The sequence below is a fragment of the Rutidosis leptorrhynchoides genome, chromosome 10 (genome assembly GCF_046630445.1).
Source record: "Rutidosis leptorrhynchoides isolate AG116_Rl617_1_P2 chromosome 10, CSIRO_AGI_Rlap_v1, whole genome shotgun sequence".
Taxonomy (NCBI): domain Eukaryota; kingdom Viridiplantae; phylum Streptophyta; class Magnoliopsida; order Asterales; family Asteraceae; genus Rutidosis; species Rutidosis leptorrhynchoides.
The window spans coordinates 13088223-13232401 of record NC_092342.1 but is presented as its reverse complement, the minus strand read 5'-3'; the positions used below and the strand labels follow the sequence as shown (position 1 = coordinate 13232401).

Here is a 144179-nt window from a genome sequence, read left to right as displayed (position 1 = left end):
TTTCGTTTAAATGATTCATAATGCTTTTGAACTAGGAATTGAATGATGAAGTTCTCCTGCTACTCGGTTATATTTTTAGCTAACATTAACACAACGGTTTCTATGTTCTTTTGGTTTAGTGTATAATGTTTTGCAGGGACAATCAAGCAGAGGAGGACCGGCAAAAAGAGGAAGGACAGCAGGTTTGGCTCCTCCACGACAACCACCACCACCACAACAACAACATCATTCATCATCGTCTTCCGGAGAAGAAGCGGAGGAGGATCTAAATGATCCTCGAGTTTGGTTAACACGGGTTCAGAACGACGAAGACTACACCGAAACGTTTGAGAGAATAAATCGCAGGCCGATTAATGCCACTTGGTATTTTATCTGGGGGCCATTGGAAGAAGCGGGCATGCGCCGACATGTTTCTAATTTACTCGCCATTCCTTACGGTAGAGTAGTCACCCACGTTTGGGAACAGGTTTTTAGCATCAATGAACCAATCTATCCGGTGCTGCTTAAAGAATTTTACTCTACCATGCGGTTTAATAATGTCAGCGATTATTTATCGAATGAGTTTCTACAGTTTCGTCTCGGGGGCCAAGATAGGGGTATAAGCAGTTTACAGCTTTGTAGAGTTCTGGGAATTTTTGAGGAATTCACCGATAATCAGTTAGGTGAATATTTGCGGGCTTCTGATTACGTTGGCCGGCATGTTTTTGATGACACCTCTTATTGGCGCAGAATTTGTAAGCCAAATATTGCGCCTGCACATTTTAGATCAAGCAAGCACAGGTATAACGAAATCACAGCCCGGGATGATAGGCTGCTTCATCGACTCATCGCATGCACGTTTAATGCGAGGATTGAGGGTAATGAGAAGGTGAAAACATTAGATTTGTGGATTATAGATCAAATCAAGCGGGGTTCCTATACCGACATTCCTGGGCTAATCGGTAATTATTTCCTTGCCATTGCGACTGAGACACGGCTACGGAAGCCACTTCTGGGAGGCCACTACATCACCCGAATTGCCCGACATTTTAACATTGATTTCAGTAGATTACAGGAGTACACGAGCGTAATGAAACCATTAAAAAAGGTTTTTTATATTAATGCTGAAATCATTATGAAAGATAGAAATGGGCATTTGGTGCCTTTTGTGGCAGTTGGTGCAGGTGACGCAAGTGGCAGTGGTGTTCAGCAAGAGCAACGGCAGGAAGAGGAGGCAGAAATGGAGGCACAGACTAATGTGGGTGAACAGGTTCCGTGGCATCCGTCCCAATCAAGTTGGGACAGTTTGGTTGGTAGTGTTAATAACATGAGGTTGAGCCCGAACGAACAAAGGATGCACAACGATCGAATGTGGGATAGTCAGCAGCGAATGGAGCAACGACAGATTGCTCAAGTGCACGATCAGGGATGGATGAGTTATGGTATTGATTGGAATAACCATAACTCAGAGTTGTTTTATTCCAACCCCGAGCAGTACTATGGGACGACACGTCTGACACCCCAATATTACACGGATCCTCAAAACCCACCTCCGCCTCACCCGATTTATGATAATACCGCTGCGTTGCAGGATGCTCGGAACAGATTTGAGCAGCAATATCCACAGGGACGCCCGTACAGAGATGGTTCGGGTAATTATTTTTGGCCGTTTGATAACTAGGCCTGCGTGCCTATTGGATCATTTTGTACCTTGTTTTTAGACTATTTTATTTGTGTGATGTATTTTGATACAATTTCGGTTTGTAATAATATACTAATGGTGTGGTTTGATAAACGGATGTGGTTGTAAAAACACCGTTATTTTTATTGTGATTTGTGTGGTTTGTTTATTTGTGCAGCATGATTGAACTTCAAAGACTGGCATTAAGTTCAGCGACATTTGATATTATGATGTGTGTATGATGATAATCGCGGACTAGACGATGCTCTTATGCTGGCAGTAAGTTCAGCGGCATCCGTCTACTTGTTCCATTATTTACAGGTTAAAAAATTGGAAATTTCTACAATCACCCTATCACTTTGCCCTCTAAATTTAATTTTTTTTTTTTTCTGATTTCATGCAATGAGGTCCTTGCATGATCTCAAGTGTGGGGTGGGGAATAGAAATTTATCGGGAACTCGTTTCACAAAAATTAAGGCGTTTATTATAAAATTTTAAAATTTTCATGTAAGCCTTAAAAACGATTAAAAGCCCAAAAACCACGTTATACACATTATGGTCTTAAAATCTAGAAAATAAATGTTGGTTTACATTTTAAATTATTAATAGTCTTTGAAGTTGCACTATCATTCAATTATTTGAATGAAAATCCTACTAGTTTAGTAAGCTAACTTGTAGGTCACTTGTACCAAAACGAGTGTAAACCGTGAGAGAGCGGTGATTGTATAGCGTGGTCGGAAACCGGATCTCGCTCCAGATCGAAAACCTTAAGGACGATCCTCATTGTTTCTCCTAACAAGGACAATGTTGCGTCCGACCACCTATTATAACCAATAGGATGTATCTGTTCCATCCTCAAGGAAGTAAAGTCTTCCGAATGACACACTTACTGATTCAATTCAGAAGATGTAGTCCAGACCAGTTGTAGGGTGACAAAAACTCTTGAAAAGTCATTACTAACATCGACTGGAAATCTACCAGGCCTCAACGTCAAACAGGGAAACTGGTAGTCAAGGTTTGTCTCAATGAGGGGGATTAACTAGTAAAACGGGGGGGCACCATGTATACACAAAATGTTAGTGATTTATCAGATCCCCGGAAGGATAACCTCCAGAAAGGTAATATATCAGCTTTTAAGCCTGATGAACTTCAATCTTTATGATTGACTTAACGGATTAGATGATTACCTCATGATTATCGATGATATCCGGACGTAATGTGTATCCTCCTAAGCACATTATTTTCTACCGACATCTCGCGATGTTAGGTACCGTGGGAGGGATTGGCTTGACCAATAGCGGGAAACCCGCACTCATTTTTCAAAATTCAGAAAATCCGACAAAATCGGAAAACGTGTCTAGTATTAAAAACTAGCATGATATTTTCAAAACCATAAAACGTTTTCATCAAGGTCCTGATTTCCCTAGGATCAAATTTTTCGGATACTTGGCTCTAATCTACCAAAAATGTGTGTGTGTTTCCATTGTGTATATAGCGTGCGTGTGATTTCAATAAAAGTGTACTATACTTAAAGCGTGTGTTTCATATAGTGTGTGTTGTGTTTCATATCAACGTGTGTGTTTCGTGTGCTTCGAGTAATTCATGTAATGTTTGTAATCTATATTTTGTGATTATGTTTGATATTGTTCTACTTTGTAACGAAAGAATTGCTTGAGGACAAGCAAGGTTTAAGTGTGGGGTGTTTTGATATTGCTCAATAACATCATATATATCTATCGCAATATCACTTAAAACGCTCTAGAATCGAAGATAATGAAGGTGATCTACAAGTGATAAGCCAAGATGCGCGAATTTGTATCAGAAGAATGATCTGCAAAGAATTTTGATGATTTATGACATTGGTCGATCCCGATACGAGTTAGGGTCAAGGTAGCACTCTAAAATGATAAAACAAGGCTTCTGATATGTTAGGCTTCGTCCAAATGAACTAATATTGAAAAGAAAACGAAACAGTGCCTAAAAACCATTCGGGACGCCGTCTAGCATAAGAGGACGCCGTCCTGGCCTTTTATCTGGGACGCCGTCTAGCATTATTAGGACGCCGTCCTGTCGTGTTTTGTGGGACGCCGTCCTGCCTTTTGGGACGACGTCCCGTAGTAGGTGTACCCGACTTTTCTGCTTTTTACCTAATTTCTCCACTTTAAAGCTTCATTTTTGGGACTGTTTCAAAAGAGAATACGAACCAGAGAATTTAGAGGCGATTTTCAGGAGCAAATTGGAGAACTCCAACCTCTTTGAAGAGGCTCAACATCAAGGCATCATCCATTAAAACCTTCTTCATCCAAGAACTCTTGTTCTTGTAGGTTTTTTACTTGTTCTCAGCAATGATTTCAGTTAATTATTTGATTGTATTGTTGTCTGTTACCATGATTGTTGGCTAGTTTCTATAATGTTTGTCTAGATTAATAACCAAGGTATTGGATGTAATCTTATTGATTGAATGTATTATGCGTGATAGATTGAAGCTTGAATTAAGAACCATGCTTATTGTTGTTAAAATCATTTGTATCTAGTTAATTGATATGTTGTTGATAAAGAGAACTCTTGTTGATGTATCATATTGATTTACAATCAACTTGTCTTAGATTGATTGTTTGCTAAACCGGACCAAGGGGGTAAACTAGATTAAAACGGTTAAACAAAATAGGAATGAATTGTGTAGAGCGAACGTAAAGACAATTGTTATTCAAGTCTTTGATCTTGTTGATCAACTAGTCACAAACGAAAAGGTCTAAGTAATAGGGAACCATCGCTTAGTAATTCTAGTTTGAGTACTTGCTAAAGAGAACTCTTGGCGAGTCGATTTAGGTGATTAACATGCTTATAGTTATTTGATTACAAATACAAGAACCATAGTGAAAAGGGAACCCTTGATCTTGTTATTGTATTTGCGTGTTTATCCGAGAGAACTCTTAGTGAACCTATTAGATAACTACACACATAATTATTCAATCAGGACTTAATATCTAAAAATACATCCAATACCGAGGGTAAAATATCTAGATAAACATTTCATCTCTTTGATTTAATTCAAAACTATCTTACTTGCTTTATTTGCACTTATTATCATTTCATAAACTTAAAAGACAAAAATATTGTTTTTACATTTAACCTTCTTTGATTTGGCTAAATCGTTAAATAGCCACCAAAACATAAAACTTGTACTTTTAACTTTCATTCACTTAGTTAATCATAATATAGTTTCTAATTCTAGTTTGACTGATATAACTGTCCTTGGAACGATACACGGAACTAAACCAGTTACTATACTACTACACGATCGGGTACACTGCCCGTTAGTGTGTAGCAATCTCTAAAACCGGTATTTTCCATACGATAATTCATATACCACTTTTCACACATCAATGTTTCAATATATAGATAGTAGGATATAACAATTTAAGTGTATATGTATGTAGTGTAGTCTTAATTTCTATAATTGATTTGGAAGTCTAATAACCTCTTCATTGGCCTACTGGCTCACACTTTGTAGAACTTTGATAAGTTAATTTTCATGATTAGATACAATCTATACTTTTAATTAAGATTGATTTTTTTTTTTAAGAATATCAAGATTGATAATTTTTGTCAGGTATTTACAATCTTCGTTGGATCATATTTTAAAGTGCTTCGATGTAATGCGGTTTTATACGTACTTCTACTATGCAATATGTTTGATGATGAGTTTGAGCTCGTGACATGGGGATGTTGCATGTGAAGATGATCATCACATGTTCTATCACTTGGTACATGTCTGTTGAATCGACATGAGGGTATAAATCACTTCTTCAGGTATATATTCTTCTATTAATTATTATAGCTTTATAGTTCTACTGATGCCGATGAATATGATGATGATTGTTATTTTGGTAAAAAACCAACATGATATTTTTTGGTTGATCGTGATTTATTACACAAAATTTGCAATCAACCTGCAATCAATTGGTCATTAAGTCCAAAAGATAAATGTTTATGATAGTTTCTACCCTTTTTTATAATTGACCTAATATGGTTTATGGTCTATGCCAATAACATTGAACAGTGATTATATTGTAGTCATTATTAATGCTTTGAATATGTTTATATATATTAATTATTAAAATGGACCAAACTTGTGATGATGATTAGGACGGAGATAGGCATTTTCAATCTTTAGTGCAAAATGCACATTCTGATTCTAATCCAAACGATCTGACCCACCCATCTTGACACTTATGTCGATTTTACAAACAGCACTGGTTACTCCACCGAAAAAGGTGATTAAGCAAGAACCAAAGCAAGGTCCACTCTTAGTGAAATCGTCGACTAGCAAAGCCAAGAAGTATATCCTTGTGGATGATTAGACAGACTTTCATATCATTGGAGCAATTATGGTGCATGATCACATTTTCAAGCTGGTGTAGAAGAACAATGTTTGGGATATGTAGTTTGTAGAAAGTGAGTTTTTGGTGTTATTTATAGTTAATTGTATTTTGTTATGTGTGTTTCACTATTCAAGGGATTTATTTGTGTTTTGTGATGTTGTTTATGTCTGTGTATATACATGGTGGTGTTTCTTCTGTTGACTCTTTGGGGGCTCATGCCAATACCAGTACTGCACAATCTCATTGCTCTTCGGCACATTAATATTCGATACCGCCTATGATTGAATGTATTTTCTATATTGTGGTGTAAGTTTGTTGTTTATAACAGGGATTTGAGCACTTGAAATTACTAATCATCAATTTAGTGCTTACTTATTTTTTGTTTATGTATACATTGAGCGGACATTTATTAGCTTTGTTAAAGAAGATCATATTCATGTTTATGTATTCAATGTTTTTCATAAGAATTGGCTCATCATGATTTGAATGAAGTTTGGGATTGTAATATTAATTTCACTTTGAGTTGATACTAATTCATAATTAAAGTTGGCATATTTGGTGGATAAACAGGTACTTGGTGTTCAAACGAGAACTGTTGTGCTCACTAACGCAAAACCTACTATTGTTGCATGTTATTAATACGCTCTTAATACTATTTTGTAATATGGGTTATTTCCTTTTGTATGCAAAACAACAAACTGATTTAGTTTATTTTCACATACATTTCATTTTCAGTTTGTTTAATTAAGAGTCGCCGTGCAACGCACGTGCTTTTAAAGGCTAGTAGTTTAATAAGCCGTAAGGGATGGTTATTAGGACTTATTGGTTTTAGTTGAGTGGAGATATTTTTCAATAAAAATTTATAGATGTTTCATTTGGGCGTTTTCGTTAATCTTTTCTTAATTGACAACTTTTTTATAAAGTTGAAAAACATGTGTCCTATTCAAACAAGTAAATTTCCTCCAAGTTTTCTGAGAATACCATATCTCCTCTTTCACATTTTTAGAGCATGGAGTATCCGTGTCCATTTTAGTGTCCATATCGAAAATGAACTTAAAATTGATTAAAGTAGGGTGTCGCGGTATCCTTGATTCAAAGTTTTGGTGAGACAAAATATGACGTGAACCAGCAAAATAATAGAATAATTAAAAAGTAAAAAAAAAAAAAAAATCGTAAACCCACCGTCGGGGTCAAGACGGTGGGAAAAGGACGTTGGTCACGAAGCCGAGGTGGAACGGTGTACCCCCAATCTATTGGAGCCAACGGTTGGAACAAGGTTGGACACCGTATGCTTATATTCAATAGTATTAAGTTTCACTAGATTTTTCCCCACAATACCCTCACCTCCTTCACATTCTTAATCGTATTGAAGACTATATTCATATTTTATTCATGTGAATAACATGACTTAATGGGTAAAAAACTAAAAAGCCATGTGATTTGAGTTAAAACTAATAAATCATTCACGGAACTCTATCTAAGAACACTGCCCGAATGAATGTCTTTCCGGGTACCGTTGATCGAGTTCGAGTTTTCCTCGAATGTGTATGATACGTGCAAATGATGATGGTCGTTAAAATAAATGATCTACTGATTTCAAAAAATCACCGTTAAAAAAGCTATTAACTCATTCATTCATCTATATACTAAAAGTGAAGGTGCTGTTAAATGTGAAGGTGCTGACAACAGTAGTCATATTATTATTTTTTTTATTTAATATTTTTTCCGTAATGGATAATTGGTATCTCAATTAATAATGTACACTTACACTGACCATATCTTTTTATGAATAATTGCTCCAATAAACAATGTACACTTACACTTAGAGTGAGTATTTTTCTTCTTTTTTTTTGTAATATTCTTTTACCTAATGATTTATTATTGATTAAATAATTATTGATTAATTGATTACGTATCGATTCAACCGATTTTCCTATTCAACGAGCGTAAATTTTTGTATAATCTGTTTTTAAATATTATATATTTTCAATGCCAACGGTTGAATTAGACATTTTTTTATTTCTAGTCGATTTGCTACGGGTAAAATAATTTAGTTTGTATTATTACAAATGATTTTTCGTAATAACGCACAGTAACGCTTTTTAGTCGTTTAGACTATAGACCAACAATGAAACACGGACGACTATCAAGGGACTAAACTAGAACATTACCTATATCTAGAACTGAATCCGTAATTTGTTTTTTAATTACGACCATTTTCGTAATTTACTCTTCTTTTGGTATTTTGTTTCAAGATAAAAAGTGGCACCCGGTTTTGGGTAGGCCCTTCCTTTTTTAACTTTTGATTTTCTATTACTGAATTACTGAATAATAATATAATAATTGAAATGAAATTGAATATATAATTAAGTTAGGCAAATACTTATCCATCTAACAAATATGCACGTCGCTATTTCATTTTGTATTTCAATTAATATAATAAAATAAGTAAAGTATATTTTAGTAGGTATAAATGGGAGTTTATTGGCTAAGAATAAAGTTGGTAGAAATCGGAGTTTATTGGCTAAGATTTTTTTTTTTAAAGTAAAAACATAGAAGCTTTAGACATCACTATTTAGCTATTAACTATTTTAAAAAGGAAAAAAAAAACAATAACGACATCATTAAGTGGCTTTACTTTTGAAACCCACATGTATAGCCGACAACAATTCTTCTTTCTTTTAGTATAACGAATAAAATAAAATAAAATAATAATAATAATAATAATAATAATAATAATAATAATAATAATAATAATAATAATAATAATAATAATAATAATAATAATAATAAAATAATAATAATTCTAAATTTTGATGTGTGGATATTTAATGATGTAGTTCAATTAACATATAATCGATGATACATTTTCATCAACAAATTCAGTTGAGAGTTATAATAATCTTCAAATATTTGAGATGAAAAAAGGTTAGATCGGCGGGGAACCTTTAACCCCGTGCACCCCCGTGCACTCTTTGGATGCCAACTGCCTACCGGGTCGTGTGCAGTCACAGACAAGTGTGGTCGGAACCAACCCCTGTTCCAGCGCCAAGCACAAACGGTGGCCGATTCAAGAATCGAACCTTCGCCTTATTTGAGATGAACAGCAATCTTCAAATATAGAATAGCAATTTTGGTTTAATGATATGAGTAACCTATCGACTTATGTAGTGAGAGTTTAACAAAAAGTACACACTTGTTTATAAAATATGGGTAACATATACCAACTTTATCATAATATGTATTTTGCTATTCACCGTCTTTGTGTGTTGTCGTTAAAATGCTCAAAACACTTATTTTAGTCACCATAAAAAAAGTAATAACCAACTACTATATACCAATATTTTAAGCACACAACATTTCAAGAATTGTCGTTAGCAAATCTTTTTAATATTTGATATTTATCAACCAAATATAAAAATACTCTTGTGGTTGCATGCCGAATATTCTCCTATGAATGGTTAACTGGTAGGGGTGTGCATTAAACGGTTTCACCCATAAAATCGACCGAACCAAAATGAATTGGTAGAAATGGATTGGCTAATTTGATTTTGGTTTGATTTTTGATTTCACTCGAAAATATTAGCGATTTTCGGCTTGTAGTTGGTATGTAATATGGACATTTGATTTCAACCTAAAAAACTGAAATATGCTACTATTATTGATGGTATATATATTAAATATTTAATACTTAATTTTAATTTATTTATATTTATATGTTGTAAATGTATCAACGGTGTACCACATTTTAGCTTATATTCTTCTCATTCAAGGCAAAATCATCTTCAACATTACCAATTAACCTAATTTTTAGCAATTTATTCAATGATTTTTCTCTCAAACCGACATCAACTCTATATTTGCGAAGATTATTTTGTTTTAAAATGTGTTGTGATATAATCAAAATCCACAAATACTTTACTTTTATTTTAGATTTTAAGTATAGATTACTCACAAATGTGTTGTGTTGTATGAAGTTATTAAGTTACAAAATGTATTGTGATATAATCAGAATTTAAAAATGTTTTATTAAAAATGTTTTGAATTAATGAGACTGTTCATGGTGTTTATTTGATTTGTTTTTAAAAAAATCCAAAATAAAAGGAAAATAAATAAACAACATAAACAATCTCATTGATCCAACACATTTTGTTGCAAAATCTTTGTGAATTTTGAATATATCAGAACACATTTTGTAACTAAATAATCTTCATACAACACAACACATTTGTATATTTGTGAGTAATTCATACTTAAAAAATTCAAAATAAAAGTAGATTATCTCACAATGCAGCCCAGCCAGGCCCAATGCAATCCAGCCAGGCCCATTACTGAAAATCCTTTTCCTCAATGTCTCAATCTGTTCACGCAATTATCCGTGAACAGCGACCAAATTGTTCATCGATCCAACTTTCTACATCACCAGCACCGATCAATTTCAGCTCATCGGAACAATGGCTCGATCCTTTTCAAACGCTAAACGCCTCTCTTCTTTCTTCGGTGACCACCTTTGCGTTGTTATTTCCAAGTAATTTTACATCATTTCGCTTTAATTTTCAGTCTTTACAACATATCGGATGTGTTCTTACCGTTCATAATTTGTAGGTGCTCTTATTTAATTGTACATTGTGAACGTATATATCTAAACATATAATTAGATCTGACTGTGTAATTTATTCCGATCTTAATCATTTATTACGAATTTGCGATGTGTAGATACCTGTTCAATACAGTACGGAGTAATAGATTATGAAATATGTAACGGATCTAAATAATTAGATATAATTATTTCATACATATCTTATTATTTCTATAATTGATGATTAATAACTTGCGTTTGATATTGTATTTTAGGCGTGGAATTGCTACGGCACCACAAGGAACTCAGTTGACGAAATACGGAATCGAAAAATCCTCAAAATCGATTTCTAGGGTTCCAGAATTCGAATCGAATCAGGTTTATTCTATTTTGAACCGCATTCGTCCGTTTTCGTCACATGCTAATGTTTACAAGTCACGAATCCTTTCGAGGTTCTCGTCTTCCAGTCAATTCTCTACGGTTGCGAGTCCTGTTGCGAGTCCTGTAACTAGTCATTCTCGTCCATTATCGCCTCATCTTTCGATTTATAAACCACAGTCGTCTTCGATGTTTTCAATTTCCAACAGAATTGCGGCTGCATATTTATCTGGTGTTGCGTTGTTGTTCTATGTGCTTTGTATGAAAACAGGATTGATTTGCTTGACTTACAATAGCTTTTACCAAATCTTGTTTGGAGCGGCTGGTTTCACCGAGCTGATTTGTTATTCGTCGATTCCGCTCATTCTTATTCATATCCTGCACGCAGTTAAACACTAACACACAGCTTGACGGATTTGATGATGTGATAGGTGAATCGTAGTGTTTTATTCGCGTTCCCCTGCGTTTCTGCAAAATAATAAGTATGTGCACACTCTGTATCTTTTTTTCTTTCTTTTGGTGCTAAATAAGTGTATGCTATGCTTGTTTGATGTAAGTGAAGTTTATAACAAAGTAGATTATTCGTATGGAGCATGATTTCTTTTAGCCTTAATTCTGTTTTTGTAAATTAAGTTTGACATGCTCTTCGAATTTCTTGGGTGCCAGAGAACCGTTTAGTTACATATTTGATGGGTTAATTTGATGCATATGTTGATTTGTACATTGAACTCGATATTGTAGGTAGGTAACCTAGCTTGGCATAATTCAAACCATTTATTGTCTATTGTAAAGCTGTGATACTTGGCTTCTGTGGTCATAAAACTATATTTTTTTTGTAGTATATGGGGTTTGACGTCATGATATGTTAGGACTGAGGAGCATAACAAACTAATGATTATAACTTTATTTCGTTGGCATGACGTTTAATCTTACGAGAATTAAGACCGGGCCTTCTAGAGTTAATTGAACTATAGTTAAGGTTTTATAGGACATCAGCAAAAGCTGTAGTTTTATTGTGAGGCGAGTAACTGAGTTAAGATGTTTGAAGTTATACTGAAGGACATGTCCGATGGTAGTGCATCGGTTTTCAGCCTTGTAATTTACATATGTTCATCTTTGTGTTGTGTCCTACTTTTCCAGTGTTGCTTAGTCTCACGTAGTGTTTCAATTAAATATTTTAACTAACCAAATGAGTGTGATCGTAGCAAAAACTTCATAGGTTACTCTAATAAGGCATCCATATTATGTTAATTGCTTACAACCTTAACTTACAAGTCTAAAAGTCTGTAAGCCATGGTTGGCAATTTTCATATAATTTTGGTCCCATGATATGTTTTCATATTTATGATTATAATAACAGTTTGAACTGATTGATAAACTTCCACTTGAGGTTTGGTAAATGTCTAAAATGCCATCTATTAATAGGGTGTTTTATGGAATGGAATAAGCAGTTGTTAGATTAAAGAGTTTGATTTTTGGAGCTGCTTTTTGGTACTGTAGTATATAGAGCTTGTACCATGGGCAACTCAATCAACCTAGTGTAGCGCCTTTTTTGTTATCTATACATGTTGTCGCATCAAGTTTTATTTTTTGGGAGTGGCATATTAAACTGTTAAAGCAGTGATGATAAACTGTCTTTAAGTTGGATTTTGTTATGCTGTTGTGATTCTTTTGTGGTTAGTGTTCAGCTTCCCAGGTCTTGTTTCTATGAATAATCATTGTAGGGTGTAATCAAGTCGAGTTGAAACGTCCTTTTTACTCAAAACCTGAAAAATAGGCCCGAGTTCAATTGACTCTTCATTTTCAAAATTTCAAGTTTCGAGCTTGATTAGTTAAATGACCCTTTTCTGCTTGACTTGACTCAAGTCTTCGTGTTATAACTATAGAATAGTACTAAAGGGAGTCGACTTTTGCTAATATGAAACTCTCTTCAACTCAACTTAATTATATAGTAGTGGTTTACATCTCACATAGAGGATAGGAGTGTAGCATAAGCCAAGTTCAATATCGTTTGTGGCTTTACGGATTAAGTTTGTACATGAGCATGACTCGAAAGTATTCCTGATAAGTATTTGATAACTTGCTGTTAGATTTATTAAACGAGCTAAATGAATAATTATGTTACATCGATATCGTTGTATCTAACCTTCCAATGCGATCATTGTTTGTTACAACATATCTTAATTCCATTTAGTAACACTTTGGGCATGATTTGAAATCGCTAGTTGGAAACTCTTTATTAGCAACATTTCCCATCTTGAACGCCAAATGATCTTGGTTCCTATTAACATTCTCGATATCGATCCAAAACAACGCTATCTTCACCTTCACACCACCTAGTCTTCTAAGGTTGTTCTTTGAAATCACACCGGTGATTATAGGGTCGTATTTGATCTTATAATCACCCACATGAACGTCACAATTACTACTTAGATTAACCGCAAATCTACCACTATTAGGGTCCAAATTGTACCCAAGAGCACCTTTTGGAAGAAGACCGATTGGGAGGTTGTAGCTTTGTAGAACTTGATAGGCCGACGGCATGTCATCACCGTTTGCTGGTGGAACTGGTAGACAAAGATATAAGCAAAGAATTACCATTATTGGCATCTCCATTCTTGTTTTAGCTATTGATATTTCTATATTATGGTTGATAGATTTCTGTGTGTTAGTAGTAGCTGATAGGTTAACAAAAGTTGGTGTACAAAATCGCATAATAACAACTATATAAATTACGTTTACAACAGGTATTTGAAATGTGAATCACTCAATTCACATGTTTTATAACATATTGTGCAAAAAGACAAAAAGTATTCATTGTTAAAAACACTAAAAATATTGTTCCTAGTCTCCTAAAATCATTGAGGTAAAGAAAAATAGCTTTGTCATAAAGGCATGTGAATTTACAAACCCAACAAGAGGCATCATCGTGGAACATATGTTCTTGTTTTCACACCTAAAGTCTTGACTCTTAGCTTTTGACTACAGATCTAACAACAAATTCCGTCCAGATCTAAAATCTAACAAGATACCGGCAAGTACATATCCGAATTGAAGATTCAAGGTTTGTCATATGGTATTTTCAATTAACAACTCCGAAACGAACCACACAAACCCTACACTTTAGTTAACGGCGGGATCAAACGCCATCATGGTAGGCAATCTCCGAAACGAACCACTCAAGAATGGGTGGTCGATCAAGACTCGACGGCAAGGTAAAACCACTTATCGAAAGCTCAATATTGATTTCAATCCTGTCGTGAAGAATTATCAATCATTCTTCGTTACGAATTTCCCTGAAAGGGCAGCTGTAAAAGATCTGTGGGATCTATTCGATGGGTATGGTTTTGTTACAAACGTTTTTATCTCCAGGAAAAGAGCAAAATCAGGTAAAAGATTTGCCTTTGTTAAATTTATGGGCGTAAAGAATGTTATTGCCATGGAAAATAGACTCTCTGATGTTTGGATGGGGAATTTCCACCTTTTTGTTGAAGAGTCTAAATATGATCATGTTGTGAATCAGACGGCTAGGGTTAATTCTTCCCCACTGGCTGAAAAGGTTGATGTTCCTGTTAAAAAGCCGGCCGTCGAAAAGGTGAATTTTGTTGATCAATCATATGCGTCTAGGGTTTCTGGACAAAAACCTGTTTCGAAAAGACTTATTCTGGACGATGCTGATCTTGTAACAGTCCAAAAAGATGATTTAATTCTCATGATGAAGGTGAAAGAAATTGGATCTTTGTTTTCGATTTATAAGCTTATGATGGCAGAAGGATTTTCAGATTTCAAAATCCAATACGTTGGTGGACTATGGATTTGGATTCAGTTTAATTCCGAAACGAGTTTAAATGCGTTTAGAGATAACGTAAACCTCATGGTTCTATTTGACGTTGTGAAAGATGCAGTGGAAGATTTCATTGTCGATGAGAGGGTTGTATGGTTAGAGATTTCGGGAATGTCGATGAATGCATGGGGAACGAGTGCCTTTAAGAAGGTTGCTAATCTTTTCGGTCGGTTCTTATTTTTTGAACCCAATAAGAAAGTTCCTGTCTCTTTGGGGAGAGTTAGTGTTGCAACTAAAAACAAAAATCATATAGCTACTAAAGAAGTCATTGGAATTAAAGGAAAGGATGTAGAGGTTGATATAAATGAAGTGGCCACGTGGACGTTTGATATCGACTCCACTATTAGTTCCAATGTAAGTGACGAACAAGATATTGGTAGTCATGTTGGTACTGATGAAACTAATGGTAGCGACTCTGAAAGTGTTGACATTAATAGTGCCACTTTTGATCACCTAAAAGAATTCAAAGGTATCAACACACATGAAGGTGAAACGTCGTTTTCGTCTGTTAATAATGAGAATCATAATGGTACGGGGCAGACTGTTGAAGAAAAGTCCCAGTCGATACCTACTGTTAGTGCAATGCCAAATGGTAATATCCATCATAGTAATGGGACGAGTGGTAGTAAACCGTACCCACCTGGTTTTACTTCTATTTTTAATGAAAGAAGAGCTCAAGAAGTTTCTCATGAATCGATTAATTGTTACACGTCCTTGAAAGGTATTGACGGGGCTAAAATCGATGATCATCCTTTAAGCAATAGCAGTTCGTTTGAGGATATATTTGGCATTGGTGATTTACTTGGGTACAATGCAAAAGGTTGTCACAATTTATTGAATCGAAAAGACGAAAGGTTATGGTTTTAAATGAAGCTCCTATCCTTAAATAGTTGCGGTTCCAAACTTCATGTGAAACGTCAATGGATCAGGGAATTATGTTCATCTTTAAACATCCAATTCCTTGGTTTACAAGAATCGAAAATGACTAGATTGAGAATGACACGATTAAGGTAATTATGGGGAAACCATAACTTCGACTATGCTGTTAGCATGGCTCGAGGTTTTTCAGGTGGTATTATTTCTTTATGGGATCCAAATACGTTCATTAGAAGCGATATATGGTGTGATGTGAACTTTGTTATCGTTAAAGGGAGATGGGTTGCTAAAAATATCGAGGTGTTCATGGTTAATGTTTATGCCCCGCAAAACGTGAACGACAAAGCCTCTTTGTGGCAGAGACTCTCGAATTTTATGTCTAATAATGAAGGAATGTTCGTTGTATTTGGCGATTGGAATGCGATGAGATATGAAAGCGAAAGGTGTGGCTCGGATTTTTGCCCGATTGATGCTCGTTTTTTCAATGATTTCATAGAGGATAATGCGTTATACGAACTTCCTCTTGGCGACCTTAAATACACGTGGTGTAACAAGGCGGGCAGCAAGCTTAGTAAACTTGATCGTATTTTCGTTTCTAACAATGTTATCCAAATTGTTGATGATTTTACAGGCACGGTTCTCCCACGCGGTTTTTCGGATCATTCCCCGATTTTATTGTCTCAAGACACGATCGATTTTGGGCCTACGTATTTTAAAATTTTCGCCTCTTGGTTTTCAAGGAACGATTTTAAAGATTTTGTTAAACTAGCATGGGATGAAATTAATATTGTTCATCAGTACTCCAATATCACTTATAAACTCAGACTTTTAAAGGCTAAGTTGAAAAATTGGATACATGCTACTAGAACATCAGAAGCCAAATCTTTGTTTGACGTGGAGAAGCAAATAGTCGAGCTTGATGTTCTCATCGATTCTGGACAGGCCACTGACGACATTATTACAAATCGAAATACATTATTCATGAAAAAAGAAAAACTCATTAAATTGGCCGGTTTCGATAAAATGCAAAAAGCGAGAATTAAATGGGATGTCGAGGGTGACGAAAATTCCAAGTTTTTTCATTGCTCGTTGAAACACAAACGTCGCAAACAAACAATAAATGGTTTGATGGTTGATGGTAATTGGGTCGTTGAACCGAACGTGATAAAGAATCTGTTTTTTGAGTACTACAAAAACAAATTTGAAAATGTCAATTCAGGAGCAGAATTTAACTCGATCGTTCCAAATTATGTCCTTTCTGAGTCGGAAGCTGAATTTTTAGAACGAGAAGTTGATAATGACGAAATTAAAAGAGCCGTGTGGGATTGTGGTAGTACAAAAGCTCCTGGTCCTGATGGTTTTTCATTCCAATTTATCAAAGATTTTTGGGACATTTTACAAGCTGATTTATGTAGAGATATTCGTTGTTTTTTCAGCACGGGTATTCTTCCAAATGGGGCGAATTCAGCCTTTTTTCACTCATCCCGAAAGTTAAAAACCCAGTGCTTATTTCCGAGTTTAGACCGATCTCGTTGGTCGGTTTCTTTTACAAGATTGTCACCAAGATTCTCACTAACAGGTTACTTGTTGTCATTGATAAAATTGTTAGTCCTGTTCAGTCTGCTTTTATTTCAGGTCGTCAGATTCTCGATGGCCCGATTATGCTTAGTGAGATTATGTCTTGGTTCAAGAAGACCAAAAGGAAGATGCTTTTATTCAAAGTGGACTTCGAGAAGGCGTACGATACTGTAAGTTGGAAGTATTTATTATTCTTATTACGCAATTTTGGTTTCGGTGCCAATTGGTGTAGGTGGATTATTGGTTGTCTTAGCACGGCTCGAACCTCAGTATTAGTAAATGATAGTCCGACCCGGGAATTTTCTCTTGAAAGAGGTCTTAGACAAGGAGACCCGTTAAGCCCGTTTTTGTTTATAATGGTTATGGAAGGTCTACATTTATCTCTTTCCCGCGCTATGGAAAGAAACATTATTCGTGGTATTCAAGTGGGAAATGAAGCAATTCATCTTTCTTATTTTATGTATTCAGATGACTGATGTTTTCGCTAGGTGTATATAAAATAGCTTAAATTTTACTAGGAGATACTATTAAATACGATACAATTTTACTCAAGATATTTATTTATTTATTGAATGGATATACTTAAACCTTGCTACAACACTTATAGGCAGTGTACCTAATCGTATAGTAGTGTAGTTTTTAGTAAGTCTGGTTCGTTCCACAAGGAAAATCTTTTAATCAAAGCTTAACGCTATATTAGTTTTAAATTTATAAAAATACAAATATATATATAAGTAATATTATTATTATAAAGGGGGATTTTTTACCGTTTAATGACCAGTTTGTCGATTTTAAAACTTTAGTCGCAGTTAAAACAAAATGTAAAATATTAAATAAATAAAAGATTTAATTTAAAGCGTAAAGTAAATAACGATAATGAAATTGCGATAAATAAAAGTGCGATAAAATAAACTTGCGATAATTAAAAAGTACGATAATTAAAAGTGCAATTAAATACAATAACAATAAATAAGAGTGCGATAATTAGAAGTGCAATTAAATATCAAATAAAGGAAATTAAATATGAAATAAAAGAATTATGCTTATTTAAACTTCCGTAATCATGCTGTTTGACGTGTTGATTTTAGTTTTATGCCCATGGGTTAATTGTCCTTTGTCCTGGATTATTTAATATGTCCGTCTGGTTTTTGTCCATAACAGTCCATCAGTCATAAATATAAAGTGCGAGTGTCCTCGTCAAATTATCCTTATACCCGAAGTTAAATATTCCAACTAATTGGGGACTTAAACTGTAACAAGATTTTAATACTTTGTTTAATAATTACACCAGGATGTCGACTGAGTGTAACCCAAGGTTTTAATACTTTGTTATCAATTATGCCAAGTGTCCTTGTACATAATTTCACCCCTGTTTTAATAATTCTAGTGGCTATTAATCCATTCCCGTGTCCGGTTAAATGAACGATTATTCGTACATATAAATACCCCGCCCATCGTGTCCGATCGAGTGTATATGGTTATTATAGGGACGTTCAATTGTAAATCTTTATATTAAAATTAACAAACTATCATTTAGTTAAACAAATATAAAGCCCATTAATAGCCCATAGTCTAATTTCCACAAGTGTCGTTCTTTTGTCCAAACCCCAATTATGGTACAAAGCCCAATTACCCAATTTTAATAATTAGCCCAACATCATGATTACTTCGGATTAAATAAGCATAATAATAACTTAGCTACGAGACATTAAATTAAAAAGGTTGAACATAACTTACAATGATTAAAAATAGCGTAGCGTTACACGGACAGAATTTCGATTTACACCCTTACAACATTCGCTAACACACCCTTATTATTATAAATTAAAATTAAAATTAAAATTATAATATAAATATAAATATTATACGTTGAATGAGGAGAAGAAAAAGATGTGTTTTGTGTTACACCAAAGCTCGATTTTTATAGGCATGTGGGCTGAAACTGTACACCATGCGATCGCATGGAGTTTCTTCCTCCAGGCCATGCGATCGCATGGCCAGCTGGGGAGAGCCACTTTTGGTTGTTTTCTTCTGCCGACGTTTATTTAAATATAATATAATATATATATTAATTTTAAGAATTAATTATATATTATATTATATTCATATGCATAGTTGACTTGTAATTTTTAGTCCGTTGCGTCGAGCGTTGAGAGTTGACTCTGGTCCCGGTTCCGGATTTTCGAACGTCCTTGCGAATAATTTAATATCTTGTACTTTGCGTTTTGAATCTTGTACTCTTGTAATTTCGAGACGTTTCTTATCAATAATTGGAACCTTATTGATTGTATTTTGTACTTTTGAGCTTTTTGGTCGTTTGCATCTTCAATTCGTCGAATCTGTCTTTTGTCTTCACCTTTTATTATTTAAACGAATATCACTTGTAAATAGAACAATTGCAACTAAAAGCTTGTCTTTCTTGAGGGATAATGCTATGAAATAGATGTTTGTTTTTAGCATTATCAATGACGTTATTATTTTTTCAGAATGGAGCAGAAGAGACCTTCACAATATCATCCAAATTCTGGAGATTTTTCATCTTGTTTCAGGTTTAAAGATAAATTTGGTCAAATCTCATGTATTTGGTATAGGGGTCGAAGACGATGAGGTTGATTCTTTTGCCATTGCGGTTGGTTATCGTACAGGATCGTTTCCGACTACTTATCTCGGTGTTCCGATTGGTGCTAATATGAATTTATTAAAAAATTGGGAGCCTCTTATTAATAAATTTAAAGCTAGACTTTCATCTTGGAAAGCTAGTTTGATTTCGTCAGGAGGTAGATTAACACTCATCAAATCAGTAATGGGTAGTCTTGGCGTTTATTTTATGTCTTTATTTAAATGCCCCGAAACTGTTATGAAACAATTGGAGGCCTTTCGTGCTAGATTCTTTTGGGGAGGTAATGCTTCTAATAAGAAAATAGCATGGGTTAAGTGGAAGTCTATTTTAGCATCCTTCGAAAAAGGGGGGTTGAACGTTGGTAGTTTGAAAGCGTTTAATATTGCCCTTCTTCAGAAATGGAGATGGAGATATCTCGTGCATCCGGGTGAGCTATGGGTCTCTGTTATTCAAGCTATTCATGGTAATCGATTTGACAAAGTAAATGTTTCGTCTCATAGTACTTGGTCTACGCTGGTCACGACTTGCAATGATTCTGTCTCGAATGGTTTTTTGCCAAATGATGCGTTTTTTATGAAGGTGGGTAATGGTAGTTCGGTTCGTTTTTGGTTCGATACTTGGTGCGGTAATTCTAGTTTATTTACTCGTTTCAATCGTTTATTTCACCTCGATTTAAACCAACAAGACACTATCGCTAATAAATGGTGTAACGGAGAATGGGTTTGGACTTGGTCTCGATCTAACATGGGTGGCCGAAACAGCGTTTTGTTCGAGGAGCTGAAGTCGTTGGAGTCTCAGTTTCATGCTGTTGATCGCGATGATTATTGGACGTTCAGTATTTCATCTGATGGTTTGTTCTCGGTAAAAGTGGCGAGGGATTACATAGACCACATCATGTTACCTTCGTCTAGTGTGGCCACGGTATGGTTTAAATTTATTCCTAGAAAAGTGAACATTTTTTTGTGGCGTTTGAGTCGAGATGCTCTTCCCCTTCGCTGGAATCTATCCGCGAAAGGAATTGATATTAGTTCCATTGTGTGCCCAGTATGTAACAATGGGATTGAAAATGTCGATCATCTGTTCTTTAGTTGTTCGGTAGCTAAGGAGATTTGGATCAAGATTCGTGTTTGGTTAAATTGTAACATGCCTTCTTTCGGTTCGTGGGAGTCGTTTCTTAGTTGGATTGAAGGTTTCTGTATTGGCAAGATCAACAAGAATCGGATTATCGGGATAGTAGCTACTTTATTATGGGTCATTTGGTACTTTCGGAACGGTTTAGTTTTTAATGATTCTTTTTGTAATAGATGTAGCTTATTTGATGTTATTATATCTTTATCTTTTCGTTGGATTAAAAGTAGAGGCCATTTAGTTTCTGATTGGAACTTGTGGTTGTCTACTCCGTTGTAATATCCTTTAGTGCCTTGCTAAGGATCGTTTTCTAATAAATGTTGTGTTGTTTGCCGTTAAAAAATAAAATAAAAAAATCATTGAGGTAAACAGAAAGCAAGTGTTTAGTAACAAAACCAGGATCTGGTGTAGATAAAACGTAAGATTATGTTTATTATTATTATTACATAGATAAAAAAAATTTAGTAAACTGTTCAATTTATTCAAGAATGGCGAGATATATGGGATCTAACTGAATTATCCGGTGATTTTATGATCATTTTCTTGACTTCTTACAAATGTACCACTAGTTAGGTTTGAACTCGACACTAACAAGTGATTTAACAAAGTCTAAAAATGAGTAGACGAATGAGTTTGTTCAAGTTATCAGGGAATGATGATATATATATATATATATATATATATATATATATATATATATATATATATATATATGCCTAACTAGGTTATTTGGTGATTGTTTTTGATCATTTTTTGACCATTTAAAAATGTAAAGCTAATGAGATTTAAATCTAACACTAACATTGACCACTAAAAAAATATACTTAGAGGTTTACACCTCAGCAAGTAATTCTTGTAAAGATATAAAGATCTCAATTACCGGGTATGTTGTGATGCTTAGGATATAAGACCAAGAAAAACCAGGCGTCAAAGACCATCGATCAGCCACCGTGTCCAAATTTAACGACCCCTATCGCAGCGTCAGGGTTGACGCCTAAGGGACGTTAGTTACCAGCCTGACTGGAAGAAGAAAAAAAAGTGTCACTGAGACGTGGCGATCGATGATTGATGTGTTTGGTTTGAACGATTTCAACGGTTATTTTACAGTTTAAACTTAAAAAAAAATTGGATTAAAATTAAATTTAACGATTTTCCTCCATATAAACACATATACTTCATCTTCTCATCATTCACTAGTGAAGTACTTCATATTCATCTTTTCAGCCTTCACTACCAACACAATTTTTCAAACACTTTTAAACCCTAACACAAAAATGCACCAATGTCTAACCCGGATCAACCACCTACTCCACGTGATTTTAACGACTATATGGCATACGGTAGTTATTTAGGCAGTGGTTCTTCAAACCCATAAAATATACAACAAATTCCGATTGTTATGCCGCGACTTCGTCTGCTTACACCCGAACAAAAACATCAAATATTTTTGGAAAAACGAGCTTGGGAACAATTGCAACAAAATTGAAACTTCAAATCCTGGCGACTCAACAAGAAACGACTCACGAAACGCAACCGGAAATGATCCCGACAACGCAAACTCATCAAAAAAGAAAAGATAAAAAAAGACAAAGGTATATATTTTAATTTATATTCGGTTTTATTTATATGCTTATGTTCTTTATATATATATATATATATATATATATATATATATATATATATATATATATATATATATATATATATATATAGGGTTCAAATGAGAACTTTTTTTGTGTGAGAACCCTGAGAATTCCAAAAAACACCAAAAACACTGAAATTCGAGCAAAAAAAGTGGCGGGCGAGCAAAAAACAAGGAATTCGAGCAAAAATGGGGAAATTCGAACAAAAAAAAGGCGGACGAACAAAAACTGGCGGGCGAACAGAAATTGTGAAATTCGAACAAAAATGTGTTCTACATTTTTGAAATTCGAACAAAAAATGTAGAACACATGATAATCGAACAAAAATGTGTTTTACATTTTTGAAATTTGAACAAAAAAAAGGCGGGCGAACAAAAAGTGGCGGTAAAAATTGTGAAATTCGAACAAAAATGTGTTCTACATTTTTGAAATTCGAACAAAAAAATGTAGAACACATGATAGTCGAACAAAAATGTGTTCTACATTTTTGAAACTCGAACAAAAAAAATATTTTTTTTTCTCGACTATGATTTTTTGTTCGTTCGTGTTTTTGATTTTTGCTCGAATTTCTTTTTTTTCTCACCCGTCACTTTTTTGCTCGAATTTTAGTATATTTGGAGTGTATTTGGAGTTCTTAGAGTTCTCACACTAAAAAAGTTCTCACTGGATCCCCTATATATATATATATATGTGTGTGTGTGTGTGTGTGTGTGTGTGTGTGTTGTGGAGAGGGTTGGGGGGGGGGGGGGGGAGTTTAATATGATGGGTAATTAGCTCGTCTTCGATATAGTTCATCAGACGTAACACAATAATGTGGGGAAAAAGTTTAATATGATGGGTATTTGGTATGTTTTAAAAGCCAAACCAAAGTGGCATCCAGGCTCAGGTGGTGGTCAAGTTGGGAAGGATGAGGACGATGAGGAGTTTTTGATACCCCTTTCGCAAAACGACTTATTTGATGATGATTCATTTGAGAGGCCAATGGGCCGAGATAAGGCAAAAAAGAAGGCCTGATTCTCATATTATATCATGTGTCGGTCAAATAATTAAACTCGTTCATTAAAAGCAGAAGAGGCTTTGGAAGCTATTACGAAGCATAAGACAGAAAGAACAAAAAGTCTTGACAAATTAAAAAAAAAAAAAATCTTGAGAACCTCCGAACCGCTTTTGTAGGTGGTAGCATTTTGATCGTCAATACTCAAGGCATCGAGAACCTGGATCACATACATAACTTAAAAAGCTTAAGAAAATGTACCTTGAGAATTTCAAACATTTGGTCGACAAACCTCTACAATTCGATGATTCTGATGACTCCGACTAAAACTTGAAAAAATTGTGTCTTAAATATAGCCTTTGTGATTTGTTAATCGTCTATATTCTTAGTCTTACCGAAAAATCTAATCATACACAGATACATCAATCACAAAAGAATGTGTCTTTCAAATGAACTTTGTGATTTGTGAATAGGATGGTGCTAAGCATGACAATCATTAATTAAATTCACTCACTGTTTTTTTTTAATCGTGTAATTTCGCGAGATATATTTTGACATTCTTTATTGATTTTGACATTTAATTAATGTACTTTGATCGTTCAAAACTTGCAAGTTAAAATTCTAATTTTAAATTAGTTAAATTTGCCACCAATGTGGAGTAAAATTATTTGAAAATCACCGATAATTAAAAAAATGGTCACACATATTTACCTCCTAGAATCGCAATTCGCAAATTGCTAGAAAGTTCTTGCGATTTTTAAATCGCAATGGCCATTTGAAGGTTACAAATTGTTAAATCTGATTTACAAATGACCTAGATTTTTCTGGTATTTAGGTTGCGATTCAGGTTGCGATTCAAAATTAATCGATTATGGCCAAGAAATACAAGTCATTCGCAAGACTCAAATAACAAATGATTTTTCGTGAATAGTAAATGCAATTTTGCAAAGTTTTTTTAGTCTAAGTGTTATAATTATTTATAATAATGACGTTTGGTTAATATCCTCGTGCATAACATAATTCAAAAAATTAATGCTATTAAGGACGGACGGATGGATTTTTTTTGGGGGCAAAAAACGAAAAACACAAATATAATCTAGGGAATCATCAAAGATGAAAGGCCCTTCAAAAATACAAATAACATAAACCGATTCAGATCCGCCTCGCATCTGAAAAGCAAAAAATAGAAAACCAAACGAATACACAAAAAGCTATAGACTATCTAGGAGCGAGCTGAAACGGAAAGCGCCACACACAACAAACTCAAAACAATTAAATACAAACGAACTGACAAAAACCAACAAACAACTAACAATGACACGGAGACCTACACCCAGAGCCAATCACAACAAACAACACAAACAACACAAACAACACTGATAGTGCTCTAAATGAACATATAATTAGTCGCAATATCATCCCAATATGTAAAGCTTTTAGTTGCTATTGTTCTATTTTTATGTAATATTCGTTTAAATAAATAAGTGCAAAGACAAAAGAAGAAAATGACGATTTGAAGACGCAAATGACCAAAAAGCTCAAATGTACAAGTTACAATCCAAGTGGTTCCATTTATTAATGAGAAACGTCTAAAATTGACAAGAGTACAAGCCGCGGAACGCAAAGTACAAGATATCTACGCGTACGAAAGGACGTTCAAAAATCCGGAACCGAGACATAAACCGAGCATCAACGCGCGAGTCAACGGAGCGAAAATTACAAGTCAACTATGCACAAGAATATAATATAATATATATATATATAATTAATATAAATTATATATATTATATTATATATTAAATTAATCACAGCAGCCCACATTTTAAATACAATCTGGGCTGGACAGCCTGTCCATGCGAGTGCATAGAAAATAGGCATAAAACCCATGCGAGTGCATGAGCCCATGCGAGTGCATGGGAAATACACTGAAATCTCATGCGAGTGCATGAGCTACAGGATTCAGAAAAGTACTATAAAAGGCCACGAATTTTGCTCGACTGATTACACCTTTTTCAATCTTTCTTTCTCTCTATGTAATATATATTTATAATTATAATTTTAAATATAATTAAGATTAATAATAAATTATGGTTTAGTTGAGTTATTGCAAGAAATGTTTTACGGGTTTTAAGTCGAAACCCTGTCTTTGTAACGCTACGCGATTAATCACCACTGTAAGCTATGTTCTTCCTTTTTAAATTAATGTCTCGTAACTAAGTTATTATTATGCTTATTTAAATCGAAGTAATTGTGATGTTAGACTAAATATTAAGACGGGGTTATTGGATTTTGTACCATAATTAAGGTTTGGACAAAAGACCAACACTTGTGAACATTGGACTATTGACTATTAATAGATAGGGGGTATTGTCTAATTGAACGAAAACTCATTGGAACCTGTCGAACCTATCTTCAAATTAGTTAAACTAATAATTATTAAATTGATTACGAATGTCCTATTTAGTGACGTTTATACGACATCATTTACAATCATTTAATTAATTATTCGGGTTGGGTAATTGATTATTCTTTCTGATCAAGTGGGTAAATTAATATTCATATCTCATTAAAACAGGGGTGGATTACATATAAAGATAATTGGTGTAATTGTTAACAAAGTAATAAAACCTTGGATTACACGCAGTCGATAACCTGGTGTAATCATTAAACAAAGTATTAAAACCTTGTTACAGTTCGAATCCCTAATTAATTGGAATATTTGACTTCGGGAATAAGATTAATTTGACAAGCATTTTATAATTATGACCGATGGACTATTATGGACAAAAACCAGATAAGTATCAAATAAACCAGGACAAAGGACAATTAACCCGGGTAACAATTAATTAAAATCAAAACGTCAAACATCATGATTACAGAAGTTTAAATAAGCATAATACTTTTATTTCATATTTCATCGTACCTTTATTTACTGTCATTTTAATTACTGCAATTTACTTTATCGCAATTTAAATTCAGTCATTTATATTATCGTCATTTATCTTTACGCTTTATATAAAATCGACAAACCGGTCATTAAACGGTAAAACCCCCTTTCATAATAATAATAGTACTACTATATTACTAATATATATATATATATATATATATATATATATATATATATATATATATATATATATATATATATATATATATATATATATATATATATATATATATACAAATATAATTGTTTAAAAATATAGTGTACGCAATAAGCCGTCTCCCTGTGGAACGAACCGGACTTACTAAAAACTACACTACTCTACGATTAGGTACATTGCCTATAGTGTTGTAGCAAGGTTTAGGTATATCCACTCTATAAATAAATAAAAACTTGTGTAATTTGTATCGTATTTCGTAATAAAAATATAACTATTTCGTATACACTTCGTATAACATCAAGTATTTTTGGCGCCGCTGCCGGGGAAGCGAAAGCGAAATGCTATATTCTAAAAAAAATATTATTAAAATTAGTTTTTAAGCTATTTTTGAAAAAATATATAAGTTTTAAAAAATATATATATAAAAGCATAAAAAAAGAAAAATATATATATCTATATTTTTAAGTGTTTAAATTAAAAAGTTTACATGTTTTATTTCTTTTGTTAAAAGTTATAAAAACGAAAGTAATTTTTTTTTAAATATAATTTTTATTTAATTTAAATATTATTTTCTATAAATATTAAACTCAGAAAAAAATATATAAATAAATTAAAAATTAAAAATCGGGCCACAACACTGTAGCAGCCCAAGACTTACCTGATCTGCTGGACCATGCGATCGCATGAGTCCGTATGCATAATCTCATGCGTTCGCATGACATAGACTGACAGGCCAGACCTAGTACGCAATTAATACGGAATTAGGTTAATATTATTATTAATAATTAAATCATTTAGGGTTTTAATTTAATATAATTAGTTTAGTTTTAATTAATTAATTATAAGTTTTAATCAGTATTATTAATTTAAAATTAATACTTTTATAAAATAATAATATAAAAATAATATTTTTATAAAAATAAGCAATTTTATCATTTTTTTTTGTTTCTTTTTATAAATTGTATATTTTTATCGTTTAAGTCGTAAATTATATATTTATCGTTCGTAATTAGTTTTAACTTAGTTTTTGTCGTAGTTATTTTATATTTCTAGATTTTTAGGCTTTGCCGTAAAATCCCTTAAGTACTTTTTTCTTTAGATTAAGACTTAGGCGCTTTAGAATTTTGCGACGCAGTCTTTATATTTTAGTGCTTTTTAAGTTATTGCCGTTTTGGATATAGAATTCCTTTTAAGCTTTAATATCTTTAGACGCAAGTTTTAATATTTAGTTTTTAGTCTTTTAAGTATCGACGCTCTACTTTCTTATTTTTATTTTTCGACTTTTTATTTTTCGACGTTTTTCGACACACTCTTCTTCTTTCTCATTTCTACGCTCTAGTTTTTAGGACATAAATTTTTATTTCAAAATTTCGAAGAAAAAAATTATTTTGAGCGGTTAAATTGATAGACATCCAAAATTTTCTGGTTCGTAGTAATAGTTGGATTTGTTAATGGCGAGTTGTGGGCTTCCGATTTAAAGGGACCTGACTACATGCTGCATCTATTGGCTATTCGAAACGTGGGCAAAATCAGAAAAGTCTATTAATTTGATAACTTATATAATTTTTATTTTTATAACTAATAGGACATTCAGTGAATGCACCGAGCAAAACGTTCACCACCTTTCATACGTTCACCACCTGTAACTCGATCAAGACATCTAGCCAATATTATCGCCGTTGATTTTTCTTTAGAATCATCATCTAGTCAAACAAGTACTCCAACTCAAATTTTCGATAATCCATTTTTTGAACCCGACTTCACAATTAAGAACCCGGAGGATATTCAAGGACAATTCCAAGATCCTGAAACACTAATCATTCCTCCTGAACCACAAACCGTTAAATCAGAATCTTCTAGTGATTCGGATTCAACAAATTCAATTATGGAAGTAACTGAACTCTAAGTATGGAAGACCGAATGAGAGCCACACGTACTGGCCAAGGTCACGCCATTATTCGGCCAGATGTTAATGCGCCAGATTATGAAATCAAAGGACAAATCCTACACATGGTAACTAATCAATGCCAATATAGTGGTACGCCAAAAGAAGATCCAAACGAACATCTTCGAACCTTTAATAGGATTTGTACTCTATTCAAAATCAGAGAAGTTGAGGATGAACAGATCTATCTCATGTTATTTCCCTAGACTTTAAAGGGAGAAGCCAAAGATTGGTTAGAATCGTTACCTGAAGGGGCGATTGATATATGGGATGTTTTAGTTGAAAATTTTCTTAAACAATTCTTTCCGGCATCTAAAGCTGTGAGACTTCAAGGAGAAATTGTTACGTTCACGCAAAAGCCAAATGAAACTCTATATGAGGCGTGGACAAGATTCGGAAAATTGTTGAGAGGATGTCCTCAACACGGTTTAGATACTTATCAAATAGTACAAATATTCTACCAAGGATGCGACGTTGCTACACGAAAATACATCGACATAACAGCTGGTGGTTCCATTATGAAGAAAACCGCAACCGAAGCTTACAAAATTATTGATAACACAGCATCCCACTCACATGAGTGGCATCAAGAAAAAGATATTTTTCGATCATCTAAAGCGGCTAGAGCCGATTCTAGCCATGACTTTGATTCCGTTTCTGCAAAAATAGATGCTTTCGAAAGACGAATGGAAAAGATGAATAAAGATATTCACGCAATACGAATCAGTTGTGAGCAATGCGGTGGACCACGCTTAACGAAAGAGTGTCACATCGAGCAAACGATGGAACAGCGTGAGAATGTTTCCTACATGAACCAAAGGCCGCGAAATAATTATCATAATAATTATCAACCGCCAAGGCCAACTTAAATCGAAATCACAACATTCTTTACAATCCAAATGGACCCAACAATAACTCGTATAACCAACAAAGTCCGAATAACCAACCAACTCAAAACAACACTTTCAATCAACAAAGACCTGGTTTATATAAACCACCACAACAAACCGAAGAGAAAAAGTCAAATATGGAAGAAATGATGGCAAGGCTAATGGAATCTCAAACACAAATTATTACATCTCAAACCCAAACAAATGAGAGGTTTGATCAATCATTAAGAACTCAACAAGCTTCCATTTTGAATCTAGAAAAACACGTAGGTACTCTTGCTAGCATGATGAGTGAGAGGGAACAAGGAAAGCTACCGAGTAATACTGAAGTAAATCCTCAGAATGAGAATGTTAATATTGTTTCAACGAATTCTGAAAAACCAGCATCAGAAGATGGGAAGGTTTTTGATGTGAGTAACAATAAAGAAGTTACAACACCACCACCACCCGAGTATGTAAAGCCAGTGGTGGCACCATACAAACCACCCATCCCGTTTCCAAGAAAAGGAGTTGAGTATGAGAAAGTAATAGGTAATAAAGTTTGTGATACCTCTGGAAAGAAGAAGAAGAATAAGAAAGTACAAGAAACAAAAACCGTAAAGATAAACCCGGTGAAGACAGTTCCACCAAAACCTTCACCCAGGGTAGGTGATCCGGGTGAATTTATTGTTCCTTGTCTACTTAGTGATTGTGTCATGTATGATGCACTACCATATTTAGGTGCGAGTGTGAGTGTTATGCCTCTTTCATTATATAAGAGATTAGGAGTAGGTGAGTTAAGTCCAACAGAGATGAGTGTTCAACTCTTTGATCAAACCATTAGGCACCCAGTTGGAATTGCTGACAACCTACCCATTCAAGTGGGTAATTTAACCTTTCTAGTCGAATTTATTGTCATTGATATAGAAGAGGACTCAAACATTCCTCTAATTTTAGGTCGACCATTCTTAGCATCCACCGGGGCGTTATTTGATGTAAGAGAGGGTAGAATGACACTTAGTAATGATGAAAAATTGATCACCTTTGTAAGTCGAAAGTCTAAATCTCCACCAACTAAAACCGTTGAACCAACAAAAACGATTGGTAAGAACCATATTGTTTTACCAACTCCAACGGTAGTGCTTAACAATAATAAAATGCCTAAGTGTGGGGAAGATGAAGTAAAACCTAATGATGACATGATAACAAAGAACCCTATTGTTGATACGAAATTAAATGACCCCGTTATTAATAGTTCAATGAAGAAACTTATTAAACGGATTCGCGATGCTAGAACCAAGGGGAACTTTAAGTTATGTAACCGGTTAGTATCCAATCTATCGCCTAAAGAAAAGGCGAAACTAGTTGAATTTGTGGATATTACACAAGAATCCGACCAATGGCTTAAAGCAAAAGTCATAGATATGCAAGTTGATTATGGTCCAAGAGAAATTGACGATGAAGTTAATCACAATTTCGACACCACAGCTACCTAAGTGTGGGGAGATTCAGATGTTCTAAAAAGAAAATGCTGTCTAGAGTTAGTTGTTCTGTTCTCGTGTAGTTCTGAGAATGGAATCCGATTGGTCTTTTCCAATAGCAGACACTAAAGAACTAGTTTTTTCCCCCCATTCTGAATTTTTGTTTTGTAGGTTTTGTATGAAATTAATATGCATTTTTAAATTTAAGTTTTGTGTGAATTTAAAAACAAAAAAATTACTTTATTTCATTAAGTTTAAAAAAAATAATTTCTAAAATTCGTCGTAAGTTAAAGACTAGGTCATGGAACCGAAATTGCTTTACCCGAGGGCGGGGCGAAAAATTTTATTATCATTCTTTTTAATTTTATTGATCTAAAGTATATAAAAAAAAATTAAAAAACCCAAAAATCTTTGCTTTTAAAACAATCGCTTTAAAAATGACAAATTTTAAATTTTATCGAGGGACAGACTAGGTAAACATACCGAAACTACCTAAAGTAAAAGGAAACAAAATTTAAAAAAAAATTATTCATTTAAATTATTTTAATAAATAAAGGTTTTATAAAAAATATATATATATAATAAAAATATTATGTATGTTTGTAGTTTATCTTATGTACAAAACAGGGTAAAACAGCACACTTTCAAAGACTGACATTAAGTTTAGCAAAAGGTACTAATTTTGACGACAAGACGCAAAATATCAAATGTGATATAAAATAATATGTTTGCAAACTCGGTATTTTTAATCATTTTTCTACGCTAATCACCCTCATGAATTTAAATTTTTACTGATTTCATGCAAATGAGGGCATTGCATGATCTCAAGTGTGGGGAAGGGTTATAAATTCTCTCGGGTTTACACTTAGTTTAATTGCCAAATTTTGTGAAAATTTTAAAAAAATTCAACTAAATGAATTCAAAATCATGTTTATACATATTTATGAATGATAAAACTAGGTGTTAATGCCGAAATTATTGTTACATCGGAGAGAACATAAATGGAGAAACAACCCAAAACGCTTAAATTCATTTAAAATGGAATAAAGGAGAATAAAAAGACAAAGAAATAAATAAAATAAAAGCTAAGTATGGAATGCACCAAGTTATTTAAAACACATATCACATATGTTTGTACAAGATTATTACAGGTACTTTTGTTTTGAACGATTTTAATCAGTTTTACCTAATTTACTGTAATATATTTGAAAGAAAGATGGATCTGCACGATGAATCAATTTCATCATTAAAAGGAAGTAAAGTCTTCCGAAAAACACACGCGCTTCTTGATTTAGGTCAGGAAGTTATCGTCCAGACCAGCTGTAGGTTGACGAAAAATCTAGAAAAGTCATCTCTAAAATCAGCTGGAAATCCATGGACCTCAGCATCAAACAGGGTCGCCAAGTGGTCAGACTTATCCTAACCATGAGAGGATCTGTCTCGTAAAATGGGGAGGGCGCCGTGTAAATTAGCTTGATAAGACTAATGAATCAGACCCCCAGAAAGAATAATCTCCTAAAAGATTAAAAATCAGCTTTTAAGCCTGATATTACTCAATCCTTGAGATTGACTTTAAAGATTGAGAATTACAAACTCATGGAATTCAATGATATCTAAACTCGAGCTTGAACGAGAAAATATTTTGATCAAATTAAAATCGATTTGTTTTCTGAAAACCTATTTTCATTGCGTTCATTACCTTTGAACGTAAAATCCTGAGTATTCACTAGAATTCATTAGGTCACCTGAACCAAATCGAGTGTCAACCGTAAGAACGGTGGTTGCATAGCATGGTCGAAGACAGGACCTTGTGCCAGACCGAAAAATTTTAGGGTGATCTTTACTATTTCTCCTACAAAGGATAGTAATTGCATCCGACACGTTGTGGACCATGAACATCTGCATGTCATTAGACATTGCCTTAACAGCTGCTTGTTCAACGCTTTCCTTTACAACCGGAAGGTAGTTTACCGAAAGGTAATATACGGAACAAGTATACTGGATATATTACTTTCCTAATACAAGGTTAGCAAGTGGGTGACATAAAACCATAAGTTTTGAGCTAAAATTTGATGATATCAAACCCACAAAACCCACAAAAATATTTTGCAAATACCGGTGAAGGGTTATTCCGGAAAACTTATCTAGGGTAAAATCTAGAATGAATTTTCAAAAGATCAAATGTTTTCATAAAGATCCAATTTCCTTAAAGGATCTAAATTTTTAATAGTCATGTGGGACTGTAAACCACATCGTTACTATCATTGTTCATACCGCCGTATCAAAATCACTGATGTATAAAGTGTGAGAAAAAAAAAGTGATTCGAGTGAAGTGTGATTTAATTTCAAGTACTGTATTGCTTGAGGACAAGCAACGCTCAAGTGTGGGGATATTTGATAGTGCTTCAAATGAACATATATTTAGTCGCAATAGCATCCCAATATGTAAAGCTTTTAGTTGCTATTATTCTATTTTTATGTAATATTCGTTTAAATAAATAAATGCAAAGACAAAAGAAGAAAATGACGATTTGAAGACGCAAATGACCAAAAAGCTCAAATGTACAAGTTATAATCCAAGTGGTTCCATTTATTAATGAGAAACGTCTAAAATTGACAAGAGTACAAGCCGCAGAACGCAAAGTACAAGATATCTACGCGTACGAAAGGACGTTCAAAAATCCGGAACCGAGACATAAACCGAGCCTCAACGCGCGAGTCAACGGAGCGAAAATTACAAGTTAACTATGCACAAGAATATAATATAATATAATATATATATAATTAATATAAATTATATTATATATTAAATTAATCACAGCAGCCCACGTTTTAAACACAATCTGAGCTGGACAGCCTGTCCACGCGAGTGCATGGGAAATAGGCATAAAACTCATGCGAGTGCATGAGCCCATGCGAGTGCATGGGAAATACACTGAAATCTCATGCAAGTGCATGAGCTACAGGATTCAGAAAAGTACTATAAAAGGCCACGAATTTTGCTCGACTGATTACACCTTTTTCAATCTTTCTTTCTCTCTATGTAATATATATTTATAATTATAATTTTCATTATAATTAAGATTAATAATAAATTATGGTTTAGTTGAGTTATTGCAAGAAATGTTTTACGGGTTTTAAGTCGAAACTCTGTCCGTGTAACGCTACGCGATTAATCACCACTGTAAGCTATGTTCTTCCTTTTTAAATTAATGTCTCGTAACTAAGTTATTATTATGCTTATTTAAATCAAAGTAATCGTGATGTTAGACTAAATATTAAGACGGGGTTATTAGATTTTGTACCATAATTAAAGTTTGGACAAAAGACCGACACTTGTGAACATTGGACTATTGACTATTAATAGGTAGGGGGTATTGTCTAATTGAACGAAAACTCATTGGAACCTGTCGAACCTATCTTCAAATTAGTTAAACTAATAATTATTAAATTGATTACGAATGTCCTATTTAGTGACGTTTATACGACATCGTTTACAATCATTTAATTAATTATTCGGGTTGGGTAATTGATTATTCATTCTGATCAAGTGGGTAAATTAATATTCATATCTTATTAAAACAGGGGTGGATTACATACAAACATAATTGGTGTAATTGTTAACAAAGTAATAAAACCTTGGATTACACACAGTCGATAACCTGGTGTAATCATTAAACAAAGTATTAGAATCTTGTTACAGTTCGAATCCCTAATTAGTTGGAATATTTGACTTCGGAAATAAGATTAATTTGACGAGCATTTTATAATTATGACCGATGGACTATTATGGACAAAAACCAGATAGGTATCAAATAAACCAGGACAAAGGATAATTAACCCGGGTAACAATTAATTAAAATCAAAACGTCAAACATCATGATTACGGAAGTTTAAATAAGCATAATTGATAAGGCTAAAAAGGAACATATATTTCATAGCAAAATCCCCCAAGAAAGATAAGATTTTAGTTGCAATTGTTCCATTTTCAAGTAATATTCGTTTATATTTAATAAGTGCGAAGACAAAAGGCGAAAACGAAGATTTGAAGACAAAAAGGTCCAAAAAGCTCAAAAGTACAAGATACAATTAAAAAGGTTCAAATTATTGATGAAGAACGTCTAAAAATGACAAGAGTACAAGTTACAAAACGCAAAGTACAAGATATTAAATTGTACGCAAGGACGTTCGAAAATCCGGAACCGGGACATGAGTCAACTCTCAACGCTCGACGCAACGGTGTAAAAATTACGAGTCAACTATGCACAAGAATAAAATATAATATTTAAATAATTCATAATAAGAATAATATTAAATAATAAAAAGTTGTTAATTGAGCATAGTTCAGGGGTCATAAGTGAAAATTCAATTTCTAAATTCGCCTATAAAAGGCTTTGTAATCGTAATGTAAAAACATACCTTTTTCTATCTTTTTCTTATTTATCAATATCAATTATCAATATCTATATTCTATATCTCTATCATAATGTTAACTTAATAAGATATAACAATAATCTTAATTTTAATTTTAAATTATGATAATAATAAGATTTATGATAGAGATCGTTTGAGTGTGTAAGTCGAAATTCTGTCCGTGTAACGCTACGCTATTTTTAATCATTGTAAGTTATGTTCAACCTTTTTATATTAATGTCTCGTAGCTAAGTTATTATTATGCTTATTTAAAACGAAGTAATCATGATGTTGGGCTAATTACTAAAATTGGGTAATTGGGCTTTGTACCATAATTAAGGTTTGGGCAAAAGACCGACACTTGTGGAAATTGGACTATTGACTATTAATAGATGGGGGGTATTGTCTAATTGAGTGACAACTCATTGGAGTCTGTCGAACCTATCTTCAAATTAATTAACCTAATAATTAATAATGATTATGGTTGTCCTATTTAGTGATGTTCATATGGAATCTGTTATAATCATTTAATTAATCAATTGGGTTGGGTAATTGATTATTCATTCTGATCAAGTGGATGAATTAATATTCATAAACTAATTAAAACAGGGGTGGATTACATACAGTGATAACTGGTGTAATTGTTGACAGAAGTGATAACTGCGTCACAGTTTAAATCCTTAATCAGTTGGAATATTTGACTTCGGGTATAAGGGTAATTTGACGAGGATACTCGCACTTTATATTTATGACCGATGGACTATTATGGACAAAAACCAGATAGACGTATCAAATAAACCAGGACAAAGGACAATTAACCCATGGTAATAAATTAAAATCAACACGTCAAACATCATGATTACGGAAGTTTAAATAAGCATAATTCTTTTATTATATTTCTCATCGTATCTTTATTTACTGTCATTTTATTACTCGCAATTTTATTTACTGTCATTTTATTTATTGTCATTATTTTACGCACTTTAATTATCGTCATTTATCTTTACGCTTAAAATATAAAATCGACAAACCGGTCATTAAACGGTAAAACCCCCCTTTTATAATAATATTACTACTTATATAATTATATATATTTTGTATAAATATAGTTAAAAATATAGTAAGTATCACCAGCTCCCTGTGGAACGAACCGGACTTACTAAAAACTACACTACTCTACGATTAGGTACACTGCCTATAGTGTTGTAGCAAGGTTTAGGTATATCCCATCCGTAAATTAATAAAACTTGTGTCATATTTTGTAGTATTTTGTATTAAAAATAATACTATTTCGTACCCTCACGCTACATCATCAATAATACTTTTATTTCATATTTCATCGTACCTTTATTTACTGTCATTTTAATTACTGCAATTTACTTTATCGCAATTTAAATTCTGTCATTTATATTATCGTCATTTATCTTTACGCTTTATTTAAAATCGACAAACTGGTCATTAAACGGTAAAACCCCTTTTATAATAATAATAGTACTACTATATTACTAATATATATATATATATATATATATATATATATATATATATATATATATATATATATATATACAAATATAATTGTTTAAAAATATAGTGTACGCAATAAGCCGTCTCCCTGTGGAACGAACCGGACTTACTAAAAACTACACTACTCTACGATTAAGTACACTGCATATAGTGTTGTAGCAAGGTTTAGGTATATCCACTCTATAAATAAATAAAAAACTTGTGTAAATTGTATCGTATTTCGTAATAAAAATATAACTATTTCGTATACACCTCGCATAACATCAAACACAAACAACACAAACAACCAAACCTAATCAACCCTTAAGATTACCCATTGCCATACACGCCTTCAATTCTTGTCTCTATAATCGGATGGATGGAATACCTTGTTTGTTATAAGATCTATGATTGCACCAAATAGTTTTATTCTATCTAGTACATATCAGATTGCCCTCCGCTGTAAACGCCTTCTTGTTTCCATAATCGAATGGATGGATGGAATACCCTGTTTTTTAAAAGATCTAAGAATGTACCAAATAGTTTTATTGTATCTAATACATAACTTTCAAGTCAAGATTAAGGAAGTTTAACCAGCTATCTTTCAGTAGTTCTATTTTACAAATGATGATGAAATCTTATTACAAAAGTTCTAAATGTATGATATCCAATAAAATTGACGAATTTGAGATACTATTAAACAAGAAAGATCTCAATTGTTTGAATGTTTTTCCTTCTATGATATAGGGATGATCCAATCCACGCTAATCGTGAATGGGATTCATCTTTTGTTATGTATAATCTGGGTTCGATTAAACCGAAATTACACAAAGAAAGGAAACCTGGAAGCTTTTGATCAAGAACAGCTACGAAGTTGACTTTTATTGACTTATTCACAATTGGAATTGTTACAAGAAATTGAGAGAGAATTGAGTTACAATTGTAATCGAAAAACTGAAACTAACATGAGTGACATTTGTATTTAAACTATCTCCTAACAGAAATAACAAATTCAGTTGCAAGTTGTTGCAGGTCAATCTGCTACAGGAAGGAGATGGCACGTACTGACATCGTGCCTTAAGTCAACTCTGTAACAATCAACCAGCTCACGTGACTCGCACACTTCATACTAATGAACAATTAACGGTGTTTATCTTTAACCTAACGGTCAATTCAAAATCCATAACAATCCCCCTTTCTCAAAACATTCTTGACCTCAAGAATCAACACCTTCATACTGAAATTCAGGGAATCGTTTGATAAGTTCTTCTGCCAATTCCCACGTTGCATCATCAATCGACCCCCCAGACCACTGAATCAACCAGTAAACACCAGCAACACTGCCCCGTTCTGCAATTTTTTGATCCAAAATCTTGATTGGAACTGCAGTTATCATTAATGTATGATCCATAGCTGGCATTACCCCCATCATAACTGGATCCAGTCCTTTATGCATCTTGAGCTGGGAAATGTGGAACACTGGATGAACTTGGGATGTTGCTGGCAACTCCAGTTTGTATACAACAACACCTATTCTATCTATTACCTTAAAAGGGCCATAGTGTTTTGGTGATAGCTTATGAAAGGTTCCCTGGCTCAAGGTCATTTGCCTGTAGGGTTAAAGTTTCACATAAACCCAATTTCCCACCTCAAATTCCTTATATGTCCTACCCTTATCAGCATAATGTTTTATTCGAGCTTGTGCCCTATCAAAATGGTACTTTAGTATAGCCAAAGCCTCCATTATAGCCACCAATGACCTATCCACAGACTCTACAGCACTTTGCCCCTTTATGTACATCACTGTATCAGTTGGTGTTTGTCCATAAACAACTTCATAAGGGGTTGTGTCAATAGATGTGTGATAGCTAGTATTATACTAATACTCAGCTAAAGCCAGCCAATTAGACCATTCTTTAGGCTTTTCTCCAGTCATGCATCTTAGGTAGCACTCCAAACTCTTGTTGACTATTTCTGTTTGCCCATCAGATTGAGGGTGATAAGCTGTGGACAAGTTAAGTTTGACCTTAAGCCTTTTGAAGAGCTCTTGCCAAAATGTGCTCACAAACACCTTATCCATATCACTTACAATAGTCTTATGTAAGCCATGCAGTTTGTATACATTATTGAGAAACAATTGTGCTACTTGTATTGCCGTGAAAGGATGAGACAAAGCACAAAAGTCTGCATACTTACTAAGCCTGTCTACCACCACCAAAATTACATTTTTACCCCCTGACACAGGCAGTCCTTCAATAAAATCCATTGAGATCTCTTCCCAAATCCTTTGGGGCATGGGAAGTGGCTGCAAAAGTCCATGATACTTAGTCAAATCTGACTTATACTTCATATAAGTAGTACACCCTGTAACAAATGTTCTCACATGACTTCTCAATTTTTTCCAATAAAATGATGCAGTGAGTCTTTTGGTTGTGGCATGTACTCCAGAATGACCACCAATAGGGTCATCATGGAAGTGTTGAATAAACTTGCTTCTTAATTCTTAATTTGCTCCTACTACCACCTTACCCTTTCTTAGTAGTTGACCATTGTTGACTAAGTAGTGTTTTGAATGAACTTCCTTAGCTAACAACTTAGCCATGAATTACTGTAAGGCTACATCATTATCAACACTCTTTTGCACCTCTTCTATTATAGTGTCACTAATGGTAGTCATTTGTACTTGAAATAGTTGTCCACTACCCTGCACCCTAGATTATGCATCTGCCACCACATTTTCACTTCCTTTTTTGTAGACTATTTCATAGTCATATCCCATCATCTTAGGAAGATACTTCATTTGAGTGGGTGTGGAAATCCTTTGATCTAGGAGATACTTCAGATTAATATGGTCTGTTTTGATTTTAAAATGGCGATCTAGAAGGTATCCCCTCCATTTCTCCAATGCCACCAACACTGCTAAAAACTCCTTTTCATAGGTTGAGAGTAACTGGTGCCTCTTAGACAAATTTTTGCTCAAATATGCCAAGGTATGACCATATTGAAGTAGGGCTGCAACTAGTCTCCCTCCTGAAGCATCAGTTTCAACCACAAACTCTTTATTAAAATTTGGTAACCCTAAAACAGGTGCAGTCTGCATTGCCTCTTTCAATTGCTCAAATGCCATGGTGGCTTGATCAATCCAATGAAAGGCATTTTTTTTTCCAGTAATTGAGTTAAAGGATAGGCTATACTAGCATATGCATTGATAAACCTCCTGTAGTAGCCAGTGAGCCCTAAAACCCTCTTAATTACTTTAATGTTTTGGGAACTGGCCAGCCTTTCATGGCAGCTATCTTTGTGGGGTCAGTAGCCACCCCATGTTCAGAAATAACATGCCCAAGGTACTCAACTTGAGTGGTAGCAAATACACATTTGGATTTTTTAGCAAACAAAGTGTTTTCTCTCATAACCTGCATCACTAACCTCAAATGTTCCAAATGCTCCTCAATAGATGGACTGTAAACTAGTATATCTTCAAAGAAAACCAGTACAAATTTTCTTAAGTAAGCCTTAAACACCTGGTTCATTAATGATTGAAAGGTTGATGGTGCATTGGTGAGCCCAAATGGCATCACTAGGAATTCATAATGCCCCTCATGGGTTCTAAATGCAGTCTTTGCAATATCTTCTTCAAACATCCTGATCTGGTGGTACCCAGACCTTAGGTCAAGCTTTGAAAAGTATCTTGACCCATTAAGTTCATCAATCAACTCTTCAATGATAGGAATTGGAAATTTATTCTTAAATGTATTCTTGTTTAACTCCCTATAGTCCACACACATACGCCAACTTCCAGCCTTCTTTTTGACCATGACTATGGGAGCAGAAAAGGGACTTTGGCTATGTCTTATAACCCTTGTGTTTAACAGCTCACCTACCATTTCCTCTATTGCATTCTTTTGGGTAGGTGGATGCCTATAAGGTCTCACATTTATGGCTTGACTTTCATCTTTCAAGGGTATTCTATGGTCATGTGACCTCTTAGGAGGTAGCTGTGTAGGTGTAGCAAAAATGTCATCAAATTGTGTAAGCAACAAGTTCACCTTTTCATCTATGGTTGGGTTAGCATGCTCTGGCACAGTAGATAATTGTCATAAAGTGATAGGATAAACATACAGGTACATTGAAGACAACTAAGCTTGATTATGTCCCAAACTTTTGACCATTCTTTTACCATCAGCCCACTAAAGCATAGGTCTCTTTGTACCCCTCAAATCAATTTTCTTTTGATTATGGTAAAAAAAACATAGTCAATTCCTCAAAATTCCACTTAATTTCACCTAAGGTACTTAACCATTGTATTCCCAACACTACATCGCAGCCACCTAGTGGAATTACCACGATGTTACTAGTGAAAGTTTCATTGTTCAGTGTCCATTCTACATTGCCAACATTCTTTTGCAATGATGTTATGCCCACCTGGCACTATAACCTGCATTGGAGCCAACTCTTTCAATTAACAACCCAACCTTTTAGCCATCTCTATATCCAAAAAGTTGTGAGTACTGCCAGAATCTATCAAAATATGCACCCCTTGCTTCCTAATGTGCCCTGTAACTATCATAGTTTGATAAGTATTGGTGCCAGTCAAAGCACTTAGTGAGATTTGTGGTGTATCTTCTAAATTGATCTCTGCACTTTCAGTGTACTCACACCCTTCACTCTCCACTACTGGCTCATCTCATTGTTCTTCTATTCCTTCCCCCAGCACCTCAAGTGAATAGACTTGTCCACTACACTTATGACCTGGCATACACTTTTGATCACAATAAAAGCATAGACCCTTACTTCTCTTTTCATCCATTTCTTTCTGAGTTAACCTTCTATTCACACTTTTTTGATTGTTATAGGGTGTAGTAGGTAGTGCCAGTTGTGTGTGAACAGGTGGCACAGTAATACTTTTAGTTGCAGCAGGAGTATACACATTATTTCTAACACCATATGCAGTAGAATTGACTTTTGGTGCTTGAAGCAATGGAGTATACCTTCTTTTGGTGGCAGCAATGATGTCTTCCTGCAATTTGGCCAAACTATATGCATCCTCCAGTGATTTTGGCTTAAACATCCGTACTTGTAGTTCTATTTCCCTCTGCAAGCCAGCTAAGAACAAACTAATAGCATGCTAATCTCTACTTTGTTGAGCAACAATTCAAAGGCATCATAGTAAGCCTGCACTGTACCATTTTGCCTTAAGTTCTTAAGATATGTAAGTGGATCTTCTATAGTTGTATTAAATCTTTTAAGGATAGCTTCTTCATATAACAGCCAATCCACCTCTTCATCATGAATTTTGACAACATGTTGGTGCCAATTGAGTGCTTTTCCATACATGTGTATTGAAGCTAACCTGACCTTATCTTCTTCTTCTCCCACTCTATCAACAGTGAAAAATTGTTTACACCTGTACATCCAGCCAGTGACATCATCTCCATCAAATTTTGGAAATTCAATTTTTGTTAACCTAGTCCACTGGTTACTTCCTCTGCTGGATGATCCTTCTCCATTTTTAACCTTCTGCATATCATTAGCCAGATATTGTTGCTGCACCACAACTCCATCAATTCGTCCATTAATATGCTCACTCAAATTGCTAATACTCTGATTCAGTTCGGCTACAGCGCTTCGAAGTAATTCAGCAAAGTTTTCTTCTCCGGTAGCAGATCCGGCAGCAGAACGAGTCGCCATCACCATTTCCTGAAATTAACAACCGATTCTCAGAGTCGATGCTCTGATACCAAATGTTATGTATAATCTGGGTTCGATTAAACCGAAATTACACAAAGAAAGGCAACCTGGAAGCTTTTGATCAAGAACAGCTATGAAGTTGACTTTTATTGACTTATTCACAATTGAAATTGTTACAATAAATTGTGAGAGAATTGAGTTACAATTGTAATCGAAAAACTGAAACTAACATGAGTGACATTTGTATTTAAACCATCTCCTAACAGAAGTAACGAATTCGGTTGCAAGTTGTTGCAGGTCAATCTGCTACAGGAAGGAGATGACACGTGCTGACCTCGTGCCTTAAGTCAACTCTGTAACAATCAACCAGCTCACGTGACTCGCACACTTCATACTAACGAACAATTAATGGTGCTTATCTTTAACCTAACGGTCAATTCAAAATCCATAACATCTTTTTAGGTAGAAGCACAACATAATCAACTTCGGAACCACTATTTAGTGGAACCACTATTTAGTGAAATAGTGAACTAAACAAATGATTTTTTAAATGTTAACCTTCCTTGTTGAGTTATTTTTTTTTAGGTCATGACATAAGTTAATAAATAATATATTCAAAATTTTCATCATATTAAAAATAATATCTCCACAATCAGATATTTCAAGAGCGAAATTTTGCTTTCCTTTTTCCTTATCATTTCCATCTCTTGCGTCAAATTCCTAAACTGGTCTTTTTAAGGGATATTAGCATTGGTTATTGGTTATATATATAATTTTCAAAATTTTAATCTGATCATTTCAAGAAATGAGAGATTTAATACATGTATGTATATGATTTTCAAGAAATAAACTAATGAAAACTTTTCATTTATATATAACATTTTCAAAGTTTTAATCTGATCACTTCAATACGTGTATGCATATGTAAGGTTTGACTTTAATCATACATGTAGAAAGGAATAAATGAAAGATTTCATTAGTTTATTTAAGGGTTAATCTAGAAGGTAGGATTTGAGTTTTTTTATATATTTTTTTATATATATATTTTTTTTAATTTTTAAAGGCCGGTAGGATTTGAGATTTATGTCTCGTAAAAATGATAATGTATTAAATATAATAGTGTAGTAATAGATTTAATGCAATAAATAATTAACGTTATATCATTAAAATATATTAAATAATTAAGTCGTTGATATAAAAATCTAATCGAATAATATATAGTACAATCAAAACATTCAAAGCCAATGTTCACAAAAAAGACTTCGAAAATCAAAACCGAATAATAAATTTAGAGAGTTGATCCGTACACCATCTTGTTTTTGCCATACACCATCAAAACAATTATTTAGACAGTTTTACCCTTCCTTTGAGAAGTTAAGGGGAGTTGGTGGTGAACAAAAGGAATGATAAAAATGTTCAAAAAATTTATTTAGTGGTGTATGGTAAAATAGAGGTGGTGTACAGATCACCTCCCATAAATTTAGGATAGAAGGAGTAAAAATAAGTCAACATACAGTACAGAGTAAAGGGATCACTTGAGTATGCATATGATTAAGTACGGAGTACAAGACAATAATTACGTGAAAAATAAATAAATTAGGGTAATGATATTTTTAAATTTATAAATGATAGATTCACTCTAATAAGATGCTTTCTTCTAAAAATAACCTTAAATATATCTTATTAAAAAATTTGTGTAATGCATGATTTACGGTTATTATAGTAACATTGAGTGAATCTATTCGCATTTAATTACCATATATTGAATTATGATAGTTTAGAGTTTAGACTAATATCTTTCTCACTGAATTGAATATGAGCACATCCAAATAAAAAATTCCAATTGCTACACATGCATAAATGAAGTAGGCACCCAAATATAATCATAAAATCAAATTAAATATAACAAAATTAAGTAATAATTAATAATTATAATATATTTCGACAAAAAGTAACTAAGTCGTTACATTTTTCAAGTAATTAAATGAGCTCGTCTTACACCAATATAATTTCTTAATCCTTAATCTAATTTTCCTCTAATTAATTTATTACATTCAGCACTTGAAATAAAATCATTAACTTTATACCATCGTGCCCAAAATCTTCCCCTTAACTCGATCTCATCATCAAACCTAGCCACGCTCATAATTCTGGTCCAAAACAATAGTTTCACCTTCACACCATGTATATAACTTAATCTATCCTTTGAAATCACAGCAGTCATTGTAGGATCGTATTTTACTTGAAAACCGGCCGCATAAATATGACAACCGCCGTTTATATTAACCAAAAACTGACCGTCGGTACGATTCAAACTATGTCCAATGACAGTTTGTGGAAGAAGACCGGTTGGAAGGTTGTAGTCTTGTAGCACTTGATATGCAGTCTGCGGCCCTTGACCATTAGCCGACGACGAAAATAAAACACAAAAAGAGAAGAAAAGAACAAGCATACTCAACATTGTCATCATTTTAGTTTTTGTGAACGTCATTTTTGATGATTTTTTTTGTGTTAGGCTTCCACAAAGATGGTGGGTGTATATATAGGCCAAGAAAGTATATAATAATAGCAGTTATTTTATAGAATCTTCTTAAATTATTAACATGTTCGATCTTTTTTAAGTTTTGTTCTTATTATAATTATTCTTTAATATTTAATACTCCGTATCTACGTAAGATTTGAGATTCATTTCCTAAAACAGAATTCATAAAGTATGGCCATTATAAATCTTATTAAATCTATTAATTAAAGTAATATTTTGTTACTATTCGAATACAATAATTGTCATGAAGATTGAGTAAAGAGATTTGGTATGATATATTCATTTTTAATTTTTATTTCATTATCCTCATTTTTTTCTCTTGACGCATGTAGAAAAAACTAAGACTTTTTATTTTGATTGCTTAACACATAAATAAAGAGTATGCAATAGCTTTTGTTTTTTTTATTACTTTTTTATTTTTCCTATTTACAAGAATGACATTAAGAATCATTATCATTTAATACTTTAAAAAGTCAATTTTAGGATTGTCTTTGACTTACACATTGATTATCTCTCCTACTAATATATGCATCCTACTAATATATGTATTCACTTTCCATATGAATATATATAAAGTTAATTTTAGGTTTAAGATATTACTGAGTATATTAATTTTTCTGTCTCAAAATAATGGCCTTGTTTAACTTTTCAAAGATTTTTTTTTTTAACTTTTGACTTTAAATATTTTTATTTATACTATATGATATCTAATAAAATTTATATGAACAAATTCAATTTTAAAATATATTTTCATTAATTTGTATAGCTTACACGACCAAAATATTTATAGTCGAAGTTGTAACAAAAAGACAAAAGGTTAATATGGGACAATAATTTTAGAATAAATGATAAGTTACTGCTACAAATCAATTTACCGTTATACTCCATATAACATAACAATAAATATAGGGTTAAAGTTGTAACATCCCGCGTTTTTCCGTTAAATTTAATTTTAACACCGTCTTTTTTTTTTTTAAAAACGTAATCTTTCGTATTTAAATTAATAGTTTCCGTGAGTAACGTTCATTATATTCCCGCTATTTAATTATAACATCACTCGTCTACTCGAGCGTTTTTTAAAATATTCGTTTGGTTAATTCCCGCACCCGCTTTGAAACTTGAGGGACTAAACTTGCCAAGAGGGCAAAGAGATGACTAGGTCAACTAGTCAACCTTCACCCTCCTCCATTCAATCACCTCCACCTCTCTCTCTTTCTCTCTATCAAGAACACACACACAAACACCCAAATTCAATCATTCATCATCTAAATTCAATCTTGGAAGCTCACAACAAATCCGATTACATTTTCGTGATCCTCTCTTCATCCTCTACATTTTGATACAAACTTCATCTCGTTTGGGTAACATTTCTAAAACTCTAGATTTCTTTAAATTCGTGTTTTTGACTTGAAATGGTGTTAGTTAGTGTCTATGGCTCGTGTATAACATGAATATATGTTTTGTTTGCTCGATTCGTTGTTTTGAGTAACTAGTTTGAACATTTGAAATGGGTGTGCTAAATCTTTGATTTTGGATGAGTTAATGTTGTTAAATTGTTAAAGTTCATGTTTTAATTGTGTTACTAGTATCACTAGCTTCGTTTTGATGCGTAGGTTGATTAAGAAAACTTCAAAAACCCGATTAATGATTTTGTGATGTTTGACTAGGGTTTGATAGTTCTTGACATGAACTTTTGGATGCTTAAATGCCATGGAGTGTTAATTGTTAGTGTTTAGTAGTAATGTATGCTTCATTACCTTCAAAACGGCATATCGTATGTGTAAATTGGATTCCCGAATCATAAAATACGTTTTACGAACTTGAAACTTTGAAAATAAACCTTTCTTGATCAATTGACGAGTTTTCGGTTATTGTAAATGTTGTTTTTGTTTGATGAAACATGTTTAGTTGTATTCCTTGTCAAAAGAGCTTTCCAATGATATAAGATGCGTATTCTAAGTGTTTACGGTTTGCGTTTTGTGCTAAATTGAATTTTGGATCAAGACTTGAACTTTTGAAACTGACCAGGCACCAGACCACGTTATTTGTCGCGCCGCGGAGCAATTTGTCGCGCCGTGGCCCAAAGGGTGATTTTAGAACATGTTTTTCAGGCTTTCTGACCTTCAACATAGGCATTTGTCGCGCCGCGGAGCAATTTGTCGCGCCGTGACAATTGCCTGTTTCATCCGAACTTCAGCAAACTTGTTTTGGCCATAACTTTTTGACCGTAACTCCGTTTTCGATGAATCAAATATCGTTGGAAACGTAATAAGATTTCCTTTCTAATGGTAAGGTTTTGAAATGTCAACTCAAACTTTATTACAATCGTTCTAACATGCTTTTATACTTGATTCTTGCATGAAACTTGACAACGTGATTCACATGCTATACTATTCGATTCGTAACGAGCCATAGGACTAATTGAACACATTTCACCCGACCTTGTGTCGTAACCGGTTAATTGATATAACTTACTTGTTTAGGTCAAGGCTAAGCAACTTTCATGCACACGTTTACTTGTTGAAGTACCTTTATACTCGTGCACTCGAGGTGAGATCATAGTCCCACCTTTGCAAATACTTTTATTCTTTTAAATCGTGGGCTGAGAAACATATACATTACATACTTATATACATTTCACATGTATATATATACTTTTCATACTTTTATACTTTGAACACAAATACGAATACAAGGATACAGACGAGTTAGAACAAAAGTCCTCAATCCAATTATCATTAGTTCCACTTGCAGGGTGTAAGTGTAAGCGAGTGATTATGTTGTGTGGCCATACGGGTTTGACGAACCCTCATTCAGACGGTTCGCTACCGTTAGTGGATGAAATATAATTTCAACGTGCATAGTGTATGTTCTAACACTATATTCAAAATTCAGAGGGAAGATTCAGTTAAGCTTTGGTAATTGGGTGCTCGTAATACAAACTACATTCTTCGGAATAAATACGATTTGGATAATCATCTATACAAACTATTGTGGTTCAAAATATACTTTTACAAATACATTATGATCTCACCAACGTTTTTCGTTGACAGTTTTCTACATGTTTTCTCAGGTTCATACTTGGCTACTTGATACATGCTTCCGCACTCTTTGATTACTTGATTGGAGTCAACCATGCATGCATACGCTAGGGATAGCACTTTTGGATTCAAACTTTTGTTTACATACTTACGCTATTTATAGCAACTGTGTTTTTAAACTAATTATGTCGCAAGTTATTTCATTTATACTTATACTCTTGTAAACTTAAACTTGTCGTCGAACGGTTTTGTAAACTAAACCTTGTAAGCATGGTACGTTTCAAATGAACGCGACATAATTTTGGTCAAACGAGTCTCATATAGGGACTACGACCACGTAACGGGACCTAAGTAGTCGGCGCCGTCAATGACGATTTGGTCGGGTCGCTACAGATGGTATCAGAGCGTTGGTTGTAGGGAACTAGGACGTGCATTAGTGTGTCTAACAGAGTCGTTAGGACGCATTAGTGAGTCTAAACTACAACCGGATAGTTAGCCATTGCATTCTGACATACATTTGCTATAGATAGCACTTACTTGACTACTTGTGCATTATACTTGAATCATTCTTAGGAAAACTTTTTAATGGTACTCAACCTTCGTCATACGAACTCGTATTCCGCCACTTTTTGGTGACACACGTAAATTCATGATTCATACACGTATGGATGACGACGACTTCATTAGTCACACTTGTTCGGGAACTCTGTCTCCCGGATTGTTATTTGCCACCGTTTCAACTTACTATCGGTTTCCCACTGGTGCTTCTTACTATCTACTTTTTGGTGTTACTACCATCACTACTCTAGGTGAGTATCGTCATCAACATTTATCACTACGGTTGCGTGCTACTCGTTATCATGACTCGTTACTCTTTTCATACCTAAATACATTATTGTTTGAATCGAACCGATTTGACGTTAACAATCATTTATACACTTCCCGCGGGGAAACGCTTCTTTAGAGTTGTAGAAACTATTTCGATTTAATACGAGTCACGTTTGAGACGTCGTTACATTTTGTTCATTTCAGATTTTCGCGATGACACGAACTTGAATCTATAGAGTGATGTGGGAATGGAGGTATGAGTTAGCGTAATATAACGACACTCGATCAACGTGGTTATATTACGGTAAGACATACCAAAGTTCTAGTGACGCGTGATGGTGGTTAGACTCGATCAACCTAAACACCACCATGTGCCATGTACATGACTTCATCTTTTCAGGTTTGGACATCCGAAACCTCCGAGAATATTTATAACAACCATATCGGGGACACACCTTCAATTATTGTCAAATTATATTTATGCTTCCGAATGAATTACCGATTCCATTCGACTTCAACCGTATGTCACACGAGTATACTAGCTCGTCCTCGCACAGTCTTATTGACTAACTACAACCTACTCGTTATGCTCGCATCGAGGCGGAAACTTCTCTCGCCTTACACTCGTACTTCCGGTTCAGGAAATCTTTACTCTAAACTCTCAATGGGGGGAGAGACTCTCCACGTTATACTAGTATTCACCTCGAGGGTGAATAGTTCCGACGAACGTTTTTCTTTCAGAAACCGATGAGAACTTGCCCCGACGAACGTTTTTGGAAACCGATGAATCTTCCGCGACGCGAATTTTCTTGAGAAACTTGTCCTAGCTAACGTTTTCAATTCCTAGCAAACTTGTTCACTATGCCTTAGGGAAATGTACCCCGTTTCAGATTGAGATCCTCGTTTCACTTCTAGATTTTGGAGTACCTTACAAAAAGCCTCGGGACCGCGTTTAGACATGAGTACCGCGTACCATCCACAACCCGACGGACCGAACAAACATGCGATTTAAACCTTGGAAACCATAATACAAGTTTGTATTACCAACTTCAAATTTACTTGAGAAAAGTATTTTCCTTAAACCGAATCCTCGTACTACAATGATTTTCATTCGAGTTTTAACGTCACTCCTTTTGAAACCACATGTGACCGGAAACGTCATTCTCCTTTGTCGAACCAAGTAAACGATGATCAATTCACCGGGGCCGAGGTTATTCATGAGCAACCGAGAAAATTTATTCATATTCAGGTAAAACCCTACGCGACTCGTAATCACCAAGAGCTACGCCGATGTTAGACGTAAACATTTCAAATTCCACGTGGGAAACCGCGTCACGTTAAGAGTCGCACCCTGGAAAGGTGCAATCCATTTCGGGAAACGTAGGAAGCTAAATCCGCGATATTTTGATCCTTTAAATTCTTGGGGTGTTTTGGACCCGTCGCTAGCCGTTTAGACTTTTCCGACTCATTTTGAGTCTCCGTTTATCCTACATTCGATGTATCAACTCAAAGACGTGTTTTGCGAAACGAGAACTTGTTATCTCCTTTGATGAACTCACTATCGACTATAACCCTCACTTCCTAGGAGGACCGGTTGAAACCATAAATCGTGAAGCCAAACCTTAAAACAACATATGATCCCGACCGTCAAAATTCGTGGAAATACTCAAGGACGTACCTTCACTTATTCGTAGAATTTACAACGCAAGATCTCGAGTAAGATTCAACAACTACTACTTCCAACTAAATTTCGGGACGAAATTTCTTTTGAGTTGTGGATAATGTAACATCCCGCGTTTTTCCGTTAAATTTAATTTTAACACCGTCTTTTTTTTTTTAAAAAACGTAATCTTTCGTATTTAAATTAATAGTTTCCGTGAGTAACGTTCATTATATTCCCGCTATTTAATTATAACATCACTCGTCTACTCGAGCGTTTTTTAAAATATTCGTTTGGTTAATTCCCGCACCCGCTTTGAAACTTGAGGGACTAAACTTGCCAAGAGGGCAAAGAGATGACTAGGTCAACTAGTCAACCTTCACCCTCCTCCATTCAATCACCTCCACCTCTCTCTCTTTCTCTCTATCAAGAACACACACACAAACACCCAAATTCAATCATTCATCATCTAAATTCAATCTTGGAAGCTCACAACAAATCCGATTACATTTTCGTGATCCTCTCTTCATCCTCTACATTTTGATACAAACTTCATCTCGTTTGGGTAACATTTCTAAAACTCTAGATTTCTTTAAATTCGTGTTTTTGACTTGAAATGGTGTTAGTTAGTGTCTATGGCTCGTGTATAACATGAATATATGTTTTGTTTGCTCGATTCGTTGTTTTGAGTAACTAGTTTGAACATTTGAAATGGGTGTGCTAAATCTTTGATTTTGGATGAGTTAATGTTGTTAAATTGTTAAAGTTCATGTTTTAATTGTGTTACTAGTATCACTAGCTTCGTTTTGATGCGTAGGTTGATTAAGAAAACTTCAAAAACCCGATTAATGATTTTGTGATGTTTGACTAGGGTTTGATAGTTCTTGACATGAACTTTTGGATGCTTAAATGCCATGGAGTGTTAATTGTTAGTGTTTAGTAGTAATGTATGCTTCATTACCTTCAAAACGGCATATCGTATGTGTAAATTGGATTCCCGAATCATAAAATACGTTTTACGAACTTGAAACTTTGAAAATAAACCTTTCTTGATCAATTGACGAGTTTTCGGTTATTGTAAATGTTGTTTTTGTTTGATGAAACATGTTTAGTTGTATTCCTTGTCAAAAGAGCTTTCCAATGATATAAGATGCGTATTCTAAGTGTTTACGGTTTGCGTTTTGTGCTAAATTGAATTTTGGATCAAGACTTGAACTTTTGAAACTGACCAGGCACCAGACCACGTTATTTGTCGCGCCGCGGAGCAATTTGTCGCGCCGTGGCCCAAAGGGTGATTTTAGAACATGTTTTTCAGGCTTTCTGACCTTCAACATAGGCATTTGTCGCGCCGCGGAGCAATTTGTCGCGCCGTGACAATTGCCTGTTTCATCCGAACTTCAGCAAACTTGTTTTGGCCATAACTTTTTGACCGTAACTCCGTTTTCGATGAATCAAATATCGTTGGAAACGTAATAAGATTTCCTTTCTAATGGTAAGGTTTTGAAATGTCAACTCAAACTTTATTACAATCGTTCTAACATGCTTTTATACTTGATTCTTGCATGAAACTTGACAACGTGATTCACATGCTATACTATTCGATTCGTAACGAGCCATAGGACTAATTGAACACATTTCACCCGACCTTGTGTCGTAACCGGTTAATTGATATAACTTACTTGTTTAGGTCAAGGCTAAGCAACTTTCATGCACACGTTTACTTGTTGAAGTACCTTTATACTCGTGCACTCGAGGTGAGATCATAGTCCCACCTTTGCAAATACTTTTATTCTTTTAAATCGTGGGCTGAGAAACATATACATTACATACTTATATACATTTCACATGTATATATATACTTTTCATACTTTTATACTTTGAACACAAATACGAATACAAGGATACAGACGAGTTAGAACAAAAGTCCTCAATCCAATTATCATTAGTTCCACTTGCAGGGTGTAAGTGTAAGCGAGTGATTATGTTGTGTGGCCATACGGGTTTGACGAACCCTCATTCAGACGGTTCGCTACCGTTAGTGGATGAAATATAATTTCAACGTGCATAGTGTATGTTCTAACACTATATTCAAAATTCAGAGGGAAGATTCAGTTAAGCTTTGGTAATTGGGTGCTCGTAATACAAACTACATTCTTCGGAATAAATACGATTTGGATAATCATCTATACAAACTATTGTGGTTCAAAATATACTTTTACAAATACATTATGATCTCACCAACGTTTTTCGTTGACAGTTTTCTACATGTTTTCTCAGGTTCATACTTGGCTACTTGATACATGCTTCCGCACTCTTTGATTACTTGATTGGAGTCAACCATGCATGCATACGCTAGGGATAGCACTTTTGGATTCAAACTTTTGTTTACATACTTACGCTATTTATAGCAACTGTGTTTTTAAACTAATTATGTCGCAAGTTATTTCATTTATACTTATACTCTTGTAAACTTAAACTTGTCGTCGAACGGTTTTGTAAACTAAACCTTGTAAGCATGGTACGTTTCAAATGAACGCGACATAATTTTGGTCAAACGAGTCTCATATAGGGACTACGACCACGTAACGGGACCTAAGTAGTCGGCGCCGTCAATGACGATTTGGTCGGGTCGCTACAAAAGTCAAAAATATGCTACAAACTTACACAAATGTACCGATGTCGCTCACAAACTCATTTTCGTCTTATTGTCGCCTACAAACTTATAAAAAATGTACCAATGTTAACATTTTGTTACGGGTTACCTGTTGAACCGGTAAACTTAATTATTTAACTTATTTTTTTCATTTTATATGTCCCGATGTTGCCCATATACTTTCAGTTGTGTTCCGATGTCGCCCATATACTTTCAGTTTCTGTTCAGATGTATCATCAACGTGTCATGACTACCTAGAAGCCATGTCATCAATTGTTTTCGTTACAGGTAAAAAAAGTATAATGTGCGACATCAGCACATTTTTTATAAGTTTGTACGCGACAGTAGGACGGAAATAAGTTTGTGGGCGACATCGGTACATTTGTGTAAGTTTGTAGCCTATTTTTGGCTTTAACCCATAAATATATATACAATTTGACTATGAATGCGTAACATTATTAGATTTAAAAAATTTTTGAGGCAAGGAAAGAGCGCTTTTGTCCGAAGCTCTCAACCTATAGGTCATCTACTGGACAAGGATGGGGAAGCTACTCCCGCGAAACGTAAACGCTACTTACTTCTAATTCTCAAAACCACTAATAAAATAATTGTATTCACTGGTAAATTTATGGAACTCAATTCTATTAAATCAAGGTGCCGGTAGGTTTGAGCAAAGGCCATAGCTATTATAATCATTGCCAGCAGCACAGCCGTTGACAAATCTGCCTTAGCCTCAGGTAGTTGATACTTTCAGGAGGAGCAGGATCATCATTTCCACTAAAGTCGTGGAACCGGCTTCCATCTAAAAAAAAAAGATGATTAGTTTCATCTATATAAATGGATCATTCTCAGTTGGCCGAAGGCAACCTAATGAACCCAACTACGGCAGGGAAGCCTTTATTCTGGGTGTAGGAATGAAAGGTTACCCGGCCAGAAACTTTAATCAATCCAATGGATTTGTGAAATCTCTAATCGGAGGCATTAGCAGTTCAACCTATAGGGACAGAGAAAATGGATCACTTGAGTATGCCACTTCATTTATTTTACTAACTTATTTCATTTCATACTTAGAAATATGATTACGGAGTATTAAACAATAATTACATGTTCTACTGACAATTAAACAATTAACTTTTTTTTAAACCTCAATATATGTCAATGTTTATAGAACTAGTTAAAGACCCGAAAATTCGAAAGTTTTATGAAATGATGGTTTTAAGACAATCTTCAATAATGATAACACAAATAAACAATAAACATTCTAAATGTTCAAATTTTAAAAATATATATAAAAATCATGTTCAAAAAAAAAAAAAAAAAAGACTTAAATTCAAAAGTAGTAGTAATCAACGGTTCGCATCTGCTAATAGGTTCGACCTATAAAGTTGATGGTAGCGATATTGTTTCTATTTGGATGTTTTTCGCATTTCTTCGGTGTATTTTCTCACATATTCGTTAATGTCATTAATCCTCTGAGGTGGTAATGTATTCTGAATAATGGCATAGCTTGTTGTTTTGTGATGATATCTTTTGAATCTCCGACAAAGTCTTTCCACGTAATTGGTTAGTCTGTAAAAATCATTACATCATATTTTGTTACAAATATGTATATTATTGAAAAATATAATTAAAAACTGAAAATGTATTAATTGTTTTACATGATCTATAAAGTTGTTCATAATACTTAGCTTTCCAATTAAAATTGACATACAATTTCCTTAGCTTAATTTGACATTGAAATCCTTAAACTATTTTTTACTGAACTTTGTATTGAATATTGTAGGTGACTTAAACTATATTTTTTTTTTATTATACTTCGTTGACCTCGATCTTTTAAGTTATTTCATGGATAACCTTGTATTTAACAATCGTTAAATTTGGACCGTTAAGTGACTTCACGTGAGGAGTATTTTGGACAGTTATAATCATTTTTTTCTCTAAAAATCTACTTGCACATGATGTAGTTGGTGAGTTTTTTTTTTTTACCTATTAGTTTCCGTATATTCCATTAGTGATTTCCGATTGCATTTGTTCTATTTTAAATAATTAAAGAGCTGCTTGCATAGTGTTGCTTGCTGTAATTGAGAAACAACCACAATCTGTTACTATGTATGTAAGAAAGAAGGGAATCATCTGATATAAGACGTCATTGAAAAGATGAGAATATAATATTGTGTTTGGATATATTTGCTCGACTTTTAAATATCATTGATGTGGTATATGCATTGTGCCTTTTAATGTATAGTGAGGATGATGATGATGATTTATTATACACAAAGTATCCTTGACTTTTTTTTTACTCACTTAATTAACATGATCACATCCAAATATACACTTCAAATTTCTATCAATCATGTGACACATGCATGCATGGAACAGGCATATCAAGAAAATCAATCAATAAAATTTAACAAAATCATATCAGTAACAAGTAGTAACTAAACCTTTCATTTCATTTCATTTAATTGAATGAGTTATTCGATTGTTATTCAACTTTCTAACTAATTATTCCGGTATTACATTGAGGACTCGAATTAAAATCACTAATTGTAAACGTTTTCGACCAAAATGTTCCCTTAAACTTGATGCTGTCTTCATTTCTAGTCGCATCCTTGATTCTAAGCCAAAACAAAAATTTCACCCTCACAGAATCTATTTGACTTAAACTATTCTGTGAAATCACACCCGTTATTGTAGGATTATATTTTATCTGAAAACCGGCCTCATAGACAACACACTCGCTACCATCGCTGGTTAAGTTAACCGAAAACTGACCACTAGCAGGATCCAAACCATATCCAACCGCACCTTCTCGAAGAAGACCGATTGGGAGGTTGTAGTTTTGTAACACTTGATATACCGACGTTTGGTCGTCACCGTGAGCTGATGACGAAAATAAAAGACAAAAAGAGAAGAAAAAAACAACAAAACTTAGCATTGTCCCCATTTTTGCTTTTGTGAGCGACATTTTTACTAAGTTTAAGTGTTACGCTCTCTCAAAGATGGTGGATTGGTGTGTATATATAGGTCAAGAAGGTATAATAATAGTAGTGGTTGACTTGTTGTATAGAATCGTTTTAGAGTTTAACTCGAAGGAAATGAAATGATTTATTTTTAGGTAAGATTTGCACTCGATCTTTTTAAAAGTTGTAAGCAAATCTTTTCAATGTTTATTCAAACACATATATACTACGTATTAAATATCAAAATGTTTTGAAAATTTATAACATTTGAGATTCATTTCCAAACAAAATGATGTTTGGCATGCACGTTACAAATACTTTAAATTCTATGGAGTATTAAAGTTGCACTTTGTTACTATTAGAATGTTAGAATACGTATAATTTGTCCATGAAGAGTAAAGAAATCACTTATTAAGTATTCCATTTTAATTTCATTATCCTCATTTTTTACCTTAACACGATGTTATTTTAAATTGTTTGTCTCGGTTTGATGTTTGACAAAACTATATTCACTTGGCACTCGAACTTGTTTCGACAATGATGATACATCCTAAATTCATAAGATACGGAGTAACTTTTTATACCTACAATTTATTAAGAGTCAAGGAGGGATCACACAATAAATAACGATTTCAACAAATTGCTAACAAGTGTTGTTTGATTAATTATCCTCTCGCCCAAAATTTAAAGTTTATAAAGAATTACAACTGAAGAATTACGAAAAAAAAACTTAACGAAAATACCAACACTTATAACAGTATAGCTTAACAGATTCAAACCCAGAACATGATCAGAATCAAGATCAAGGCTGCTGTTGAGCATCCATGTATCCTGCATCAACAAGAACTTTCTCCCTTTTAGCCATCTCAACATCTTCATCAACCATCATCTTCACCAACGGCTCAAACCCTACTTTCGGCTTCCACCCAAGAACTTTCCTCGCCTTGCTCGAATCGCCTTTCAAATTATCAACTTCCGTTGGCCTAAAATACCTCTTATCAATCACTACATGATCTTTCCAGTTCAAACCCACATACCCAAATGCCTTTTCAAGAAACTCCTCCACAGTGTGTGATTCTTCAGTTGCAACAACATAATCATCTGGTTTCTCTTGCTGTAGCATCAACCACATTGCCTCTACATAGTCCCCTGCAAATCCCCAATCTCTTGAAGCCTGCAAATTTCCTAAATACAGTTTGCTTTGCAGACCAATCTTGATCCTACCCACTGCCCTTGTGATCTTCCTGGTCACAAAGTTTTCACCTCTTCGAGGTGATTCATGGTTGAAGAGAATGCCATTACAAGCAAAGATCCCATATGCTTCCCTGTAATTGACTGTATACCTGTTTCACATAAACAACACTGAATAAACCTCCGACCTAGAAAACATAATACGAACTATGAATTGTAAAGTCAAATTGGATCTATATTCTTCCCAATATCAAGCAGAAGGTGTTAGCCACGTCAAATGACTAAAAGTCTAAAATGCAACCAATTGTTAGAACTCAGTGCTACGGTAAAAATCTACATTACTTCCGTTATTAATACATATCACCTGAAAGAATTGAAAGTCTTGACATTAATTACTAAACAGAGTACACAATGTGGAACTATAAAAACTTAGATGATTCTAGCTCAAACAATCTCAGTTTCTAAAAACACAAATCAATTCAATTAATATTGATATATACATCAAATTCCTAAGAAGTGTTTCACATGATCATATGCCAGTGCTATTATCCACACAAAAATTTACATTCACATTACTTTCAAAACATTTGACCTAACAGAGTATACAATTTTGATCGTAAAACTACCAGAAAATAGATCTCTCTGCTTTAAACAAGTAGAGTTTCAAGAACTAATCAATAAATGCATCAAACTTCTAATCAATCTTACCAATTCATAGCAAAATCTACATTACTTTCACAGTGACCATACAAAGTGTACAATGTGAATCAAATAACGACAAAAATTAGATCGTTCGACCTCAAAACAGTTCAATTGCAATAAAACGAAATAAATCAAACATTAATGAACTCTATTAATTAACAGTAAATCGAAAGAAGTTATTAGTATTAGTGTTATGCTTACCAATGAGCAGCAACTTTCGAAGCAGCATAAGGCGAACGCGGATGAAACGGAGTATCTTCCGATTGCGGTGGCGGAGTAGATCCAAACATTTCAGATGATCCAGCTTGATAATACTTAACATGACTCCTTCCACTACTAACAATATGAGATCTCAACGCTTCCAACAATCTCAACGATCCAGTAGCAACAACATCAGCAGTATAATCAGGTATCTCAAATGAAACGGCAACGTGTGATTGAGCAGCTAGGTTATAGATCTCATCAGGTGCAATTGTATCAATCCACCGCCTAAGTGATGACGCATCAGTTAGATCAGCGTAATGAAGCTTCATTCGCGCCTTATTAACGTTATGTGGATCTATGTAAATGTGATTAACTCGTTGCGTATTGAAATTCGATGATCGACGAATTAGACCGTGAACTTCGTAGTTTTTGTTGAGGAGGAGTTCCGTTAAGTAACTGCCGTCTTGACCGGTGATTCCGGTGATTAGTGCGATCTTCGCCGGAGGTGCACCATCGTCGCCGTTGACGATAGACTGAGATCCGTTGGTGATTGATGACGTCATTTTGTGACTGAACGTGTGTTTTTAGTATGTGAGGTTTTGGCGAGAAATTGATTGAAGTGGTATTTGAAAGGTGTACTCTAGTCGAGTCTAAAAAGATCACTACTTGTAATTTTGGTTTAAAAATACGTATTTTTTTTAACGATAATATCGATATCGAATATTCTCATTTGTCACTCACACACGTGTTAGGAGGAAACTCAATTCGCGACGATCCATCAAAGTTTGAAAACTCCCTGTTTAGAGTGAATTGAACCTTAGTTGGCAGTACCCAAGTTGATCTCACCTCATACAATTCAAGTCAAACTTCGATGGTGGTGAAAAAAATAGTACTGTAAAATATTTAATGTTTTAGTGCATGAAACTTACGGGTAAATCGATTTATTTGAAGATCGAACTGAATTAATATTGAAAAAAGTAAATCAAATTTAAAATTGATTTAGCATCGAAATTTTTTATTTGAATATAAATCGACTTTTAGTTTGATGTTTAAATCTGACTTCGATTTTCAATCTTATTTTTCCGAATTCAATTTAACCAAACCAAATTCAACTAATAATATATTAGACTATTAATATGTAGTCGAAAAATCAACTTTTAAAATCTAAACTCGAATTTAAATTAATTTTTATGATTATTTTGATTAAATTATGATTTTTTTTTTTTTACTTTTACAACTCTATCCAAAACCAAATCGTATTTAATTCGGTTTTCTTCTCGGTTTGTTTTTGAACTTCAATTCAATTTTAAATTTTACCTTCAAAAACTTCAAATTTGAACGAGAATATTTTAAAGTAAGTGAAAATCGAACTGATGAACTCTCGTAATCAAAATATTGAAAAATGTTGTAACAGAACACTTATTGTGAGTCTTAGAACTTTTTATACAATTTTTTTTTCTTGGAAAACGATAAACGTAGTTCTGTGGGCTACGTTTAAGCATATCAAATATAATTTAATTCTATATTTATAACTCAACTCTGCCATAAATAATATTAATACTAAAATTATATTAGGAAAGTCGATATTAAAAAAGGAATATTTATACTCCGTAATTAATTCAACAAAGTTTTTAAACTTAAGTATGATATTCTTAAACGTAGTCATTGTCTTCTTTCTTTGAGAAATTTTTTTTTTTTAATTCTTGAGTCCATGGGCTAAAAGAGAGTTATGGATCTAGGGAAATTCGCCCAAATACACTTTTTTAAAAACTTTTCTTCCAAAATACACTTTCGGGAAAAAAAATTGTCTATTTACACCATTAAGTCGACCACCCATTGGGTCGACTACCCCTATAACCGGTCGACCATTATAGTTTTCAAGGTAGTCGACCAACATGCTTCATTGATGTTGGTCGACTACTTCAATGATGTGGTCGACTTCAAGGTCAACCGACTTGTTAGCCATAAGTGGGTCGACTAACCCTATTCGACCATCCTTGCGTTGTAGGCGACCGATTAGTGGGTCGACTAAGCATAACTCATACTACTATTGGATAAGATATATCAAATAAGATTTTTCATGAGTCCCAATGTAGTCTGCCATCCAATTTAGTGAAATAAACTTTAATTTGAACAACAAATATTATATATTATCTCATACTACATTTATTGATTACACAACAAATAACACAAGTTACAGACACAACACATACACGACAGTTAAACGGCTAGAAAACATACGAACACACATACCTATCATCCATGGCAGTTAAACACATTTAAACCACAAAGAAGAAGCTAATCATCACTCAAATTGTAAGTGGAGCCAAATTGTGTTGAGCATGAGTCTTCACGTTTTCCTTTACCCTTGCCCTTTACCAACCCCTTCGGCTTTGCCTTTGTTTTTGAGTTACACTTGGACTTTTGTTTACCTTCAGAAAGATCATAATGTGCTGTGCAAGTTGATCTAGTATGTCCATATTTCAAGCAACGACTGCATTTTCTTTTAGATTTGAAATTGTCTTTGTCCTCTCCTTGGGACGGTATACGAGCAGTACTCTTCGGTCTACCCGATTGTCGCTTTGTAACCAATGGCGGTAGGACGGTTTGTAGGCGTCCTGGATCTATCCATTCAGAAATATGATCTAGCGGGTTAATATCTTCCATGTATGCCGACTTGTACGTTTCAGTGTGGAAATACTTCTGAACGTGTGTAGTAACGTTACGTAGGACAAAATACCTTGCTACTGCCATTACATGTCCACAGGGTATACCGGAAAACTCCCATTGTTTACATGTGCAAGTTTTATCTTGTAGATTGACTTTACCGCCTTTTTTCATATCCAATACCTCAAACTTAACTTGTGATATCGGTTTGACAGTCCAACTAATAGACTTACGATTTCTTTTACCAAGCTTACGCTCTGCATATGGTGTGACAGGGGTTGTTAAACCATCGGCAGTGTTTCGGTGTTCCCAAAACCATTGTTGAACTGAAGCTCTAAAGAATTCAAGAAGCATTGTAATCGGGAGTTTCCTCGCATGAACTGACAGTGCGTTCATTGACTCTGCACTATTAGAAGTTAGGTAAGCATACCGAACACGATCTGCATGATGTCTAGACCATCTGTTGAACCCAACAGTAGTGAGTGTACGTGCACTGTCTGGGATACGTCGTGCTAGTATACCATAGTGGTGATCAAAATCAGATTTTCTATACGCTTTGCACATTTTCGAGTAGTGCCACTCGTAACTTTTAACCCTTTTAGACACACTTTTGAGGTTTCCCAACAAATGTCTAGCACATAGTGCATGAAATACTTCTGGAAATACGTTTGATATGCCAGCAGCTATTGCAGGTGCCCTGTCAGATATAATGGTAAGATTAACAATACAACACCCCGAAGACTGTAGAGAGTCTCTTAGATTACCAAAAAACCATGTCCAATGATCAGTGGTCTCTCCTGCTCCAATACCGTAGGCTAATGGAAGGATTCCATTGTTAGCATCCATAGCGACAGCAATCAAGTTAGTCCCCAAGTAACGACTTTTTAAATGAGCCCCATCGACTTTGATTACTGGTCGTGCATAGTTAACAAACGAACGTGTCTGCATATTAAAGTATTGAAACATTATTTTTAAATACGAGTTGAATTAATAATTAAATAAAGAAAGCATTAAACATACCGATGCACCAATGGACATGTAACTCATAACAAATCTGCCTTTGTTGTCCGTTCGAATGTTGGTTACACTACCTGGGTTAGACAATCTAAGATTATATAGATAATTAGGTAGTATTTGAAAGGAATCTTCAAGACTACCCCTCAACATCTCAATTGCGTAACATTTGGCTTTCCATGCTTGGTGGTATGATAGACTTATTTTAAATCGCGCCGACATATCAGTCCTTATATCATTCGGTCGATAGACACGACCTTCTTGTTTCATCACCTCTTTCAGTATATTACCTAGGACCTTCTTGGTGGCATGCTTATTATTCGGAAGAATTTGGGTATTTGAGCACGTGTGTAGATCATTCAACTTCCGTACTTGAAAGTTGTTTCTATCTTGTATACACCTAGCAGTAATTTGCCATGAACAATTTGGTGATATGCATGTAGCTGTATACCTTGACTTGTCTGAGTACTTTGGTTTTATCTGGAACCCTTCAGTAACACAGTTTGTACGTAATTGCATAAGAAAGTCTTCCTTGTTTTCGAAAGTCTGATTCAATTTAACTAGATCTGAGGTTTCATATATTGTCATTGATCTAGGTTTCATTTCGGGTTGGGTGTTCGACAGTAACAGTGGCATGTTCCAAAATATATCATCTGGTTGGGGATTATACTTAATTGGCTAGTCATAAGTTTGTGTTTGGTCGACGTATTCATCTTCGTATTCATCATCACTATCAGGAACATCATCCTCATCAACTATGTAGTTAGAAAAAGGGTGTTTTGTTGGTTTGTTTGGATTCAAATTTTCCATATCATCATGCTTAGATCCGCTTTGATCAGATGTAGGTAGGTCAACCATGTAATGATCTTCGTTACCTTCAAACGGTGGTTGTTTATCATTCAACAAATTGGTGTATTGTATTTGTTGGTTGATTTCATCTGTGGTTTAAATTTGTAAGTTGATCTGATTTACAGATTGATTTTGTAGGTTCGAATTATTTGTGTATGGATGTGGTTGGTTGTACTGATCAGTGTATGGGTGGTGTAGGTTGAACTGATTGTCACTTTAGTGTTCTAGGTCGTACTGATTGATGGTTGACTGTTGTAGGTTGAACTGATTGATGGATGACTGTTGTCGGTTGAACTCATTATTGTATGGATGATGTAGGTTGAACTGTTGATTGGATTGCTGAGGTAGATTGAACTGATCATTGGATGGATGATTGAAAGGACCCATTCATATACATTATAAACGATTCACAATAGTTGATTACATCGCGAGGTATTTGACCTCTATATGATACATTTTACAAACATTGCATTCGTTTTTAAAATACAAACTTTCTTTACAACGAAAGTTGACGGCATGCACACCATTTCATAATACATCCAACTATAATTGGTTTAATAATAATCTTGATGAACTCAATGACTCGAATGCAACGTCTTTCAAAATATGTCATGAATGACTCCAAGTAATATCCTTAAAATGAGCTAATGCACAGCGAAAGATTTCTTTAATACCTGAGAATAAACATGCTTTAAAGTGTCAACCAAAAGGTTGGTGAGTTCATAGGTTTATCATAACAATCATTTCAATATATTAATAGACCACAAGATTTCCGTTTATAAATATATGTACACTCGCAAGTGTATAAAAGAATTCTATAAGTTGTAGGCACCCGGTAACAAGTCTTAACGTTCATGTTTTACCCTCTGAAGTACACCAGATCAGGTGTGTTTAAAATAACCTCGAAGTACTAAAGCATCCCATAGTTGGGATGGGGTTTGTCAGGCCCAATAGATCTATCTTTAGGATTCGCGCCTACCGTACATAGACAAGTAGTTTAATGTTACCAAGCTAAGGGAATATTTCTGGTTTAAACCCACATAGAATTAGTTTTAGTACTTGTGCCAACTTCGTAAAACATTTATAAAACAGGGCATGTATTCTCAGCCCAAAAATATATATTGCAAAAGCAATTAAAAAGGGAGCAAATGAAACTTACAATACTGTATTTCGTAGTAAAAATACATATAACGTCATTTAACAAGTGCAAGGTTGGCCTCGGATTCACGAACGTATCAATATTGAGATTCAATATTGCAGGAAAGTACGTAGATGCAACGGAGATGATAAACACTAGATTGACCTCACGAGCATACCCATGAACCATACCCATCACCTCTATAGCTATAACCCATAATTTCCTTAGCTTCGACTCATTCAAAAAAAACTATTTTGAAATCACTCGGACAGCACTCCGTCGTAATATTTTATGTATACTAATAATATCTTGAGATAATACAGAGCAAATATATATATATATATATATATATATATATATATATATATATATATATATATATATATATATATATATATATATATATATATATATGTAAATCGATTGAGAGAGTTTAGAGAAATATATTTTCAAGTTTCATGAAATAATGAAACCTATTGAATTTTATTTATAATAGATTTTTGAATTATTAAAGTGAATTATTAAAGTATGAATTATTAAAGTGAATTATTAAAGTATGAATTATTAAAGTGAATTATTAAAGTATGAATTATTAAAGTGAATTATTAAAGTATGAATTATAAGTGAATTATTAAAGTTAAAGTAAAGTAAAAGTAAAGTAAAGGTAAAGTTAACGTATAGTAAAAGTATAAAAACTATGTATGTATAATACGCGTATAAATATATATAATATTAATTTAAATCGTTATATATATTTAATGAAATAAAATATAAATATCGTTATATTTATTATACTGGTTAAGTAATGAGTTGTCAAAAGTGATTCTAGATATTTATAAAAGTTATATACGTTTTAATAATAAAGTTCTTTTTTTAAACTGAAAACGTCTTTGTACGTTTGAAAATAGATTAATAGAATATTATGGAAACCAATTCTCCACTAACTTTTGTCTAACTTTCGTAAATGACACTTTTTGTTTTTATTTATAAATAGCTTTACAAATTTTTCTGAATATCGTTAAGAGGAATAGATTTTCTCAAATCATAGTGGACCTCTCAACAGAGACTTGTAATCATAATTCAATGTTTCTGATAATTCAATCATTATATATTTTTTTAATTTCATCGAAAATCATATTGAAACAAATACGTTCGTGTAAAGTATTATACGTTTAATACTTTATTAATATTCTCAAGTTATAATATATATATACATATACATATCTATCTATATATAACGGTTCGTGAATCGTCGGAATTTGGTCGAGGTTATAATGAATGTATGAACACAGTTTAAAATTCTTGAGATTTAACTTAACAAACTTTGCTTATCATGTCGGAATAATATAAAGATTAAAGTTTAAATTTGGTTGGAAATTTCCGGGTCGTCACAGTACCTACCCGTTAAAGAAATTTCGTCCCCGAAATTTGATAGAGGTCGTCATGACTAACAATGAGAATGTTATTATAACGATTACAGAGTTTTATCATGTTCAAGAAGAATGGATAAAATAATTCGATTACTCGAAGCGTGTGAGTGAAGTTATCGTAAATGAATAAAATAAGATAATAGTGATTCGTCGTATCTTTTGACGTCATCACGATTGATCTCCGAAAAGAAAATCTTTGTAATCTATATTGGATTTGATTATTCGGCGATTAAGGAAATTATGATCCTCTTCGAATTAATGCGATAATCCATTTTGATTTCTCTGTCGGATATTTCACTATAAATCCACCTCATTTGTTTTCTCACAACTCACACCTTCTCAACTCATATTTTAAAGTATTTGTCAATATGCTTCATCCAGTGCTGATTCTTGATATACTCCTCACTTTCATATCTGTCGCTCTTCTTTTTCATATGCCTCCGGAAGAATCTATTTACTTCTACTATACTCTTGGTTTTATAGTGTTTTTAGTTCTCCCGTGTCTTTATTTTGCTATATGCATTGATATATACGGTTTGTGATTTATGGGTTGTTGTTGGGTTTTATATCTTCCCTTATATTTCAAGGTCCTTGCTTCTTCTATAATCATTGGCATCCACAGTTAATGTTCTCTTCTATTTGCGATGATTTATACTCCCAATTCTAGTTCGGAGCTTTGTCCTTTCGTTTCTTCTTCTTGCGATTAAGCACCGCTTGTAATGGTCCAGAATTCGCAGATATAAATTTCGGAATGAACATTGTTAATGTTCTAGGAAGGAAATTGTAATGGCACGATCTTGACTTGTCAAATTACCAGAATACCTCGGAAAAGGCCGAATCACCAAGAAATATTTTCTTGATAATTAGAGATCAAAGAGAATACAAGAGTCGTGTAACATAGCACATGATGACGTTATGATCTGTTAATCATCATGTTCCATTTAGAAACTCAGCATGAATTACTGTAATATAATCACGTTGATCAAGTGTCATTATATTATACTAACTCATGCTTCAGCTCCCAACACTTCTTCAAGAATATTCCTATTTTAAACTCAAATGTTTTAGAATTTTGAAACTAAAATAGTTTCTTTTATGATATAATACAGATAGCGCGAAGAGGTAAATGATTTCAGATAAGAATAATTATAAAAATATCTTCAGAAGTATGGATGATATTTATAATGAAAGATACGATGATATCTTAGAATGTCTAATATCAGAGGATGATGAAGGATATTATCCGCAGGGGTTTGGAGTCAGGAGCAAGGTATTTGTTAATGACTTCAGCAAGTACTGAATCATTTAGATTCTTTAAAGGCAGGTTCAGCCTTTGTGATTTGTCCACAGCCTCCTTCATACTTTGCTCAATCCGTTTTCTAGTTCCAAACCTTCTCTTTTTCTGAGCTTTGCCAATATATTATCCTTTATCATCCAACATTTTATTGTTAAGGTCATTTACAGTTTTTGCTGCTTCATCAGCATTTTTCAAAATTTCGAGAACTGGTTCGCAGTTTAGGGTGTTTTTCAGAAATTTCTCATTCAAAGAATGTAAGTCTTGGAGGTAGATGTTGTGTGTATATGTAATTGTTGATGTAGACATGCTGCGAGGTTTCAAAATACTGATTGCTGATTCTCAATAATTGGTATGGCAATTCTTGTTGCAAGATGCGGATGAGTAAGAGATGGAGTTTCAATGAAAAAGTATAGTGACTTTTCGGAGAGGTTTAAGTCGAAGGTTAATGAAGTTGTTGATAAGTTTACTGCTAATGTGGTGAGATATGAAAGGTTCCCCAGTAAGATTGTGAAAGGGCAGCGTATCTATCGAAGTTATAATAAAATTAGTTTTACTGAAAAGTCGAAGTTGACTTGTTGAAGCTGTGACAAAACTGGCTACTTTGAAAAGAATCGTAAGGTTGTTTTTGCTAATAAATGCTAAAGAATTCAACGCGGGTACGTGTTAAACTATGACTTTGGGTTCGAGAGTTTTACAGGTGTATAACTGTGGGTAACATGTGGTTGGATCATCATCTCGATTGTTCCTTAGTTGAAGTGTCTTCAGGAATTTCGAAGGGTTTGAGCACATATTGTAATCGTTAATACATATGATGTTCTAACACAGTTTTGAAGTCAAAGTATAGCTTTGAAAGATATAGGAATCTAAGAGTGATGGTTTTGTTATATCTCGAGTTGCATTCTGAGATTTCAAAAATCAGAATAGGTGATTGAATTTGAATGAGTATGGTTGTTTTGATTTCTTATAAAAGAAGGCATACTGTTGTGAAAATAGGGAGTATAGTTGATGATTTACTGAATTAGAATCGAAGAATGTAATATATTAATTGTGCATTTATATATCTCTCGGGTATTACTTACCCGTTAAAAAAAATGTCACAAATAATATTTTGAACAAGAATTTTTCATTACAGTCTTTATGAAAATATATGTATGTATATTTTCTTCAGATGTAATACAGATTTAATGAGTTAATATCATATTAAGCTCATTTGATTTTCGGCTTGGATTAGTAAAGAATAATCTCTAAAACATTAGAGATTACATAATCTTCGCGGAGTATTTCGCTAATGTAATCAATACTTCAATATTTATTCTTATAGATATTTCCTTAGTGAATTATGCTGATGCTCGTAGAACTCTTGCCAACTTCACAAGATACGAATGTTGTTTTCCAGTAAGTTTCGAGTACATTGAAGATGAAAGTGTAAAATCAAACATGTTATTGAATGATACACTTGGTTTATTATGAAACCGAATTCATTTAATTGAATCAAAGATTGTAGTTACGATGGTTAGGTTGTTAACGAAGGATGTACATCATAGCATATTAGTAATATGAATATAACTGAGTAGTATCTACCCTTTTTCAATTCATATTCAATAGCTTAGTACGAAAGATTTTTATAGTTTCAGCATTCATATATATAAAATATATATATAATTTCTTCAGAAGAATGAGTTAATACTTCATAACTCGTTGATACAAAATACTCGTTGTTGATTAATGATGACGTCCACGGTGATTCTTGAACTGACGGAACTTGTGATGTTATAGGTGCTGCTAGTGCTGATGATGCTGACAGTACTGACGGTGATGGTGGTGCTGACGATATTGTTGATGATACTGCCGGTAACTGCTGCTGATGCTGCTGAAGCTTGTGGTATTGAGGCTTGCGATGTGGATGTTACTGGCGGTATTGGTTATGCTGCTGGTGCTGCTGATGGTGTTTGTAATCCTTGCACCATGTGTTCCGAAGCCACTACTCGGGCGCGAAGTTCGTTAATTTCTGTTAGTACACCGGGATGATTGGCGGTTGGAGCGAGTGAATGAACAAGATTTGTAATATGAGATAGTATATAATCGTGACGAGATACTCTAGAAATGAGAGAGAAAATAGTGTTTCGAATAGGTTCGCCGGTAAGTGCTTCAGGTTCATCGCCAAGAGGGCAATTTGGTGGATGGAAGGGATCACCTTTTTCTTGTCTCCAATGATTAAGGAGGCTACGAACCCATCCCCAATTCATCCAGAATAGATGATGACTAATTGGTTGATCCATTCCGGTCACACTGCTTTCGGAACTTGAGTGGGATTCCATTTCGGAATCCGAGGGACTTGAACTAATGACGAATTCCATTTCGTACGATTGAATAAAGAATTTTTCGATATGAAATGATTTTCCAGCTATCGGGTGGTATTCTAATTATATAGAGCAAAAGGTTTCGTAGATTACGGGGGAATTTACGGAATATGTTAGGCAAAGTTTACAGTAACAGATACGCTAAGATATGAATTAGCAGATACGCTAAGATATGAATTTTGTCTATACACTATTCATGCAATCAATGCAATAAGATGTGTCTAGACTAAGAATGATAAGCAGGTAATTTTCGACAAAAATGATGAGCAAAACTTTTGACATGCAGACACGGTCGAAGTCCAGACTCGCTAATGCATCCTAACGACTATCAGTTAGACACACTAATGCAGACCTGGTTCGCTAAGACCACCGCTCTGATACCAACTGAAAGGACCCGTTCATATACATTATAAATGATTCACAATAGTTGATTACATCGCAAGGTATTTGACCTCTATATGATACATTTTACAAACATTGCATTCGTTTTTTAAAGACAAACTTTATTTACAACGAAAGTTGACGGCATGCACACCATTTCATAATACATCCAACTATAATTGGTTTAATAATAATCTTGATGAACTCAATGACTCGAATGCAACGTCTTTCAAAATATGCCATGAATGACTCCAAGTAATATCCTTAAAATGAGCTAATGCACAGCGGAAGATTTCTTTAATACCTGAGAATAAACATGCTTTAAAGTGTCAACCAAAAGGTTGGTGAGTTCATAGGTTTATCATAACAATCATTTCAATATATTAATAGACCACAAGATTTCCGTTTATAAATATATGTACATGATAATGCTAAAAACGAACATATATTTCATAGCATTATTCCTCAAGAAAGACAAGCTTTTAGTTGCAATTGTTCTATTTACAAGTGATATTCGTTTAAATAATAAAAGGTGAAGACAAAAGACAGATTCGACGAATTGAAGACGCAAACGACCAAAAAGCTCAAAAGAACAAAAGACAATCAAAGAGGTTCCAATTATTGATAAGAAACGTCTCGAAATCACAAGAGTACAAGATTCAAAACGCAAAGTACAAGATATTAAATTGTACGCGAGGACGTTCAAAAATCCGGAACCGGGACCTGAGCCAAGAAGAAACGCCCGACACAACGGACCAAAAATATCTAGTCTACTATGCACAAGAATATAATATAATATATATATAATTATATATAATTATATATTATATATATTATTATTATTATATTACGTCGGCAAGAAGAAAACAAAGCAATTTGGCTGGATCCAGGGTGGCCATGCGACTCGCATGGCCAGAAGCACAAATCCATGCGAGTCGCATGGAGTAAAATTGCTGGTCAGGTCCTATATAAAGCCAGTTTTCTGCCGAGTTTTAATCATCTTTTTCTTCCTCTTCATACGTAAATATATTTATATTTATAATTTATATTTTAATTTTAATTATAATTCTAATAATAAGGGTATGTTAGCGAATGTTGTAAGGGTGTAAGTCGAAATTCTATCCGTGTAACGCTACGCTATTTTTAATCATTGTAAGTTATGTTCAACCTTTTTATATTAATGTCTCGTAGCTAAGTTATTATTATGCTTATTTAAAACGAAGTAATCATGATGTTGGGCTAATTACTAAAATTGGGTAATTGGGCTTTGTACCATAATTGGGGTTTGGACAAAAGAACGACACTTGTGGAAATTAGACTATGGGCTATTAATGGGCTTTATATTTGTTTAACTAAATGAAAGTTTGTTAATGTTAATATAAAGATTTACAATTGGGCGTCCCTATAAATTACCATATACACTCGATCGGACACGATGGGCGGGGTATTTATATGTACGAATAATCGTTCATTTAACCGGACACGGGAATGGATTAATAGTCACTAGAATAATTAAAACAGGGGTGAAATTACATTCAAGGGTAATTGGTGTAATTGTTAACAAAGTAGTAAAACCTTGGTTTACACGCAGTCGATAACCTGGTGTATTCATTAAACAAAGTATTAAAACCTTGTTACAATTCGAATCCCCAATTAGTTGGAATATTTAACTTCGGGTATAAGAATAATTTGATGAGGACACTCGCACTTTATATTTATGACTGATGGACTGTTATGGATAAAAACCAGACGGACATATTGAATAATCCAGGACAAAGGACAATTAACCCATGGGCATAAAACTAAAATCAACACGTCAAACATCATGATTACGGAAGTTTAAATAAGCATAATTCTTTTATTTCATATTTAATTTTCTTTATTTTATATTTAATTGCACTTCTAATTATCGCACTTTTATTTATTGTTATTTTATTTTATCGCACTTTTAATTATCGTACTTTTTAATTATCGCAATTTTATTTTATCGCATTTTTATTATTCGCAATTTCATTATCGTTATTTACTTTACGCTTTAATTTTAGTCTTGTATTTATATTTTACATTAGGTTTTAACTGCGACTAAAGTTTTAAAATCGACAAACCGGTCATTAAACGGTAAAAACCCCCCTTTATAATAATAATATTACTTATATATATATTTGTATTTTTATAAACTAATATAGCGTTGAGCTTTGTTCAAAGATTTCCCTGTGGAACGAACCGGACTTACTAAAAACTACACTACTGTACGATTAGGTACACTGCCTATAAGTGTTGTAGCAAGGTTTAAGTATATCCATTCTATAAATAAATAAATATCTTGTGTAAAATTGTATCGTATTTAATAGTATTTTCCTAGTAAAATAATAACTATTTTATATACACCTCGCTTCACATCAAGTATTTTTGGCGCCGCTGCCGGGGAACGCCGAAGCGAAACGCCATATTTTTTTAAATTTTAAGTTATAATTTGTTTTTGTAAAATTTATATTTTTGTTTAAAAAATTAAAAAAAAGTAAAAAAAAAAAAAATCTTTTAAAATCGAAAAAAAAATATAAATATTTTAAGTATATTTTTAAGTTTTTCTTTTATTTTTACAAAATTATAAAGTATTTTAAGTTTATTTTTAAGTTTTTATTTTAATTATATATATATATTTTATTTAAATTTAAAACAGAAAATAAAAGATTAAATATTACGTGACCTGTCAAATTGAACCTGTCAATTGAACCAGTCCAGTTCAGTCATGCGACTCGCATGACCCACCGGCTTATTTCATGCGACTCGCATGAGGGGTCTGACAAGGCCACAACCTAACCCTAATTCTGCATTTAATGCGGAGTATAATATATTATTATTAATTATTATTATTAAACCCTAATCTTATTATTATTATTATAATTAAGTTTTTACTTTATTTTATTTATATTACTTTTAAACTAGTTTTATTTATTATAAACTTAATACTTTTATTATAAAATATAAAAATAATATTTTTATAAAATCTAATATTTTTATAACTTTTTATAACTTTTATATTTTGTCCCTTTTTAATCGTTGTAGCGTAATATTTGTATTTTTTAGCTCATATTTAATTTTAAACTTAGTTTTTGCTATAGTTATTTTTACTCCTAGATTTTTAGGCTTTGCCGTAGAATTCCTTAAGTGCTTTTTCTTTAGACTAAGATTTAGGTGCTTTAGAATTTTGCGACGCCTTTTTAAGTTTTAGTTTCTTTTTAAGTTATTTCCATTTGGGATTTAGTTTTTCCTTGTAAGCTTTAATATTTTTAGACCTTTTACTATGTACCAATTATCATTCCAATTAGTAATTTCAATTTGCGATTATAATTTTAAGTTAGTTGTAGTAATAAGGTTAGGTTAGTTAAGTATTTTTAAGTTTTTATAAGTTTCTTTTATTTTTCCGTCACTTTTTATTTTTCAACCATTTTTTTTCTTTTTCGACCTTTTGCGACGAACTCTTTTTCTCTCTTATTTCTCGCTATTCTAGTTTTAGGACTTAGAATTTTTTTCTACTTCTTATCTAAATTTCTTAAAATTACGAAAATTTATTTTGAGTGGTTAAATTAATAGACATCAAAATTTTCTGGTTCGTAGTAATAGTTGGATTTGTACGTGGACCGGGTTATTGGAGCCAAACAGTCCTCAATTATATTGAGACCAAACGAATCCTGCCCCTCTGCTGCATCTTTTGGCTATTCGAAACGTGGGCAAAATCAGAAAAGTCTATTGATTGGATAACTTATTATAATTTTTCTTTCCTTTTAAAAACTAATAGGATATTCAGTGAATGCACCGAGCAAGACGTTCATCACCTTTTGTACGTTCACCACCTGTAACTCGATCAAGACATCGTTTAACAAATATAACCGCCGTTGATTTTTCTTTAGAATCGTCATCCAGTCGACCAAGTACTTCAGTTCAAATTTCCGATAATCCATTTTTTGAACCCAACCTCACAATTGAGAATCCAGAGAATATTTAGGAACGGTTCATAGATCCTGAACCATTAAACTTTCCTCCGGAACCACCAATCATTCAAACAGAGATTGTTGAGGAACGAACCATTAAATCAGAATCATCTAGTGATACCGATTCAACAAATTCAATTATGGAGAATCTGGAACCTTTAAGTATGGAAGACCGAATGAGAGCTAAACGCACTGGCCAAGGTCACGCAATTACTCATCCAGACATTAATGCGCCAGATTATGAAATCAAAGGACAAATTCTACACATGGTGACTAATCAATGCCAATTTAGTGGTGCGCCGAAGGAAGATCCAAATGAACATCTACGTACCTTTAATAGGATCTGCACACTATTTAAAATACGAGAAGTGGAGGATGAACAGATATATCTCATGTTATTTCCCTGGACTTTAAAGGGAGAAGCCAAAGATTGGTTGGAATCGTTACCTGAAGGGGCGATTGATACATGGGATGTTTTAGTTGACAAATTTCTTAAACAATTTTTTCCTGCATCTAAAGCCGTAAGACTTCAAGCAGAAATTGTTACGTTCACACAAAAGCCAAATGAAACTCTATATGAGGCGTGGACAAGATATGGAAAGTTGTTAAGAGGATGTCCGCAACATGGTTTAGACACCTGTCAAATAGTACAAATATTCTACCAAGGATGCGACATCACTACAAGAAAAGACATAGATATAGCAGCTGGTGGTTCTATTATGAAGAAAACCGAAACTGATGCTTACAAAATTATTGATAATACTGCTTCCCACTCACATGAGTGGCACCAAGAAAAAGATATCATTAGATCATCTAAAGCAGCTAGAGCCGATTCTAGCCATGACTTAGATTCCATTTCGGCAAAGATAGATGCTGTGGAGAGACGAATGGAAAAGATGACTAAGGATATTCACTCAATACGAATTAGTTGTGAGCAGTGTGGAGGACCACATTTGACAAAAGATTGTCTAAGTATTGAATTAACAATGGAACAAAGAGAGAATATTTCATACATAAACCAAAGGCCTGGAAATAATTATCAGAATAATTATCAACCGCCAAGACCGATTTACAATCAAAACCAGAATTATAACCGAAATATTCCATACAATAACCAACAAGGTCCTAGCAATCAACAAGTATCCAATAATACTTACAATCAGCAAAGACCAAATTTTCAAAACAAACCACCACAACAAACCGATGATAAAAAGCCGAATTTAGAAGATATGATGACAAAGCTAGTTGAAACTCAAACGCAGTTTTTCACATCTCAGAAACAAACAAATGAACAAAATGCTCAAGCATTTAGAAATCAACAAGCTTCTATTCAAAATCTGGAACAAGAAGTGAGTAACCTAGCAAGGTTAATAGGTGAAAGAAAACCGGGAAGTTTACCTAGTGATACAAATGCTAACCCCCGGAATGAAACAGCTAAAGCTATTACCACAAGAAGTGGTACAACACTTAAACCACCTGAAATACCAGTAACTTCTGATGAAACTATTCCTACTCCACAAGAACCACAACCTGATCAAGATAAGGAAAAAGAACCGGTAGTTGAAAAGGTTAATGAAAATAACACAGTTAAGGATAAACCGTATGTTAAACCATACCAACCACCACTTCCTTACCCGAGTAAAATGAAGAAAGAAAAACTTGAAGCCGAGCAATCCAAATTCTTGGATATGTTTAAACAGATAAATGTAAATCTTCCTTTCATTGATGTGATTTCAGGAATGCCAAGATATGCTAAATTCTTGAAAGATCTAATCACGAATAGAAAGAAAATGGAAGAACTCTCGGCTGTTACTATGAATGCTAATTGTTCAGCAGTGCTGTTGAATAAGATACCAGAAAAACTATCTGATCCAGGAAGTTTCACAATTCCATGTTTTCTGGGTAGTCTTAGTTCAATAGATGCATTGGCAGACTTAGGTGCTAGTATAAATTTAATGCCGTATTCACTATACGCTAAACTAGACCTTGGAGAATTGAAACCAACAAGAATAAGCATACAACTAGCCGATAGATCAATAAAATATCCTAGAGGGATAATGGAAAACATGCTAGTTAAAGTTGGTACTTTAGTATTCCCAGTAGATTTTGTTGTTTTGGACATGGAAGAAGATTCTCAAGTTCCTCTCATATTAGGAAGACCATTCTTAAACACGGCTAAAGCAATGATAGACGTGTTCGGTAAGAAACTGACCCTAAGTATAGAGGATGAGAGTGTTACCTTTTCAGTTGATAGAGCAATGCAACAACCACAATCTGCAGATGATACATGTTATTATATTCAAACTATAGATGCACATGCAGAATTATTAGAAGAATTTCCAGAATTACAAGGAACAGGAGAATGTTCTTTAGGAGAAGGTAATGAACCAATTGATGAAGCTGAAATATTAGCTACACTTATAGCTAATGGATATGAACCAACAACAGAAGAAATTCAAATGCTAAAAGAAGAAGACAGATATCGATATAAATCATCGATAGAAGAACCTCCGAAATTAGAGTTAAAGCCACTTCCAAACTATTTGGAATACGCTTATTTACATGGTGAATCTGAATTACCTGTAATAATATCGTCTTCTCTTACTGAAAATGAGAAATCACAACTCATTTCTGTGTTGAAAGCTCATAAACCAGCCATTGCATGGAAGATTCATGATATTAAAGGAATAAGTCCTTCGTATTGCACACATAAAATCCTTATGGAAGAAGGTCATAAAACGTATGTGCAACGCCAACGAAGACTAAATCCTAATATGCAAGATGTAGTTAAGAAAGAGATTATTAAACTGCTAGATGCAGGTTTGATATATCCAATTTCTGATAGTCCATGGGTAAGCCCAGTTCAATGCGTGCCTAAGAAGGGTGGCATGACTGTCATCACAAATGAGAAAAATGAGCTTATTCCTACTAGGACTGTAACAGGATGGCGTGTATGTATTGATTATAGAAAATTAAATGACGCCACCAGAAAAGATCACTTTCCCTTACCTTTCATAGATCAAATGTTGGAAAGATTAGCCGGAAATAGTTACTATTGTTTTCTAGATGGATTTTCCGGATATTTTCAAATTCCAATAGCACCCGAAGATCAAGAGAAAACCACATTTACGTGCCCTTATGGTACTTTTGCTTACAAACGCATGCCATTTGGACTTTGTAACGCCCCTGCAACCTTTCAAAGGTGTATGATGGCGATTTTTCACGACATGATAGAAGAATGCATGGAAGTATTCATGGATGACTTTTCAGTCTTCGGTGATACATTTAAATCATGTCTAGTTAATCTGGAACGAATGCTAATTAGATGCGAAAAATCAAATCTAGTACTTAATTGGGAGAAATGCCATTTCATGGTTAAAGAAGGCATCGTTCTTGGACATAAAATTTCAAAAGAAGGAATTGAAGTGGATAGAGCTAAAGTAGATGTAATTGCTAAACTTCCACATCCCACCAATGTTAGAGGAGTTAGGAGTTTTCTAGGGCATGCCGGTTTTTACCGACGTTTCATAAAAGATTTTTCTAAAATTGCCACTCCTATGAATAAACTCCTAGAAAAGGATGCGCCATTCATCTTTTCAGATGAGTGTATCAAATCTTTTAATATTCTTAAAGAAAAACTCACTAATGCACCGATCATGATAACACCAAATTGGAATCTACCATTTGAACTAATGTGCGATGCAAGTGATTTTGCAATGGGAGCCGTTTTAGGACAAAGGATTGAAAAACGATTTCAACCTATATATTATGCTAGTAAGACGTTACAAGGAGCACAAACGAACTATACAACTACTGAAAAAGAACTCCTTGCTATTGTCTTTGCTTTTGACAAATTTCGATCATATCTCGTTCTAGCAAAAACGGTGGTCTATACCGACCATTCTGCTCTTAGATACCTATTTTCAAAACAAGATGCTAAACCAAGATTAATCCGTTGGATCTTACTCTTACAAGAGTTTGATATTGAAATCCGAGATAAAAAGGGAGCAGAAAATCTCGCCGCTGATCATCTTTCTCGTCTTGAAAATCCCGAATTAGAAGTTCTAAATGAATCGGCCATACAAGACAACTTTCCTGATGAATATCTATTGAAGATAGATTATAAAGAAATCCCATGGTTTGCAGACTATGCAAACTACTTAGTTTGTGGATTCCTTGAAAAAGGATTATCGTACCAAAGACGAAAGAAATTCTTCAGTGATATAAAACACTATTTTTGGGAAGATCCACATCTGTTTAAAAGTTGTCCCGATGGAATAATACGCCGATGTGTATTTGGAGATGAAGCTAGTAAAATATTAAACCATTGTCACACAGGACCAACAGGAGGGCATTATGGGCCTCAACTAACAGCAAGAAAAGTTTATGAAGCTGGATTCTATTGGCCTACAATTTACAAAGACGCACACCTTCTTTGCAAATCCTGTGATGCATGTCAAAGGGCCGGAAAAATAAGTCAACGTGATGAAATGCCACAAAATGTCATCCAAGTATGTGAAGTATTTGACATTTGGGGTATTGACTTTATGGGTCCATTTCCAAAATCTCATAATAATCTATATATACTCGTAGCCATTGATTATGTATCTAAATGGGCGGAAGCACAAGCTCTCCCAACTAACGATGCACGAGTTGTAGTCAACTTTTTAAAACGTCTTTTTGCAAGGTTTGGAACACCGAAAGCTTTAATAAGTGATCGGGGTACTCATTTATGTAATAATCAACTTGAGAAAGTTCTTAAAAGATATGGAGTAACTCATAAAATCTCCACCGCATATCATCCACAAACAAGTGGACAAGTTGAAAATACCAACCGAGCTTTAAAACGTATTCTAGAGAAAACCGTAGGATCAAATCCAAAGGAATGGTCCATTAAATTGGAGGATGCACTCTGGGCTTTTAGAACAGCCTACAAAACTCCAATTGGAACCACACCTTTTAGACTTGTTTATGGAAAAGCATGTCATCTTCCAGTAGAAATTGAACACAAAGCATTTTGGGCTTTGAAGACATGTAATCTTGATTTACATGAAGCCGGACGTCTACGATTAAGTCAACTAAACGAATTAGAAGAATTAAGACATGAAGCATACGAAAATTCGTTAATCTATAAAGAAAGAACGAAGAAATGGCATGATAAAAGAATCAGAAATTCAAAAGAATTTAAAGAAGGAGACAGAGTTCTTCTTTTCAATTCACGATTCAAGCTATTTCCTGGAAAATTGAAATCAAGATGGTCTGGACCATTCATAGTCAAAAGAGTTTTCCCATACGGAACGATAGAATTGATAAATTCAAATGGGATTGAATTTAAAGTTAATGGTCACAGAGTTAAACATTACATACATGGTCCGATGGAAGTCGACAACGAAGTTAATCACAATTTCGACACCACAGCTAACTAAGTGTGGGGAGAATCAAGTCTTTAAAGGATAATATGTATTTCTGTTAGAGTTAGATTGTCTGTTTTCGTGTAGTTCTCGAAAATGGAACACGTATGGTCTTTCCCTAGCAGATCCTAAAGAACTAGTCTTCTCCCCCCATTCTGAATTTTTATTTTTTTTAGGTTTTTACGAAATGAAGACTGCCTGTGAACTAAACCATGGTCTAATGCTACACGCTTTGATCACTAAACGTAATAATGACATACTCCCGAGTGAAATAGTATCAGTAATCAGAGAAAGAATGGACGGAGTTAGAAAAGAATCCAGATGCGAAGATAATAAGTTACAATTTGGTAAAGGAAAATCAAAATCCGCAGCGAAAAGAAGAGCACGACACCTAGAACGATGTCACAAATGCGGAAAATGGTCACATGGAGGTAAATGTTCAAATAATCAAACCTATTCAAATACCGAATTTGTTACTTTATGCAGAGACGGACCGTTCATATGTTTAGAAGAAAAGACAATGAATGCTCGAGGTTACGCCTTTGGAGCCATGGAAAACCAATTAAACCGACTATCTTATGAATATAATAGATCATATAACTAAGAAATCTATTTCACAGGTATGTCTGTACAGTTTTTAGTTTTTATTTTTATTTTTAACCTTTTGATAATAAACGCTAATTTGTTCGCTAAAAAGTATTAAATTGGTATTAAATAAAATTAGGTTTGGCGACCGAAATTATTGATATCATTCAAAAATTTATTACATCACTGCGAAATTTAACGTTTATTCTTAAGGTATAAATATCTTTAATCAATCAACCCAAAATATTTCAAAAATTCGTCATGAGTTAAATTAGGTCTTGGAACCGAAATTACTTTACCGAAAAGAGGGGCGCATATTTTTGATAATATTTGATTGATTAAAGTGGGATAAAAAGACAAAAAGATTTTTAATTTTATTTTTACCATGTTTTTAAAATTAATATAAATCTTAAATTAATATTGTAAACTTTGTAAAAACAATATATTTAAAATTGTAAATATTTGAAAAATTAATATAAGTTTGGTGTGAATTTATAATATGAATTTTTAAATTAAGTTTGGTGTGAATTTTTAATTTTTAAAATATGAATTTTTAATTTTATGCATTTCAAATTTTAAGTTTGGTGTGATTTTTTTTATTAATTTTGAATTTTATATTTAAGTTGTGTGAATTTAAAAACAAAAATTTACTTTATCTCATTAAGTTAAGAATATGATTTTTAAAATTCGTCGTAAGTTGAAGACTAGGTCTTTGAACCGAAATTGCTTTACCCGAGGGAGGGACGAGAACTTTTATTATCATTATTTTTAATCTTATTGATTTAAAGTATGCCAAAAACATTAAAAAACCCAAAAATCTTAGCTTTTAAAACAATCGCTACAAAAAGACAAATTTTAAAATTTTGTCGAGGGACGGACTAGGGCATCGTCCCGAAACGACCTCGTCTTAAAAAGAAACAAAATTTTTAAAAATTTTATTAAATTTTATGTTTTAAAAGTATAAGGTTTTTATAAAAAAAAAAAAATAAAAAAAAAATAAAAAAATATACCAGAAATTACACCCCATGCGAGTCGCATGGGGATAGGCACATAATCATGCGACTCGCATGGCTAAAGAAAACTGGTCAGGATCATTTATCCAGCAAATCTGCTCTGTTTCTCACAATAACACACATACACAAACACGAAAACTCTCCAAAACACTCTCAAAAATTCATCATTTTTCACCAAATTTCTTGCAAAACTTCACAACAATCATGCCTAGATTCAGTAGTCTCAACCCCTTCAGGAGAAAGGTAAAGATTTCACCCCTAATCTCTTTAAATTCGAATTTTTGTGTTCTTGAGCTAGAAAATTTATATTTTGATTTTGTTAAATTTAGGTGTAATTAGAGCTAAATTGTTGTTATATTATGCATGTATATCCTAGATAGAAGCTATTTAACATGAATTGAAGCTAAAAACTTCAAATTTTTAAGAATCTAGGGTTTGTGTTCTTGAGCAATTTGGGGCTTTTTGATATAAACAGGTTATGGCCGATTTTTGTCATGAATTGTTGCTAAATTAAGTAGTGTAACATGTTTAGGTAGTTAATTGATCCAAACTTTGAGCCTAAACATGTTTTTGAGAATTAAAGTGGACTTTTTAAGTCTAAAAATTCATGAACTTGGATAATTTGATATAAAGGCCATTTGAAACTTGTTTCATTGCTAGTAGTGATTATTTTGGCATGTTATTTGAGATAAATGCTTATGAACTTGATGTACATTTTTCGTATATGCTTATTTGACAAAGTGTAGACTTGACAAAAATATGAAAATGAGCACTAGTTTGATTTGAATGCCATGTAACAAGTGTTTAATTGCTATAATGATTATTGTTGACATGTTTAAGAGTTTAAATGTGATAAAACATTGTACACATTTTCGTATGTAAAAGTGTAGAATTGTTATTGTTAAGAAAATGTGTATAAAATGTGTTATGAATTGAACATGTCATCATAATTGTTTCAAGTTATTATTTTGCTAACACTAATGCATATTTGGATGCACAATTTTTGTGTTTAATGTGTTTTACAGAGAGCCGATACTGGAGGTTCAGGAGCATCATCGTCCAGGCAACCAGAGCCCGAACCGGAAATGTTTCATGAACAAGAACAACATATGCAACAAGAAGAAGAAGAACAGGAGGAGCAACATATTCCATATCACGATCAAGATCAATTATTCATGAATCAGTTTCGTCAATTCGCTCCACATCAAAGGATTCTGAGCTTAGACATTAATGAAGATCAGTTACACCCAAATCTGAGATTTGATCGATGTTGGATAGAGTATCCAGATTATCAAAAGAACATGCATATTCTCTACTTTAAGGTTGTTGAAATGCCAAGGGCAATTGACTGGGTACCTTTGGAAACAGTTGACCTTGCCGAACCGATTCGGGAATTATTGGTGCAAAGGTATGGTAATTCTCAGTTTAACGATTGGATGCGCCTATTTTCCATTCGTAGAACCATATATAGGGAATGGTGTATAGAATTACTTAGTACTATTAAGTTAAACAGTGATGTTAGGAGGATAGATGATAGAAGCTTTATTAGATTTCTGTTAGGTGGACGCATGTACAGAATGTCCATGATAGATTTAGCTAGGGCCTTACAGATTTACACCCCTGCTGAACTTTTGAGCCCCGACTGTAATAGCCTGATTGCCCAAGGAGAAAGGGTAGATAGGGAATTTGATATTAACGCTGTCTGGAGGCGTATGTCCCACTTTAATGAATTTCACGCCAGTGGAAATCATACATACTTAGATATAGACAGAGCTGAACTCCGGGTGATTCATAGATTCTTAGCAAACACAATTACACAAAGGGGAAGAAATAAGGAGAAATTGACCGTAAACGATTTGTTCTACCTCAAGTGTATTAGAGACCCGAGGAGTTTCGTTAACATTCCCTATTGTGTTGGTTATTATCTCGCTAATGTAGTTTCGGGGATGAAATCGGGGAGTATTATAGGTGGTGGTATTTTCATTACTCTCATTGGAGAGTATTTAGGTGTAGATAAGCACCAAGGGGGTCCAATGAACGAAATAGAGGACGGAGGTGAAACTATAAGTTCAAACCTTTATCACGGTGCAAGGGTATTATTGATGAGACGTGGTCGGGTATATCGATACGAGGGACCTCAGCGACAGGTAGAAAGAGGTTCGGATGATGAAATGGAAGAGGCGAACAACATTATAGGAGTTGTTCGGGAGACTGCTCTTGATTTAGGCGTTCGTATGGAGGATGAATACATGACGAACTATGATAGGCATATGCAGTACGAGGCATGGCAACGTCGGAATGACTACGAGCATTCCCGGCAACGAGAGCATGGCCGATGGGATTATCATCAGCGCCAAATTATAAGCCAGTTGCAGCCTGGCGAGATGTATTATCCGACCCGACCCGCATACTATCCCGCACATCAGCCAGAAATGAGACCACCCTATGATTCATATGATTATGACGCAGCATACCAGTTCACCTATAATCAGCCATGGAACCCGGACGCGAACATGAATTGGGATCCATATCCTAATTTTCCTCCTAACCCACCTCCTGATCAGTAGAGATAAGTTGGTAATTTTTATTTTTATTATTTTAAACACTTAACATTTTATTACGTTTATGTAATGTTTGATATTTCTATTATTATTGTGTACTAATATTTTTCTTATAGTTTAAAAGTGGAATGCCAAAGTTCCATTTCAAATTGCATGTATGATTATATTTGTATTGTATGTATTTTATGTTATGTACACAACAGGGTAAAACAACGCATTTTCAAAGACTGGCATTAAGTTCAGCAAAAGCAACTAATTTTGATGACAAGATGCAAAATATATGAGAAATAACAACAAGACGGAATGAACAAATGATGTGCACCATTTATCATTCAGCAAACAAACGACAATATATTTGGAAACTTTGGTAAAAATTTAATCATTTTCACACAAATCACCCTCAATAATTTAAATTGTTACTGATTTCTTGCAAATGAGGGCATTGCAAGATCTTAAGTGTGGGAAGGGGTTAAATTCTTTCGGATTTTAAAATTTTTATATTAAACACTTGGTTACCATTAAAAATACTAGTAAAGCAGTAGTTGTATTAGAATCTAGTGCTCTCTGATAAAAAAAGAACAGCCCTAGTCTTATATACTGACTACCCAATTCTAGTAAAATTTTTCAAAATTTTCAATTAAATGAATTCAAAATCATGTTTATACATATTTATGAACGATAAAACTAGGTTTTAACACCGAAATTATTGTTATCTCAGAAAGAACATAAATTAAGAAACAAACTAAAATGTCAAAATTCATTTAAAATGGAATAGAGGACGATAAAAAGAAAAATAAAAAGCCAAGTGTGGGAAAATTTACCAAGTTATCTTAAACATATGTCACATATATCTGTAACAAATAACTGAAAATACTTTTGCTTTGAACTAAACTAAACTGTTTTACCCGATGAAAGAAAAGAAGAGATGGATCTACATGATGAATCAATTCCATCATTAAAAGGAAGTAAAGTCTTCCGAAAAAGACACGCGCTTCTTGATTTAGGTCATGAAGTTGTCGTTCAGACCAGCTGTAGGTTGACGAAAAATCTAGAAAAGTCATCACTAAAATCAGCTGGAAATCCACGGACCTCAGCATTAAACAGGGTCGCCAAGTGGTCAGATTTATCCTAACCATGAGAAGGATTTATCTCGTACAATGGGGGGGCACCATGCAAATTAGCTGGATAAGACTAATGAATCAGATCCCCAGAAAGGATAATCTCCTTAAAGATTAAAAATCAGCTTTTAAGACTGATATTACTCAATCCTAGAGATTGACCTTAAAGATTGAGAATTCAAACTCATGGAATTCAATGATATCTAAACTCGAGCTTAAACGAGAAAATATTTTGATCAAAAATACAAACCGATTTGTTTTCTGAAAACCCATTTTCAATACGTTCATTACCATTGAACGTAAAATCCTAGGAATTCACCTGGAATTCATTAGGTCACCTGAACCAAATCGGGTGTCAACCGTAAGAACGGTGGTTGCATAGTGGTCAAAGACAGGACCTTGTGCCAGACCGAAAAATTATAAGGGTGAGCTTTACTATTGCTCCTACCAAGGATAGTAATTGCGTCCGACACGTTATAGACCATAATCAAAAGCATGTCACGGGACATTGCCTTAACAGTTGCTTGTTCAACGCTTTCCTTTACAACCGGACGGTAGTTTACCGAAAGGTAATATACGGGACAAGTAAACTGGACGTGTTGCTTTCCAAATACAAGGTTAGCAAGTGGGTGACACAAAACCGCAAGTTTTGAGCTAAAATTTTCAAATCTGAAACCCACCAAACCCACAAAAATATTTTGCAAACACCGGTAAAGGGTTATTCCGGAAAACTTATCTAGGGTAAAAACTAGATTTCAAAAGATCAATTGTTTTCATAAAGATCCAATTTCCTTAATGGATCTAAATTTTTATAGTCATGTGGGACTGTAAACCATATCGTTACTACCATTGTTTATACCGCCGTATAGAAATCACTGATGTACAAAGTGTGAAGAATAAAGAAGTGATTCTAGTATTTCAAGACAATATTGCTTGAGGACAAGCAACGCTCAAGTGTGGGAATATTTGATAATGCTAAAAACGAACATATATTTCATAGCATTATTCCTCAAGAAAGACAAGCTTTTAGTTGCAATTGTTCTATTTACAAGTGATATTCGTTTAAATAATAAAAGGTGAAGACAAAAGACAGATTCGACGAATTGAAGACGCAAACGACCAAAAAGCTCAAAAGAACAAAAGACAATCAAAGAGGTTCCAATTATTGATAAGAAACGTCTCGAAATCACAAGAGTACAAGATTCAAAAAGCAAAGTACAAGATATTAAATTGTACGCGAGGACGTTCGAAAATCCGGAACCGGGACCTGAGCCAAGAAGAAACGCCCGACGCAACGGACCAAAAATATCTAGTCTACTATGCACAAGAATATAATATAATATATATATAATTATATATAATTATATATTATATATATTATTATTATTATATTACGTCGGCAAGAAGAAAACAAAGCAATTTGGCTGGATCCAGGGTGGCCATGCGACTCGCATGGCCAGAAGCACAAATCCATGCGAGTCGCATGGAGTAAAATTGCTGGTCAGGTCCTATATAAAGCCAGTTTTCTGCCGAGTTTTAATCATCTTTTTCTTCCTCTTCATACGTAAATATATTTATATTTATAATTTATATTTTAATTTTAATTATAATTCTAATAATAAGGGTATGTTAGCGAATGTTGTAAGGGTGTAAGTCGAAATTCTGTCCGTGTAACGCTACGCTATTTTTAATCATTGTAAGTTATGTTCAACCTTTTTATATTAATGTCTCGTAGCTAAGTTATTATTATGCTTATTTAAAACGAAGTAATCATGATGTTGGGCTAATTACTAAAATTGGGTAATTGGGCTTTGTACTATAATTGGGGTTTGGACAAAAGAACGACACTTGTGGAAATTAGACTATGGGCTATTAATGGGCTTTATATTTGTTTAACTAAATGAAAGTTTGTTAATGTTAATATAAAGATTTACAATTGGGCGTCCCTATAAATTACCATATACACTCGATCGGACACGATGGGCGGGGTATTTATATGTACGAATAATCGTTCATTTAACCGGACACGGGAATGGATTAATAGTCACTAGAATAATTAAAACAGGGGTGAAATTACATTCAAGGGTAATTGGTGTAATTGTTAACAAAGTAGTAAAACCTTGGTTTACACGCAGTCGATAACCTGGTGTATTCATTAAACAAAGTATTAAAACCTTGTTACAATTCGAATCCCCAATTAGTTGGAATATTTAACTTCGGGTATAAGAATAATTTGATGAGGACACTCGCACTTTATATTTATGACTGATGGACTGTTATGGACAAAAACCAGACGGACATATTGAATAATCCAGGACAAAGGACAATTAACCCATGGGCATAAAACTAAAATCAACACGTCAAACATCGTGATTACGGAAGTTTATATAAGCATAATTCTTTTATTTCATATTTAATTTTCTTTATTTTATATTTAATTGCACTTCTAATTATCGCACTTTTATTTATTGTTATTTTATTTTATCGCACTTTTAATTATCGTACTTTTTAATTATCGCAATTTTATTTTATCGCATTTTTATTATTCGCAATTTCATTATCGTTATTTACTTTACGCTTTAATTTTAGTCTTGTATTTATATTTTACATTAGGTTTTAACTGCGACTAAAGTTTTAAAATCGACAAACCGGTCATTAAACGGTAAAAACCCCCCTTTATAATAATAATATTACTTATATATATATTTGTATTTTTATAAACTAATATAGCGTTGAGCTTTGTTCAAAGATTTCCCTGTGGAACGAACCGGACTTACTAAAAACTACACTACTGTACGATTAGGTACACTGCCTATAAGTGTTGTAGCAAGGTTTAAGTATATCCATTCTATAAATAAATAAATATCTTGTGTAAAATTGTATCGTATTTAATAGTATTTTCCTAGTAAAATAATAACTATTTTATATACACCTCGCTTCACATCAGTACACTCGCAAGTGTATAAAAGTATTCTATAAGTTGTAGGCACCCGGTAACAAGCCTTAACGTTCATGTTTTACCCTCTGAAGTACACCAGATCAGGTGTGTTTAAAATAACCTCGAAGTACTAAAGCATCCCATAGTCAGGATGGTGTTTGTTAGGTCCAATAGATCTATCTTTAGGATTCGCGCCTACCGTACATAGACAAGTAGTTTAATGTTACCAAGCTAAGGGAATATTTCTGGTTTAAACCCACATAGAATTAGTTTTAGTACTTGTGCCAACTTCGTAAAACATTTATAAAACAGTGCATGTATTCTCAACCCAAAAATATATATTGCAAAAGCAATTAAAAAGGGAGCAAATAAAACTCACAATACTGTATTTCGTAGTAAAAATACATATAACGTCATTTAACAAGTGCAAGGTTGGCCTCGGATTCACGAACGTATCAATATTGAGATTCAATATTGCAGGAAAGTACGTAGATGCAACGGAGATGATAAACACTAGATTGACCTCACGAGCATACCCATGAACCATACCCATCACCTCCATAGCTATAACCCATAATTTCCTTAGCTTCGACTCATTCAAAAAAAACTATTTTGAAATCACTCGGACAGCACTCCGTCGTAATATTTTATGTATACTAATAATATCTTGAAATAATACAGAGCAAATATATATATATATATATATATATATATATATATATATATATATATATATATATATATATATATATATATATATACATATATATATAAATCGATTGAGAGAGTTTAGAGAAATATATTTTCAAGTTTCTATGAAATAATGAAACCTATTGAATTTTATTTATAATAGATTTTTGAATTATTAAAGTGAATTATTAAAGTATGAATTATTAAAGTGAATTATTAAAGTATGAATTATTAAAGTGAATTATTAAAGTATGAATTATTAAAGTGAATTATTAAAGTATGAATTATAAGTGACACTTTTTGTTTTTATTTATAAATAGCTTTACAAATTTTTCTGAATATCGTTAAGAGGAATAGATTTTCTCAAATCATAGTGGACCTCTCAACAGAGACTTGTAATCATAATTCAATGTTTCTGATAATTCAATCATTATATATTTTTTTAATTTCGTCGAAAATCATATTGAACCAAATACGTTCGTGTAAAGTATTATACGTTTAATACTTTATTAATATTCTCAAGTTATAATATATATATACATATACATATCTATCTATATATAACGGTTCGTGAATTGTCGGAATTTGGTCGAGGTTATAATGAATGTATGAACACAGTTTAAAATTCTTGAGATTTAACTTAACAAACTTTGCTTATCATGTCGGAATAATATAAAGATTAAAGTTTAAATTTGGTTGGAAATTTCCGGGTCGTCACAATGATTAAGGTTGTACTGATTATTGTAAGGATTTTGTAGGTTGAACTGATAATTGGTCGGATGTTGTAGGTTTAACCGATTATTGTATTGTTGTTGTAGGTTGAACTGATCATTAGGATTAGTAAGGTTTCGACCTAAAACATGCATTGAATTCATAATATCTTCTAGATATATGTGAACGGGTTAATTTGAGATGGCGAAATTCATAAAATCATTAAAATCATCTTCATCATCAGTGATATCCAAGACACAGTTATCGACAACGTATTTCATAGATATAACTAAATCTTGTGAAACATCGATTTTTTTAACACATATTTTAACAAAAGCGTACGATTTAAGGGTTTGTTTGGCGCGATTGTAAGCTTCAAAGGTACTCTGGGACAATTAAGTGGCATATAAACTATATGATTATTGACATGTTCAAAATAACCTCCTGAACAAATATATATCTTTAACTTACTCATCACTAAATATGTAAAGACATATAAAAGTAGGGATTACTCACCAATAAGTGATGACCTCAAACTGCGCAAAGAGTTAACTTCAACTACTAAGTTGTTGTGAATATGAATCTGGTGTGTTTGAATATCGATCAAGTATGGTGTTTATTAAATATGGGAATTACTTATGGGATCCCATTACTTATAGAGTACAAATGGATAACAGGAATAAAAGGATCTACGTTATCCAATTAAATTCATGAAAGGTGGATTTCCTATCCGTAGCTAATAAGTATAAGAAATGTTATCTAAATGTGGGACCTAGGTTGCCTTTTTAATCATGAAAGTCCACTGTGGTCGACTACTTCATATATGGTGGTCAACTATGTCATTTTTATTAAGTGGTCGACCCACAGCAGGGTCGACCACAGTGTATTTAAGCAGGGGTCGACCACATTTTCCACTGTGGTCGACTACTTCATATACGGTGGTCGACTATGTCATTTTTATTAAGTGGTCGACCAACATCAGGGTCGACCACATTGTATGTAAGCAGTGGTCGACCACATTTTACACCAGTGGTCGACCAGTCATTTGGTGACTGTCAAAAGATTACAGTGGAGCATGTTCAACCTGCTGACCTAATATGCCAACACAAACATTAGAGCTACCTTTTACAGTGGAGCCTGTTCAAAATACAATACCAACACAAACATTAGATCTACCTTTTACATACTTCGATTCGAGATCTAAAGAATGTCTTCCCCATCCTATGTCTGTATTCTAATGCAACCTTCGCAGTATCTTTCTCGAATGGGTAGGTTAGCTGGCAAAATACACGCTCCATGTTTATGCAAACCCATACACCACAGTCACCGTAATATCCTGACTGCTGAGGTGAGTCGATATACGTAAATGTAGATGGCATCGAGACGTGTGGTGGATGAGTGTAGTTAATTGCCCTCAAAAACTCTGGCAGACACTTACCCAACTCGGAAACATAATAAGCGCGGTGGTCAATTGACTTGTTCTTGACAAAACTATCGTAAATGACGATGGTGAAGTCCTTAAGATCAAGCACAATAAGCACCCAGTGATCCGCATCTTCCAAACATGTTGGGAATAGGACCTACAATTAACGTTAGAAAGTTATACAGATAACTCTAATCTGAATGTATATGTCAATGTATATTTAAACTGTATATGTATATGTATTTGATATTGTAACCTTCTGACACTTCGACCAATGTGGGAAAGGGAGTCTCGATCCGTCTGCATAGCAAGAAATATTGGGATTGGTGTAATTCGGGTCAAGTGTTACACCCGTTTTAAAAATCCCCATCCAGTTAATCATGTCGACCGGCATGATCGTACATCTTTGGCGGTCCTTTAGTGGCTGAAAATCCATTTGATCTAAACGGTAGCTCCACCATAACAACATAGATCCCCAACCGTTAATATTCTGAAATTAACCCATTAACAATCACTTAGTCAATCTCAAGTTAGCGGAGTTAAATGTCGACCACTTTAATAATAAGTTTATAAAACACTTACAAAGTTATCTAAGTAACCGCCTTCAAATTTGTTGTAGATCCGCTCCCAAAACTCGTCAGTGATGAATATAAATCCGTCGGATAGGCCCCGAACAAATACCGATAAGCACTCGTAATGTGGAGTCATCATCTCTCCCGGTGTCTTAGGGCCGTCCAGATTCCTTTCATCATGATATAATGTGGACGGACCAGGATAGATAAGTCCAGACTTATGAATCAAATCGTCAATGATTTCTAGAATAACATTATCAGGCACTACCGGGGCACTCAGTCTCCCCGTCTTCTGTTGTTTTATCGGGATTTCTTTCTCTGGCATGTCAGGCTTTCTTTATGCACCCTTTTTGATCATTTGTGACGGTGTAACGAAGGGAGACATCCTTGCCCGTGCAACCCGACGGTCCCTTTTGCTTCTCCTCACATAAACTGGTGAAGCAACCTTCACATTATCATACATATCTTTCTTGGTTGTCTGAACTTCAACATCTGACACATATCCACCAATGAAACCACCATCATCCTGTCACAGAAACACACAGCAGTAAGTCATCAGAAAGTCATATATATAGTCGACCTTGACATGGGTCGACTATAGTATAAATGTAATATAGTCGACCTAGTTATTGGTCGACTACATTGTAATCGTGGTGATAGTCGATCCATTGAAGGGTCGACTACTCATCTGCACACTGGACAGTTTATATAACTTACCAACTTGCTTAAATGAATTATATAATAAGAAATTACCTGCTCTTGTTGACGGATATGCTGTTGTAGGTTTTGTATCGTATAATGGAGTTTTAAAATCATTGTCTTGTGGTAGTCTCTAGAAACATATAAACTCTGCACTATCTTTAGTGTCTCACGTGTAACACGGATGCCAGCCTCAACCCGATCACTCATCTCCTTAATCTCCTTGGCATGTTTGTTTTTGATAAGGCTAAAAAGGAACATATATTTCATAGCAATATCCCTCCTAAATATTAGGTTTTCATATGTAATTGTATTATATTTTCATTGTAATTGTTTAAATAAATAAGTGCGAAGACAAAAGGCGAAAACGAAGATTTGAAGACACAAACGTCCAAAAAGCTCAAATGTACAAGATACAATTCAAAAGGTTCAATTTATTAATGAAAAGCGTCTAAAAATGACAAGAGTACAAGTTACAAAACACAAAGTACAAGATATTAAATTGTACGCAAGGACGTTCGAAAATCCGGAACTGGGACATGAGTCAACTATCAACGCCCGACGCAACGGACCAAAAATTACAAGTCAGCTATGCACAAGAATATAATATAATATATAAATAATTATATTAATTATTTATATTTTATATTTATATATTTATTATGTCGACAAGCTAGGAGCCAAAAGTTTGTGAGCTGGATTTTCAAACTCCACGACTCGCAGAGTTTGAAGGCCAAAAACTCCACGACTCGCGGAGCTGCCAAATTCCAAAATGCCTATAAAAGGTCACGAATTCTGCGAGTAAATATATAATAAATAATAATAATAATACTCTGTAAAAAATAAATAAATATATATATATATATATAATATATATAGTATAGGGTAGTTTTATATTAGATTAGTTTGGGTTATGTAAAAGTTATTTTTACGGGTTTTTGAAGTCGAAATTCTGTCCGTGTAACACTACGCGATAAATACTCAATGTAAGTTATGTTCTCCTTTTTAAATTAATGTCTCGTACTTAAGTTATTATTATGCTTATTTGAGCCAAAGTAATCATGATGTTGGACTAAATATTAAAGACGGGGTAATTGGGCTTTGTACCATAATTGGGGTTTGGATAAAAGAACGACACTTGTGGAAATTAGACTATGGGCTATTAATGGGCTTTATATTTGTTTAACTAAATGATAGTTTGTTAATTTTAATATAAAGATTTACAATTGGACGTACCTATAAATAACCACATACACTCGATCGGACACGATGGGCGGGATATTTATATGTACGAATAATCGTTCATTTAACCGGATACGGGAATGGATTAATAGTCTGTGGAATTATTAAAACAGGGGTGAAATTATTTACAAGGACACTTGGCATAATTGATAACAAAGTATTAAAACCTTGGGTTACACGCAGTCGATAACCTGGTGTAATTATTAAACACATTATTAAAACCTTGTTACAGTTTAAGTCCCCAATTAGTTGGAATATTTGACTTCGGGTATAAGGATAATTTGACGAGGACACTCGCACTTTAAATTTATGACCGATGGACTGTTATGGACAAAAACCAGACGGACATGTTAAATAATCCAGGACAAAGGACAATTAACCCATGGGCATAAAACTAAAATCAACACGTCAAACATCATGATTACGGAAGTTTAAATAAGCATAATATATTTTATTTCATTTTTCCTCGTACTTTTATTTATTGTCATTTTAATTATTGTTATTTATTTTATATTGTTAGTTAAATATCGTCATTTACTTTACGCTTCATTTAAAATATAAAATCGACAAACCGGTCATTAAACGGTAAAACCCCCTTTTATATATTATTAATATAATATATTTTGTACGAATATAATTGTTTAAAATATAGTGTGCAATAAGCCCGTTCCCTGTGGAACGAACCGGACTTACTAAAAACTATACTACTTTACGATTAGGTACACTGCCTATAGTGTTGTAGCAAGGTTTAGGTATATCCATTTTGTAAATAAATAATTAAAACTTGTGTAAAAATGTATCGTATTTAATAGTTTTTCCTAGTAAAATATAAACTATTTCGTACCCCCACGCTACGACATCAAGTTTTTGACGCCGCTGCCGGGGAACTTGGCGAAACGCTAGATTTTTAATTTATTTTTGTATAAATATATTTATATATCATTTTAGAAAAACAATATAAAATTTAAAAAAAAAACGAAAATGCAAACTCCACGACTCGCGGAGTTTGCAGGCTTAAAACTCCATGACTCGCGGAGCCACCCTGACAGACGCACCCAGAACCCTAATTTGGCATTTATTACGAGTATAATTTAATTATTATTATTAAAACTTAATTAAGTTTATATTTAATATTAATATTTAGTTTTAGTTTTTAAATTAATTTGTATATATTAAATATTAATTAGTATTATTAAATATATATAAATTAATACTTTTATAAAATAAATAATATAAAAATAATATTTTTATAAAAATTATAATTTTTACAACTTTAATTTTATTTTTATATTTTGTATCTTTTTAATCGTTTAATCATAATATTGTATATTTATTGTTCGTAGCTAGTTTTAAGTTCTAGTATTTTGCCGTAGCTTATTTTTATTTTTAGATTTTTAGGCTTTGCCGTTAAATCCTTTAAGTGCTATTTCTTTAGACTAAGATTTAGGTGCTTTAGAATTTTGCGACGATTTTAAACTTTTAGTGCCTTTTAAGTCACGACTCGCTACTTTCTTATTTTTATTTTTCGACGTTTTTCGACGCGCATTCTTTTTCTTTCTTATTTCTTGACGCTTTAGTTTTTAGGACTTAGAAATTTTCTCTATTTCTTATCTAATATCTCAAACGAAAAGAAAAATTATTTAAGTGGTTAAATTAATGGACGTTGACAATTTTCTGCTTCGTAGTAATAGTTGGATTTGTTAGTGGCTGAGTTGTCAGCTTCCGATTTAAAGGGTTCTGGCTCCCTGCTGCATCTTTTGGCTATTCGAAACGTGGGCAAAAGTAGAAAAGTCTATTAATTGGACAACTTATATAAGTTTTTCTATTTTTATAACTAATAGGATAATTAGTAAATGCACCACATTGTAGCTAAAATTTGGCCATCGCAATAAAATGGAAAATTTTGAAAACAAGGCTATGAAAACTCTTTTTGATATCCAAAATCAATTAAATCAATACTCTCAAACGGGTGTTGATGACAATTCGTTCGGTCAATCTTGGATCACGAATGACGAAACAATAACTGGTTGTGAAATCTGTGGAAATTATCACTCAACATGGGAATGTTATTATTACGTTCCTATAGAAAATTACGCACCCACGGAACCTGAATGGAATGATTATGAAGAATACAATTCAAATTGGGATTATTCCCAAGAATATTTCCAAACTCAACAACCAGTAGACGAGGAAAATTACGTGTCTGAAAATTTATTAGACAATATGAAAATCAAACTCGAAGAACTCAATGCTCAAAATGAACAAATGAGAGAGTTTGTAAACCGGCAAGCTGAAACTCTATCAGACTACACACCTGTTGATCTGAGGAGTATTGTGCAAGAAAATCTCATATCATCGAATTTTGATGATTTCGAGAGCTCCGAAATCACCAATTATCCCGATGATACTTTTTATTCAGTCTTACCAATTTCACAACATATCGACACATTAGCCTCTACCGACGAAATCATCGATCCATCAATGGATAAAGAAGAAGTAAGGGTGACAAATTGGTACTCTTGGGAATACGATAACGTTGAAAATTTTACCCCCGAGGCCAAACCGAACTTCACCATTCCACAACCTTCCAACCCAATATTCTCAATAGACGAGTCATCCACCGGAAATGAACTACGAGCTGTAATAGATAATGACACCTCGAATTTCACCCAATTGGGTAATAGAGGTGAAAACTTTGATCCTGAGAATAAAAGGAAGGAAATATTAGGAATTGTCCACCCTATAGAAATAAGTATGTCGGTGTATATCGATCCATTTGACCAAGAACCAGAAAAGAGACATATCTATTTACTAAAATCTACACTTAAAAAAGAATTAAGTAGTGACAATCTGGTGAGTCTAAACTTTAAACCCATTGATATATTATACACCACCCAAAATGTAAATAACTGGCTCACTACTCTAATTCGTGGAACTCATTCTACCGACTTCACATGTCGTCAGCTAAGTGTGGGGAAGTTTAACCCCACTTAACGTTAAATTCGGGGTTCGGGTTAGTGCATAACTCGTTAATAAAAATGCATGATTAGGGTAAAAGACGCTTTTTCAAATATTAGTAAACAGTTCAGAAAAGCAGCCGTTTTTGAAAAAAAAAGCATGTGTGATAAAACAAGAAGGAATGAACGATGAGGCGCGACATCTATCATTCGACGAGCTTTGTAATTACAAACTGGGTATTTTGAATCACTTTGCTACACTAATCACCCTCATGAATTTATAATTAGAGTCTGATTTCATGCAAATGAGGGCATTGCATGATCTCAAGTGTGGGGAAGGGTTATAAATTCTCTCGGGTTTATACTTGGTTTATTTGCCAAATTTTATGAAAATTTAAAAAATTTTCAACTAAATGAATTTAAAATCATGTTTATATATATTTATGAACGGTGAAAACTAGGTGTTAATACCGAAATTATCGTTACCTCGAAAAGGACATAAATTAAGAAACACCCTAAAACGCTTGAATTCATTTAAAATGGAATAAAGGAGAATAAAAAGGCAAAGAAAGAAACTAAGTGTGGGGAGAATGTACCTAGTTATTCAATTAAAAACTATCTAGCACATGTTTCTGTAAAGTTTATTGCAGATGCTTTTGTTTTGGACTAAATTAACTATTTTACCAGATGAAAGAAAAGAAAAGATGGATCTACACGATGAATCAATTCCATCATTAAAAGGAAGTAAAGTCTTCCGAAAAAGACACGCGCTTCTTGATTTAGGTCAAGAAGTTGTCATCCAGACCAGCTGTAGGTTGACGAAAAATCTAGAAAAGTCATCACTAAAATCAGCAGGAAATCCACGGACCTCAGCATCAAACAGGGTCGCCAAGTGGTCAGACTTATCCTAACCATGAGAGGATCTGTCTTGTAAAATGGGGAGGGCACCGTGCAAATTAGCTTGATAAGACTAATGAATCAGATCCTCAGAAAGGATAATCTCCTTAAAAGATCAAAAATCAGCTTTTAAGACTGATATTACTCAATCCTTGAGATTGACCTTAAAGATTGAGAATTCAAACTCATGGAATTCAATGATATCTAAACTCGAGCTTGAACGAGAAAATATTTTGATCAAAAGTTACAAACCGATTTGTTTTCTGAAAACCTATTTTCAATGCGTTCATTACCATTGAACGTAAAATCCTAGGAATTCACCTGAAATTCATTAGGTCACCTGAACCAAATCGGGTGTCAACCGTAAGAACGGTGGTTGCATAGCATGGTCAAAGACAGGACCTTGTGCCAGACTGAAAAAATTATAGGATGATCTTTACTATTGCTCCTACAAAGAATAGTAATTGCGTCCGACACGTTATAGACCATAATTAAATGCATGTCATTAGACATTGCCTTAACAGTTTCTTGTTCATCGCTTTCCTTTACAACCGGATGGTAGTTTGCCGAAAGGTAATATACGGGACAAGTATACTGGACGTGTTGCTTTCCCAATACAAGGTTAGCAAGTGGGTAACACAAAACCACAAGTGTTGAGCTAAAATTTATAAATCTGAAACCCACACAACCCACAAAAAAAAAATATTTTGCAAACACCGGTGAAGGGTTCTTCCGGAAAACTTATCTAGGGTAAAAGCTAGATTGAATTTTCAAAAGATCAAATATTTTCATAAAGATCCAATTTCCTTAAGGATCTACATTTTCATAGTCATGTGGGATTGTAAACCGCCTTTCAAATGTGCACTTTGCTTTGGAAACCGAAAGTAAATCGGCTATTTGATTGCAAGTGTCGTTGACCTAAACCCGAGGCAACTGTGGATGGCACACCCACCTTTAACCATGGTTCTATCGTTACTATCATTGTTTATACCGCCGTATCAAAATCACTGATGTATAAAGTGTGAGAATAAAAAAGTGATTCGAGTGAAGTGTGATTTTATTTCAAGTTATGTATTGCTTGAGGACAAGCAACGCTCAAGTGTGGGGATATTTGATAAGGCTAAAAAGGAACATATATTTCATAGCAATATCCCTCCTAAATAATAGGTTTTCATATGTAATTGTATTATATTTTCATTGTAATTGTTTAAATAAATAAGTGCGAAGACAAAAGGCGAAAACGAAGATTTGAAGACACAAACGTCCAAAAAGCTCAAATGTACAAGATACAATTCAAAAGGTTCAATTTATTAATGAAAAACGTCTAAAAATGACAAGAGTACAAGTTACAAAATGCAAAGTACAAGATATTAAATTGTACGCAAGGACGTTCGAAAATCCGGAACCGGGACATGAGTCAACTATCAACGCCCGACGCAACGGACCAAAAATTACAAGTCAGCTATGCACAAGAATATAATATAATATATAAATAATTATATTAATTATTTATATTTTATATTTATATATTTATTATGTCGACAAGCTAGGCGCCAAAAGTTTGTGAGCTAGATTTTCAAACTCCACGACTCGCGGAGTTTGAAGGCCAAAAACTCCACGACTCGCGGAGCTGCCAAATTCCAAAATGCCTATAAAAGGTCACGAATTCTGCGAGTAAATATATAATAAATAATAATAATAATACTCTGTAAAAAATAAATAAATAAATATATATATAATATATATAGTATAGGGTAGTTTTATATTAGATTAGTTTGGGTTATGTAAAAGTTATTTTTACGAGTTTTTGAAGTCGAAATTCTGTCCGTGTAACACTACGCGATAAATACTCAATGTAAGTTATGTTCTCCTTTTTAAATTAATGTCTCGTACTTAAGTTATTATTATGCTTATTTGAGCCAAAGTAATCATGATGTTGGACTAAATATTAAAGACGGGGTAATTGGACTTTGTACCATAATTGGGGTTTGGACAAAAGAACGACACTTGTGGAAATTAGACTATGGGCTATTAATGGGCTTTATATTTGTTTAACTAAATGATAGTTTGTTAATTTTAATATAAAGATTTACAATTGGACGTACCTATAAATAACCACATACACTCGATCGGACACGATGGGCGGGATATTTATATGTACGAATAATCGTTCATTTAACCGGATACGGGAATGGATTAATAGTCTATGGAATTATTAAAACAGGGGTGAAATTATGTACAAGGACACTTGGCATAATTGATAACAAAGTATTAAAACCTTGGGTTACACGCAGTCGATAACCTGGTGTAATTATTAAACACAGTATTAAAACCTTGTTACAGTTTAAGTCCCCAATTAGTTGGAATATTTGACTTCGGGTATAAGGATAATTTGACGAGGACACTCACACTTTAAATTTATGACTGATGGACTGTTATGGACAAAAACCAGACGGACATATTAAATAATCCAGGACAAAGGACAATTAACCCATGGGCATAAAACTAAAATCAACACGTCAAACATCATGATTACGGAAGTTTAAATAAGCATAATATATTTTATTTCATTTTTCCTCGTACTTTTATTTATTGTCATTTTAATTATTGTTATTTATTTTATATTGTTAGTTAAATATCGTCATTTACTTTACGCTTCATTTAAAATATAAAATCGACAAACCGGTCATTAAACGGTAAAACCCCCTTTTATATATTATTAATATAATATATTTTGTACGAATATAATTGTTTAAAATATAGTGTGCAATAAGCCCGTTCCCTGTGGAACGAACCGGACTTACTAAAAACTATACTACTTTACGATTAGGTACACTGCCTATAGTGTTGTAGCAAGGTTTAGGTATATCCATTTTGTAAATAAATAATTAAAACTTGTGTAAAAATGTATCGTATTTAATAGTTTTTCCTAGTAAAATATAAACTATTTCGTACCCCCACGCTACGACATCAGTTTTCCTGGTCATCTAATCTCTTTGTCAAATTCTTAATCATATCCGTCAACTCCTTCTTCGTCTCATTATCAAATTTCTTCGGATCATCATATTTCTTCACCGGTACTTTAGCATCGGGGTTCTTGAAATAGTTTGCACTAGCAACCCACCACTCGCACTTAACCTCTGTCTTGGTGGGCCTCAAACGATTGAGAGGTCGTTCTTCGTCCGGGATATCATCATGTCATACACATATTCATACACATATCCATATCCATATACATATACATATACATATACATATACATATACATATACATATACATATACATATACATATACATATACATATACATATACATATACAGTTATAGTTACATATACATATACAGATACATGTACAGTTACATATACAAATACAGATACATATACATATACATATACAGTTACATATACACATACATATAAGTTACATATACATATAGATATACACATACATATAAACATAACACATACATAAATATTTTGGCCCATATTTTGGTATAATTATACTCACCGGGAGTTGCATCAACTCAACGTACTCATTCCAGCCCATGACTTTCTTCTTCCGTTTCCAGTGGATTCCACGAGGTATGCCTTCACTTTTCGGCTTGAAAGCATATGCTTCTATTCGGTGTTTGTATGCCTCCCATATCCACATCTACAAACAAAAACCAAATTTGGTTAAATATGAAACATGTTATTGCTTAAAATTCATAAGTACGGATTACTACCTTAAATGCCCAAGTGAAGCCGCTCAAATGGTATGTCATTATCCCCTTCCGGGTTTGATCTGCTACCCTCTCTTTATAAGGTACTAACACGTGATGCAAACTATTGTAAAGTTTGGTCCATAAGAAAGAACCCCACGGATACTTGTTCATCAACTCAAAGTCCTCTAATAAAAGAAGCATGTCATCGTTTACGCTATCCCGCAACTGTTTCCCAAGGAAGCATAAGTTAATTATCAATGCAATAGCGACAATGACCTTATCCTTGTCAGTTCCTTTCAACTCATCTTTAAAAAAGGCGTCGTGAAACTCCGAAAGATGACGTTGACCACTATGTCGTTTAATAAAAACACGAGATGAAACCGAGTGGTCAAAATCCGACCTCTCTTGACCTATCCAATCTATAAAAGATGTAACTGGACCAAACCACATCCCGGTAACCAAGAAAAACTCACGTCTACCACACATAATGACATGGTCTCGGGTAACTCGAAACCATAGCTCTTCTGGCTCCTCACATATTTCGCGTCCGTTGATTACAAACTTTTTCGGACGGTCAGTCTGATTCATTAATAAGCAATGTATGTATCCCGGATTATTGTCATCACACTTTATATCTAACCAATGACCGAAACACGTCTCTCTGAAAATCTTTGTCTGAGCCGGAGTGAGTTTGTTCTTAATCTCCCTTATAAGAGACATCTTGCTTCGAATGGTGACCTTGGCCTCGAACCAAACCTGTAATCAGACAATGATAATGTCATTATACATAAATGTTAATATACATACACATACATACATGTACATACAATTGAAAAGCAAATACACTATAGTCGACCTTCTTTTTGGTCGACTAAAGTTTTATTCAACTATAGGCGACCCAAAATGGGGTCGACTATAGTGTATGTTTTTGGAAGTCGACCCTTTTAATGGTCGAGTATGCAAGTGATCTTCTGACCTAAGGCATCCCCATAACCATATACATGTATATACACTTTAGCAAAAACAATGGGAGAATTGTATATCTATAGTTACTTATACATATACATATACATATACATATACATTTACATATACATATACAATTACAGATACCTATCATATACTGACATATACACACATACAAATACATCCATACACACATATATATATAAATACAGGGACCCATACATAGATATATATAGATATACATATATACACATATATACACATACAGATAAACTAACATATACATACAACAACGAAATAGGTTTTACCTCAATATCTGTCATCTTTGAAGGGAACTCTTGATTGAATCTAGGGACGAAATAGATACACTGACGATGGAATTAGGGTTTATCTACAAACTATACAAACTATTGAAGTGATCTCTTGATTGAATCTGCAATGAATGAGGGTTGATGAATCAGGTTACGATCTGCAATGTTAGAGTTGAAATTTGAATTTTGTTATCCCAACTCGCTATTTCAGTGTCTTTTTGTATACTCGACCATCATTAAGGTCGCCCGTATTTTTTGGGGTCGAATATAGTAGTCGACCGATATCCAACAAAAGTCGACCTTGCTAGTTATAAACGGTGGTCGACCACATTTAAATTTGGTGTGGTCGACCAGGTATAGAGGTAGTCGACCCAATGGGTGGTCGACTTAACGGTGTAAATAGACAATTTTTTTTCTTTCTAAAAGTGTATTTTGGAATAAAACTTTTTTAAAAAGTGTATTTTGGGGAATTTCCCATGGATCTAATCAACTCGGCCCACATTCAGCAGCTGAGCCCAAATCGTACACGCATAGTCCAGTCTCCCAATATACATCAGCCACTTCTAACCTCTACATACATAACCCTAATTCGATCTTCTTAACTATCTTGACCGCTATTTTTTGTATAGGTACACGTCACCGCTGTCGTAATGGTAACTCAATTCGCCGAACCCTAATTTATCAACTCCATTTTCTACCAATTTCATTAAATTATCATTATTTCAATTCATTTTTATATGTTTGTGATGAACTTTAGGGTATTGATTTAGTTGCTGGTGGAAAAAGCAAGAAGACTAAAAGGAATGCACCACGATCTGATGATATTTACCTCAAACTCCTCGTCAAGGTTGATTTCAAATGTTCTTAATGTGTGTTTAATTTAATTGATACTCCGCGTTAATTTTTGTACCGAATTTAATGTATTTATTAAATAAATGGATCAGCTTTATAGGTTTTTGGTGAGGAGAACTGGAAGTAACTTTAATTCGGTGATATTGAAGAGGCTTTTTATGAGCAAAGTTAACAAACCCCCAATTTCACTATCTCGTTTGATTCGATACATGTCTGGCAAGGTATATATTTGCTTGATTTTTGTATCGCTACTCTATTTGCTGAAATTTTATTCATGATTATTATAGTACTGTTATTTTTTTTTTGTTATGTATTGCTGTTTCATTTTATGTTGAATATGTGTCAAATGCTCACCATTTATTGTTAGCTGCAAAATATGATTTTGATTGTGCTAAAATAACTACTAATTGTTGGACTTTGTCAACTATTATCTGCTTACTGTGATGATGAAAGTTGAAATGTTATTGTGTACACTTGATTGATTGAGGACACTTGTGTAAGGGTACGATAACAATCAAAGTTTATTCATCTGTTATGTGATTGTTACTTTTTGTTTATGTAGGAAGATAAGATTGCTGTGGTTGTCGGGACAGTGACTGATGATGTTAGGGTGTATGAGATTTCTTGTATTAAGGTTACTGCTTTGAGATTCACCGAGACTGCTAGGGCTAGGATTGAGAAGGCCGGTGGAGAATGTTTGACTTTTGACCAGCTTGCTCTACGAGCTCCTCTTGGACAAAACACGGTATGCTATTCATTTATGTTTCATTTCATGTTTAACAACTTTTAATTGAAAATATATATCTTTCTGTATGTACACTTTTCTCTATCCTTATACTCTAGTGTATTGCCAGATATTGATCACACTTGAAACATTTCTGTTCTAATTTACCATAAGTTTCTGTTTCAAAATTTTAATCCATTTTTTCATGAATGGATCAGTTTTATTTATGGTTTAATTATCCCTCAATAGTTAAATGGGCGTATCATACTTGGCTAAAACTGAAATGGGTCAGGTAGGTCACCCAAACAAGTTGGGAGTCTGCCAAAGTGTATTTTTTGTGCTTAGATAGTATGATATATGATATGGATATATTTTAAACAGTTAAATAAAATATTTATTTGGATTTTGTATAGTGTTTAATTTTTAAAAAGTTAGACAGCATAGTCTATGTTAACTTATTCCATTGTACATGAAAATAGATAGATGATAACTGGTTGCAGGCCATCTTTATTTAGTCATTTATAGCAATCCTTGCTACCTATACAGTATCTTCACGACTCCCTTTTTTGTCCTATGTACTTGACCAGCCCATTTTTGCCATCTTTAGTGCTTACATTTTTAATATGAAACTAATGATTTGAATTGTTGGTGCAGGTTCTTCTTAGAGGACCAAAGAATTCACGTGAAGCAGTTAGGCACTTTGGAAAGGCTCCTGGTGTGCCACACAGTCATACTAAGCCATATGTGCGATCAAAGGGAAGAAAATTTGAGATGGCTAGAGGAAGAAGAAATAGCAGAGGCTTCAGAAACTAAGCATGGAGACTTAAGTTGGTGATCAAGTTTTTTAGTCCCGTTGTATGCTGTTTTTTGATTGATGATTGTTCTTGATGATGATAGAGTAAGTTTTGAGTTATAAACTACACTCATATAATTTGATGTTTTGGTTGCTATTTGATATATCTACACTCATCCAGATTTGTTTGAAGTGGATTTAATTTGATGTTTTGGTTGCTATTTGATATATCTACACTCATATATTACTATATACAAAAACAAACTTCATCATCAAGTTAATAGAGTAAAAGAATTCACAATTAGGATACTTTTTTTGAAGAGTCATACAGTACAGTTCAACTGTTAGGTTAACAACAAATGTATTGTAATGCTGATCAATTAACTGTGAAATACAACAAACAAGCTTTAATGAAACATGTATCCACAATATGAAGATGAGTTGCAAAGTGAAATGAACTGCTTATATATTATGTTGGCAGCCCGTGAACCATCCTAAAAATGAACAGAAAAGATCTTCACTTTCAAATCCGCATGATGTTATGTCATAAAGTTTTTTTTCTTTTTCGAAAGATGTTATATATGAAAAACATATGGCCGATGGAAGATAGCACCCCGATTATTCTAGACAATGATGACACATTGAAGTTCGTGTTTGTCAAATGCAATTTTTTGCACTTTTCTACCGATGACGTCCGAGCCCAAGAACCGCACAAACTCAACAAAAGATGTTAAAAAGATTAGCTGAGTCGTGTATGGAGAAGTTAATTTTCATGACGTTCTAGCTTATTAACAATCCAATACGGAGTATTAGTTTTGTTTAAGCTTGGTTTGATGTATTTGTCCTTTGTTTCGGTTAGAGATTTTTTTCGGTCCTGTTGGCTTACTGTTGTTTTGTTTGTTTCGATTAGAGTAGGTCTCGTTGTGCTTGTTGTTGTTTTGCTCAGCTTGGCTCGCTTTAGATATCATGTTGGTCAGTTAGGTTTTGTTAGGTTGATATCTGTTGTGAGGCTAGCGGATTTTTCTTGTATTCTGTTAGGTTCTTTCATATCGGTTGGTTGATGAAAGGCCTTAGTAATATGTAGTAGTATTAGTTTTCGCTTTTTTTTTCTTTAAAAAAAGAAATAAAAAAACTAATCAATGCAAAGTTCCTATCAGTAATAGGCTGTGGGGAAGAATTGAAAGTGCAACTATTTCAGTCAACTACTGATGTTGAGATACACAAGTCTCCAGTAACCACCTATATGTTCATCATCGTCATCAAAACCTAACAAACACCGCCGTTAAAAAACCTAACTAACACCATGGAAACCATACAACACAGTACCATTAAAGTTAACGGAATAAACCTCCATTACGCACACATCACTCCAACCACCACATCTCGTCCAATCCTCTTCATCCACGGTTTCCCTGAACTCTGGTACACGTGGCGTCACCAGATGCTCCATCTCTCCTCATTAGGTTACCGTACAATCGCACCCGATCTTCGCGGTTACGGTGACACAGACGCACCTGTTTCACCATCTGAATACACCGTGTTTCACATAGTTGGTGATTTAATTGGTTTAATTGATGAGTTAGGGTTAGATAAAGTGTTTGTTGTTGGACATGATTGGGGAGCTATAATCGCTTGGTGGCTTTGTTTATTGAGGCCTGATAGGGTTACAGCACTGGTTAATATGAGTGTTGTGTTTAGCCCTAGAAATCCTGTTAGAAAACCAATTGAATCTATGCGTGAGATGTTTGGTAGTGATTATTATATTTGCAGGTTTCAGGTAAATTCTTATTTAGTAGCAATCTCAAATCTGTATGTAGTTATGATACCGTTTCTAATTTTACTTAAATTCTTCTAAAAATGTAAAGTTTTCATATAATGCTTATGATCTCAACTACTGATATTTTTTATAAACAAGAGAAAAAAAAAAATGGAAGTATATATACATATGCATATAGTAGTAGTAATAAATAAAATTTAATTTTGATACATTTTCAGATGCTTGACACTTGTGGTCAGTTTTGTAAACGCGAAACCCTTACGACGCCCGTTACGACGTTTTGGTGACTAGCCCGTCTCGACCTCGTCCCGTCTTTTAATAAGTCGGTCAATGGACAAAAGTCGGGTCAAAAAAGTTCACGTCAACGCCCGTCAAAAGTCAAAAATTCGGTTAAAATTGGTCAAAAATCGGTCAAATCGATCAAAATTGACGGAGTTTAGTGTTACTTTTTTTTTGTATTATATTAATGATAATAGCGATTATAGGTACAAATTGGTGAACGAAGGTTTTTTTTGACTTTAAAATGTGTATATACAACAATACCCAATCCCACGAGTGTAGGGTATGGGGAGGTGGAGTGTAGACAATCATTCCTCGAACCCTAGATTAGTGTAGACAATCATTTTTGTATTATATACACAACAAAAATGTGTATATACATTTAAATAAATCTATAAGTCAACGTCAGTCAATGACCGTCTCAACCCCCGTCTCGACGTTTTAAGATCTCGACGCGTCTCACGTCTCTCACGTCTTTTTCAACCTTGCTTATGGTTATGCTTAAAAAGTTGCATCAATCATCTATATTTGACACTTGTGGTTAGCCCCTTAGGATTAGGAATCATGTTGTGTTTGATTCTAGATGTAACTGAATATTTACAAAAATCGCGTAGAAGGTGTTGTTCTTATAACCAGATTTCAGGTAATAAAATACTAAACCTGTTTTTTTTGTACATAAAACATTTTTGGAGTTGCTGAGCAAGTAACAGTTAACGGCATAACGTGAAATCATGGATTGTTGCGAAAGTATTTCCTATAAATAGTATATCTCAAAATTTAGTATCGTCAGTTGGGAAAAAAATATGTCAAGGATCTTAAATAGATGCTGGATATGTGCATGGTATCTTTTTGTTTGTTTCCCAGTAACAATTTTTTTTACTTAATTTGTTGTATATATGGTTAATAATTTGAAATCAAATACAGTTGTGAGATGTTACTACTCCTTCATTTATTACTGAATTCTATTTTTGTGTTGTTTCCCCTCCTTGTTTTCGGGTTGTGCTCTTAATAAATTATGCCATTTTAAAAAAGGGATGCTGAATTTTGTGATCTTATTACATATGTAGTGAGAGTTTTAGGAAAGAATACTCAGTTTGGAATAAATGTAATTTGGGCAAATCTTTTTAATTGTAAAAAAAGACATTGCTTTTTCTGTATTTTTTCAAATATGTCTTGATAGATAAAAAAGGTATATTGATTTGTAATTGCATTTATTATGATGATTGTGATCTCAAATTATTGAACTTCCCTGATATCTGTTTCTTGTCACCTCTTTGTTGTCATTATATGGTTTGTTACTTTTAATTTTTTCCATCATATCTCTTTGTGCATCTCTAGCATTAAATTGTCTTCTTATTTGTTTAATTACTGTATACATTGTTATTTTGAAGTGTCTTTCACTAGGTTAACTTAATTTTTAACCGTTTACGTAGCCACCTGGAGAAGTAGAAGCCGAGTTTGCTCGTGTGGATACTGCACTCATTATTAAAAAGTTTCTCACGACTCGTAAACCTGGCCTGCTTTGTGTGCCTAAAGAAGTTGGATTTGGGGGTAACCCTGATACTCAGATCACACTTCCATCTTGGTTAACAGAAAACGATGTAAATTATTATGCCGACAAATTCAGACGCACAGGATTCACAGGTGGATTGAATTACTATCGAGCTTTAGACTTGTAAGTTCCGTTTTTAAGTCTTTTTATGTTCATGAATTTTGTGGTTGATAGTAGCACTTATAAGTGGCAATTTTGACAATATGGGTTGAGTATCTATTCGTTCAAATCCAAATGGTTCAAACAGGTTGAAAATTGTCCAAATCTCATCTTTAATGCAGACCGTCTCGTAAATTGTGATATTCAAAGATTCAAATTGTTGTAAAAAGATTGTTTTTGTTGCCAAATTCAATAACAAAATATAAACTTGAGAAAAAAAAAAATGTTAGCAATTCAAGCCAACCACCCTGTGCTGCCTGACCATACAAAAAATGACCCATTTCAACATAATAAGTCTCCTGTTTTGAACCATGACCTGACCTGCCCTTTTGCAACTTCTGGACTACAACTCAATGTAAAGAACAAGAGCTCTTGATTCACCATACATTAGCATTATGCCTGGCAATTCAGACCCATACTCTCAAATTTGGATCTTGGGTCAAGCTTTCGGGTTAATTGGGTCTTGAGAAAAATCAGGCCCGACATGCAAACCAAAATTTAAAAAAAGTTCCAATGGGTTTCTCTCAGACCTATTGGGTCCTATACAAATTATAAAGAAACGGGTCTAATGGGTATCAAATTCTAAAGCTCAATAAATAGAGACAGGTCTAATGGGTCTTGTGAATAGGTCAAATGGGTCAACCATAACATGTTTCATCGGTCTACATTTATGAAAGCACTCATGGTTATATAATTTATTATGCATATTAATTAATATCTTCTTATATATAAAATAAATATAAATAATAAATAATAATAACTAAAATAATATAACAGATGTAAAAAATCAAATGTAAAAGTATATGATCCGTTTTACCCATTTGACCCATTGCCTGTTTGACCCATGACCCATTTTAACCCAAACTTGTTTTGACCCGTTACCCAAACCGACCCAACCTGACCCGTTTCCCTGATTTACCATACATTTAACCTAATTGATTTTTTTGGTGTGCAAAAATTGCAGAAACTGGGAACTAACTGCCCCATGGACGGGTGCACAAATAAAGGTGCCAGTTAAGTTTATTGTAGGAGACCTCGACCTGACCTACAATACCCCTGGAGTGAAGGACTATATACACAAAGGCGGATTCAATAAATATGTTCCTTTCTTGCAAGAACTTGTGATAATGGAGGGCGTTGCTCATTTTATTAACCAAGAAAAGCCTCAAGAAGTTAGTGACCATATCTACGATTTCATCAAAAGGTTCTAGTTTTCTCTCCTCGCACACGCGATCTTTTACCCGTCTAGTCAAGACCTATCATGCTGAATAATCAGTCTCCGTTACATACTTACGTGTCTTGTAATATATTCTAGACTCTTGTTTTTAGTGGACATTTATTTTGGAACGGAAGAATATTGACACAACGATATGAAAAATAGTATTCCTTATTATAATCCTTAAAAACAATAGGGTAGTATTGTAACAAAATATATTGCTTTTAAATTACCAATTCTATACATGATTAGTACATTAATCACCAACCATATAATCATAACCCACTATCATACGGCACTCCGGTCTGAGGCAAAAACGCATCGCCCGAAATAAAATTCGACACGGTAAAGTTAACCGCATCAGTTGCATTAATAACATGAAACGCAGGCCAAGTAACTCTCTGACTAGTATCCGACCCCGGCCCCGTGTTATTAAACTCTGCATAATAAGAAGTATTCAACGCAAAATCACCCGACCAAATCGACCACCCTGCAGGGTTAATCAACGAATCCATAAACGATTCCATATAAACTACACGACTATACTGCTTCCACGGCCGCCCCAAATACGTGTTTACCGTCCTGTTACTGCCCGCCAAGTCATCAGCTGCCCGAATATTACATGTCTGTATCGAAGTCCCTGTGTTTTGACCCGGGTCAGTACGACCTTGTGCTGTAATAGCGTTGAACTGGCCAGATAAAGGTAATCTAGGATATAGGTTGCAGTTTTGGAACACGGCGGCTGCGTTACCGAATATGAAATCTACTGTACCGTAAATATCACATTCGCGGTAGAATTGGCGGAGTGAGTGTGCGTATAATGTGTCTTGGTATGCTTCGAAACTGCAGCTGTAGAATGTCGATAAATCGGCCCCGTTTCGGAGGGCTACTGCTTGTTGTTTTATGGCTCCTGCTGTGTTTCGGATTGTTATGTTGACTGCCACAAAGTTACTAGCTACCACAACTGCAAATATTTAAAATGTCAGTATAAAAATTGATAAGTTTAGTTTTATACATTTTGCACCCTTTAGCTTTTTATTTAGATAAAACGAGAAGGTCGAATGTTAGCCAATGTGATAGTAACATGATATGACACAGCTTAGAATGTTTAAGAGTAAAAAAAAAAGTAATATGGGTGACATTTTTTGTGGGAAAAATAAGGTAAAAAAAATCGAGAGAGCGTTGTTGTGCGCGCCTTTAGGAAAAGTTGTAGGGAAGTAAGGGGGATGGGAAAAAAAAAATACTGTAGCATAGCAGTATCCCTTGTGGGTACAACTGTTTATGCGAAACGTACAAGTAGTTAAAGCATAATAATGGTACTATTCACTTACTATTTGGACACTTTGTCAATCAGTATATAGTATTAGTATTAATAATAATATTAATTAATATTAATTAATATTAATTAATATTAATAATAATATTAATTAACCCACCAATGAAACCTAACTGTAGGGGTTCATCGGTTCGGTGTATTCAATGTTGAATAATTTTATACCGAAATTGTAAACTGAACTGAAAACCGAATTCAAAAGATTCGAAACCGAACTGAAATCATACCCGAAAATCAAATTCAAATTAGGTTATGTTTCGCTAAAAACAAAAAATCAAAAAAATCATAATTTTAGCAAAATGAGAATAAAAAATGAATTTTCAGATTATGGTATACATATTAATAAATAAATATATTATTAGTTGAATGAGGTTTTAAATCTGGTTTAACATAATTCAAAAAAGTAAAACCAAAAATGGAACCAAAAACCGAATTGAAATTTAAAAACTGAATCAAAAATTAATTCAATTTGGTAATTTTGTTTTCATTCAGTTTGATTTTCAGATTAAACGGTTAAAAAAAAAAAAAAAAAAAAAAAAAAAACTACCTAACAGCTTGCAATCTATCTTACGTGTTAGCCTGTTAGCAACATATAGGTGTAATTTGGAGTAAAATATAAATGTCAAGTTGATTACACTTTTAAAGTTATTTACCTAATTAATGGATTAAATGAAAATTAGTAAAATCTAATTAATAAACTACTTACTGAATGTTGCAGAATTGAACGTGGTAGATCCATCAGCAACGCTATTATTTCCAGTAATTATTGTTTTATTAATACCATCTCCAATCATCATCAAATACTTCTTTTTAGAAGGAATATTAACATACTCTTCATAAACACCTGAAGTCACATAAATTACAAAATAACCAGCTGAAGAAGCCGAGTTATTCGGTGCAAAATTAACTGCGTCGCTGATAGTAGTAAAGTTCCCGGTACCATCTTTATTTACCACAACAATGTTACTAACCACAACTTGGTTTCCAGCCGTTTGAAGAAGCTTTCTCCGGCCTACATTCTCCAAAATCGCTTGCGATTTTCGAGACATTTTAAACCCATGGTTAAAATGTGATGAATTGAGTTTGCTGGTCCTGTTACTACTACCCCATCCTTTGTTAAAAAGGGCTAATGAAATACTATACAATTTAGTATCGTTTTTCATAGGTGTTATAACGTCGTTTTTGGAGCTCCATGTGGCTGCATTTGATTGTATGCCATCAATGCATGTATCGGTATTGGTTAATATGGCGCTCATGATTGTTTGTGCGTATTCGGATAATGTATTTGAAAGAGTGCTTTGTGTGGTGTTGATTGTTTGGTAAGTGGTTGATAGGAACTCAATGTTTAGCCTAGCTAAGTATTGGCAATCTTTAAGTGCACTAATTGCACCGGCGGTTAGATCAGAGGAGCTAAAAAGGTATTTATCGATCAATTTGGCGAACTTAGTGGCAGACGAGATAGATTTTTGGATGGAGAGGCGGCCATAATCGTGGACATTGGCGGTTGAGTTGTTGATAGGAAGAGATGTTTGGCAATACGTCGGGTAAGGGGTGTCTTGGCAGATAGTGGTGGCGGAAGAGGGCGGTGGAGGGGCGGCATTGATGGTGGAAGTGAAAACGAGGAGAATTAGAATGGGGAAGATGGTGGTGAAAGCCATTGACAGAAAGTTAAGATGATAGTGGTGAAGTAAATGGGAAGGGTGCGAAGGGTTTATATATACAAAGGATGATGTTAAATCCTTTTAATTATTTCATAAATAATAAATTCAACGTTACTGTTCATTATTATTTATTTATATGTACATTACAAGTACTTAATTACGTTTATCTAATAAATTGGTGAAATGTCACCAGTCAACACGCGTATAAAATTGTATATGATGTTATGAAGTCAACGTTTCTATGGTAAGGTCAATATTTTTGACGGTGCAAGGATAACACCGTTAGTCTAAATCCGAATAAATTTGAGTTAATGGTGGATTACGAATTCTCTAAGTTTCTGAGTGGGTGGCAACCAGGTTTTGGTTATCTAGCTTTCATATAAGCTGACAAATCTATTTATTATATAAAATTTTCTAAACTTATGTCTATACTTAATATTAAATCTCAAACTTGATAATGTAAACTTAAACAAATCAACCTCACTCTTAAATTGTAATTATACACAAGAAAACTTGTAACCACCTTTTGATGATGCCATTAAAAAATTAATTAAAATTAATAATATTGCATATAATTAATAAATGAAAAAATTACACGCCATTCTTAATTGCATAGAATTAATAAAGAGCTAATTAATTACCATTATTCATAAGAACATCTTTTACAATTTTTAAATTTTTACATATTCAAAATTCAACATCAAACTTATATGAAACATTTAGAGGTCTCTACAATAAACAATCATCTTTGTTATCCATTGCAAAAAAAGCCAGTAATGAGTATTATGGTATCTTCCACCATCATTTTTTCTTTGAATATCTTCGATCAAATTAAAACTATATCACACGATATTCTACTTTTTGATTATATGAAATTATTGATGTTGTATACAATGTTAATTAATTGAATGTCATAATTTTGTTTTACCATTCATTGTGTTGACATAATTCACTGAATTAAATGTCATATTGAATGTTGAATGTCAAAATTTAATGTCGTAATCTTTTTGTACAATTTATCCACCACTTAACCTTCATAATCTATGCTCGCATACATGATTTATAAATTTCAGTCGATTATTCAATGAACAATACATACATGAGTTTTCTTCTTATTAATCTAACGATTTAAATGAAATGTCCCGTTCTTATTGATTAAAAACGTTCCATATTAATTGATTTCGTTGCGAGGTTTTGACCTCTATATGAGACGTTTTTCAAAGACTGCATTCATTTTTAAAACAAACCATAACCTTTATTTCATCAATAAAGGTTTAAAAAGCTTTACGTAGATTATCAAATAATGATAATCTAAAATATCCTGTTTACACACGACCATTACATAATGGTTTACAATACAAATATGTTACAACATAATAAGTTTCTTGAATGCAGTTTTTACACAATATCATACAAGCATGGACTCCAAATCTCGTCCTTATTTAAGTATGCGACAGCGGAAATTCTTAATAATCACCTGAGAATAAACATGCTTAAAACGTCAACAAAAATGTTGGTGAGTTATAGGTTTAACCTATATATATCAAATCATAATAATAGACCACAAGATTTCATATTTCAATACACATCCCATACATAGAGATAAAAGTCATTCATATGGTGAACACCTGGTAACCGACATTAACAAGATGCATATATAAGAATATCCCCATCATTCCGGGACACCCTTCGGATATGATATAAATTTCGAAGTACTAAAGCATCCGGTACTTTGGATGGGGTTTGTTAGGCCCAATAGATCTATCTTTAGGATTCGCGTCAATTAAGGTGTCTGTTCCCTAATTCTTAGATTACCAGACTTAATAAAAAGGGGCATATTCGATTTTGATAATTCAACCATAGAATGTAGTTTCACGTACTTGTGTCTATTTTGTAAATCATTTATAAAACCTGCATGTATTCTCATCCCAAAAATATTAGATTTTAAAAGTGGGACTATAACTCACTTTCACAGATTTTTACTTCGTCGGGAAGTAAGACTTGGCCACTGGTTGATTCACGAACCTATAACAATATATACATATATATCAAAGTATGTTCAAAATATATTTACAACACTTTTAATATATTTTGATGTTTTAAGTTTATTAAGTCAGCTGTCCTCGTTAGTAACCTACAACTAGTTGTCCACAGTTAGATGTACAGAAATAAATCGATAAATATTATCTTGAATCAATCCACGACCCAGTGTATACGTATCTCAGTATTGATCACAACTCAAACTATATATATTTTGGAATCAACCTCAACCCTGTATAGCTAACTCCAACATTCACATATAGAGTGTCTATGGTTGTTCCGAAATATATATAGATGTGTCGACATGATAGGTCGAAACATTGTATACGTGTCTATGGTATCTCAAGATTACATAATATACAATACAAGTTGATTAAGTTATGGTTGGAATAGATTTGTTACCAATTTTCACGTAGCAAAAATGAGAAAAATTATCCAATCTTGTTTTACCCATAACTTCTTCATTTTAAATCCGTTTTGAGTGAATCAAATTGCTATGGTTTCATATTGAACTCTATTTTATGAATCTAAACAGAAAAAGTATAGGTTTATAGTCGGAAAAATAAGTTACAAGTCGTTTTTGTAAAGGTAGTCATTTCAGTCGAAAGAACGACGTCTAGATGACCATTTTAGAAAACATACTTCCACTTTGAGTTTAACCATAATTTTTGGATATAGTTTCATGTTCATAATAAAAATCATTTTCTCAGAATAACAACTTTTAAATCAAAGTTTATCATAGTTTTTAATTAACTAACCCAAAACAGCCCGTGGTGTTACTACGACGGCGTAAATCCAGTTTTACGGTGTTTTTCGTGTTTCCAGGTTTTAAATCATTAAGTTAGCATATCATATAGATATAGAACATGTGTTTAGTTGATTTTAAAAGTCAAGTTAGAAGGATTAACTTTTATTTGCGAACAAGTTTAGAATTAACTAAACTATGTTCTAGTGATTACAAGTTTAAACCTTCGAATAAGATAGCTTTATATGTATGAATCGAATGATGTTATGAACATCATTACTACCTTAAGTTCCTTGGATAAACCTACTGGAAAAGATAAAAGTGGATCTAGCTTCAATGGATCCTTGGATGGCTCGAAGTTCTTGAAGCAGAATCATGACACGAAAACAAGTTCAAGTAAGATCATCACTTGAAATAAGATTGTTATAGTTATAGAAATTGAACCAAAGTTTCAATATGATTATTACCTTGTATTAGAATGATAACCTACTGTAAGAAACAAAGATTTCTTGAGGTTGGATGATCACCTTATAAGATTGGAAGTGAGCTAGCAAACTTGAAAGTATTCTTGATTTTATGAAACTAGAACTTTTGGAATTTATGAAGAACACTTAGAACTTGAAGATAGAACTTGAGAGAGATCAATTAGATGAATAAAATTGAAGAATGAAAGTGTTTGTAGGTGTTTTTGGTCGTTGGTGTATGGATTAGATATAAAGGATATGTAATTTTGTTTTCATGTAAATAAGTCATGAATGATTACTCATATTTTTGTAATTTTATGAGATATTTCATGCTAGTTGCCAAATGATGATTCCCACATGTGTTAGGTGACTCACATGGGCTGCTAAGAGCTGATAATTAGAGTGTATATACCAATAGTACATACATCTAAAAGCTGTGTATTGTACGAGTACGAATACGGATGCATACGAGTAGAATTGTTGATGAAACTGAACGAGGATGTAATTGTAAGTATTTTTGTTAAGTAGAAGTATTTTGATAAGTGTCTTGAAGTCTTTCAAAAGTGTATAAATACATATTAAAACACTACATGTATATACATTTTAACTGAGTCGTTAAGTCATCGTTAGTCGTTACATGTAAATGTTGTTTTGAAACCTTTAGGTTAACGATATTGTTAAATGTTGTTAACCCAATGTTTATAATATCAAATGAGATTTTAAATTATTATATTATCATGATATTATGATGTACGAATATCTCTTAATATGATATATATATATACATTAAATGTCGTTACAACGATAATCGTTACATATATGTCTCGTTTCGAAATCATTAAGTTAGTAGTCTTATTTTTACATATGTAGTTCATTGTTAATATACTTAATGATATGTTTACTTATCATAGTATCATGTTAACTATATATATATCTATATATATGTCATCATATAGTTTTTACAAGTTTTAACGTTCGTGAATCACCGGTCAACTTGGGTGGTCAATTGTCTATATGAAACATATTTCAATTAATCAAGTCTTAACAAGTTTGATTGCTTAACATGTTGGAAACATTTAATCATGTAAATATCAATCTCAATTAATATATATAAACATGGAAAAGTTCGGGTCACTACAGTACCTACCCGTTAAATAAATTTCGTCCCGAAATTTTAAGCTGTTGAAGGTGTTGACGAATCTTCTGGAAATAGATGCGGGTATTTCTTCTTTATCTGATCTTCACGCTCCCAGGTGAACTCGGGTCCTCTACGAGCATTCCATCGAACCTTAACAATTGGTATCTTGTTTTGCTTAAGTCTTTTAACCTCACGATCCATTATTTCAACGGGTTCTTCGATGAATTGAAGTTTTTCGTTGATTTGGATTTCATCTAATGGAATAGTGAGATCTTCTTTAGCAAAACATTTCTTTAAATTCGAGACGTGGAAAGTGTTATGTACAGCCGCGAGTTGTTGAGGTAACTCAAGTCGGTAAGCTACTGGTCCGACACGATCAATAATCTTGAATGGTCCAATATACCTTGGATTTAATTTCCCTCGTTTACCAAATCGAACAACGCCTTTCCAAGGTGCAACTTTAAGCATGACCATCTCTCCAATTTCAAATTCTATATCTTTTCTTTTAATGTCAGCGTAGCTCTTTTGTCGACTTTGGGCGGTTTTCAACCGTTGTTGAATTTGGATGATCTTCTCGGTAGTTTCTTGTATAATCTCCGGACCTGTAATCTGTCTATCCCCCACTTCACTCCAACAAATCGGAGACCTGCACTTTCTACCATAAAGTGCTTCAAACGGCGCCATCTCAATGCTTGAATGGTAGCTGTTGTTGTAGGAAAATTCTGTTAACGGTAGATGTCGATCCCAATTGTTTCCGAAATCAATAACACATGCTCGTAGCATGTCTTCAAGTGTTTGTATCGTCCTTTCGCTCTGCCCATCAGTTTGTGGATGATAGGCAGTACTCATGTCTAGACGAGTTCCTAATGCTTGCTGTAATGTCTGCCAGAATCTTGAAATAAATCTGCCATCCCTATCAGAGATAATAGAGATTGGTATTCCATGTATGGAGATGACTTCCTTCAAATACAGTCGTGCTAACTTCTCCATCTTGTCATCTTCTCTTATTGGCAGGAAGTGTGCTGATTTGGTGAGACGATCAACTATTACCCAAATAGTATCAAAACCACTTGCAGTCCTTGGCAATTTAGTGATGAAATCCATGGTAATGTTTTCCCATTTCCATTCCGGGATTTTGGGTTGTTGAAGTAGACCTGATGGTTTCTGATGCTCAGCTTTGACCTTAGAACACGTCAAACATTCTCCTACGTATTTAGCAACATCGGCTTTCATACCCGGCCACCAAAAATGTTTCTTGAGATCCTTGTACATCTTCCCCGTTCCAGGATGTATTGAGTATATGGTTTTATGAGCTTCTCTAAGTACCATTTCTCTCATATTTCCAAATTTTGGTACCCAAATCCTTTCAGCCCTATACCGGGTTCCGTCTTCCCGAATATTAAGATGCTTCTCCGATCCTTTGGGTATTTCATCCTTTAAATTTCCCTCTTTTAAAACTCCTTGTTGCGCCTCCTTTATTTGAGTAGTAAGGTTATTATGAATCATTATATTCATAGATTTTACTCGAATGGGTTCTCTGTCCTTCCTGCTCAAGGCATCGGCTACCACATTTGCCTTCCCCGGGTGGTAACGAATCTCAAAGTCGTAATCATTCAACAATTCAATCCACCTACGCTGCCTCATATTCAGTTGTTTCTGATTAAATATGTGTTGAAGACTTTTGTGGTCGGTATATATAATACTTTTGACCCCATATAAGTAGTGCCTCCAAGTCTTTAATGCAAAAACAACCGCTCCTAATTCCAAATCATGCGTCGTATAATTTTGTTCGTGAATCTTCAATTGTCTAGATGCATAAGCAATCACCTTCGTTCGTTGCATTAATACACAACCGAGACCTTGCTTTGATGCGTCACAATAAATCACAAAATCATCATTCCCTTCAGGCAATGACAATATAGGTGCCGTAGTTAGCTTTTTCTTCAATAACTGAAACGCTTTCTCTTGTTCATCATTCCATTCAAATTTATTCCCTTTATGCGTTAATGCAGTCAAGGGTTTTGCTATTCTGGAAAAAATCTTGGATGAACCTTCTGTAGTAACCAGCTAGTCCTAAAAACTGGCGTATGTGTTTCGGAGTTTTCGGGGTTTCCCACTTTTCAACAGTTTCTATCTTTGCCGGATCCACCTTAATACCTTCTTTGTTCACTATGTGACCGAGGAATTGAACTTCTTCCAACCAAAATGCACACTTTGAAAACTTAGCGTACAATTCTTCCTTCCTCAATACTTCTAACACCTTTCTCAAATGTTCACCATGTTCTTGGTCATTCTTTGAGTAAATAAGTATGTCATCAATGAAAACAATGACAAACTTGTCAAGGTATGGTCCACACACTCTGTTCATAAGGTCCATGAACACAGCTGGTGCATTAGTTAAACCAAATGGCATGACCATAAACTCGTAATGACCGTAACGTGTTCTGAAAGCAGTCTTTGGAATATCATCTTCTTTCACCCGCATTTGATGATACCCGGAACGTAAGTCAATCTTTGAATAAACAGACGAGCCTTGTAGTTGATCAAATAAGTCGTCGATTCTCGGTAGTGGGTAGCGGTTCTTGATGGTAAGTTTGTTCAACTCTCGGTAGTCGATACACAACCTGAATGTACCATCTTTCTTCTTGACAAACAAAACAGGAGCTCCCCACGGTGATGTGCTTGGTCGAATGAAACCACGCTCTAAAAGTTCTTGTAATTGGCTTTGCAGTTCTTTCATTTCGCTGGGTGCGAGTCTGTAAGGAGCACGAGCTATTGGTGCAGCTCCTGGTACAAGATCTATTTGAAATTCAACGGATCGATGTGGGGGTAATCCCGGTAATTCTTTCGGAAATACATCGGGAAATTCTTTTGCAATGGGAACATCATTGATGCTCTTTTCTTCAGTTTGTACTTTCTCGACGTGTGCTAGAACAGCATAGCAACCTTTTCTTATTAGTTTTTGTGCCTTCAAATTACTAATAAGATGTAGCTTCGTGTTGCCCTTTTCTCCGTACACCATTAAGGGTTTTCCTTTTTCTCGTATAATGCGAATTGCATTTTTGTAACAGACGATCTCTGCTTTCACTTCTTTCAACCAGTCCATACCGATTATCACATCGAAATTCCCTAACTCTACTGGTATCAAATCAATCTTAAATGTTTCGCTAACCAGTTTAATTTCTCGATTCTGACATATATTATCTGCTGAAATTAATTTACCATTTGCTAATCCGAGTAAAAATTTACTATCCAAAGGCGTCAATGGACAACTTAATTTAGCACAAAAATCTCTACTCATATAGCTTCTATCCGCACCCGAATCAAATAAAACGTAAGCAGATTTATTGTCAATAAGAAACGTACCCGTAACAAGCTCCGGGTCTTCTTGTGCCTCTGCCGCATTAATATTGAAAACTCTTCCGCGGCCTTGTCCATTAGTGTTCTCCTGGTTCGGGCAATTTCTAATAATGTGGCCCGGTTTTCCACATTTATAACAAACTACATTGGCATAACTTGCTCCGAAACTACTTGCTCCGCCATTACTCGTTCCAACACCATTTGTTCCTTTCGTTCTATTAACCCCTGGTCCGTAGACCTCACACTTCGCCGCGCTATGACCATTTCTTTTACACTTGTTGCAAAATTTGGTGCAGAATCCCGAGTGATTCTTTTCACACCTTTGGCATAGCTGCTTCTGATTGTTGTTGTTGTTGCGGTTATTATTGTTGTTGGGATGATTGTTGTAGTTGCTGTTGTTGTTGTTGTTGTTGTTGTTGTTGGGCCGTTTGTTGTAGTTACGATTGATGTTGCGATTGTTGGGATAATTGTTGCGATTATTGTTGTAATTGCTGTTGTTGTATTGGTGATTCTTATCACCGTTATCCTCCCACTTTCTTTTGACTTGCTTCACATTGGCCTCTTCAGCAGTCTGTTCTTTAATTCTTTCTTCAATCTGGTTCACTAGTTTGTGAGCCATTCTACATGCCTGTTGTATAGAGGCGGGCTCGTGTGAACTTATATCTTCTTGGATTCTTTCCGATAATCCTTTCACAAATGCGTCGATCTTCTCTTCCTCATCTTCGAATGCTCCCGGACACAATAGGCACAATTCTGTGAATCGTCTTTCGTACGTGGTAATATCAAATCCTTGGGTTCGTAACCCTCTAAGTTCTGTCTTGAGCTTATTGACCTCGGTTCTGGGACGGTACTTCTCGTTCATCAAGTGCTTGAATGCTGACCACGGTAGTGCGTACGCATCGTCTTGTCCCACTTGCTCTAGATAGGTATTCCACCATGTTAACGCAGAACCTGTGAAGGTATGCGTAGCGTACTTTACTTTATCCTCTTCAGTACACTTACTTATGGCAAACACCGATTCGACCTTCTCGGTCCACCGTTTCAATCCGATCGGTCCTTCGGTTCCATCAAATTCCAAAGGTTTACAGGCAGTGAATTCTTTGTAGGTGCATCCTACACGATTTCCTGTACTGCTAGATCCAAGGTTATTGTTGGTATGTAGTGCAGCCTGTACTGCGGCTATGTTTGAAGCTAGAAAAGTACGGAATTCCTCTTCATTCATATTCACGGTGTGTCGAGTAGTCGGTGCCATTTCCTTCAAAATAGTCAAATGGAACAAGTTAATCATACAGAATATCAAGAGTAGTTAATAGTATTTCGTAGCATAATATGAACTCATTTATAAAAGCTTTTTCTTCATATTAGCGTTTTATAAGTTTAAATTCGGGTAGTACCTACCCGTTAAGTTCATACTTAGTAGCTAATATACAATTCAACTACTACAATTCTATATGAAAAACTGATTATAATAATATTTCGCGTTCAAAATTTTATACAATATTTTACAAACTTACAATACCGCTTATTTTACATAAAGCATGAAATATCGCACACAATAACTTTGATACAAGATAGTTGTGAAGATAATTCTAGCTAGTACACAAGTCGTTCAGCAAAGGCAATAAAGACACGTAATTCATACGTCCAGAAACAAGTCATGCATTCTGGTTTTACTAGGACTACTTCCCATCCTTGGTCTTGTAGACATAACCGTTATGGCCGTTGATAAGACAGCGTGTTGTAACGTCGTCAAAGGGACGAGGGTTACGTAATGTCCAACAGTCCCGTAACAATCTAAAAACCTCATTTCTTACCCCAATTACCGACTCCGTCACTTGTGGAAACATTTTGTTTAATAGTTGTAGCCCGATGTTCTTGTTCTCACTTTGGTGAGAAGCGAACATTACTAATCCGTAAGCATAACATGCTTCTTTATGTTGCATGTTAGCCGCTTTTTCTAAATCACGAAGTCCAATATTCGGATATATTGAGTCAAAATAATTTCTTAACCCGTTGCGTAAAATAGCATTTGGGTTCCCCGCAATATATGCATCAAAGTAAACACATCGTAACTTATGGGTTTCCCAATGTGCTATCCCACATCTTTCAAACGAAAGTCTCTTATAAACCAAGACATTCTTGGAACGTTCTTCGAATGTCTTACAAACTGATCTCGCCTTAAATAGTTGTGCCGAGGAATTCTGGCCGACTCTAGACAAGATTTCATCAATCATGTCTCCGGGTAGGTCTCTTAAAATATTGGGTTGTCTATCCATTTTGTGTTTTTATACTGTAAAATAGACAAGAGTTAGATTCATAAAAAAAATACTTATTAATACAAGCAATTTTTACATATATCATAAAGCATAAGCACACTATATTACATATATTACACCACACGAATACAACTATCTTATTCCGACTCGCTCGTTTCTTCTTCTTCGGTTTTGGTTTGTTTTCCAGGTTTCTAGGGATATATGATGTTCCCCTAATACGAGCCGTCGTGATCCACATTGGTTTAGAAAAACCTGGTGGTTTAGAGGTTCCCGGGTCATTGTTACAACTTAAGGACTTCGGGGGTTGACGATACATATAAAGTTCATCGGGGTTGGAATTAGATTTCTCTATTTTTATGCCCTTTCCCTTATTATTTTCTTTTGCCTTTTTAAATTCAGTTGGGGTAATTTCTATAACATCATCGGAATTCTCGTCGGAATCCGATTCATCGGAGAATTGGTAATCCTCCCAATATTTTGCTTCCTTGGCGGAAACACCATTGACCATAATTAACCTTGGTCGGTTGGTTGAGGATTCTCTTTTACTTAACCGTTTTATTATTTCCCCCACCGGTTCCGATTCTTCTTCCGGTTTCGATTCTTCTTCCGGTTCCGACTCTTCTTCCGGTTCCTCTTCGGGAACTTGTGAATCAGTCCACGAATCATTCCAATTTACATTTGACTCTTCATTATTATTAGGTGAGTCAATGGGACTTGTTCTAGAGGTAGACATCTATCACATAATATCAAACGCGTTAAGAGATTAATATATCACATAATATTCACATGTTAAAAATATATAGTTTCCAACAAAATTTGTTAAGCAATCATTTTTCAAGTAAACACGGTCGAAGTCCAGACTCACTAATGCATCCTAACAAACTTGATAAGACACACTAATGCAAAATTCTGGTTCTCTAAGACCAACGCTCTGATACCAACTGAAATGTCCCGTTCTTATTGATTAAAAACGTTCCATATTAATTGATTTCGTTGCGAGGTTTTGACCTCTATATGAGACGTTTTTCAAAGACTGCATTCATTTTTAAAACAAACCATAACCTTTATTTCATCAATAAAGGTTTAAAAAGCTTTATGTAGATTATCAAATAATGATAATCTAAAATATCCTGTTTACACACGACCATTACATAATGGTTTACAATACAAATATGTTACAACATAATAAGTTTCTTGAATGCAGTTTTTACACAATATCATACAAGCATGGACTCCAAATCTCGTCCTTATTTAAGTATGCGACAGCGGAAATTCTTAATAATCACCTGAGAATAAACATGCTTAAAACGTCAACAAAAATGTTGGTGAGTTATAGGTTTAACCTATATATATCAAATCATAATAATAGACCACAAGATTTCATATTTCAATACACATCCCATACATAGAGATAAAAGTCATTCATATGGTGAACACCTGGTAACCGACATTAACAAGATGCATATATAAGAATATCCCCATCATTCCGGGACACCCTTCGGATATGATATAAATTTCGAAGTACTAAAGCATCCGGTACTTTGGATGGGGTTTGTTAGGCCCAATAGATCTATCTTTAGGATTCGCGTCAATTAAGGTGTCTGTTCCCTAATTCTTAGATTACCAGACTTAATAAAAAGGGGCATATTCGATTTTGATAATTCAACCATAGAATGTAGTTTCACGTACTTGTGTCTATTTTGTAAATCATTTATAAAACCTGCATGTATTCTCATCCCAAAAATATTAGATTTTAAAAGTGGGACTATAACTCACTTTCACAGATTTTTACTTCGTCGGGAAGTAAGACTTGGCCACTGGTTGATTCACGAACCTATAACAATATATACATATATATCAAAGTATGTTCAAAATATATTTACAACACTTTTAATATATTTTGATGTTTTAAGTTTATTAAGTCAGCTGTCCTCGTTAGTAACCTACAACTAGTTGTCCACAGTTAGATGTACAGAAATAAATCGATAAATATTATCTTGAATCAATCCACGACCCAGTGTATACGTATCTCAGTATTGATCACAACTCAAACTATATATATTTTGGAATCAACCTCAACCCTGTATAGCTAACTCCAACATTCACATATAGAGTGTCTATGGTTGTTCCGAAATATATATAGATGTGTCGACATGATAGGTCGAAACATTGTATACGTGTCTATGGTATCTCAAGATTACATAATATACAATACAAGTTGATTAAGTTATGGTTGGAATAGATTTGTTACCAATTTTCACGTAGCAAAAATGAGAAAAATTATCCAATCTTGTTTTACCCATAACTTCTTCATTTTAAATCCGTTTTGAGTGAATCAAATTGCTATGGTTTCATATTGAACTCTATTTTATGAATCTAAACAGAAAAAGTATAGGTTTATAGTCAGAAAAATAAGTTACAAGTCGTTTTTGTAAAGGTAGTCATTTCAGTCGAAAGAACGACGTCTAGATGACCATTTTAGAAAACATACTTCCACTTTGAGTTTAACCATAATTTTTGGATATAGTTTCATGTTCATAATAAAAATCATTTTCTCAGAATAACAACTTTTAAATCAAAGTTTATCATAGTTTTTAATTAACTAACCCAAAACAGCCCGTGGTGTTACTACGACGGCGTAAATCCAGTTTTACGGTGTTTTTCGTGTTTCCAGGTTTTAAATCATTAAGTTAGCATATCATATAGATATAGAACATGTGTTTAGTTGATTTTAAAAGTCAAGTTAGAAGGATTAACTTTTATTTGCGAACAAGTTTAGAATTAACTAAACTATGTTCTAGTGATTACAAGTTTAAACCTTCGAATAAGATAGCTTTATATGTATGAATCGAATGATGTTATGAACATCATTACTACCTTAAGTTCCTTGGATAAACCTACCGGAAAAGATAAAAGTGGATCTAGCTTCAATGGATCCTTGGATGGCTCGAAGTTCTTGAAGCAGAATCATGACACGAAAACAAGTTCAAGTAAGATCATCACTTGAAATAAGATTGTTATAGTTATAGAAATTGAACCAAAGTTTCAATATGATTATTACCTTGTATTAGAATGATAACCTACTGTAAAAAACAAAGATTTCTTGAGGTTGGATGATCACCTTATAAGATTGGAAGTGAGCTAGCAAACTTGAAAGTATTCTTGATTTTATGAAACTAGAACTTTTGGAATTTATGAAGAACACTTAGAACTTGAAGATAGAACTTGAGAGAGATCAATTAGATGAATAAAATTGAAGAATGAAAGTGTTTGTAGGTGTTTTTGGTCGTTGGTGTATGGATTAGATATAAAGGATATGTAATTTTGTTTTCATGTAAATAAGTCATGAATGATTACTCATATTTTTGTAATTTTATGAGATATTTCATGCTAGTTGCCAAATGATGATTCCCACATGTGTTAGGTGACTCACATGGGCTGCTAAGAGCTGATAATTAGAGTGTATATACCAATAGTACATACATCTAAAAGCTGTGTATTGTACGAGTACGAATACGGATGCATACGAGTAGAATTGTTGATGAAACTGAACGAGGATGTAATTGTAAGTATTTTTGTTAAGTAGAAGTATTTTGATAAGTGTCTTGAAGTCTTTCAAAAGTGTATAAATACATATTAAAACACTACATGTATATACATTTTAACTGAGTCGTTAAGTCATCGTTAGTCGTTACATGTAAATGTTGTTTTGAAACCTTTAGGTTAACGATATTGTTAAATGTTGTTAACCCAATGTTTATAATATCAAATGAGATTTTAAATTATTATATTATCATGATATTATGATGTACGAATATCTCTTAATATGATATATATATATACATTAAATGTCGTTACAACGATAATCGTTACATATATGTCTCGTTTCGAAATCATTAAGTTAGTAGTCTTATTTTTACATATGTAGTTCATTGTTAATATACTTAATGATATGTTTACTTATCATAGTATCATGTTAACTATATATATATCCATATATATGTCATCATATAGTTTTTACAAGTTTTAACGTTCGTGAATCACCGGTCAACTTGGGTGGTCAATTGTCTATATGAAACATATTTCAATTAATCAAGTCTTAACAAGTTTGATTGCTTAACATGTTGGAAACATTTAATCATGTAAATATCAATCTCAATTAATATATATAAACATGGAAAAGTTCGGGTCACTACAGTACCTACCCGTTAAATAAATTTCGTCCCGAAATTTTAAGCTGTTGAAGGTGTTGACGAATCTTCTGGAAATAGATGCGGGTATTTCTTCTTTATCTGATCTTCACGCTCCCAGGTGAACTCGGGTCCTCTACGAGCATTCCATCGAACCTTAACAATTGGTATCTTGTTTTGCTTAAGTCTTTTAACCTCACGATCCATTATTTCAACGGGTTCTTCGATGAATTGAAGTTTTTCGTTGATTTGGATTTCATCTAATGGAATAGTGAGATCTTCTTTAGCAAAACATTTCTTCAAATTCGAGACGTGGAAAGTGTTATGTACAGCCACGAGTTGTTGAGGTAACTCAAGTCGGTAAGCTACTGGTCCGACACGATCAATAATCTTGAATGGTCCAATATACCTTGGATTTAATTTCCCTCGTTTACCAAATCGAACAACGCCTTTCCAAGGTGCAACTTTAAGCATGACCATCTCTCCAATTTCAAATTCTATATCTTTTCTTTTAATGTCAGCGTAGCTCTTTTGTCGACTTTGGGCGGTTTTCAACCGTTGTTGAATTTGGATGATCTTCTCGGTAGTTTCTTGTATAATCTCCGGACCTGTAATCTGTCTATCCCCCACTTCACTCCAACAAATCGGAGACCTGCACTTTCTACCATAAAGTGCTTCAAACGGCGCCATCTCAATGCTTGAATGGTAGCTGTTGTTGTAGGAAAATTCTGTTAACGGTAGATGTCGATCCCAATTGTTTCCGAAATCAATAACACATGCTCGTAGCATGTCTTCAAGTGTTTGTATCGTCCTTTCGCTCTGCCCATCAGTTTGTGGATGATAGGCAGTACTCATGTCTAGACGAGTTCCTAATGCTTGCTGTAATGTCTGCCAGAATCTTGAAATAAATCTGCCATCCCTATCAGAGATAATAGAGATTGGTATTCCATGTCTGGAGATGACTTCCTTCAAATACAGTCGTGCTAACTTCTCCATCTTGTCATCTTCTCTTATTGGCAGGAAGTGTGCTGATTTGGTGAGACGATCAACTATTACCCAAATAGTATCAAAACCACTTGCAGTCCTTGGCAATTTAGTGATGAAATCCATGGTAATGTTTTCCCATTTCCATTCCGGGATTTTGGGTTGTTGAAGTAGACCTGATGGTTTCTGATGCTCAGCTTTGACCTTAGAACACGTCAAACATTCTCCTACGTATTTAGCAACATCGGCTTTCATACCCGGCCACCAAAAATGTTTCTTGAGATCCTTGTACATCTTCCCCGTTCCAGGATGTATTGAGTATCTGGTTTTATGAGCTTCTCTAAGTACCATTTCTCTCATATTTCCAAATTTTGGTACCCAAATCCTTTCAGCCCTATACCGGGTTCCGTCTTCTCGAATATTAAGATGCTTCTCCGATCCTTTGGGTATTTCATCCTTTAAATTTCCCTCTTTTAAAACTCCTTGTTGCGCCTCCTTTATTTGAGTAGTAAGGTTATTATGAATCATTATATTCATAGATTTTACTCGAATGGGTTCTCTGTCCTTCCTGCTCAAGGCATCGGCTACCACATTTGCCTTCCCCGGGTGGTAACGAATCTCAAAGTCGTAATCATTCAACAATTCAATCCACCTACGCTGCCTCATATTCAGTTGTTTCTGATTAAATATGTGTTGAAGACTTTTGTGGTCGGTATATATAATACTTTTGACCCCATATAAGTAGTGCCTCCAAGTCTTTAATGCAAAAACAACCGCTCCTAATTCCAAATCATGCGTCGTATAATTTTGTTCGTGAATCTTCAATTGTCTAGATGCATAAGCAATCACCTTCGTTCGTTGCATTAATACACAACCGAGACCTTGCTTTGATGCGTCACAATAAATCACAAAATCATCATTCCCTTCAGGCAATGACAATATAGGTGCCGTAGTTAGCTTTTTCTTCAATAACTGAAACGCTTTCTCTTGTTCATCATTCCATTCAAATTTATTCCCTTTATGCGTTAATGCAGTCAAGGGTTTTGCTATTCTGGAAAAAATCTTGGATGAACCTTCTGTAGTAACCAGCTAGTCCTAAAAACTGGCGTATGTGTTTCGGAGTTTTCGGGGTTTCCCACTTTTCAACAGTTTCTATCTTTGCCGGATCCACCTTAATACCTTCTTTGTTCACTATGTGACCGAGGAATTGAACTTCTTCCAACCAAAATGCATACTTTGAAAACTTAGCGTACAATTCTTCCTTCCTCAATACTTCTAACACCTTTCTCAAATGTTCACCATGTTCTTGGTCATTCTTTGAGTAAATAAGTATGTCATCAATGAAAACAATGACAAACTTGTCAAGGTATGGTCCACACACTCTGTTCATAAGGTCCATGAACACAGCTGGTGCATTAGTTAAACCAAATGGCATGACCATAAACTCGTAATGACCGTAACGTGTTCTGAAAGCAGTCTTTGGAATATCATCTTCTTTCACCCGCATTTGATGATACCCGGAACGTAAGTCAATCTTTGAATAAACAGACGAGCCTTGTAGTTGATCAAATAAGTCGTCGATTCTCGGTAGTGGGTAGCGGTTCTTGATGGTAAGTTTGTTCAACTCTCGGTAGTCGATACACAACCTGAATGTACCATCTTTCTTCTTGACAAACAAAACAGGAGCTCCCCACGGTGATGTGCTTGGTCGAATGAAACCACGCTCTAAAAGTTCTTGTAATTGGCTTTGCAGTTCTTTCATTTCGCTGGGTGCGAGTCTGTAAGGAGCACGAGCTATTGGTGCAGCTCCTGGTACAAGATCTATTTGAAATTCAACGGATCGATGTGGGGGTAATCCCGGTAATTCTTTCGGAAATACATCGGGAAATTCTTTTGCAATGGGAACATCATTGATGCTCTTTTCTTCAGTTTGTACTTTCTCGACGTGTGCTAGAACAGCATAGCAACCTTTTCTTATTAGTTTTTGTGCCTTCAAATTACTAATAAGATGTAGCTTCGTGTTGCCCTTTTCTCCGTACACCATTAAGGGTTTTCCTTTTTCTCGTATAATGCGAATTGCATTTTTGTAACAGACGATCTCTGCTTTCACTTCTTTCAACCAGTCCATACCGATTATCACATCGAAATTCCCTAACTCTACTGGTATCAAATCAATCTTAAATGTTTCGCTAACCAGTTTAATTTCTCGATTCCGACATATATTATCTGCTGAAATTAATTTACCATTTGCTAATTCGAGTAAAAATTTACTATCCAAAGGAGTCAATGGACAACTTAATTTAGCACAAAAATCTCTACTCATATAGCTTCTATCCGCACCCGAATCAAATAAAACGTAAGCAGATTTATTGTCAATAAGAAACGTACCCGTAACAAGCTCCGGGTCTTCTTGTGCCTCTGCCGCATTAATATTGAAAACTCTTCCGCGGCCTTGTCCATTCGTGTTCTCCTGGTTCGGGCAATTTCTAATAATGTGGCCCGGTTTTCCACATTTATAACAAACTACATTGGCATAACTTGCTCCGAAACTACTTGCTCCGCCATTACTCGTTCCGACACCATTTGTTCCTTTCGTTCTATTAACCCCTGGTCCGTAGACCTCACACTTCGCCGCGCTATGACCATTTCTTTTACACTTGTTGCAAAATTTGGTGCAGAATCCCGAGTGATTCTTTTCACACCTTTGGCATAGCTGCTTCTGATTGTTGTTGTTGTTGTTGCGGTTATTATTGTTGTTGGGATGATTGTTGTAGTTGCTGTTGTTGTTGTTGTTGTTGTTGTTGTTGGGCCGTTTGTTGTAGTTACGATTGATGTTGCGATTGTTGGGATAATTGTTGCGATTATTGTTGTAATTGCTGTTGTTGTATTGGTGATTCTTATCACCGTTATCCTCCCACTTTCTTTTGACTTGCTTCACATTGGCCTCTTCAGCAGTCTGTTCTTTAATTCTTTCTTCAATCTGGTTCACTAGTTTGTGAGCCATTCTACATGCCTGTTGTATAGAGGCGGGCTCGTGTGAACTTATATCTTCTTGGATTCTTTCCGGTAATCCTTTCACAAATGCGTCGATCTTCTCTTCCTCATCTTCGAATGCTCCCGGACACAATAGGCACAATTCTGTGAATCGTCTTTCGTACGTGGTAATATCAAATCCTTGGGTTCGTAACCCTCTAAGTTCTGTCTTGAGCTTATTGACCTCGGTTCTGGGACGGTACTTCTCGTTCATCAAGTGCTTGAATGCTGACCACGGTAGTGCGTACGCATCGTCTTGTCCCACTTGCTCTAGATAGGTATTCCACCATGTTAACGCAGAACCTGTGAAGGTATGCGTAGCGTACTTTACTTTATCCTCTTCAGTACACTTACTTATGGCAAACACCGATTCGACCTTCTCGGTCCACCGTTTCAATCCGATCGGTCCTTCGGTTCCATCAAATTCCAAAGGTTTACAGGCAGTGAATTCTTTGTAGGTGCATCCTACACGATTTCCTGTACTGCTAGATCCAAGGTTATTGTTGGTATGTAGTGCAGCCTGTACTGCGGCTATGTTTGAAGCTAGAAAAGTACGGAATTCCTCTTCATTCATATTCACGGTGTGTCGAGTAGTCGGTGCCATTTCCTTCAAAATAGTCAAATGGAACAAGTTAATCATACAGAATATCAAGAGTAGTTAATAGTATTTCGTAGCATAATATGAACTCATTTATAAAAGCTTTTTCTTCATATTAGCGTTTTATAAGTTTAAATTCGGGTAGTACCTACCCGTTAAGTTCATACTTAGTAGCTAATATACAATTCAACTACTACAATTCTATATGAAAAACTGATTATAATAATATTTCGCGTTCAAAATTTTATACAATATTTTACAAACTTACAATACCGCTTATTTTACATAAAGCATGAAATATAGCACACAATAACTTTGATACAAGATAGTTGTGAAGATAATTCTAGCTAGTACACAAGTCGTTCAGCAAAGGCAATAAAGACACGTAATTCATACGTCCAGAAACAAGTCATGCATTCTGGTTTTACTAGGACTACTTCCCATCCTTGGTCTTGTGGAACATAACCGTTATGGCCGTTGATAAGACAGCGTGTTGTAACGTCGTCAAAGGGACGAGGGTTACGTAATGTCCAACAGTCCCGTAACAATCTAAAAACCTCATTTCTTACCCCAATTACCGACTCCGTCACTTGTGGAAACATTTTGTTTAATAGTTGTAGCCCGATGTTCTTGTTCTCACTTTGGTGAGAAGCGAACATTACTAATCCGTAAGCATAACATGCTTCTTTATGTTGCATGTTAGCCGCTTTTTCTAAATCACGAAGTCCAATATTCGGATATATTGAGTCAAAATAATTTCTTAACCCGTTGCGTAAAATAGCATTTGGGTTCCCCGCAATATATGCATCAAAGTAAACACATCGTAACTTATGGGTTTCCCAATGTGCTATCCCACATCTTTCAAACGAAAGTCTCTTATAAACCAAGACATTCTTGGAACGTTCTTCGAATGTCTTACAAACTGATCTCGCCTTAAATAGTTGTGCCGAGGAATTCTGGCCGACTCTAGACAAGATTTCATCAATCATGTCTCCGGGTAGGTCTCTTAAAATATTGGGTTGTCTATCCATTTTGTGTTTTTATACTGTAAAATAGACAAGAGTTAGATTCATAAAAAAAATACTTATTAATACAAGCAATTTTTACATATATCATAAAGCATAAGCACACTATATTACATATATTACACCACACGAATACAACTATCTTATTCCGACTCGCTCGTTTCTTCTTCTTCGGTTTTGGTTCGTTTTCCAGGTTTCTAGGGATATATGATGTTCCCCTAATACGAGCCGTCGTGATCCACATTGGTTTAGAAAAACCTGGTGGTTTAGAGGTTCCCGGGTCATTGTTACAACTTAAGGACTTCGGGGGTTGACGATACATATAAAGTTCATCGGGGTTGGAATTAGATTTCTCTATTTTTATGCCCTTTCCCTTATTATTTTCTTTTGCCTTTTTAAATTCAGTTGGGGTAATTTCTATAACATCATCGGAATTCTCGTCGGAATCCGATTCATCGGAGAATTGGTAATCCTCCCAATATTTTGCTTCCTTGGCGGAAACACCATTGACCATAATTAACCTTGGTCGGTTGGTTGAGGATTCTCTTTTACTTAACCATTTTATTATTTCCCCCACCGGTTCCGATTCTTCTTCCGGTTTCGATTCTTCTTCCGGTTCCGACTCTTCTTCCGGTTCCTCTTCGGGAACTTGTGAATCAGTCCACGAATCATTCCAATTTACATTTGACTCTTCATTATTATTAGGTGAGTCAATGGGACTTGTTCTAGAGGTAGACATCTATCACATAATATCAAACGCGTTAAGAGATTAATATATCACATAATATTCACATGTTAAAAATATATAGTTTCCAACAAAATTTGTTAAGCAATCATTTTTCAAGTAAACACGGTCGAAGTCCAGACTCACTAATGCATCCTAACAAACTTGATAAGACACACTAATGCAAAATTCTGGTTCTCTAAGACCAACGCTCTGATACCAACTGAAATGTCCCGTTCTTATTGATTAAAAACGTTCCATATTAATTGATTTCGTTGCGAGGTTTTGACCTCTATATGAGACGTTTTTCAAAGACTGCATTCATTTTTAAAACAAACCATAACCTTTATTTCATCAATAAAGGTTTAAAAAGCTTTACGTAGATTATCAAATAATGATAATCTAAAATATCCTGTTTACACACGACCATTACATAATGGTTTACAATACAAATATGTTACAACATAATAAGTTTCTTGAATGCAGTTTTTACACAATATCATACAAGCATGGACTCCAAATCTCGTCCTTATTTAAGTATGCGACAGCGGAAATTCTTAATAATCACCTGAGAATAAACATGCTTAAAACGTCAACAAAAATGTTGGTGAGTTATAGGTTTAACCTATATATATCAAATCATAATAATAGACCACAAGATTTCATATTTCAATACACATCCCATACATAGAGATAAAAGTCATTCATATGGTGAACACCTGGTAACCGACATTAACAAGATGCATATATAAGAATATCCCCATCATTCCGGGACACCCTTCGGATATGATATAAATTTCGAAGTACTAAAGCATCCGGTACTTTGGATGGGGTTTGTTAGGCCCAATAGATCTATCTTTAGGATTCGCGTCAATTAAGGTGTCTGTTCCCTAATTCTTAGATTACCAGACTTAATAAAAAGGGGCATATTCGATTTTGATAATTCAACCATAGAATGTAGTTTCACGTACTTGTGTCTATTTTGTAAATCATTTATAAAACCTGCATGTATTCTCATCCCAAAAATATTAGATTTTAAAAGTGGGACTATAACTCACTTTCACAGATTTTTACTTCGTCGGGAAGTAAGACTTGGCCACTGGTTGATTCACGAACCTATAACAATATATACATATATATCAAAGTATGTTCAAAATATATTTACAACACTTTTAATATATTTTGATGTTTTAAGTTTATTAAGTCAGCTGTCCTCGTTAGTAACCTACAACTAGTTGTCCACAGTTAGATGTACAGAAATAAATCGATAAATATTATCTTGAATCAATCCACGACCCAGTGTATACGTATCTCAGTATTGATCACAACTCAAACTATATATATTTTGGAATCAACCTCAACCCTGTATAGCTAACTCCAACATTCACATATAGAGTGTCTATGGTTGTTCCGAAATATATATAGATGTGTCGACATGATAGGTCGAAACATTGTATACGTGTCTATGGTATCTCAAGATTACATAATATACAATACAAGTTGATTAAGTTATGGTTGGAATAGATTTGTTACCAATTTTCACGTAGCAAAAATGAGAAAAATTATCCAATCTTGTTTTACCCATAACTTCTTCATTTTAAATCCGTTTTGAGTGAATCAAATTACTATGGTTTCATATTGAACTCTATTTTATGAATCTAAACAGAAAAAGTATAGGTTTATAGTCGGAAAAATAAGTTACAAGTCGTTTTTGTAAAGGTAGTCATTTCAGTCGAAAGAACGACGTCTAGATGACCATTTTAGAAAACATACTTCCACTTTGAGTTTAACCATAATTTTTGGATATAGTTTCATGTTCATAATAAAAATCATTTTCTCAGAATAACAACTTTTAAATCAAAGTTTATCATAGTTTTTAATTAACTAACCCAAAACAGCCCGTGGTGTTACTACGACGGCGTAAATCCAGTTTTACGGTGTTTTTCGTGTTTCCAGGTTTTAAATCATTAAGTTAGCATATCATATAGATATAGAACATGTGTTTAGTTGATTTTAAAAGTCAAGTTAGAAGGATTAACTTTTATTTGCGAACAAGTTTAGAATTAACTAAACTATGTTCTAGTGATTACAAGTTTAAACCTTCGAATAAGATAGCTTTATATGTATGAATCGAATGATGTTATGAACATCATTACTACCTTAAGTTCCTTGGATAAACCTACCGGAAAAGATAAAAGTGGATCTAGCTTCAATGGATCCTTGGATGGCTCGAAGTTCTTGAAGCAGAATCATGACACGAAAACAAGTTCAAGTAAGATCATCACTTGAAATAAGATTGTTATAGTTATAGAAATTGAACCAAAGTTTCAATATGATTATTACCTTGTATTAGAATGATAACCTACTGTAAGAAACAAAGATTTCTTGAGGTTGGATGATCACCTTATAAGATTGGAAGTGAGCTAGCAAACTTGAAAGTATTCTTGATTTTATGAAACTAGAACTTTTGGAATTTATGAAGAACACTTAGAACTTGAAGATAGAACTTGAGAGAGATCAATTAGATGAATAAAATTGAAGAATGAAAGTGTTTGTAGGTGTTTTTGGTCGTTGGTGTATGGATTAGATATAAAGGATATGTAATTTTGTTTTCATGTAAATAAGTCATGAATGATTACTCATATTTTTGTAATTTTATGAGATATTTCATGCTAGTTGCCAAATGATGATTCCCACATGTGTTAGGTGACTCACATGGGCTGCTAAGAGCTGATAATTAGAGTGTATATACCAATAGTACATACATCTAAAAGCTGTGTATTGTACGAGTACGAATACGGATGCATACGAGTAGAATTGTTGATGAAACTGAACGAGGATGTAATTGTAAGTATTTTTGTTAAGTAGAAGTATTTTGATAAGTGTCTTGAAGTCTTTCAAAAGTGTATAAATACATATTAAAACACTACATGTATATACATTTTAACTGAGTCGTTAAGTCATCGTTAGTCGTTACATGTAAATGTTGTTTTGAAACCTTTAGGTTAACGATATTGTTAAATGTTGTTAACCCAATGTTTATAATATCAAATGAGATTTTAAATTATTATATTATCATGATATTATGATGTACGAATATCTCTTAATATGATATATATATATACATTAAATGTCGTTACAACGATAATCGTTACATATATGTCTCGTTTCGAAATCATTAAGTTAGTAGTCTTATTTTTACATATGTAGTTCATTGTTAATATACTTAATGATATGTTTACTTATCATAGTATCATGTTAACTATATATATATCCATATATATGTCATCATATAGTTTTTACAAGTTTTAACGTTCGTGAATCACCGGTCAACTTGGGTGGTCAATTGTCTATATGAAACATATTTCAATTAATCAAGTCTTAACAAGTTTGATTGCTTAACATGTTGGAAACATTTAATCATGTAAATATCAATCTCAATTAATATATATAAACATGGAAAAGTTCGGGTCACTACAGTACCTACCCGTTAAATAAATTTCGTCCCGAAATTTTAAGCTGTTGAAGGTGTTGACGAATCTTCTGGAAATAGATGCGGGTATTTCTTCTTTATCTGATCTTCACGCTCCCAGGTGAACTCGGGTCCTCTACGAGCATTCCATCGAACCTTAACAATTGGTATCTTGTTTTGCTTAAGTCTTTTAACCTCACGATCCATTATTTCAACGGGTTCTTCGATGAATTGAAGTTTTTCGTTGATTTGGATTTCATCTAATGGAATAGTGAGATCTTCTTTAGCAAAACATTTCTTCAAATTTGAGACGTGGAAAGTGTTATGTACAGCCGCGAGTTGTTGAGGTAACTCAAGTCGGTAAGCTACTGGTCCGACACGATCAATAATCTTGAATGGTCCAATATACCTTGGATTTAATTTCCCTCGTTTACCAAATCGAACAACGCCTTTCCAAGGTGCAACTTTAAGCATGACCATCTCTCCAATTTCAAATTCTATATCTTTTCTTTTAATGTCAGCGTAGCTCTTTTGTCGACTTTGGGCGGTTTTCAACCGTTGTTGAATTTGGATGATCTTCTCGGTAGTTTCTTGTATAATCTCCGGACCTGTAATCTGTCTATCCCCCACTTCACTCCAACAAATCGGAGACCTGCACTTTCTACCATAAAGTGCTTCAAACGGCGCCATCTCAATGCTTGAATGGTAGCTGTTGTTGTAGGAAAATTCTGTTAACGGTAGATGTCGATCCCAATTGTTTCCGAAATCAATAACACATGCTCGTAGCATGTCTTCAAGTGTTTGTATCGTCCTTTCGCTCTGCCCATCAGTTTGTGGATGATAGGCAGTACTCATGTCTAGACGAGTTCCTAATGCTTGCTGTAATGTCTGCCAGAATCTTGAAATAAATCTGCCATCCCTATCAGAGATAATAGAGATTGGTATTCCATGTCTGGAGATGACTTCCTTCAAATACAGTCGTGCTAACTTCTCCATCTTGTCATCTTCTCTTATTGGCAGGAAGTGTGCTGATTTGGTGAGACGATCAACTATTACCCAAATAGTATCAAAACCACTTGCAGTCCTTGGCAATTTAGTGATGAAATCTATGGTAATGTTTTCCCATTTCCATTCCGGGATTTTGGGTTGTTGAAGTAGACCTGATGGTTTCTGATGCTCAGCTTTGACCTTAGAACACGTCAAACATTCTCCTACGTATTTAGCAACATCGGCTTTCATACCCGGCCACCAAAAATGTTTCTTGAGATCCTTGTACATCTTCCCCGTTCCAGGATGTATTGAGTATCTGGTTTTATGAGCTTCTCTAAGTACCATTTCTCTCATATTTCCAAATTTTGGTACCCAAATCCTTTCAGCCCTATACCGGGTTCCGTCTTCCCGAATATTAAGATGCTTCTCCGATCCTTTGGGTATTTCATCCTTTAAATTTCCCTCTTTTAAAACTCCTTGTTGCGCCTCCTTTATTTGAGTAGTAAGGTTATTATGAATCATTATATTCATAGATTTTACTCGAATGGGTTCTCTGTCCTTCCTGCTCAAGGCATCGGCTACCACATTTGCCTTCCCCGGGTGGTAACGAATCTCAAAGTCGTAATCATTCAACAATTCAATCCACCTACGCTGCCTCATATTCAGTTGTTTCTGATTAAATATGTGTTGAAGTTTAACGCCTTGATTCGAGTAAAAATTTTTTTTTTTTTTTTTTTTTTTGAAAAGTTAAGTCACTGGCCGGACAAGGCTTATGCCGCGGCGCGGCAAGCCTTGTCGCGGCGCGACACAACACAGGAAATTTTAGACTCCTTAACCTTGCTTCTGTTCCCAACTTCAGTTATATGCCGCGGCGCGGACCCCTTTGCCGCGGCGCGACATAACCCTAATCCGGGTGCCTGACCTGCAACATTGTATTTAAACCAACTTTTGCACGTTCCATCATTCTCAAACACATTTAAAACAACCAAATTCATACACAAACTTAAGATTCAGTTTCTAACATCGTATACCATCTAATAACAACATTTAGACATCAAACGTGTTTTCATGAAACAAAACCATCATTTGGTCCCAAATTCAATAATGACAAACATGACACTTCAAATACATGGCGTTTGATAAGCGGTAACCATAGAGCGTGATTACAAAAGGGACTTGCAATACCACTTACGCTAATGCCAATGCTCCTCCAGCTCTTCACACGGGTTCCTTACCTTCTCGATGAACCTTAACACCTAAAACATAAAACATCATGGGGGTAAGCTTTTACACTTAGTGAGTTATAGGAAAGTAACAAAACACAAAACATAAATCATTTGGGCATAATCAAAACACTTATCCTTCAACCCTTAGATTGCTTGCATACTTTCGGATCCGATCATTCATACCATAGGCATGACTTACTAGGCCGAACCTAGTAATCATGTCTAAGCTAAACATAGACATACTAAATATGCCTAAGCTATCATCATCTCATACATAGACACCCGAAGTGTCTAAGCTAACATGAACCATAGGCAAGATTACTAGCAATGTAATAACCTTGCCTAAGCTAAGCATCATCCATAGACACAACTATTGAGCTAACCCAATAGTTCTATCTAAGCTACGTAACTAGTGCACTTAGTCGTTACTCTCTTGCACGGATGCAATCCGAGAACACTAAGCCACTCTTGACCCGCCCATATTACCCCCTATAAACTCACCTTGCTTAATTGAATTTCCTTGGTCACTTGTAACTTCTTTTCCTTGATTAGCACCTATACATGAGCTAATCTCATTAATCACATAACTAAATCAAAATCACAACTTTCTTGAATCATTACGTCATTCATACTTACACTTACACTTTACCCCCTAATCACAACATACATTCATTCATACTTTCTAACTTTGAACTCATCTTTTCTAAAACAAGCATGTTACCAATCAAACATCACATTTTAATCATGTATATTACTAACTCATCACTTTTAGCTTTATCATGCAACTTTTCCTTTAATCCTTTCATTAAACATCAAATGTGCATAATAATTCAATTTCATTACTAACACCATTAACTTATCAAATTATCAATTTCTATAACTTATGACTATAACAAAAGTTCATACATGAGCATCCTTCATCAAAATTTCTAGCTAGAACACAAAATCATCTCATTGAGGCATTTTAACAAACACTTGGTGTGCATGACTAGAAATCTAACTAGAACATCATCATTCTCACCATAATCATGCCATAAATCTATAATGCAAGTTCATACATGTAATTACTTCCAAAATCAACAACAAATCCATACTAACTCATCCAAATGTGCACAATTTAACAAATAGCAACTTTCTTAAGCATAATCTCATCATTAGCATACAATGCAAGCAATAATTAGACACAAAATCCATACCTTGTCTTTTAGAGTTTTAAGAACCCTAATTGTGCACAATGAAGATGAAATTGGAAGATTAGAGCTTGCTAAAGTGATTAGGGTGTGTTAGATTTCACAAATTCAAGCTTGCATGAGTTAAATTTCAACAAATGATGGATCCTCCTTCTTCCCTTGCAAATGTCGACATACACAACCCAGGAGCACTCTCTGTATATTATTTTTTTGTGAATAATAATCAATTTCCAGCATTTCTAATTTCTTTTATTAAAACAACTATGGCATAATTGCAATTTCTACCCTCCCCATGTAAACTATAGTTAAGGAGGTCCTAAATCATAACCTTGCATCTTTAGTCCCTTGAAACTTAACTAACAACATTAACTTTCGTCCATTTAACATAAAATATCCTTTACCATTAATTTCTTAGCAATAAAATTTTACATAAAATAATACCTTAAATATTTGGGGTGTTACAACTCTCCCCCTCTTGGATTGTTCGCGTCCTCGCGAACCATTCTTGATGCAACGCCGGATAATATTTTATGAGCCATTCTTCGGGTTCCCATGTGCATTCGGAACCTTTTCTAAATTGCCATAATACCTTCAACAATATAACCGACTTATTTCTCAAGTGCTTAACCTTTTGATCCAAAATCTTTACCGGCTTCTCCGCATATCTTAACTTATTATCGACCTCAATTTCATTCAAAGGAACATAGGTTGAATCATCCGCCAAACACTTTCTCAATTGTGACACGTGAAACGTGTCATGTATATTACTCAATTCATCGGGTAAAGCCAAACGGTAGGCTACCTTCCCAACTTTCGCCACTATCTCAAATGGTCCCACGAACCTTGGACCCAATTTTCCCCTCTTTCTAAAACGGATGATGCCTTTCCATGGAGAAACTTTTAGCATCACTTTATCACCTACTTGAAATTCTATCGGCTTTCTCCTCTTATCAACATATGACTTTTGTCTATCTTGTGCCGCCTTCATTCTTTCACGAATTTGATCAATCATCTCGGTGGTTTGTTGCACTATTTTCGTGCTTCCCAATTCTCGTTGACCTACCTCGCCCCAACAAATCGGGGTTCTACACCTCCTTCCATACAACATCTCATATGGTGCCATTCCAATTGTAGAGTGATAACTATTGTTGTATGAAAATTCAACTAAAGGTAAGTGAGTATCCCAACTACCACCAAAATCGATAACACATGCTCTTAACATATCCTCGAGAGTTTGTATAGTCCGCTCACTTTGACCATCCGTTTGCGGGTGAAACGCGGTACTTACATGTAACTTAGTACCCATTTCCTCTTGAAATTTCCTCCAATATCGAGATGTAAATCGAGTGTCTCTATCCGAAACTATGGAAACCGGCACTCCATGCCTTGCAACAACTTCTTTCATATACAACTTAGACATTGCTTCCGATGACGAAGCTTCTCTTATTGCCAAAAATAATGCACTCTTAGTCAATCTATCAACAATAACCCAAATTGCATCGTGTTGTCTAGGGGTCTTAGGCAACTTAGTCACTAAATCCATCGTAATATGCTCCCATTTCCACACCGGTACCTCTAAAGGTTGCATTTCACCGTAGGGCATTTGATGATCGGCTTTCACTTGAAGACAAGTAAGACACTTGTGCACATACTTAACTATATCCCTCTTCATTCCCGGCCACCAATAGTCTTTCCTTAAATCTCTATACATTTTCGTAGCACCGGGGTGAATCGAATACTTAGACTTGTGAGCTAAGTCAAGGAGCTCACTTCTAACATCACTTTGCAAAGGTACCCAAATTCTCCCATATCTAAGCCTTAAACCACGAGAATCTACCACAAAATCGTCAACTTGCCCCTTGATTCTTTCTTTTCTCACGTTTTCGGGCAATAATGCTTCACCTTGTGCAACACGAATATCATCAAATATTTGAGGTGATATTACCATAGCCAAGCTTGTTATCTTAATCGGTTGATGACTTGACTTCCTACTAAGAGCATCCGCTACTACATTCGCTTTTCCGGGGTGATATAAGATCTCACAATCATAATCTTTCACCAAATCGAGACCTCTCCTTTGCCTATCGTTCAAATCCCTTTGATCAAACAAATACTTTAAGTTCTTATGATCGGTATAAATGGAAAACTTAACACCATAAAGATAATGACGCCAAATCTTTAGAGCAAAAACCACGGCCGTCAATTCTAAATCATGCGTAGGATAGCGTTTCTCGTGTTCCTTCAATTGTCGGGAAGCATAAGCTATGACCTTCCCATTTTGCATCAATACACACCCTAAGCCTTTCTTAGAAGCATCACAATAAACCGTCATGTTCTCATTCCCTTCCGGTAAAACCAATATGGGAGCTTGAACGAGCTTTTCCTTAAGGAGTTGAAACGCTTGTTCTTGCTTTTCTTCCCATCTCCATGGCACACTTTTACGAGTCAACTTGGTGAGTGGGGTGGCTATTCTAGAAAAATCTTGTATAAATCGCCGATAATACCCCGCTAAACCTAGAAAACTCCTAACCTCGGTAGGATTCGTAGGTGGTTCCCATCTCATAATTGCCTCTATCTTCACCGGATCAACACAAATACCCTTCTTGTTAATGACATGGCCCAAAAATTGAACTTCACGAAGCCAAAACTCGCACTTAGAGAACTTAGCAAACAATCTTTCCCTTCTTAAAGTCTCTAATACTTGTCTTAAATGTACCGTATGTTCCTCTTCACTCTTAGAATATATCAAAATGTCATCAATGAACACAATTACAAACCTATCAAGCATCGGTCGACAAACTCTATTCATCAAATCCATAAACGCGGCCGGAGCATTTGTTAATCCAAACGGCATAACCACAAACTCATAATGACCATACCTTGTTCGAAAAGCTGTTTTAGGGACATCTTCTTCCCTCACCTTCAATTGATGGTAACCCGACCTCAAATCTATCTTTGAAAAGAAACTTGCACCTTGCAATTGATCAAACAAATCGTCTATCCTCGGCAACGGATACTTATTCTTAATAGTGACTTTATTCAATTCTCGATAATCAATACACATTCTCATAGTTCCATCCTTCTTTTTCACAAATAAAACCGGAGCTCCCCAAGGTGAACTACTAGGGCGTATAAAACCTTTATCTATCAAATCTTGCAATTGAGTCATCATTTCTCTCATTTCCGATGGGGCTAATCGATATGGAGCTTTGGCAATTGGCGTGGCCCCGGGTATCAAATCTATTCTAAACTCTACCTCTCGCTCGGGAGGTACACCGGGCAATTCACTTGGAAACACATCCGGAAACTCGTTAACTATTGGTACATCATCTAATTCAACAACCTTTTTCAAATCATCAACAACATGTGCCAAAAACGCACAACACCCATGAGACAAAAATCTTTTAGCCTTAGCATATGTGCATATAGGAATTGCACGCCTAGCTCGTTCCCCATAAATCCATATAACTTTTCCACTTGGTGATTGAACTAACACTATTTTCTTACGACACAAAATTATCCCCTCATTGTTATCTAGCCAATCCATGCCCACAATTACTTGAAATTCACCCATTTGCATGGGTATTAAATCAATGACAAACTTTTCATCATCCAAAATAATTTCACACCCCTTAATGATACTATACACCATCACGGTCTTATTATCCGCTATTTCAACCTCTAATGGGTGTTCTAACATACTTGGGGTCATATTAAAATGCTTACAAAAAGAATATGATACAAACGACCGCGTAGCACCGGAATCAAACAAAACATGCGCAGGTAAAGAGTTTACAATAAAGGTACCTGACACCACATTTTGGGACTCCTTCGCTTCGAGTGCGGTAATCTGATGAGCTCGGGCCCTTGGTCGGCTATCACTAGTCTTCGGTTCCGTCTTAACCTCTTTCTTAACACTACCACTAGCTAAATCCTTCTTGTATTCCGGACATTCGGCTTGAAAGTGACCTTTCTCAAAACAATAGTAACATTGCTTACCTTTCTTAGGGCATTCGGCGGCCCTATGACCCGGCCTCCCGCAAGAGTAACAATCGGTGGTACCCGCTTTACATTCACCCGTATGATTCTTACCACACCTGGTACACGACTTGGCTTCTTTCCCACCGCTCTTACCCGACACAAAACCCCCTTTTGACTTGTGCGGGGATTCGAAACCAAACTTACCCTTTTTCGGACTAACATTTTGCATTACCTTGGAGTCTTGATCTAACTTTCGCTTGAACGCCGCCTTCTTCCTAAGTTCATGTTCTCTAACAAGTGCTCGATTCATCATCTCGGCTAAAGTCTTATAAGTACTCTTATCGATAAACTCACTTATTTCGGGATTCAACTTTTCATGATAATGATCCATCATCAACTTGGGACTTGACACGAAGTCCGGACAAAAACGAGACTTATCATTAAACTCGGCATTAAACTCGGTCACCTACTTACCTCCATGCTCTATATTCATAAACTCGGATTTCAACCTACTAACCTCGGCGGGTGGAGCAAATTGGGTCATAAACATTTCACGGAACTTGTCCCATGAGAAACTCGTAGCCACGTCTCGCCCATGAGACTTAACTATAAAATTCCACCACTCGTATCCACTACCCTTCATTTGATGAGCCGCATAAATTACCTTCAAATGTTCGGGGCATTCACACAACATGAAGGTTTCTTCAATCTCATCAATCCATCTTTGACTAACAATAGGGTCAACCTTACCATGAAACTCGGGAGGATGGCAATTTGCGAAGTTCTTATATTCAAAACGGTCATCCTTTCTCTTAGGGGCTTCTACCTCTTCTTGCCTTACTCCACTTCCCCCTTCACCTCTTAAGGTAGGGTTATTAGCAACAAAAGTCTTTAACTTCTCATCTAATTGATCATTGATCAACGTCTTAATCTTCTCTAACAAAGTTGGAGTATAACGTATCAAGGCTTGCCCTATTTGTCCCGAAATGTC

At 34.3% G+C, this 144179-nt stretch overlaps 10 protein-coding genes across 10 annotated transcripts; 2 read left to right on the top strand and 8 right to left on the bottom strand.

Annotated features, from left to right (window-relative positions):
• Positions 1-13192: 13192 nt before the first annotated feature.
• On the bottom strand, positions 13193-13618 carry LOC139870038 (uncharacterized protein At5g01610-like). The gene has a single exon (XM_071857890.1). It carries the CDS (start codon positions 13616-13618, stop codon positions 13193-13195), a length of 426 nt encoding a protein of 141 aa, XP_071713991.1.
• A 24604-nt stretch (positions 13619-38222) lies between these two features.
• LOC139870036 (uncharacterized) lies at positions 38223-38807 on the bottom strand. The gene is made up of 2 exons (XM_071857889.1): positions 38655-38807; positions 38223-38552 (listed from the first exon to the last, which is right to left on the bottom strand). Exons 1-2 carry the CDS (start codon positions 38805-38807, stop codon positions 38223-38225), a joined length of 483 nt encoding a protein of 160 aa, XP_071713990.1.
• A 1450-nt stretch (positions 38808-40257) lies between these two features.
• LOC139870035 (uncharacterized) lies at positions 40258-42700 on the bottom strand. The gene is made up of 3 exons (XM_071857888.1): positions 42143-42700; positions 41798-42098; positions 40258-41081 (listed from the first exon to the last, which is right to left on the bottom strand). The coding sequence occupies exons 1-3, from the start codon at positions 42698-42700 to the stop codon at positions 40258-40260; spliced, it is 1683 nt and encodes a 560-aa protein (XP_071713989.1).
• A 2014-nt stretch (positions 42701-44714) lies between these two features.
• Positions 44715-45185, bottom strand: LOC139870034 (uncharacterized protein At5g01610-like). The gene has a single exon (XM_071857887.1). The coding sequence runs from the start codon at positions 45183-45185 to the stop codon at positions 44715-44717; it is 471 nt and encodes a 156-aa protein (XP_071713988.1).
• A 10730-nt stretch (positions 45186-55915) lies between these two features.
• LOC139870033 (uncharacterized protein At5g01610-like) lies at positions 55916-56386 on the bottom strand. Its single transcript, XM_071857886.1, has one exon. The coding sequence runs from the start codon at positions 56384-56386 to the stop codon at positions 55916-55918; it is 471 nt and encodes a 156-aa protein (XP_071713987.1).
• Positions 56387-56991: 605 nt separating this feature from the next.
• Positions 56992-59099, bottom strand: LOC139872332 (GDP-mannose 4,6 dehydratase 1). Its single transcript, XM_071860183.1, has 2 exons — positions 58476-59099; positions 56992-57724 (listed from the first exon to the last, which is right to left on the bottom strand). Exons 1-2 carry the CDS (start codon positions 59039-59041, stop codon positions 57184-57186), a joined length of 1107 nt encoding a protein of 368 aa, XP_071716284.1. The 5' UTR covers positions 59042-59099; the 3' UTR covers positions 56992-57183.
• A 1677-nt stretch (positions 59100-60776) lies between these two features.
• Positions 60777-62747, bottom strand: LOC139870032 (uncharacterized). Its single transcript, XM_071857884.1, has 2 exons — positions 62166-62747; positions 60777-62087 (listed from the first exon to the last, which is right to left on the bottom strand). The coding sequence occupies exons 1-2, from the start codon at positions 62745-62747 to the stop codon at positions 60777-60779; spliced, it is 1893 nt and encodes a 630-aa protein (XP_071713985.1).
• A 39250-nt stretch (positions 62748-101997) lies between these two features.
• On the top strand, positions 101998-103897 carry LOC139872854 (large ribosomal subunit protein eL18y-like). Its single transcript, XM_071860784.1, has 5 exons — positions 101998-102059; positions 102164-102253; positions 102351-102479; positions 102821-103003; positions 103637-103897. Exons 1-5 carry the CDS (start codon positions 102057-102059, stop codon positions 103793-103795), a joined length of 564 nt encoding a protein of 187 aa, XP_071716885.1. The 5' UTR covers positions 101998-102056; the 3' UTR covers positions 103796-103897.
• Positions 103898-104910: 1013 nt separating this feature from the next.
• Positions 104911-108972, top strand: LOC139872802 (epoxide hydrolase 3-like). The gene is made up of 3 exons (XM_071860727.1): positions 104911-105552; positions 107265-107506; positions 108507-108972. Exons 1-3 carry the CDS (start codon positions 105079-105081, stop codon positions 108751-108753), a joined length of 963 nt encoding a protein of 320 aa, XP_071716828.1. The 5' UTR covers positions 104911-105078; the 3' UTR covers positions 108754-108972.
• LOC139872801 (probable pectinesterase/pectinesterase inhibitor 41) lies at positions 108778-111752 on the bottom strand. The gene is made up of 2 exons (XM_071860726.1): positions 110798-111752; positions 108778-109722 (listed from the first exon to the last, which is right to left on the bottom strand). Exons 1-2 carry the CDS (start codon positions 111747-111749, stop codon positions 109034-109036), a joined length of 1641 nt encoding a protein of 546 aa, XP_071716827.1. The 5' UTR covers positions 111750-111752; the 3' UTR covers positions 108778-109033.
• Between the last annotated feature and the right edge of the window lie 32427 nt (positions 111753-144179).

Bases quoted from the DNA above. Each gene is read 5' to 3' on its own strand.
- LOC139872801 (XM_071860726.1), bottom strand. From the start codon at position 111,749: ATGGCTTTCACCACCATCTTCCCCATTCTAATTCTCCTCGTTTTCACT. The intron at 109,723-110,797 runs GTAAGTAGTTTA...AAATATTTGCAG, and splicing joins GTTCAATTCTGCAACATTCA to TTGTGGTAGCTAGTAACTTT.
- LOC139872802 (XM_071860727.1), top strand. From the start codon at position 105,079: ATGGAAACCATACAACACAGTACCATTAAAGTTAACGGAATAAACCTC. The intron at 105,553-107,264 runs GTAAATTCTTAT...CCGTTTACGTAG, and splicing joins ATTATATTTGCAGGTTTCAG to CCACCTGGAGAAGTAGAAGC. The intron at 107,507-108,506 runs GTAAGTTCCGTT...CAAAAATTGCAG, and splicing joins TACTATCGAGCTTTAGACTT to AAACTGGGAACTAACTGCCC.
- LOC139870036 (XM_071857889.1), bottom strand. From the start codon at position 38,807: ATGTACATAAAGGGGCAAAGTGCTGTAGAGTCTGTGGATAGGTCATTG. The intron at 38,553-38,654 runs GTGGGAAATTGG...GGCCCTTTTAAG, and splicing joins GGACATATAAGGAATTTGAG to GTAATAGATAGAATAGGTGT.
- LOC139870033 (XM_071857886.1), bottom strand. From the start codon at position 56,386: ATGTCGCTCACAAAAGCAAAAATGGGGACAATGCTAAGTTTTGTTGTT.
- LOC139870034 (XM_071857887.1), bottom strand. From the start codon at position 45,185: ATGACGTTCACAAAAACTAAAATGATGACAATGTTGAGTATGCTTGTT.
- LOC139870032 (XM_071857884.1), bottom strand. From the start codon at position 62,747: ATGACAATATATGAAACCTCAGATCTAGTTAAATTGAATCAGACTTTC. The intron at 62,088-62,165 runs GTATGTTTAATG...TTTAATATGCAG, and splicing joins ACATGTCCATTGGTGCATCG to ACACGTTCGTTTGTTAACTA.
- LOC139870035 (XM_071857888.1), bottom strand. From the start codon at position 42,700: ATGGTGATGGCGACTCGTTCTGCTGCCGGATCTGCTACCGGAGAAGAA. The intron at 42,099-42,142 runs GTAGAGATTAGC...GCTGGCTTGCAG, and splicing joins TTGAATTGTTGCTCAACAAA to AGGGAAATAGAACTACAAGT. The intron at 41,082-41,797 runs GTAAGGGTCTAT...CTACTGTGCCAG, and splicing joins AGAAATGGATGAAAAGAGAA to AGCATGCTAACCCAACCATA.
- LOC139872854 (XM_071860784.1), top strand. The intron at 102,480-102,820 runs GTATATATTTGC...TTGTTTATGTAG, and splicing joins TTCGATACATGTCTGGCAAG to GAAGATAAGATTGCTGTGGT. The intron at 103,004-103,636 runs GTATGCTATTCA...TTGTTGGTGCAG, and splicing joins CTCCTCTTGGACAAAACACG to GTTCTTCTTAGAGGACCAAA.
- LOC139870038 (XM_071857890.1), bottom strand. From the start codon at position 13,618: ATGGAGATGCCAATAATGGTAATTCTTTGCTTATATCTTTGTCTACCA.
- LOC139872332 (XM_071860183.1), bottom strand. From the start codon at position 59,041: ATGACGTCATCAATCACCAACGGATCTCAGTCTATCGTCAACGGCGAC. The intron at 57,725-58,475 runs GTAAGCATAACA...TATGTGAAACAG, and splicing joins TCGAAAGTTGCTGCTCATTG to GTATACAGTCAATTACAGGG.